We start from the raw sequence: 143,811 nt of genomic DNA, 5'->3' as shown, positions 1-143,811 counted from the left end.
TTACAGATGCACATTGTCCACATTAAAGAGGAGTACAAATCTTTATCTCAAGCTCTGAAAGACCCCAACGGTGTCGCGGTTCTTGGATTTTTCTTTCAGGTGACCCATTATCTTAGTTTTCATTGATCAACCGTAGTTTAAAACTGTGGCAATATGATAAAGGGGTAGTATGGAAAAAGCACCTCGTGCAAACACCTTTAGAGGCGGCAATGAGAAAACAAATCGTGGTATTTTTAAAGAATCATAGGTAACCTAAAGTCAGGGTTGTCAAGATGATCACATTTTTACAGACTGGATAATCTGTGATGTGAAAATTTATGTGATAAACCAAACTCTCCATGCAACAGGGCAGTCCAGCAGGCAGACTTTGTTTACAGGATTGGACACAACAGCAAATGGTCATTTTCTGTTGTCCTCAGTCGTGTGTCTTAAATACACTGGTTAAGTTAGGATGGGGGAAAAAAAAGTACTCACAAGAAAACGCTGATTCAACGATAGCTTTAATTATGCTTGCAAAGGGTTTGGAACGTGAATCAATGACAGGTCCTGAACTTTGAGATTAATAGATAGGGTTAAAGGGGCTGAAGTCTTTTGAAAAAAAAAATATTTTGCAAAACGCCTCACAAAGACATATATTAAATCTGTATATGACTTCATAGATTCCTTAAGTTCACTGAGAAACATAATTGTGCAGACCCATTTCCTTAATATTAAAAGCAGCAGTTGCGTGCATACTGCACAATTCAAGGTAACAAGTACCCATAAGACTTCTACGTCCTTGACTGTGAAACCTAACGCGTATTAACTGAGAAAATGTCATTTAAGATCACCAGAACACGTGAGCTGTTTGTGAGTAAAACTTTTACTTTCAATTTTAGGAATCCAGCAGCCCAAATAAGAAGTTTGGCCCCTTCATATCTGCTCTGAAAAATATCAAACATCCCAGTGAGTATATCAGTTTATTACAATAAAAATATTGAGTGTCATAATACTCTTGTTACCTTACATCCCTCAACAGTGATAAAGATTGACAAGTTTGTTGGTACACTGAAGTGTAATCAGCAGGTGATTTATATAGCACGTTGTAAAACAACACCTTCATTTGCATGCCTGTAATAAAGCAACCGGAACTATTAAGTTGATGCCTTGAACATGACGCCTCGTGTAATTATGCTGCTGTAAATATCTCCCAAACCCAGACACCAACACTACATTGAGCAGTGTGTCCTTGGATATGCTCATACCGCCTCAAAGCAACATGACAAAGTACTTTCGCTATCAGGGATCCCTCACTACACCCGGCTGTGCGGAGGCTGCCATTTGGACTCTGTTTGAAAACGCCATTCTACTCAGCAGGCAACAGGTGCTGTACAGAATATGTATCCCCATTTATAAGTGAATCTTATACCCTTTGACAGAAACCAACAGTATGGACATTTCTATCGCTAGAGTTGTTTTCTACTCACTGGATTATTCTTTGTTTTCACAGCTTGCAGCATTCTCCCAGCTTCAGTTTTCCAATGGCGTGCCGATGGTAAATACATATCGGCCAGTTCAGCCCCTAAACAGCAGGCAGGTCTATTACTCAGGAGGCCAAGTCACTTTTGTAAGCCCTACGTTGCTCATCTCCTCTGTGTTGGCATCTGCTGGATTGTCACTGCTCACCAAGGGTTGATCGTGCCGTAATGACGCAATCTGATGCTATTACATGAAAATAGCATGGGACAAGGCTACTCAACTCGAACAATTAAACAGATGCCAAGTCACAGATTAAGGCTATATAATGTGGAAACATTCTGCACTCATATAAATCCTGCTTTAAAACAGTATTTGATAATACAGCAAAAGTAACACTGAGGAAGGCCAAGGGCAGAAATGCGTACATTTTGACTGTTGCAATGGAAATTGATTTGGATCCCCTTTAAAGATGTTTAAAGTAGAATTTATGCCATTTGATGAGCCTTGTTTTTGGTGTCTTTTTAAATCAGATGTCTATCATTGCAGTATTCGACCACATATCTGTACATATACAAACTGTAATAACTACAATATACGTTGTTTGTTTTGTTTTGTTTTGTTTTATTGTTTTGCATTGCTATTTTTTGTAAAAGACCAGTTGTATAGAGATCACTGAAAATATATTTGACAGTGAGTAGGAATTTTTTAAAAACTTGGTTGTTTAGTATTGCTGTTAAACTTATTAACTAAGTTAATTAAGTGAATGAAAACACACACACACACACACACACACACACACACACACACACACACACACAGTCACTGCGTTATTATGACAGAAACATGGTGCAATTTTACTATTATCCATCAGGCGGCAGTACTGAGTAATTCTGATCAGTTGTTGGCCCTTCTGTAAATGTTGCTTGGTTAGCTCTCATGCTAACATGTGAGCATTTGAATATTATGCTAATAAAGTACATGAGCACTTGCAACCTCTTTTTCAGCCTCCGGAGGTGTGGACATACTGTAGCTCCATGTCTCCTCTGGTGACTAACCAGCCCACCCATATTCATTAGCTTAAGGGAAACTGTGACTCATAGCAGCACCTATTTGATTTACACTGTTAGGTGGATTCAGACTTAGTTTCAATTCTCTGTAAAAGGCCTTCTCTAGATACCACATGGCCTGGTTTGGAGTAAGATTTTGCTTTCCTTGGAAGTAAGACTGTACTGTAGAAAACTTCTGTACGCAGATGAAGACTTTCTGTACATCACCCATTTCTTAAAGGAAGTAATTTGCGAATAACAAATTGTAATATAGGATAATAACTTCGTAAATATTACAAAGTGTAATGATCAGAGGAAGCATGAGGGGATTATTCAATGTCTAACGATCATGGATCATTTAGATAATGCATTAATACAATCAACTCTGAGAGGATAATACCTCCCTTGGCTTCAAATGATGCTGTTTCATGTTTTGGGACACAGACGCTATCTATGTCACACTAAGTACAAGAGGGGATCAGTTTCGATGTAATCCCGTGTTACAGAAATAGATGTCTGATGCATGCTAATCCTTTAGCACTACACCGGAGAGCTAATCTGCACTGTGCACCGTCATGTATGCATACTGCAGTGGTGCGTTCCCTGCTTCTTTGGGAGAGAGGCAGCATATCTATGAGCATGCAAAACCGGGGGGGGGGGTCTTTGTGTGTGTGTGTGTGTGTGTGTGTGTGTGTGTGTGTGTGTGTGTGTGTGTGTGTGAGAGAGAGAGAGAGAGAGAGAGAGAGAGAGAGAGAGAGAGAGAGAGAGAGAGAGAGAGAGAGAGAGAGAGAGAGAGAGAGAGAGAGAGAGGGAGGGAGGGAGGGAGGAGAGAGGGACCTTGTGCATGTGTACAATTATTTTTTCTGATGCCTTTGCAGAAGGGATCACTTTTTTATGAAAGTCATACGTTGAACAGTTTTTTTATGTAATTTATTTGTTATGCTAGTGTCTGTGCTTCTTTTTTTTTAAGGCTATATCTTTTCTCGGTTGGTGCACATCACCCATCCCCCACTTCCTCTAATTTCACTCGATGTGACTCTGAGGTTTGGGTTGTCTTGACAACAGAGGACAGAGGCCTATCTCTACTCTGTTTGCAAAGTTTCTGTTGTTGCAAGCATATTGCACATTTATTGTCTGCTAGAATAGGGAAGAGCCTTTCACAATCCCCCCGCTGATGCTTCATTGGAAATATATATTGTAGAATGAGTATCTGCCAACATAAATTAGATGCTGGTTATTTGTTGCCCCCGCATCTTCATTATTTCACTTTGTTGTATATAACCAGGTGCCAACGTAGTCGTCGATGTGCCCTATGCCTGATATCCACTAAGACTGAATGCAAGATAAATCATTATTAGAGTTTTGAAATAGTGTTAGTGTAATGCATTAATACGTTTTTGCACCATACCCTCCTGAAGATCATCATTTTTGTTTAGTTTAAGGACACCTGAGGACACTGTAGCATTTGCGGTGGTGTTTGAGCAACGGAAATCCCAGAGCTCTCCTCCAGTTTAAACAGAGTCACCAGCGCTTTTTAATATACACCAGCCTTCTCTAAGTCCTCATGGTGAACCTGGGTTTTACCAATTGATGTTTCATTATCGGGCGGCACAGTGGCCCACTGGTTAGTTAGCACTGTTGCCTCACAGCAAGAAGGTCCTGGTTTTGAACCCCAGGTCGTCCCAGGTCCTTTCAGTGGGGAGTTTGCATGTTCTCCCCATGTCTGCGTGGGTTTCCTCCGGGTGCTCCGGTTTCCTCCCACCATCAAAAAGACATGTATGTTAGGGTTAATACTCCTGTCTGTGCCCCTGAGCAAGGCAATGGGAAGAAGAACTGGAGTTGGTCCCCGGGCGCTGCAGCTGCCCACTGCTCCTACACAATAGGATGGATTAAATGCAGAGAACAAATTCATTGTAAGAATACAATATCGATTAAAGTTTCTCTCATTATCCATTGGTAGAGGTCTTCTGCGAGCTCTTCCTGCCATATTTGCTCCCAAGCTTCAGCTCCATTTCAAAGTTGAACAGTTGGCTGTCATGATGAAGACAAAAAAACCCTATAAGCACCATGTAATTTCCCCCGAACAGTCATACCCAACAGAGGCCGTTAAAATGCAACTATACGCGTTTACGATTTGAATATTTGTGGATTAGCTTTTTCTATCATTTGTCTTTAATAATTCATACAAAGTATGAATGCAGACAACTGTTTGCATGTAAGTCTTAAGGGTTGTAGTGTTCTGTGGTGTAATATGGGGATAGCACCTTCTTTATACCAGAAATTAACAATCCTAATCTCAAAGAAGGTTTTTTTTTCTTTAGTGTCGCCAATATCTTTGAATTAATCTGATCTTGTGAGGCCCTCTTGCTCTAAAAGTTTATGGAAAAAAGGCATCTTCATCACATCAGAGCACCATGCCATATCAGGTTTTGATACATTTCCACGTTACTAATCTGCCTATCTGCATTACCCCCCACACCCTGGTACACACTCGCACACACACACACACACACACACACACACACACAAAGAAAAAATAAATTGTGTGTTGCGTTGTGACTGTGTGTCCTTAAAAGGTATAGAATCATCTTTTTAGCTATGATGCAGTTTGTCTCGACTGCTTGGGCGTGGGCCTTGTATGTATGTGCGTGCATGTGTGTGTGTGTGTGTGTGTGTGTGTGTGTGTATGTGCGCGCGGGCGCGCGTGTGTGTGTGCGTGTGTGTGTTAACGTCGACCTCTTCCTGTCTAAACCACGTGGCTGAAACTGTGATGATAAAAAGAACCCGGTCACTTCTGGATCCTCTTTCTTCTGGGGAGCCAAGAAGCTGGTAAGACCCTGACACTCAAACGCCTCGCTTTCAAAAAACCAAATATCGCTGGCTTCCTTTGGAAAATGCTGTGTATGAAAATGAAATGAACTCGACTTCCAGCCACAGACTTTGGTGTTAATGTGCCTCACTAATGTATTTAATCAACCTCATTATCGGGAGCATTCATGTCAAAAGCTGTGGGTGAAAACGAAGGTCAAGTGTTATCGTTATGGATTTGCTGTGAACTAATGTTAGAATTGACAGGTCAATTGTCACATCGAATTTTTTTTTTCTGCTAAAAATTGCCTTAACTCAACAAGGCCTTTGTACAATTCATGCACCTTGGAGCGAGAAGGAACTACTGATACACAGTGTTGTCACCCATAAAGTAGAAAGCACTACTAATCTTCACTATGCAGTGTAGTGTTTCCTACTTTATGGATGAGTGTACTGTTGGCTACAGAGGAGTGTAAAAGTTGGACCTTGGAACCCGCTAACATCCTTTAAAGGGTCTTCAAAGTGCCAGTGTCCAAAGATTGTTTTCAGCAGCTTTGTTGTCTTCTAGGTTGTTGCAAAGTAAAATGTGTATTTGGTCCATGAGACCATAGCCACGGAGTTTTTAGCTCTAAAATGGTACACATGGAAAATGCTTTGGTGTACAAGTCACACAAGAGGAGCAAAACCTTTCTTCACAAGCATCTAAGAGGAAATGATCATTGAGAAAGATCACAGTACTCCACAGTTAGAAACAAATCAGTTGATAATAGCAACATTTCAAAAGTTTATTTTTTAGTTTTATTTTTAGACTTGTTAATATTTGCAAAGATCGAACGAAATAGCTCTGACTGTTTGCATCAAAGGTGGGTTTCTGTTGCATATGTCCAATGAAAACTGCTGTAAAATACCCAGGACAAAATAACAAAGAGTTAATAATTAAATTAAAAACATTTTAGCTGTGTACTCGATACGAAAACACTATGACCACAGTATATAAAACACATGGTGAAAATATAAGGCATTATTAACACTCTATAGTAATACCATATATACTCTGATCTGCAAACATCTGAGATCTATAAGTGCACTTTTAAGGCTAAAGTAGTCTCACCACTGCTGTCAGGCATAGTTATTATAGATAATATATTAGATATGATCTTGTGAATGTATTCACAACATCATATATCAGATATGATCCGATATGATCTTGTGAAATATTGTGAATGTATGTTAACTTTTCTTCATATTCAGTTTGGGGGGGGGGTGCAAAGGGCTGAAACAAAGTCAAAGTTATATTAACCAGACAAGCAAACTGATAAAGATTACTCTCACTGAAAGGTTTTCATCATCTTTGTAACAATTAATAAATTGATACATATATATCCGATAAGTGTGTTGCTTGAGCTCTGCTTCATTTGTTAACGTGCTTGTCATACAATGTTGGATTGATCATTTGCTTGAGATCAATCGGCACACAAAATGGCAAGATGAGCTAGACCCTGACTGATCTCACGTCTAAAGCAATTATTCTGTGCCAAAATATGGCTAAATAAAATCAAAATGTGTTGGGCGCAAAAGGATAGAATGCCGAGTCAAGTGTTCTTTTGAAAAGACTTAATTTCTCCACTGTGTTTGGGTCTTGGTATCCTTCTGGGGATCTTCTTAGTAGTTCTAATTCCATGGTAGTGGCTGCAGGAAGTTTGATGGCACCAAGCCTCGTCGTCCATGAAGATCCCCCTAAATTGACGAGTGATATAAATAATGAGGCCATCTGCACAGTTGGAGTTTAAGAACTCAGGCCAAAAAAAAAAAAATCCACTCACATAGTAGAATCCATCTTGATCCATGTCCCCGAACACATATATGATGTCTCCTGCTCGAAAGCCAAGCTCAGCCTGCAAGAGAAGATAATGAGGGCTAAGATTGCTTTGTTCATCAAAAGGGTTGCCAAAAACAAAAAATGAAAACTTTTTTGAACGTGGAAACCGCGTCATGATTGGATTAAGTTCAGGAGGGTTGTATAAGAGGGTGCGTACTTCACTGTCCATGTTGGGGGAACTTTCCCATGGGTCATACTCAAATAAGGCCACCATTCGACGGACGACCACATCCTCTGGGATACTGGCCGTGTCGCTCAGATCGGGGGTCAAACACATGCCTGTAGGCGAAAAGAGAAGTACACCTTTGGAACAGTCATAACCACCCACAGTGAGAACATCTGCCATGGACTGGTATGCAGATACCAACCGATTTATACATTATTTCTGGGTGAAATTTGACATTAGCGTTTCTAATCTAACTTCTTCGAACCTTTATTTATCGAGGGGAGAACGATAAAGTGCAAGTATTTTCAGCAGCGCCCTGCTTCACATGCATACCTCTTCCGTTGACCACTGATTAAATATTGGGAAACAGGAGCCACCCTAAACAATGACGGTAACTGTTGAAATTCTCATTTACTTTCCCTCCCTTGCAACATCTAGGTTTCAAACTGATGAACCCGTGGCCATAAGCCTGGTTCTTTAAGCACTAGGGGCTTGTTCGATGGTGGCAAACACTGATACCTACATTGATTCCTCAAGCAAATTGAAGCAACTTTGCGATAATGGGCTATACAAATAAAATCGACTTGACTTGATACCTGTGTGGTCCACGGGGAGGAATCCCTGCTGCATTAGAAGATGCCTTAGATACTCGTCATCTACAGGAATTTCAGCCACCATGTTACTCGGTACATAGCCAGAGAGACCACCAGATTCACCGTAGTAGAACCCGTCAGAGTCTTTATCTCCAACCACCTACCAAATGTAGAGATGGTTGGTTACTTTAAGTTATATCCGGTTTTTAGAGTTGATCATCCGTTGGAGCAAACATGTGCATTATACATGCATGCATGCACAGGGTAGCAACAAACAGGATTAGTCAGAGGTTATCGCTTCACTATCGGTTGTGTGAAAATGATAGCAGGAAATGAGAAAACCACAAAGCGATCTAAATCTAGACTGCATCTAGATTTAGAACAGGCTAGAGACACCGCCAAGCTCTTTGGTGTAAAAAGAGTGGACTTTTACAGCTCGTATGCATTATGTAGGACTATACACAGGCTCCCATATTGACAATTGACAATATGATTAAGTATTACATCACATTCACGTTAACTTGCAGAAGAGGGAGATGTGACATGCTTTACCTTGATTATCTGGCCTGGCACAAAAGGAAGCTCCTCTGCAGCCGTTTCATAGTTTGGAGACATTGCAGCTGGGTTATACGGATAGAGTGCCACAAAGAGTCGTGGGAAAGGTAGAGACAACTGGCTTGCAGTTTCAAGTTCCCATTCTCTAATATCCTCTGGAGTAGCAATCCTCACTTCATCTGAGTATATTAACACATCCAACCCCGACGTTTCCTCCATTTACATACAAGAGTGTGAGCGCTCACCTCTCCACCTGGCAGACAGATGGCCACTGTGGACAGCAGCCCTCTCCTTGCCCTTATCCTTATTTGAGGTAACTAAGCCAAGCTGCAGGTACAGTAGCTAATCCTCTTTGAAGGAACTGGACACATTCAATGCCTCAGCACTGCTTGCTGAACCGTGAGTCTTTACAGTCCCAGGTCATGGAAGTTAACACGGCCCTTGACATGCTAATGGTGTTGTTTCATCTGAGTCAGGTTCAAAGGGAGGAGACACTTTGCATGTTGAAGCAAATTCTTACAAGGAACAAAATCTCAGTCTTGTATCAATAGACTTTATAATGACACTGTACAGTTAAAATTCAAAACTGCATCAATCCTCACATCTGTTTCACACGGGAAGAGTGCTATATCAGAAACAATAAACTAATGACATACCAATAACAACTAATAACTAATAATAATAAACTTACAGCATGCCCTACTCTAATGTGAGTAGGGCAACACTTCACATTAAGACCTCTCTTGACTCCTCTTCTGTCATGACTTGACCCACTTTCGGCCATAACTGAAAGTCAACACTTCCTCTTTGACCACTAGCCAGGTGAACAAGTAGTAATCTCCTTAAACTCCTGCTGAAGGGGGAACAGGTTGACGTAAAGGATTGGAAGTGTGCGTGTGCGTGTGCGCGCGCGTGTGTGTGTGTGTGTGTGTTTGTGCGTGTGCGCGTGTATGTACCAGGTTTTTCTATCCTAATGGGGACCAAATGTCCCCAATAAGGATATAAAGACCTGAAACCACCTACCTTGTGGGGACATTTTATGGGTCCCCATGAGGAAAAGTGTCTATTTTAGGGCTAGGGCTTGGGTTTAGGGTTAAGGTTAGAATTAGGATTAGGTTAAGGTTAGTGTTAGGGCTACACATGTAGTTATGATGGTTAAGGTTAGGGTTAAGGACGAGGGAATGAATGCAGTCAATGAGGGGTCCCCACAAGTATAGGGAGACATGTTATGTGTGTCTGTGTGTGTCGGGGTGGGGTGGGGTGTGTTATGTGGGCAAGAGGATGGAGGAATGGATAAGAAAAAAGAAAGCAAGAGGAAGTAAGGCTCAAGTTTGCCGGTGCAGACATCTGCAATGAAGGTTAGATGGACAGGAATAATCATCTGACGTTAAAACATTCAAATCCACTTTGGTAGATCTCTTCACATTGGGGCCAACTGAACCAAGGTCAGAGAGCATTTACTCATGCTTCCTGCTGTCTACAAACTCGTTGCCCTCTATCACAAAAGGCACTAATCAGACTCTTTTTCACACTTTAATCGTGAATAAACCTCCACCTTAAACTACTTTGAACGGCAACGACCAAGAGTATCAGGCATCGACCAGGAATACATATGAAATCTACCCGATTTTACTGATATATCTGAATTTGGACCTGTCTACAAAAACACCATAGTTCTGCTATGAATTGACTGAGTAAAACATGATGATTCATCCACGTCTTTATAATTGCCGCTTTGCGCCAGAAGGTGGCGTCTTGTAGTCGTTTCGTTTGCACACGAGAATAAAGCTTAGCTTGCTGAAAAGAGAAAGATAGCCGGGATGAGAGAATATCACGCTCGTCATGGATCCCTCGCTCGCTCTCCCTCTCAACGCGTGTCGTTCAGTATGCACATAACATGAAAAGCTGCCATCGCCCGTTCCGCGGATAAACAGAAACCTGTACGAGGTCTAGCAGCCATGACAACGCAGCTGCCGAAACCCGGTTTCACCTGCAGTTTGCTCTTTGCGACAGGAGATGCTGATGCCAGAGATCACTGTCCAAGGACGGTTCGTTGGTTCACCTGCAAAACTGTGTGAGACGTGCAAATTCAAATCGATATTTAAAGGCGCGCCATGGAGAGAGCCTCGGACGTTTAAGAGCGACCACCGTCCACGTCTGTACGTGCATAGCACAACAGCTACGTGAGCATCCGTGGGACATTGTAGTTGGTCGCCACCGCCATGCCGCGAAATAAGGGAGCGTCAAAAGAACGAGGACAAAGCGACATTTAGATTCAGAAACAGCTTGTGTTAAAAGAAGAATGAAACCGTTTCTCTTATTCAGTCGTTTCTCTCCGGCTAAACAGAGGGCGGACACTGGGGACGGGCCTTAGAGTACGATACGTTTATGTGAAGACAGAAAAAAAAGTTTTTTTAAATTTTATTTATTATTATCATCGTGAATTTTTCAAGGTGCGGCAAATGACCACGATAAAAAGCCAAGTCACACAACAGCCCCTTACCACCCTCACTGATATGAAAGGCATGGCTTTGCACTCTCTTAATGCCCTAATACCCAGCACATTTTGCTAAAATTTATGCATTTAACCATATTTTACATTACCTTGCTCTGTATTATCTATGATGCTACATTATAATCCTGTTATTTTGGGGTATTTTGTGCATTTGACACCTATTGTTGTATATGAGGGTTCCCTCTGATGCTCTTCCAGAGGTTTTTCCCCCAAAAAATAAATGAACATGTTCCCCATGATGAGGTTTTTCTTGTGGCGTTTTTCCTCATTCAATCCTGGGTTCCGAGGATAAACGGCGTCGTGTGCCGCCATACATTGTCCTACATTGTACTGCTTACAGAGCCCTTCGGACTTGACACGTTCGGGGCGGCTTCGGTGCCAAAGGTAGGACTCGTTTTCCCACAAGGCCGTTCGGCGGAATGGACCGTTACATCATCGGCAGAGATACCCGCCCTCTCCGAGTGACGACGCAGCCGAGAGAGGAGGAGGGGAGGGGGGGAGGAGATGAGAGGGCAGGGGCGGGGGGAGAGGGTGTCCCGTCGGCACGAGCACAGACAGCAGGGAACAGCTGCAGTTTCAGCCTCGCGTAGGATTTCACTGCATTGCGATTAAAAGATATATTAGTCATTTTCACCTCCGAAACCCAGAAAACGTTGACAGACGACCGCATTATAACAACAAAATGGTCGACCGCGAGCAGCTGGTGCAGAAAGCCAGGCTGGCTGAACAGGCTGAGAGATACGACGATATGGCAGCCGCAATGAAATCGGTAAGTCTGCTGCGAAAGAAACCTTGTAAATCCGTCCCGATTTCCGCCCCTTTGGTCGTTTTAACGCGGGGCTGCTGGACGGATCCCGCCGTGCGGACAGACAGACGGTCCACGGACCGCGTCTGTTTCAAACCGGGCTCACGCCGTTGTCTCTGAACTACATGCAACGACATCACCACACTGCGTTACAGCATTACGTATTCTCTATATCGTATTTGGTAATATATCTAATAAGAGATCTGGAGCAGATTCGTCGTTAAGGGTGTGCATGGTGCTTTTTGGAGGCGACTAGTTAAATAGTGTGGCTCGCCTGCCTTCTTGGGCGGTGCCTTTCTTTTGCCCATGCCGTACAATGAAGCGATATTACAGCGATGTGTACGGACGGTGCGGGCCTGACTGGTTTGTCAGCCCCAAGAAGATCCTGACACGCCATCCTCTTCCTTCTCCATCCTATTTAGTCCATTTCTTTTCTTTTCCTTCTATTATGCCAAATACTGGCTACAATGGGGAGCCATGTGAGGGTGGTCGCAGATCCCCATCAGTTGCTCCCCCCCAATTCTTAAACCACGTCAGTTAAATAAACCATGACACTAATAATTTCACTTGAGCAAGATATCTAGCCTGATAATATTTCCTCCTTGTTTTTTTATATCAGTATTTTGAGTGGCTCACCAAGAGCCCGGTAACAGGCACTTCGCTCTAAACAAACGTAGGAGGCAGTAGAATCTCTCTAGAATATTCTTTGTCATATTGCAGTGAGTCAAAATGATCAGATTTGGGTTTTGGGTTTTCTTCTATTGTAATTGCAGTGTTGAGCTTTAGATATCATCCTACACACACCCATGTTTCATTCTGTGCATTGCTCTTCTGGTTGCACTCAAAGTCCATAAAAAAAAAAATCCACAATTATGGCTTTTAGCAATTTGAAGAAAGTCCCAAGATAAATGTCCCGATAACTTTGAATATTTGCCAATCATTTGATGGCGTGATGATGACATGGGATGGCCTCTCTCACAGTACCTCTTACAACTGACCCGTCAGTGTTTGGAGTATAGAGCTATTGTCTTAAGTTGCCCCAAAAGCATATATATATATGAAAATATTTCATTTAGGCTTGCTGATGGGTTAAAAAATTTTAGGGGAGGGGGGGAATGCGTTGTCACACCACTTCAACAACTGGAACCATGGTAGGCTTTCTTGGGCCTTCCTGAACTCCTGTAGATCAATATAGACATCCCTTGAACTAAAGAAAAAAAAGTAATATTCTCCTCTGGACCATCGGTAAAGATCCTGTAGAACGTTTATCAAGAGGAGTTTCTGGTTCAGAGAAGTGGCACGATGCCTGCATGGTGGGAGACCTTTCCCTTTGAAACAATATGCCATGACAGTGCAGTCCAAGCTAGGCCTCTTTGCAGGGGTGTGTACTGTCATTCCTTAACTACAGGGAAATCCCTTTCCATTGCTGTCAAGCGTCAGCTGAAGACAGTGGCAGGCGATGATATTTTGCATAAAACGTCCCAGCATTGCAATTCTTACAACAAATGCTTATCTTGTTTCCTTGACATTATTTGTACAAAAATATGTAATGCCTGCTTAAGTTAAAAGTGAATAGCGTTAGTATTCCAGTTACTGTCATTATCCAACAACTCAAGATAATGGTGTTTTTGGAAGCCTGCCAAACAGCCCAGCCCATATGATTTATTTGATGGCCCAATGAAGAATTTTGGGCTATAGAATGTGTTTCACTGGACTTTTATTAATGCCTTAACGGTCAAGCATCACAGTAAATCATTATAAACAGTAATAGCCCTCACAAACCCCACTTAGATGACAGTTACCATCATAACAAACAGCCGTTAATACATTTAAATATGAAAAAAAAATGTTTCTGCTGGTTTTGGTTGTACGTTTCTTTTTTTGTAGATGGTGTGTCAGTGGTAGAAATTATGTCATTGCTGTGAACAGTTATGGCTCCCGTCTCATTAGGTTATGCCCTCTTTTCCATGCACTTAGCGTGACGTCAGCTGCCCTGCACCATCTTTGTGCTATTCTGCCTGGGGAAGGGATGTCAAAACAGCTCATGAGAGAAGAATATTAGCTCATCGTGGAGAGATAGGCCAATCACGAGCCATATTTTGTGTACCATAATTAATTTGTTTGCTTTTTCACAATCCCATTTTTCCTCAGTCATTGGACTTGATAAAAGCATTATTCTGGTGCATTTTTCTTCAATAGGTTAAAGAACATTGAGAAATGCAGTCTTTTTATTGACCCTCTCATATCATACATGTCTCTTTTTCCTTATCTAGCTATAAATGAAACTGTGCATAGCCACAAATGTGATAGTGTAACATAGAGTGATGTCATGAAATGGCATTTTAGGCAGGTGAAAAGGTCAATTTTAGTTACAGAGAAAGGTCACTGGGACACGTGAACTGCCTGTTCAGTGATGGTTTTCAATTACAGTGCAGCTGCCCTTGAGTGCTCGTGGGAACATCTTAGACATCATTTTGAGATCTTCCTTCGCCTACCCTTCCCCACCCCCTACCCAGAGTATCTAGGATATGGTTTCTCACTAGTTAGCATTAGCAGTCCACGTGGCAGCTGGATCTAGTGGTGCACTAAATGAACAGATTACCATGGAAACTGGGAATTGCACACAACGAAATGCATCTTGCTCAGTCATAACGCTTTGCATTGCACTGTTAGAATCCCAGCATGTAAAAACAAAAAAACGAAATAAAAATTTATGATTTGAGGTGTTCAGGTTGTAATATTCCTGTTTTATCCAAGGTGCATGTGGTATGGAACTCTCAGTGTTCAGCATACATTTGATAACTAGTGAACGGTTATCTCCTCTCTCCCTCCTCCAGGTAACAGAGCTGAATGAGGCCCTGTCCAATGAAGAGAGGAATCTTTTGTCTGTGGCCTACAAGAATGTGGTCGGGGCCCGACGCTCCTCCTGGAGGGTGATCTCCAGCATTGAGCAGAAGACCTCAGCCGATGGTAACGAGAAGAAGATTGAGATGGTCAGGGCCTACAGGGAGAAGATCGAGAAGGAACTGGAGGCCGTGTGCCAGGATGTCCTCAACCTACTGGACAACTTCCTGATCAAGAACTGCAGTGATACACAGCATGAGAGCAAAGTGTTCTACCTGAAGATGAAAGGCGACTACTACCGCTACCTGGCCGAGGTTGCCACGGGGGAGAAGAGAGCCACGGTGGTCGAATCGTCGGAGAAGGCCTATAATGAGGCTCACGAGATCAGCAAAGAGCACATGCAGCCCACCCACCCCATCCGCCTAGGCTTAGCTCTCAACTACTCTGTGTTTTACTACGAGATCCAGAACGCACCGGAGCAGGCCTGTCATCTTGCCAAGACCGCATTTGATGACGCCATTGCTGAGCTGGACACCCTCAACGAGGACTCCTACAAAGACTCCACTCTCATCATGCAGCTGCTCCGAGACAACTTGACACTGTGGACAAGTGACCAGCAGGATGACGAGGGCGGGGAGGGCAACAATTAAAGAGAAACCACACTTCGAAAAAAAAATATGAAGGGCCGGTGGACTTTGGCAGCCGCTTTTGCCGATGATACTACCGCAGCAGCAGTTCTTTATTTTTCCATGTGTTAAAAGAAAAGAATCAAAAGAGAGATGAGAGTGGAGGTTAAATCTTAGTTTAAATATATATAGAAATATATATACAGTTGAAAGGGCCTCCGTCTTCTTGATTTTCTCTGACATTTGCCAAAACCACTGATATGTCAGTCAATCAGCCTGAAGTGGTCGTTGTTGGATTGAAATGGCAGCCTCACACTGGCATAGGAACTGATCTTGTTCTATCAAGATAAGCTGCTTAGTTAGGTTTTTGCGTGATAGAGATGCATTTGAGACACTTGAGAGAGAAAATGCTTGAATGAGAATGCCTCACAAAAATAGTTTGCATTGGTTCCAGTACTAGCTCACAAGGGGCCCTGAAAGCCATTGATCATCCCCAACTAGAAACAAAGTTTGATTCGGACGAATTTCCCCAATGTATTAAAAGTTGGATTAAATTGTTGGATGTGTGTGTGGGGGGGGGGGGGGGGGATTAGATTTCTGAATTCCCTCATTCTGTCTAAAGTGTATTTCTCGCAGAACAGAACCTCCTCTTACCTGGTCTGACTATGTCACTGGAACCATCGATTCTTTTGGAGGCGAAGATTACTAAAGGCAGAGACTTAACAATATAAAACATAAAAAAACACAAAAAAATAAAAGCAGCTTCAGAGTTTGTGGTTTACTTATGTGTTCGTTTTATTAAATGCACTTGCCTACTATACTGTTTCTTCAGTGTAAGACGATGACAACAATAATATCGATTATTCAATATTGTGCATGCTGGTGATGTATTTATATACCGTAGCTTGACTTTATTAACTTATACTGTGGGTGTTAAGTATTCATATGATTGAGAAAACAGGCTTTGTCTGATTCATACTTCAAAAAAAATTTTTTTGTTTGTTTTGTTCTGGTTTTTGATTTGCTATACCAAAATGGTGATCGTAAAAATTGACCTGTAATGGGCGTTGCTATAGTGACATGCAATATGTGTATTTAATTTGTTAATGAAAGAAAAAAAAAAGGGAGATAAAAAAAATCACCAGTGATCACTTAATTTTGCCAGCTGGTGTTTGTCACATTGAAGTATGATTATGCTATATTTTGTTCTTTGAACAGTATTTAAGTACCTTTTCTGTCATGATATCCAGTTTGAATAATGGTGACGTTTTCAGAAATCAATGTTCCTCTTATGAAACACAACATGGACCATATTTTATTTGACAGATCACTTTTTTTTTTTTTTTTGGTTTGTTTGTTTGTTTTTATACCTTTTCGCTGTTCCCGAGTGACAAAATATCTTGAATGTGAGTCATTATGTAGCAGTTGCACAAGAACCTAAATAATAGCTATGATAATAAAAAAGATATGACTAAATTATAAATGCACCATTTCTGTGGTGGTCTAGTGTATTGTTGTATTGTCACCCATAAGTAAATTTTGCATTTAGTGAAAACCCTTTCAAGGAAGATATGTCAAACCTTTACTTTTGCGCCCTCAGTATGCTATGTGCTGTTAGTTTTTTGTGCCTGTATCATGATTTCAGTATTCATTTACAGAGTTACCTACAGTATTTAAGTTCCTGCAAGCATGTGTCAAAGATGTAAGATTTTCTCATTCATGAATCCTCACTTTTATATGAGTGGGGTGGGAATATATATATATATCTATATCTATATATATATATATATATATATATATATATATATATGGAAATTCAACACTGCACAAGAAGAAATATAGGCAAATCTGGGCAATTGAATAGAATTGGCTTTTTACTACCATGCGTGACAACTCTCATTGAAGAACAAACATTATATACACGAGGAAGCTGCTTAGGATGACAGGAAGCTGCTAAAGGATTTATCTGCACAGTGCTGCTAGCTCTATAGCGGGTTAACATACAGGCATACAGATGACAGATGTTGGGACCCTATATTCCTTTCAAATGTCAGAGCTCAAAAGAGAAACCAAACGCCTTAAGGTCAGCCACATAATGCTCATTCAGAACTGATGCCAGTCTCGCTGACACGAGTCGGCCTCAAACGCTGTCCGTCACAGCTGCTTGATTTATTTTAGATGTTGTAGGAAGATGGTGATGTTGAAGACAACTTGCAGCCGTTTCTGCCCAATGCGGAACTGCTCAAATCCCATGCTGCTTTATGTAGATTTATATTATGTTAGAATGAGGTTTTTTTTGTTGTTATTTTTAATTGTGTTTTCTAAATGGAAGGGAAATTGACATCTTTTTTTTTTCAATATATTTTTTGAATACTGTCAGGAGCATTTCATTCATTGACAAGAATTCATGCGTTGTGTTACTTGTTTAATTTTTGTTGTTTTTTTTTATTATTTGATTTTGATTTGATTTTGACCCTTGTTTCAATGGCATTAAGACATACAAGATTTGAAGGAAGATGACGACTATTAAAATGAAGAAAAAAAGGCACATAATTGATACATTATACCAAGTTTAGAGAAAAGATATTTGATCAAATGGCATTAGCATTAGAGGAGCTGGAAAAAAGCAAAACATTATAATGTAAGGAGGTTGGTGGCTAAACAATGGGATACATACTGTCTGCTCTGAGGAACTTTGATTGCCATCTGTTGCCCATTAAAGTTATTTGTTTATCAGTATTCTATATTTTTCATTTCTCTCTGTTCTGTGGCCATTAACAATCATAGCAACAATATCATTGCTCATCCCGTCATTTAACAAGTCCAGAGCTAAACACTGTATATTTTGGGGCAGTTTAATGGACTGTCTGGAAGCATACTAGCCATAACAACCAAAAACCCCTTCACACATTGATGGAGGAAGACTGTGTAACCTGACCCAACCTAATCTCACACACACACACACACCTGTATGCATGTGTGCGTGTGTGTGGGTATGTATGTATATATAGATAGATAGATACATAGATAGATGGATAGATAGAGATACACACACGGTGGTGCAGTGGTTACCGCGGTCGCCTCACAGCATAAGGTCCTGGGTTTGAGCCCCAGGGTAGTCCAACCTTGGGGGTCCTCTGTGTGGAGTTTGCATGTTCTTCCCGTGTCAGCGTGGGTTTCCTCCGGGTGCTCCGGTTTCCTCCCACAGTCCAAAGACATGCAGGTCAGGTGAATCCGCCATACTAAATTGTCCCTAGGTATGAATGTGTGTGTGTGTGTGTGTCGGCCCAGTGATGGCCTGGCAGCCTATCCAAGGTGTCTCCCCACCTCATGCCCAATGACTGCTGGGATAGGCTCCAGCATCCCCGCAACCCTGAGAGCAGGGTTTGGATGGATGGATGGATATACACACACACACACACACACACACACACACACATACATACAGATAATATACACACACATACACAGACCTGGATGTGTGTGTGGATGTGTGAGCATATATGCGTAAGTGCCCACACGAGCATGCGTAGGTATGCCTGTGTGCATCTCTGAGAGATGAAGTCTATAGCTGCATTGCAGAGCAGAGATACTGCCAGCTCACTGGGGGAAAAAAAATACATGAAAAAAAACGCCTTTGCTGAGATTTCTTTGCAAGTCATTCACACAAATCAATAAGAAATAAATCTTCACCTAAGATAACAGATTTTATGATTCCTGCTGATGCACCGCTGCAGTGAACAAAATCCCTGTGCCTCGTTTCAGATAACAGATAGAGTCTTGCAGATGTCTGCCAAGCATGTCAGAATGGTATTTTCACGCGTGGGGCTGAGCTCATCACTTTGTAATCATGTGCATCTATTCATTTCATGCTGGGGACAGGGCACTGGGTGATTGATAAGCTGAGGTGGTAAACTGCTGGATCTCCCACCTTGAGACTGCAGCCTGCTGCACTGAACCTTTTATGAGATGAATTTCTTACCAGCCAATAGCAGACAAGCTCCTTCTCTGCAGCCACCAATCACGTTCCTGTTGCTAGGGCTGTAATAAGCGTCTCACTATCAGCCCTGCTTCTTGCTGCACTGCTCAGACACCTATTGCATCCTGTAAAAAAAAATTAAAAAAATGAAAGCTCAAACCACACAGAGGGCATTAGAATTCAGCACCATCCTATCTTCCACCCTGTGTTTTAATGCACTGCTGCCCTTTCGGGGACACTGGTATTATTTCTCATTGGTATCTGGTAGAGCAGCACACTAGAAAGCAGACACACCTGAACTTGGTAGGCTCAAAATCAAAAAAAATGTTTAATTATTATTTTTGTTATTCCATATGCAACTTTTCAAATGACCGAGAAGAATTTCCGGGCATGAACATGTACACTCAACAGAAAAAACAAAGATTTAAGCATTCATTATAATGTGGGGACTTACATGTCTTTAGGTGTTTGTCTGAATACATGTTTGCATGTTTTGCCCTCAGTGAAAAGTGTCAACCTCGGACAAGGACTGGAGTCTTTCTAATGGCCGCACAATGCAACGCTGCTGCGCAACGGTGGGCACGTCTGAATCATCTCCACAGTGACACTTCTGTGCAATGGCTTCCGTCACATCTTGCGTGTCTTTCCCACGGGGAGCTGCTGTGTATTTCAGGATGACTCAGGCACCCCGGCGATCACACGAAGCCGCTTGAAGATGAAGACGAAGATGTTTTCTTCCTCCCGCGTCAGCGGGTCTTCTTCCAAGTCTCTAGATCGCATCCCTCTCGATTTCCTGGACGCTGACTATGACGCCATTTTCCACCAACACCACTGCCGTCGCTTCAGCATCCCCGAGATAAAGCCCAAAACCTCTTGACATTTTCTGCTTGGACATTTTTTGAATTGAACATTTCTCACGTGTCGTGGTTCATTCACACACTAACAGATCAGCGTTTCTTGCCAGTGTAACCGGTTATTTTCTTGCCCGGTGCGGGATTCGATACGGGTGTACTGCACCACAAGGCGACATCACTAACCGCTCGGCTAAAGGGTCGGACGCGTTAGCTAGAGACTAACGTGTCTTATTAGTAGTTTACACTAGTGACAACGCTAACCTGAGCTTTGTTCCAGCTTATCAATATTCACTGTTCACGCAATTGAGATTGGGTGTTTCTTGCCCTCAATTTACTCCCAGCCCCCCTCTAGCTCATGTTCCTCACTGAGTGGTTGTGAAGTAGGAAACACTCATTCATCAACCCTATTAGAGCTCGTCAGGCTCGTTGTCGCCCAGGGGCAAAAGGGCGGCTGCTCCGCTGGATGGCGGCAGTGGGTGGAGAGGGAGGACAATGGGGGAGCCTCTTGAAATCTCACCTATTAGTGGTAGAAACGTCAGTCTTCAAACGTCAGCGCACCATCCCCGGAAGAGCATGTTTTATAAGTCCAGAGTTGAAGAAAAAAAATAAACGTGCGTTGCTGGGGGGATTTTTTATTTTTATTTTTTTATTTTTTTATGAGAGCGTCTCTTTCGTAGCATGTCAGCTTTGTGACCCCGACTCTTTTGAGACGGAGCCCGATGGGATAAGATGGTGGACGCAAGGCACTCCTCTCTTAATGTCGACGCCAAAAATAATAAAATTACCACCCCCACCCCCATACACACACACACACGCACACACACACACACACACACACAAATGTGGCGCAATGTCGGCGCTACTGGAAGACAAGAGGCATTTTGGGTACTTGTGAAAACGTTGTGCGTTTTTAACAGTGACTCGCCGTGATCCGCACCCCGAAGATGTAAGAACGATAATAGCTGTACTGCACCAGAAATATCAACCTATTAGAGAGAGAAAAGGGCGATAGGGAACGAAAGAAGACCACTGTAGAAGCTGAGAACAGAGGCAGCTCTATAAATAGGCCTCCCCGCAGCCTGCGAGTAGACAGTGAGTAGACTAGAGACATCAACAAGACAGGCTCTCCACCATGGCCGCTATGCTTCTGTATAAAATGGCCAGAGATCACATCTTTGACCAAGAAGACTCTCTCAGCTGTTTACCCAAGCTGACTGAAACCACCAAACATGCATAAAAGAAGTGCACAGGTTAAAAAAAATGCTGCATGGTTAAATCTACTCCTTCTTAATGTTCCTCGCAACACTATCACGTAATAATCGTCACCACCGCTTATCATGTTTCATGCAGCACTAGATAACGATTAGACGAAGAAAGCTGCGCACTCTTAAGCATAAAGATGGCTGTTATGCATGACTGCTGCTGCAAAATGCATAATTTAAACCAACATTTAGACCTTGTATTATTTATCGAAAGCACCACGGTGTTCGGCCGGAGGTTTTAAGAAACTATTTTTAGAGACCACTTGTCCCCAAAACATTCCAGTATACGTTGCATCTGACAAACTGCAGAAAGTGTGCTCACCGGAACCGATTTTGACTCAGCCCCCCCCCCCCAAAAAAATCCTGTACTCTGCCAAATGCCTATTGGGATACTGCAGTCAGTATATTTAAATGCTTGTCAAAATGTCAGCTCTGATGTTATGATCAAACCGATTGCACCAAATGATAACAGAGGTGACTATTTAAAGCAAAGACATGTTCACTGAACAGTAGTTGCTGAAAAAAGTTTGTCTATAATTAAGTCCCCCTCCTCCTTTTCTCACGGTTACGTCATACCGCATGATCCTTCAAGGCCCCTCATGCCAAGAGCCACACCACGTGTGGATTAAAACGAGTGGATGATGAGCGAGTAAAGACACTGCACCGAGACATCTACTACTTCTGCAGAATATATATCTTTTTTATGTAATTATCCTTGGTAAAAGAAAATGAAACGATGATTTTTGAAGACATTGTTTTATTATATTGAATAAATCTTGCATAAACTCGCAACTTGTCCCAAACTTAAATAAGCCACAAAGATGTAATGAGCTGATAATATTGCAAATATTTGGGCCACTTTTACTTGTATACCTGTCTGTTTTGGGGACAACACCTCTTTATACGATACCTGCTTAGCCTTCATGGTATCCAAAAAGTGAACGTGTACATACAAATTTCTAGAGGTTCACCATCGCAGACCAGTACAGAACTCCCCCATTGACAATACAGTTCAGACTATAAAAAAAAAGATATGTTGAGCCTACTTGATGAGAATGGCTAATGTTTATCCACAAACAATAAGTAAGGTAATGTCAAGAAGTTCTAGCGCCCCCGGGGTAGTTTACTTGGTGGAGCCTGCTGTGGGGCATTTACCTCTCTGGGTGGCTGGTGGGCAGGAGGGTCCCTGTAATCAACCAACAGTCAGGAGAGGCCAGCTGTCAAAGGACAGAAACTGTAGTTAGGAGACCACACAGGTTTAGTGAAGGCCTGAGAAGGCCTCACGTAGCAGCTGCTACCTTATGTTGTCAAGCCATAGTTCTTATACCACTGTTATGATGTGGATGGAGATTCTTGTTTCACTAATATATGTCCTTTCCTGGTGAAGCTGTTCATACACAGTCTGACAAGCATAGACAAAAGACAAATAAAACTGCACAGCCTTTGTGAGCAAGCTGAAATCTACTTGACTAATGGAAATTGGCATTGGTGTGAAACTGCAGGATATATTTGAATGAGTCCTAACGGCCAGGCTAGGTGGGATGAAAATGTGATAATGAAGTGTTGAAACTCCAAAAGGTCAAGGGAACCCCATTTTATGAATTAGGCAATCTCCAAATGAATAAAGAAACCCCATCTAATCTTGCTGTTGGCGTTAACATGAGTCAAGCAGTTCATCATCAGTAGATACCGTGAATGAGCAGTTTTGTAATTCACACATTTGAAATAATCCAGACAGTCCAAATGTTACTGCTAATGGCTATGAGATCATTTCTAAATGGATTGGGTGCATGACAGTGACAAGCAATGTATATAGTATAGTAGTACAGTATATGTATAGTAATGTGTATGTAATGTGCTGCATGGTCTTTGACTTATGACTTTGCAGCCGTACTGGTCAATGATCTCAGCAACTCTACAATTCATTTTTACAACAGCTTTCTCAGATGGCAAGTGTTTAAAAGCCACATAGTGCCTTCCAGTGTTGGTGGTTCCTGCCTGATCTCAGACGTCGCCACTGTTTAGCTGGTGACTCATCGTGAAGGCGGAGGGGCTTTCCCATCAGGGAGGGGAAAAAGAAACATCAGTCAACTCAGGAGCTGGGGGTGAGGTGGGGCACTCAGGAAATATTCAGGCCAGTGGATGCCAGACCAATGAGATCATTAAACCTGAATGGGACGCACAGCGAGGGGTAGGACTGGTCAAACACAACGCTGGCATGGTCCTGCAAAGTGAAAGGGGTGAGAGAGATGGCAAAATGAGGGTGGGATTTAGCGCAGTCAGAGGTAGGGGCCATGGTTTGATGAATGAAAACAAGATTAAAAGATTGAAGATTGATTCAAAGGTTTATTCGTCACATACTTCATATACAAGTACAATAAGCAGTGGAATGATTTACAGGGTTAAAACAGGGTTAGAGAAGAGGATTGTGAGGTAGTCTCCCATCCTTTACTGCCATACACACACACACGCACGCACACACACAGTAAATCACAGACAACATTGTCACAGCATGTATTAAAAGTAAATATATCATTAGATATTTGATCACCTAAAATGTATAATATAATACAGTACAAAATAATATAATATAATGCTAGTGTGTCATCCAACATCTCAGTTTCAGGAAAACAGCAGTCATAGTTAAGATAATTCTCTGTGAGGATACTGCTGATCTTGTTGCATGGCAACTGTTTCCACAGAAATCTCCTCTTAGAAATGTGTCTCTGGTCGCCGACGTAAAGGCAACGATAGAAAAAGATTTTTGTTTTTAGCTTTACTTGTATGTTTATGTTTTGTTTTGCTTTTTTTACAGCATGGAGAATCTAAAAATATTACGACTGTACTGAAGCACTCACTGATCTATAGTAATGATTAGTGGTAGCAAACATCGCAGCCTAGCCTGATAAACATGCCAAGAAATACAGAAAACAAGTGCAAGCAACAAGAACAGACGATAAACAGAGGAAGAGGATAAAAATAGTATGTCAGGTTAAAAAAAAAATACTAGCGTAATATAAAAATATGACATAAAAGTAAATCATTGGCTAGGTTTCCATGAGTGAGTATTAATCAAACCAGTGACGCTAGCCTTAGCTAGCTAGAGAGGAGAAGGCAGTTAGCATCTATTGAATGATGTATCACACTTGTAAACAGTAGGGTATTTTTTCATTCAAGGGGATTTCAGTCCAAATGATTCCTTTTTCCTTTTTTTTTTTGTTACTTTAAAAATTTGTTTTACATTATTCAGTGTCCCATCAAGAATGGGAAATGGGCTGTCTCGTGGTCACTCAAAATCTCCATCTATAACACTTTTTTTTTAAAATTGAACATGAAATTAATTGGTACTACTGTTTTCACATGGATTTAAACACCCTTACTGTGCACTTTATCTTGTTACTGCGCTCGTTGTTGCTAGAACAACCACATTCCTATTGAATAGTGCATGTAGCCATGTGCACATGTATTTCATATTTTATTGACAATGAGAGATCCTTATTCATGAAAAAGACAGAATACATTACTCAGCCATATGCTAACGTTTTGAGCTTTAAACTGTGCTAACCCAGGTTTTCCCAGACAAAGGATGGTCACTCCTCTTACTTCACCAAATGGTTAGAAGTTGCACATAAACAGCGTTTTCAAAATGTACCCCAGCTCCTCGATGTGGAGGCTAAGTATCAATAAAGGCTAAACGAGAACACATGGTGATGCTGGGACGCCGTTTATTCACGTGAAAAGGGATACACTCCTTGTCATTTTTGCAGGCCATTATCAGTTAAATCTTTATGACTGTGGGCTTTCTAGGGAACTTAAAAAAGAGAATTTAAAAAAAAAGTGATGCTGAATGCTGGCTAACATTGAGTGTAACCAAGGACATCACAAGGTTCTGTGATACGAGGATTGACACAGAGCTGCCATCTAGTGTTATACATTCACTATGACAAGACAGTTATTTAACACTGAAGTCATGACTTTCTCTCACACACATGCACCCCTGGGGCTTACTCACAGTCATTCATCAAAAAGTGATTAAACATTTATTATTCGCAACACCTGTAACAAAAAAAAATGCAAAAAAATAACTTCTTTATATTAACAATACATATTTACAATTCAACAACAATTTAAACAAATGACATTCATGAAATATGGCCAAACACAAGATATTTGAGATTATCACATTGTAAACCTATGTAATGAATCATACCAACTGCAGGTGAAACTCAAATAGAACAGGAAACACAGTATGACCACTGAACAGAGAAAGCTGAACACTACCTCCTGACTTATCATTGATTAGAAAATGTGCACATTGCTCATCCCATCTTTAAACAGTTGGTCAACTCCTGAAATGCATCATACGTATCTATGACATAGAGTCCTCTGTACAGCACTGAACTTATCATTCCGTGTAGAAAAACAAGCATGTCAGAGAGAAAGCAGAAAACTAGGGATGAAAAAGAGATGTTACAAAAAGAGAGGTACAAAGGAAACAGTTTCCTCTGCAGTCTTTTTCTCTAATTCTGTGGGGGCAGATATTCTAGGTGGACTCAGTAAATGCATCATCTTCATATAAGTCCTCCAATTCTCCTTCTCTGCTGCCCTCATTACCGATTTTCCTGTGGGTGACAGACAGTTGTTGAAGGCATGTAGGAATGTAGATAAGGACTGGGGTGGAGGGGGGTAACTGTATTAAATGTTATGCATGTTACACACAACCCAGCTCATCAGTTTTTGTAGATGGACGGCGGGGGAGACATCACAAAGCACTCAATGACAATGCTTACGCCTCTTTATTTGAGGTTGAATTTGTTGTTTGAGCTCTGCATTGTCCTCTTTCCTCTCTCGACTGATGAGCCGTGTTGTGCATGTTGTGCATGTACAGGCCGGGGTTTGTACTTTAGTGGAATAAAGTGGCTCCTTGAGCACTTACCTCAATGAAGGATGCACATTAGATAAGGAGGATCCCAACAAGCCCCAGGAGCCACTGCAACAAACAGTTGATGGTAAGGAGAAGGACAAGGTCAGCAAGTAGTTCTTGCTGTAAGATGAATGATATTAAGGGAAACATGCATGTAAATTGCGTCATGATAAACACATCAGTAATAGAGGTCATGTTTTTTTCCTCTATGAGCATACAGCATAACGGTAAATAACTGCAACGATGAACAAAATGGTTCGGGCGACAAGTGTGTGAGTTAGACAGCTGTGTGTGGAGGGGGATAACCGCAGCTCTATATCACTTCACATGTAGCTGTAATTAGTTGTATCAAAGGTCTCCCACAGCTCCAGTGTAGACCCATGATGAACTTCCAACAAGCCTGGCTTGTGAAAGGAAAACAAAGTGGCATAGCCATTACCTCTGCCTTAGGGGTTTCGTTTTATCTTATCAAGAAAGGAAAACCACTTCTATTTGTCTAACACTGAAGCTGCCGCCAGTGTGGCTTAGATATGATAATGGCTAGACAGAAACTGCACTTTATATTATTATATTTCAACCTGCCAAAGCCAATGATGGTGCACTTTTACACTGCCATCACTGAGTCCATCCTCACCTCCTCCATTACTATCTGCTGCCACTGCCAAGGACAAGGGCAGACTGCTGCATATCATTTGCTCTGCTGAGAGGGTGATTGGCTGCAACCTGCCATCCCTCCAGGACCTGTATGCCTCCAAGGACACTGAGGCGAGGAGGAAACATCATGGCCGACCCTTCCCACCCAGGCCATGGTCTCTTCAAAACACTCCCCCTCTGGCAAGAGGCTAAGGTCTATAAAAACCAGAACCTCACGCCACAAGAACAACTTCTTCCCCACAGCAGTAGGCTTTTCTAACAAGCCCCCCAGACACCCACAGATCCCAACACCGCCGCCCACCCACCTACCACCCTCTTTTATCTTTCCTAATGTGCTCTCTGTATACGGGCATCCTGCATTAAGCCTGCACTACCCTGTAAATAACTCTTATTCTGTAAATAACTTCTTAAAATTCTCATTTAACTTTTTGTAAATACAGCTGCTGCTACTGGAGTTTGCTCTGGGGAATGAGAGGGTCACCTCTATACAACTGCGAGTCGCTGAAGGGAAGGCTCTGACTGTTGTGTGTGCTTATGCACCGAATAGCAGTTTGGAGTATCTGGCCTTCTTGGAGTCTCTGGGTGGTGTCCTGGATAGGGCTCTGCCTTGGGACTCTATAGTTCTGCTGGGGGACTTCAATGCTCACGTGGGCAACGATGGAGAAACCTGAAGGGGCGTGATTGGGAGGAAAGGCCTCCCCAACCTTAACCCGAGTGGTGCCTTGTTATTGGACTTCTGTGTGGGTCATGATTTGGCCATAACAAACACCATGTTCGAACATAAGGTAGTTCATAAGTGTACTTGGTACCAGAACACCTTAGGCCGAAGATCGATGATAGACTCTGTGGTTGTATCATCAGATCTGTGGCCGTATGTTTTAGACACTTGGGTGAAGAGAGGAGCAGAGCTGTCAACTGATCACCACCTGGTGGTGAGTTGGATCAGATGGCGGGGAAGGCTGCTGGACAGACTTGGCAAACCCAAATGTGTAATGAGGGTGAACTGGGAACATCTGGCGGAGGCCCCTATCCGCGAGGTCTTCAAGTCCCTTCTCCGGAAGAAGTTCTCGTGTATCCTGAGGGAGGCTGGGGACATGGAGTCTGAGTGGGCAGTGTTTAAAGCCTCTATTGCAGATGCGGCAGGCAGGAGCTGTGGTCATAAGGTCATCGGTGCCTGTCGAGGTGGCAACCTAAGAACCCACTGGTGGACACTGGTGGTGAGGGAAGCTGTCAGGCTGAATAAGGAGGCCTTTTGGACTTGGTTGGCCCAGGGGTCTCTGAAGCGGCAGACAAGTACTGGGAGGCCAGAAGGGCTGCCGCTTCAGCGGTCGTAGAAGCAAAAACTCGGGTTTTGGAGGAGTTCGGTGAGGCCATGGAGGAGGACTTTCGGTTGGCCTCAAGGAAGTTATGGCAAACCATCCGGCGACTTAGGAAGGGGAAGCAGGGCTTGACTCAGGCTGTGTTCAGTCAAGAAGGGGAACTGTTGACCTGGACTGGGGGTGTTGTCGAGCGGTGGAAAGAACACTTTGAGGAGCTCCTGAACCCGGCTAACACATCCTCAGTGGAGGAGGTAGAGTCTGAAGACTCAACGGAAGCCCCACCCATATCCTTGGCAGAGGTCTCTGAGGTAGTTAAAATGCTCCTCGATGGCAAGGCGCCGGGTGTAGATGAGATTCGCCCTGAGATGCTGAAGCCTCTGGAGATTGTTGGGCTGTCTTGGCTGACACGCCTCTTCAGTGTCACGTGAAGGTTGGGGACAGTTCCTGTGGAGTGGCTGATTGGGGTGGTGGTTCCCATATTTAAAAAGGTGGACCCGGAGGGTGTGCTCCAATTATTGGGGCATCACATTGCTCAGCCTCTAGGGTGCTGGAAAGGAGGCTCCAACTGATTGTCAAACTTTGGATCCAGGAGGAACAATGCAAATTCCATCCTGGCCGTGAAACAACGGACCAACTCTTTACCCTTGCAGAAGTGCTGAGTTTGGCATGGGAGTTTGACCAGCCAGTCTACATGTGTTTTGTGGACTTGGAGAAGGCTTACGACTGTGTACTCTGGGGCATTCGGTAGGGGGTACTGCGGGAGTATGGGGTACCGAGGCAGTTGTTACAAGCCATCCAGTCCTTGATTAACCAAAGTGAGAGCTGTGTCCGCTTCTTGGCATAAAGTCAAACACGTTTTTGGTGGGTGTCGGACTCCGACAAGGTTGTCCCTTGTCTCCGATTCTGTTTGTGATATTCATGGACAGGATCTCAAGGTGCAGCCAAGGTGAGGAGTGTGTCCATTTTGGGAACCTCAGAATTGCATCTCTGCTCTTCGCAGATGATGTGGTTTTGTTGGCTTCATCAGAACATGACCTCCAGCATGCACTGGGGCAGTTTGCAGCTGAGTGTGAAATGGCTGGGATGAGAGTCAGCACCTCCAAGACTGAGGCCATGGTTCTCTACCAGAAAATGGTGGATTGCTCCCTCTGGGTTGGGGATGAGTTGTTGCCTCAAGTGAAGGAGTTCAAGTACCTCAGGGTCTTGTTCACAAGTGAGGGTAGGATGGAGCGCAAGATTGACAGGAGGATTGGTGCAGCATCAGCAGTAATGTAGACGTTGTACCGGACTGTTGTGGTGAAGAGGGAGCTGAGCCGTAAGGCAAAGCTCTCAATTTACCCATCAATCTTCGTTCCAACTCTCACCTATGGTCATGAGTTTTGGGTAGTGACTGAAAGGGTGAGATCGCGGATACAAGCGGCTGAAATGAGTTTCCTCCGTAGGGTGTCTGGGCTCAGCCTCAGAGATAGGGTGAGGAGCTCGGACATCCGGAGAGGGCTCGGAGTAGGGCCGCTGCTCCTTCGCGTCGAAAGGAGCCAGTTGAGGTGGTTCAGGCATCTAATTAGGATGCCTCCTGGGCGCCTTTCTTTGGAGGTTTACCGGGCACAGCCAACTAGGAGGAGACCCCAGGGTAGACCCAGAACTCGCTGGAGGGACTACATGTCCAATCTGGCCTCAGAACACCTTGGGATCCCCCAGGAGGAGCTGGAGGGCATTGCTGGGGAGAGGGACGTCTGGTGTGGCCTACTTAGCTTGCTGCCACTGTGACCCTACCTCGGAGAAGTGGCTGAAGATGAATGAATGAGCTCCTGCCACTCAGTGCCGGGCATCAGGGGCTGCCACATGGGCTCATGTTCAACTCTGAACTGGTGTTGTTTGCACCTTATTGCATCTTACTTTTATTTCATTTATTATTCTTTTTAAGTTTTTTCTTTACTATTTACTGTTAATTTTTTTCCTCTTGCACCAACATACCAAAGCAAATTCCTTGTATGTTCTTGCGCTTAGCAATAAATATGATCCTGATTTTGATTATGATACAGTCCCAAATATCTAATTTGTGAATGCTTCATTATGTACAGTTGATTGTTAAAAAGTGCACTAGGTGTGTAAGGAATTGCTCTGTTTTTGTAACCTGCTGTTTGTTGGGTGTTTTATTTGGTCAGAAAACTAATCCCATGGTTGGCATTAAGGCAGTGCAGAACAGCCAGGATTTGCAGTGCACTTACGTAAGAAGACCTCCGGGAGCAGACATGGACCTCTCAGCTCGTCTGCTGGGACACTCAAAGGGATTACTGAAGGAGCGCTTCCTCAGCATTGATTTCACCAGGATCTGCAGGGGACATCTGAGAGTTTTACTTGACTTACAACAACAATTTGTGTATTGCCAGTGCTTCTGTATCTTGTAACTGGTCAAACACGAAGTCCAATTTGTTTTTCCTTGATGTAATTAGCAAACTTGTACAAGCAAAGACCTGCTTGTACATGTTGAACTATTAGGAAACAGTCCGGGGCTTACATCAATACCCCACCCTCTTCCCCCTTCCCCAGCCAAGATAAACAAAATACAGTGCAGGCTCACCACAGTAGAAAGGCTGGGTATGAGTTTTATGCTGTTCTGGACTTCCTCCTCAGTCACCTCCACCATGGTACAATGTTCTTCCTCTAGTGGAAGAGGGTCAGAGCCATTCTCTGTGACCCAACAATGGACCTGTGACAACAATAAAAAAAAAAAACCTTTTCATTCAAAACGAAACCCATAAAGTTAGTAATGGCAGTGAATCGAAAAAAATAACCCATTAATGATGACGAGTCCCTATTAGATGTAACTGTCGTTTCTATTTACCTTGATTTCAGGGATGGTGATTCTTGTTTCAGGGTTTTTATCCAGCATTCTCTCAATGAGCTCCTTCAAGTCTTCACTTACAGTTGGTCTATGAAACGTAACATTGAGATCAACAATGACTGTGGGGAACATGTCAACAATACCCTATCTCACAAGTGCAAAAGGGGACTTGCAGAGGTTCAGCTAATTTTACTTTTCTGTCTCCGTTAATACCCGTCACATTAAAAACTTACAGTCTTTTGACAGAGGAGACAGCCTAATATGTTTAGATCCTCATAGCCGTCACTCTAAAAAGGAGGTGGCTGCATTCGGTTTGACCTGCACATTGAAATATGCAGTTCGTATGGGAATTAAGTGTGTTCCCAGCCAGAATGCCGTTTTCTATTTCCTTCTCTTTCTCCTTGTGCACTTATTTCAGTTTGAGTTTTCCAATATTCCTGAGCTGATGCGAGACTGCAAATTATCAGTTTATGGGAAAAACTGGAATATGCTATCAATAATGCATTAATAGAGTATCTCAAATGAACTGTTAACTGACAACATGTGCTAACAGAATATTCTTCATATTATGAAGAATATTCTGTTATTCCACCTGCCTGTCATTTACATAATCTATTTTTTCCCCCATATTGTGCCAATACCACTATCTTCTAACAGCCAAAAAACCTAGAAAGCTAATGTTTTCCATGCACTTTGTAAACATCAGTTTTCTAAATCCTTGCTTCCCCTATCATTTGTTCACTTCAGTTAGTCACTCTGTCAAACTTAAACAAGTAAAACCGAGTATTGGGAACATTTATTTATCCATCTCATCTCCTATACAATTCTAAAACTTACATTAGAAGTTGTTTGCATGTCAAACAAAGCCCCTAAGGGGGAAGGACCAAATTATCAGTCACATATCTTCAAAATAGGGTCTTACAAGTTAATATAAAACTACAAAAAAATAAACAAACAAACAAATGGTGGTGGCTATAGCAACATCCATTTGCAATGATTTTAATAACAATAATAATAACGGATTACATTTATATAGCGCTTTTCTAGACACCGAAAGTGCTTCACATTGAAGGGGTAACTCACTTCAACCACCACCAACGTGTAGCACCCACCTGGGTGATGCATGGCAGCCATTTTTGCAACAGAATGCTCACCACACATCAGCTTGAGGTGGAGAGGGAGGAATCACTGAGCCAATTACACAGGGTGATTATTACGTGGCCAGATGGAGAGAGCCAGGTTGGAAATTTTGCCAGGACACCGGGAACTCCCTACTCTTTGCGGTAAGTCCCATGAGTCTTTAATGACCAAAATGAGTCAGGACCTCGGTTTAACGTCTCATCCGAAAAGAATCTCCTACAGCACAGTATCCCTGTCACTGCACTAGGACATTGGGATGTTGTTGTTTATTAGGGCCAGAGGGAAGACTCCCTACTGGCCCACCAACAACACATCCAGCAGCAACTCAGTTTTCCCGGGAGATCTCCCATCCAAGTACTAGCCAAGCCCACACCTGCTTAGCTTCTGTCATTCGGCAGAGCCAGTGTACATGTTGGTAATAGCGTTTGCTTATCACTAATCGTTGTCATAAGATGCACCTGTTGGTGTCTTATATAATGGAGGCAATCAATCAATCAAGTTGCATTTTAATCAAACCCTTCTTCCAGGTTTTACTTACGTTTCTGGGAACTCCACATCCTTGTTCTTGATCTTGTTGTGCAGGGTAACAATGAATTCATCATAAAAAGGGCACTGTAATTGGAGAATCATGATAAGAATAAATAAACTATGCATTTGTAAGTCACTTAGGATAAGAGCATCTGCTAAATAAGAAATGGGGAAAACTATGCATTTGGTCTATTAGCTTAGTTATTCAGTTTATTCACTTGATGAGCATTGCCTTACCTTCCCGAAGACAAAACAGTATAGCGTGATTCCCATCGCCCATATGTCCAAGGCCTGTTTACATACCAAAAAAATTGTGTTACTCTTAAAAAGCTGAGAATAGAAAGCACAATATCATGTCTTGACTAACAAATACTCATAATCTCATGTTTGTGATAGTAACTAACTGGGTAATTAGTCACGTACTATCGATAACTTTATTTATCATGAGCTGAATATCAAAACAAGGGTATTTGACCTTGCCGCTGAAGCTCTGCTCATGTTCAGTCATCATTTCCGGGGCCATAAAGGCAGGGGTTCCAGCTGTGCTGGACAGATGGGCATCGGTTCCCTCAAACATGTTGCTGACACCAAAATCAGCAATCTTCACATGGCCATCATCTCCAAGTAACAGGTTGGAGGGCTTGATATCTCTGTGGATGATCTTCTGGAAGTGCACTAAGCAGACCACAGATAAAAAAACAACAACTGCATGGCTATGCCATTTTGATTTGACAGCTGTTACCATCTATTCTTTAAAAGAACACAGGAGTGAGAAGAATGGTAACGGTTTACAGCAAGATACAAATGATTGGATTAAAAAGCTTACATCTAAGCAATAGCCTAAAATAGGCCCTGCTGCACAGTCACTTAAGGACAGCTATTAGGTGTTGTTTGGCATGATGTGCCATTATAAAATGCCTGTAGTACACTATTAGTATTAAAAAAAGAGCACATAAAAGCCCAATAAATCCTATTATTTATCAAAAACAATTTACTCATACTAATACTACCAGCACTACTACAAGTAATAATAATAATAATAATAATAACTCTTCATTAAGTAGCTCTTGAATGGTTGCTAAAAGTGTGGTTGCTAAGTGACACCCTATAACCAGTATACATTATGATTTCTGGTAAGCACATGCATAATGAACAGTTATAGTACGACAAGGGTGCATTCATGAGGTATTTCCCAATGGCTTTGAATATGACTCAGCCAGTCAAATATGAGGACTGGTATGCTCTATTCACCTCAAGGACAGGTATTAGAGAAGTAATAGCTTTGTTGATTTACAAATCACAACAACAATCACGTTAAAAATCGTCTATTGAATGTAATAAACTTACAGTATTCTATTCCCAATACAACATCTCTGAAGTAAAACCGAGCTTGGTCCTCTGTTAAAGGGCTATCAGTGGGCACCTCCTCCATCACTGGCCTGAAAAGCATGTAAAGCACAGGAAGTAGTCAAAGGTTAATGAATGTTCTGATGATATCACTCAGAATTTATCAACTATATGCCCACAGTATATCACCGTCCACATTATCTTGCTTAAAAACTCACACACAAAGGTGCAATAGATTATAATGTGACACGACACAGTGGTACCTTAAGACATACCCTTTTGTCATCAGCTCGAAAGCTAGAAGGAACAGAATTTAACATCTCAATATATATAAAATGCAACTTGATTGATTGTTGATCATTTTATTACATTATGAGCCAGATCAAATAATTAGGAAAGGGATGACTGAATCCCTACCCATGTGGAGACCATCTTCATCAGGATCATCAAGAACCTGTAAGACATATGAAGTCAGCTGCTAAAGTTTGACTTTGTTTTTTTTGTTTTTTTACCATTTAACATACGAGGATGCAGGCAGCATGCAAGTGATGGATAATCTTGCTAACCTCAACTAGTTTTACAATGTTATGATGGTCCAGTTTCTTCAGGATAGCAATCTCCTGGTACGCTCTTTCAAGTGGTCCCATGGGCTTAGGATGCTGACAACTTGGTGCTGGGCCTAAATTTAGACACACAAACACACATCAACCTAACCACAGCAGCAATGTATAGAAATTGTGGACCATGAAATATTTGAATATTCTTTCATTTATCAGTTAAGCAAGGAAATGTTTACTCACGTAAAAAAAACCCACACTGCCTCATTAACTTCTTCTTTGACACTACTTTCATTGCCTTAAAAGGATATGGTAAAATAAATTACAGTGGCAACAAATTTACAGCGGAAATAGTCAAACTTGAGATATCACTTACATAGTATTGCTCAATATCTTCATTGTATGCCAATTTTACCACTCCGTATGAACCCTAGGGTGCAAAAAGACCAAAGGTTTACAACTGCTGCTCACCTACTTTCCCTGATTTTGCCATACTTTATGTCAAATACATTCATCACCTTTCCGATCTCGTGTTTCAAAGTGTATTGATTGAGCTGGACACAGTTCTGAAGAAGGCAAATGTAAAACTCAGTCAGTAAAGCATTTTATAAAGTAACTACAGGCTTAAGCAGAACACTAAGTAACATCAACATTCCAGTTCTTTGGCAGACTAAACCCCACACCTCAACATCTGTGATGGACACACGCTTGGTCTCAATGGTACGCTGCCTTGCCACACGGCTCCCACGCTCCTGGAGTGACAACTTCCTGTCTGAGAGGACAGGACGGTGAGGTGTGCTTCTCAAAGTGCCAGACCTGAAGCCATTTGGTGGGGACAACCGCTTGGCAGTCATATCCATGGCTGCCACCATGTCAGCCAGTTCAGCGTGGTACTCTGAATCTAGCTCTGCCTTGCAAACAGAGTTAGCGCTCATGGCCACTGGTGTCCGCTCACTCACTGATGAATGTGGCTGATGTCACAGCTTTTTAGAAGGACCAGAGGAGACATCACCATACTACAATGACAGAGAACATGGGTAAGAGCTATGTACTGTTTCTATCACAGAAATGAGAAATTAATTCCTGTAAAATGATGAGTTTTCCACTGGGATATTATCCTACTGATGCATAACCTTCAACTTCTTACTGAATGACTGTGACAGACCACACTGTAGCCTACAACAGTGCAGAGGACTGAAAAGCCTCTTATGTAATAAGGTAGAAAGCTCTGTCATACATATAGCTTTGCTGAAAGATTGTGCATAAGGCAATGCAAGTCTCATGCACCGGTACCTACTAATGCCAACAAGATATTGAAAAATCATGGCTCTAATGAAAATAGAATAAAAAAAAATCTCCTTTTACAAATAGCTGTCAATACATAAAGGCTGCAATAGTCTTTATAAATCCCCTTTAAATCTGCAAAGACACTGTCACATGTAACTGTTAACTACAGCCAAAACATCAAATTTTATTTGGCATACTTACCGATAGCTGTTGGGTTTTGCATTGCCGGCATGCGTGGGTAATGTTCATGCTGGCCCGCTGGGAAAACTCGTTGTCTCTCTCAAGGCAGGACTTTCACTGATGAGCCAGAGACTTGAGAAGTGCAAGTCTTAAGGATTAACTCTAGTAGCTACATATAGCTGGCCCATGTTATTCCAGTGTGTACTTGGAGGACAGGCTGTGATGGAAGGTTCAACCCCAGATAAGTTACACAAGGTTACTTCACACTTGACTGATGGTCCCTTGATGAACAGGGATAAAAGATAATAGTAACAGAGATCCAAAGGAGTTGAATCAAGTGCAACTGGACTTGGTATATATCCGTCATTTCACGGATATATACCAAGTCCAGTTGCATTTGATTCAACTCCGTTGGATAACCATGACCTGGATGAATGAGAACATTCACAGACATAGGAACAGAGATGTTTTATTGATTGGTTTTATTGATTTACTCAAGGCTGCTGCAGTTTGGAATTCTTTACCTTTAATCTGTCTATGGAAAAAAAAGATTAAACAAAAGCACAACTAAAATAAAAAGGAACTACATTTTCAAAAGTGCAGATTTTTTCATTCTGGACAATGCAAGTGTAGCGATTAGAATTAAAAATGGTTGGGACATAGGCTACATTGAATCATATATTACAGCATTTACTGATCGCACAACATATAGTCTAGTGGGCATGGGGGTGGTTATACTACCTGAGCGCTGTCTGGGAAAAAAATATCTGGTTCATTTGGAACTGATATAATAATTTCTTCAATCAACATCGAAAAAAAAATTCTGTTTAGCTGAACTGTCATTGAGGTTGGCTGGAGTAGGTGTGAAGGGGAACTGAACAGCCATATTTTCACATTAAGATTCCTTTATTAATCCCCTTGGGTAAATTCAGTTCCTGCAAATTAACCCATCCTACTGTGATCTGTGTAGCTAGGAGTAGTGGGCTGCCGCCTTCATTCATGCTGCGCCCCGGGACCAACTCCAGTTCTTTTCCCATTGCCTTGGTCAGGGGCAGAGCCAGGAGTATAAACCCTAACATGCATGTTTCTTTTGATGGTGGGGGAAACCGGAGCACCCGGACAAAACCCACTGCAGACACGGGGAGAACATGCAGACTCCAAATAGAAGACGACCTGGAATGACCCCCCCCCTAAGGTTGGACAACCCCAGGGTTCAAATCCAGGACCTTCTTGCTGTGAGGCGACAGCGCTAACCACTGGGCCACCGTGCTGCCCTATATTCTGATTAGTGGTTCTCAGTCCAGTTCTCAGGTGCCAGTACTGCTGGGTTTTCTATTCTGCCAGATAGCTGATTCACCCGCATTTCCGGTTATTCCAGCTTCCAATCAGGGAGGCTTTAGGCATGGAACAACTGGTGAATTTAATTAACAACCTGACAGAATTGAGAACTGCCAGGATTGGTGATATTTTGGGACTTGAGTCAGAGCCAGTGACCCAGATAGATATGGCCCCCACATTCTTCGTCTCCCATTTTTATGTGCATCATCATCAAACTTTTTGTCATTTCAGACCTAACTACCCCAAGTCAATGTAATATCTGCTATATCTAAATAGCTTTCCACCATTTTATCAGTCCGAACCTGCAGATCCTCCCTCTACCCACTAAGTCCTGACTTACGGTAAAAAAAGAAAGAAAAAAAAGCACCTTGTTCAGAGGTAATGGGTTCAATAACATATTAGTTTAATAAATGGTATTGGAAGAATATGTAATGACAGCACTAAATGATACCATATAGGGTTTTCTTTTTCACTTCAATGTTCATACAATTCAATAAAATCAGAAGATTGTTCTTCACACAGTGGGAAGTATGATTACCCCCGGGTCAAAACCAGAGTTAGCAACCCTGGCTGCATCTGACATGCCTACGCGCATTTTCCTTGAGCAGGTCAGCTGCACAGTGCATGCTTATGAAACCAGCTCATTAGTGTGACCCCCCCCCCCCACCACCACCACACACACACACACACACACACACAAAGAGAGAAAGACAGAGAGATTCCGATAGACTCACTTGGGTGAAGGTGGATGGGAAGAAAACATGAGCCAAAGAGAGGGCTCTCATAGACGCCGCCGTGAGGGTGGGGGGGATTGAATCTTGATTAATAAAGAAAAAGAAATAGGAATCTCGATTGGAGAGCTTACACCGTTAAAGAAAACCAGAGTGTACTTCCGCCTTTGCACCTGTCGGAGCAAGACGCGGGTATAAAAGCTGGGACAGCGATTGATTGGCCAGTTTGGGCATTCTATGATGTCAATAAAATAACCTTTGACCAATCACAAGCGCTTATAGGCGGATCCTGCTAGACTTGTAAACACGCCCAGTGTGAGCCGAAGCTTGGTTAACTGGCGCCCGTCTGACGTTCTCCTGCCTCTGATGTACGCCGGAGAACGGTGGCTGCAGTGATGTGCCCCCACTGTAGAGGGGGGATAGCAGACTAGAGTAATGACATTCATTTATATACTTAAAAAGAGCGTTCAAAGTAGAAGAGCAATGTCACTGTTTGCAAATTTTGGCGTTTTGAGGACCATTGAATTACGGCGACTTCTAGAAGATGAGGAGAAACTAAACCAGATAGTCACGTATAGTCAGAAGGTGAGCCGTCCGACAAAATTCAGTCTTAGTATGTGATACGGATTAATCGGGCTCTAGAAATAATTTCTCACTTGTTTTACACATGCATATATTGTTTAGCTTGTTATTCTTCCAGGTAGTAGATTTGGCTATTACAAAGACATTGTGTAAAGGTCCCCCCCCCCCCCCCCCCCAATGTATTGACTGTGTCCAGTTTCAGGAACTGGAGAAAGCCGCAGGAAACATGTTAATTTCAAATTATAGACTGGCAAAAACCAATCTCTCTCAAAAGCCAGCATTTAAAGATGCTAAACTGCTACTTGCAACGAAGTACAAGGAACTAGAAAAACTTGTTGGCACCATCCAAACCAAACAAGACCAACTTGGTGAGTTAAAAGATCCTGTTTAGATAGACTTTAATGCAGCTCAAAACACAAATGTGTTTTGATGACGTAATCATATTAGAAGGGTGCTTTTTGAAGCATGTTCATGCAGTGAATCTAATTGTCTTTTTTTCTTTGCAGAAACATACAGAATTTCAATGGCTCAGTCGTCTCTTCTGAAAAAGATAGCCCATGATGAAGAGGAGTGTGAGGTGAGGACATTCATACTTTGAGATGCTGTGATATGAAGTCTGCCTTACATGTTTTAGCATAGTATGATGTGGTCATGTAATGTAATCTAAGACACATTTTCTTAGTGAGCTATAAAGATGCATTAACTACCCCTACAAATACCTAATGATCAAACCCTGCCAAAAAGTAACTACATGTAAAATCACAATACATTTATGTTCTTCCTAGTACTTTGGTACAGTTTGACTCTTGACTAGGTCAAGGCGACCAACATTTATTTTGTCTCCCTTCACTGTGTCTCACCAATGGGCCTGTCATACTAATTATGAGGTTAATCATTTCATTGGGTTCAGTCACCTGGAAAATACAACCTGGCCAATTAAAACTAATGAATAACTCATTACCAATATGAAGCATTAATGGTTTCACTTACTTTTCATCAATATCATAATAATCATCAATATAGGCATTGCATCTTTATTATTTACCAGTTCTAATGGGGAAAGTAACAAGAACGCAGTCAGCCCTCTTGCCTGTGTTAAGCCGCTTCAGGCTAACTGATATACAGCTCATCTTGATGTGGCCAGTTTACAAACCATGGCACTCAGTCCCTTTGAGGAAAAACTAATTGGTCGTGCACACAGCGGGTCACAAGCATGTGGTTTGATAGAAACCGCCGGGAGGCAAACGGTTGGACTGATCATAAGAATAGGGGAAAATCAATAAGCAAGTCACTGAGAATGGTAAACTTGCCCAAGTCAAGTCACCAGGGGCCTCACGCATCAGTCGTTACTATGGGCAAATTTGTGCGTATACACCCATGGGATTTTTTAGCCCTGATGTTTGTCTCAGAGACTAGTGTAGAACCTGAGTAACCCCTGAATTTAGGCACCGATTGGCTAAAACTGGTGTCTTTGCAGGCCTGGGTGACTGCTCATTGCAAGACGTAGACAATAGATGTTAGGAGGAAGGAATTACAAATAACCATCATGCTTTGCTGCTTACAGTCAGACACACAAATTTGCCCATAGTAACAATTGATACATGAGGTCCCAGGTGTGGTATACATAGCAAGAAATACTCGCACTCTTGGACTTTTTTCAGTGTTGGGGGGGGGGGGGTTACTGAGAATCACATAACAAATGAAACACACCCACTCAGCAGAACCGACCAGCTATACTGTGGCTCTTTGAGAGAGGTCAACAAAGAACAACAAGGATCATACGAGACAGCAGGGGGACAGGCAGGGAATTCCCTCGCACCTTCTACAATATACATCCACATCTCCCAAAATTTAGGAGGCTCTCAGAGCAAAGAGAGGCTCTGACCCATTGCCAAATGGGCACAAATAATTAACCTAAAAAACTGGCCATTGTGTGTATGTGATGAAAGCCTGGTTTTTTTGTTTTGGTTTTGAAATGAAATCCTCAGAGAACTGATTGTTGCTACTGCATGTAACGGCGTGGACGAAAGTAAAATATGTAATATTTTTGACAGGTGCTCTTTCAACAGTTTTTGGAGGGGAAAACGCAGCCAGCGGATTTCGTGGAGCGCTTTCAAAATTCTCGGAAACTCTGCCACATCAGGCATGTCCTTGTGAGAAAAATACAAGAGATTGCTGATCAACAGCAGAAAATGCAAAGAGTCATTGAAATTCACCCCAACACTGAGCGGTTCTCAAATCATAATGAGCTACCTTACCATTCACTCTGCAGTCAAACCTCCGCTATCATTTTACCTGCCATCTGCCATTCACTTCTTTCTGTCCCACTTCACCCTCCATTCCTGCTACCCGTTGCTCATCCTTTGCAGCCTTCAGCATCTTGTTTTGACAGTGAGGAGCCTGTGTGCCATAGACTGTATGAACAAGTTTTCAAATGGCCAGCAAGGCCCACATGCCTTCAAACACTAAAGGCAAAACCTGGGAAATCACGCCAGGCACCACACTGAAGTCCAGTCCATTGCCGGGTTAATGATTTTAGATTTCATGCATTTTCCTAATTTCCACATTGTAACAAATGTAGAATGGGACTGCATGCTCTTCGTCAATTGCACATCCATCAGTGGCTCCAATATTTTTTGTTGTAGTGAGTGAAAAGTACAAACTGGCAGCGTTAGAAGTTTACTTTGAGATGATCTATTGCTTCAGATTTCAGCTCCACCAACATCATCTTTGTTTGAGGTCATCTCCCATTCCCATCAATGTCGACACTTGCATTTTGATGAGATTTCAGATGTGAAGTGGCCCCTACCCCACAGTAATTCAGTCAACAACCCAATCATTATCTCATTGCATTGTTGCATTGCCAGTGCAGCATCTCTAACAACTAACCGTCTCTTCACAGTGGTTCCAGTTACAAAGGTTCGCTTAAACAGCTGTGCGTTTTCCCCACAAAGTATGATGGAAAGTCAGCATCTAACCCCTTTTAACATAACCTGTGACAGTAGGGAGGATCAAGGCATTTCAGGGGCTGTGACAGAGCAGATTGCGGTCATTGATTTAACCTTATTGCAGCAGTTCTACACACAAGAGCATTGTAGGGTCGAATCCACCATACAACAGCAGTCCTAATAAGAATGAGATTAGCAATGAATCTGAACAGATGATCATTGTGGTGTGGCGATTTCAGGTTTTCTGGCTGTCAAATTTAAAGCAATTTGTGCATCACAGGTCTGGAGACCAAAGGGTAACACAAACCTTTGTTTTTAGTAACATTTGAAATTTGGGCAAGTATGCATTTGTTCTACCATGGCACGATAGATACAGAACATATGATTCAGTAACAAGACTCATTAAAATTGCCATATTGTCTCCATGCTATACATATACATAAACTGTATTTAGCCTCCATGTCTGTCGGTCAGAAAATCATGAAGTGAGCAGAGCATTGGCTTGTTGGGTCACCAAGTGAACTTGAACTCCTCACCCACACTTGATATCGCTGATCGTCTGTGTGCAGACTCATGTCAAGGTCAGCTAAGGACCATGCGTGGCACATCCCAATCATTAACTTCTTTAAACTTCAGTTACTTTTGTCCATAGTAATATTTGTTATTACTGACCCTTCTAACAAGACGAAACTCCTGTTGTTAGAAACCTGTCTTGTACAAATGCTATCAGTTGTTGGCTGCTAAGCACTCATATGTGTGTGTGTTCTCTCCTGGTTGCACAAGCCAGGATTCACCTGACCCCCCATGGGGTTAACCGGTGTGCCATACGTATGGTCTAATCAAGCTCCTGATACTAATTGATCCCCGGAGAAAGCCCACTAGCTTTACAAGAGATGATTAGGGGGGTGGAGCATGTAAAAAGGCTTTTGTTACACAACAGACTTCTGTTACAGCGATGTCAACAGTCTCTATTGTCCTTATAGACTCAAATTGGGCAATTTTCTCATCTGTCAGCTCGCCATTAAAAGCCTTTCAGCTCTGTATCTCTCCATCTCTACATTTTCAGATGAGTCAGAAGAGATTGTGGTTGTTTTGAAGTATGATATATACACTGCAATTTTCCCCTCAAGGAAGTATAAAGTTCTTATCTCTACAAGATGAGATGTACAACACATACAATACTATCATTAACAAATTACCCACAAAATGATTGCAATTAATATTGAAAAGTCAAACTGAATGGTTTCTTTAGGGAAAAATTTGGTGAATTTGCCTTTGTGGTCTTTGCACTTTAAATAATTTCCTATGGTCTACTACATCATGTCTCCTTTTGACATACAACGGGACTAGGGTTGGGTATCGTTTGAATTTTATCGATTCCGATTCTGCTTAACGATTCCGGTCCTTATCGATTCCTAGTTTCGATTTCAATATGGTGTAAAAAAGAGGTCAAATGTTTAGATCACAAAAATATCAATTTGTTTTAAGCATTAACTGAACATTAACAACATATATAAACACCTCCTCTGAGGAAAACACTGGTGTACAAGCAACACAGTCATATTTGTAGATAATTAGTAGTGGAAAATGCTCTAATCTCTCATATATTCCACCTGACAACAACACAGTGGAAAGCAGTAACAGCTGAAACATTTTTGGATAGTAACATTTTGAGCTTCTTGTTGCTTGTAAGATGTATGTATGTATGTATATATGACTATGCAACAAATAACAATATTTTTTCTTCAGAAAGATCAGCATATCCGCCTTTTCAGGTAGTATGTGAGATCTTTCTGGACAAATAGTGTCTCCAGCAGTGGAGAAAACCCTCTCACTTGGGGTTGAGGAGGCCTGCATGCACAAATACAAAAATGCCACCTCTGATAGCAAAGGATATGTGGTTCTGTTGTTCCACCACCAGGCAGCAGGGTCATCAGATGTCACTGTTGGTGGCAACTCTTGGTACATCTGCAGCTCTCTGTCAGTCTGGTGGTGGATGGACATGGTACTGATTGATAATGATATTTTCATCTTCAGGTCATCTTCAACAGCAAAAAAATCTCCTCCAGCGGAGACATAATAGCCCTCTTGCAGGGAGTAGGGTGCTCCTCCTCTTCTTCACTCTCCTCAATTTCTCTGTTGTCTTTTCTCCTCTGACTGCACTGTTACATCTTCTTCTCCATGGGCATGCTCTGTTGACTGCTCAGATTCAGTCAGCTCTCCTGTCATCAACTTTTCCTTGACCCGGTCCCAGACAGTGCTGTCCTCCAATTTGTGCTTGAAACGTGGGTATAGTGCAGTGGCCTCTTCAAGGAAGTGTCTGATGTCATCACCCTGGTACCACTTAGAAAGGTTTTGCCAGACAGCCTGCTTCAAGTGAGACACAAACACTGTGTCTCTCTCTTTGACAGTGAAGTGCTTCTCCAGCTTCTGAAGAATTGTGAATAACACTCTCATCAGCTGGATGAACTCCTCTGCCTTTTGGAAATCTTCATCCGTGAGTCGAGCAAGTCGGTCCCTCTCCGTGGGCTTTCTCAGACGCTGGTCTAAGCTGGCTGCTTGGATTGCAGGATACTGCTCAAGGAATCGTTCCAGCATCATGTAGAGGGAATTCCAACGAGTTCGAACATCCAGGATTAGGGAGTGTTGAGGCAGCTCTATGAAACAAAAAAATCACACATGGACTTAAAATTGATAATGCATAGGAAATTAGATTATTAATTTATTTTAAGTTATTGTCCTATTCTGTGTGTGTGTATTTAAATGTGGTTTAAATAAAATAAAATAAATTTTGGTGCTTTGTGACAGACAATAGATATCAACATGAGATCCAGTTTTTTGTGTGTTTAAATATTTTAAATCAATTAAAATGAATTCAATGAATTGCTGTTGCTTTGTGACAGAAAATAAAGTTATCAATATGAGATCCAGTTTTTATTTGGTGTAGTTGCATAGTAAGACATGAGATGTATGTTATGTTACTTGCATTGTGTTAATGTATTTTTTCCTGTAAAATTTACATAATAGTTCAGTTTAAAAAGGTCAAATGAAGTGAACTGAGGGATGCTTACTTAGGACTTGTTGCTCCTTCCGGAGCACAGGCTTTGCCATGGATATCCGCTTCATCCAGACAACAACATCCCTGATCTTGGCGGTCCATTTTGCCACTGATGCCAGAGAGTAGACACTTTGTGTAGCAAGATTTAGTGTGGGCAAAACCGCCTAGCTTTATGAATTGTAGCCTTTTTATTGCCACATCCATGTTTGTGGCATTGTCAACAGTGACAGCCACTATTTTATCCATCCATCCATTATCTGAACTGTTTATCCTGCTGTCAGGGTCACGGAGATGCTGGAGCCTATCCTAGCAGTCATTGGGTGGCAAGCGGGGAGACACCCTGGACAAGCCGCCAGGCCATCACAGGGCTGGCCGGCCCGCACGCGTGCACACACACCTAGTGCACACACACACACACACCTAGGGACAATTTAGTATGGCCGATTCACCTAAATTACACGTCTTTTCGGACTTAAAACGTGTGAGGTGTTATACAATCTGGCTTCAATTCACCACCTCACCATCTGCGTTTACATACATACAGCTTTGCACGTTCTCCCGTCAAGTTTGCTTTTATAGATCACAATTTTTGCGTGTGAAGTGGCATGCGCCTCTTTCAGGCTCCGTTTTGTGCGGTAGGCAATGGTTATAAACGAGTCAATGGTTATAAATGAGTCAGCTCCCTGCAAATAAAAGTTCCAACATGACAGACACTGTTACTGCACAAGCAACCTACCATCATCAAACTTTCCGACTTTTTTGTTTGTTTAAACCTTTCCTACTTAAATGAAGGGGTTTCGACAACTTGAGAATGGGTGTAGCCCTTTCACAAGCGCCGTTACCGCTCTGTGGCACTCAGTTTTCACTTCGGTCATACTTCCTTTTATTGCCGAAGAGAACGGTGTCTCCCCTGGCGCTGTCTGAGTCTGACACACTTGCAGTGGGAGACCGCAGAACGTCAAACTGTACATTCTTTCAAATCGATGCCGTGCTGCCTTAAGTGTTTGGTCAGATTTGAGGTGCAACCTGCCTTGCAGCTAATAAACTTCCCATATTTAATGCACTTAGCCTTATTGTCGCTTTCTTTGGCAAAGTACAACCACACTTCGGACCATTTACCGCGGTCCATCTTTCAAACTGCTGCTGTGATGCTAGTCAACCAAGGTAGCCATTGTTTGCAACAGTAAAGATTTATTTCTGTTAGGAACCGATAAGCAGAACCGAAATTCAACTTTTTTTTAATGGGTACCCGGTACCCAGCATTTTTAGTCGGTTCTAATTTGAGTTTCGGGTTCCCATCCCTAAACGGGACCATATCCATATGGTAAATGTTGGTTTTGAAGGCCTGATTTTACCTCTAACTTGCAACTGGTGTTTAACAGAGTTCCACGCAAGCAGTGGTGTTTCAGCATCGTCCTCTGAACAGTCAAGCGTAAAGGGGATTAAAGAGTATCTCTGAGGTATGGAGTGACAACTAGAGCGATTCAGTTATGGAACAATTTTGAGTTTTATTTGACCTACTTCTTTAAAACACACTGTTGAACAAACTACATCAGAGCATAAAAACAAAAACTGAAAGTTATTATTTTGACAGTACAAATACATCTGCTTATTCAGAGTAAAAAGTATTGTTCGTGTCATGATCATAAAATAGAACTGACATATTAGCTGACACAAACCCAGCGAACAACACCACAAACATAATATTCATACTAAAAAGTTACAGTCCTGAAGATTTCCATGCAAACGATTTTCCTTCTTCTATTGGTGATGTATTTAAGAGATTGGCCAATAAACAAATATCCAAACTATGGATGTTTAGTTCATTGTTTGTTCTTACAAATTATAATGGTTACTGTAAGGTAGGACTTAAGTAGAAAAAATGATGTAGCTCATAGGGTTTGATGTCTTCAGCACTGCATCCAAATACAGAGGAAGAGGCGGGTGACTTTGAAGAAAAGGATCTTTCCTGCTAGCAAACAGCTATAGCTGAATGAGCTTGTAAAAGACCTTTGCTAATTGATAATTCAACATCAATAACTAAAATCCAGGTTGATCCATGTTATTTTTTGTTTGACGGTGGAGAAGGTACTAATTTAACAACACAGACAACTTTCTTTCGGAATGGAGCTCTTGGCTTTTGATGTGCTTAAACGCCACTTAACTTACCATGTGTAATCACTGGTGTCAGCAAGTTGAACAAAAATCTTCGGGACTGTGGCTTAAAATTCAGTAGTCTCATTATTAAACATAACACCACATGATCATAACATTAACCACAGAGAAAACCCAACTATTCTACATAATACAGTCTTTGCATTGTAAACTCATCTTCCATCAGAAGATATCTCGTGCAACATGTAGCAGCAGTCAACAAACAATTTATTGGTTACGCGAGCATCAGAATTGGACCGTGGGCCAGTTGAACAAGGTGGCCTGGTCTGATAAATCACATTTTCTTGAACATCATGTGGATGGCCGGGTGCATGTGCATCATTTACCTGGGGAAGAGATGGCACCAGAATGCACAATGGGAAGAAGGGAATCCAGCAGAGGCAGTGCGATGCCCTGGGCAATGTTCTGCTGGGAAACTTTGGGTCCTGGCATTCATGTGGTTGTTACTGTGACATGCACCACCTACCGAAACATTGTTGCAGACTGTTACGGACTAGTCGGGTCTAGGGCTTAAGGGTTAAACATGCAATACTAGTCCTAACCTGGAGTGTGTAGAAAAGATGGAAACTAGGGAAGAAACAAGGACTGATTTCCAAGATGAGAGAAATAGTGGAGGTGGGCTAGCTTACTGAGGTAGCAGGCTAGCAGTTAGCAGGTCCCTCCAACAAGGCCTCGGCCGTATGGGTCTCAGCTTCCGTAAGCGGCAGACACCGTCTTGGTATTTTAGTTCAGTTTAGGTTGATAGCGGATGGATCCTCAAAAATAAAAGAAATCGGTTTTCTTCAAAGTCCTTCAAAGCTGGAATAGTGTGAACCTGTACCGTGTTTTCTAAGTGGCGTATCCTGAGGCGTTTATGCAACCTCCCGCCATTAACTAACTCCAGGAGACGCAAGCGCACCTCACAGTCACGTCGTCTTATAAACCCTCCTTAACCACACCTTCAATCATTTCGCGATGAAAACCAGTCCAAGTAAGTAAGAAAAGAGGGAAAAAAGGCAGCTATAACCCCTATCACTTCTAACATTCCTCCCCCTTACAAAAAACAAAAAAACATATGGTTTCAACCTATTTGTTTTTTTCCTTTTATCCTTTTTATAATTATTTTCTTGTTTCGTAAAACAACAACAACAAGACTGTACAATAGAATCTAATCCGTTTTTGTTTTTTTTACTCCACTGATTCAAGTGCATTACTATCAACAATGCATTCCCAAACTTTTCAAAAATACCCAAACCATATATTCATCCCCTTGACAGGGTGTTTGCAATAACATTTTCTCTGCCTGGCAAATGCTCTACTGTCAGGTTATATGGTTGTAAAATTAAACTCCAACGCAACTCTCTCTGACTGGATGTTTTGAACTTTGACAGGAACGTCAGTGGGTTGTGATCAGTGAGGACTACCAGATCAGCTCCAGAGCTAGAGACGTACACCTAAAAGTATTGGACTGCTCGGACAAGAGCCAGGGCCTCATTCTCAATGGTGGAATATAGCCTCTGATGGCGATTCAGTTTCTTAGAGAAATATGCAACAGGCCTGTCTAATCCTGACCCATCAGTCTATAGCAGCACCGCCCCCACTCCAACATCACAAGCATCCACTGCAAGCTTGAATGGGACAGAGAAGTCTGGAGCAACCAGCACTGGTTCACTAGCTAGAATAGCTTTAACCATTTCCAGCGCTGTCTGACAATTCGCTGACCAGCTAAACTCAACTCCCTTCTTTAACAGGTTTGTGAGTGGTGTCACAGCTGCGAAGTTGGGAACAAACCACCTCTCAAAGCCACACATGCCCAAAAGATGCATTAGCTGGCGTTTTGTTTTCGGAACAGGCAGATCTAAAATGGCTTGCACTTTGGAAGTCCTTGGTCTCACTGAACCTTGACCCACCTGGTGCCCCAAATATGTGACTTGCCCCTTTCCAATCTTGCCCACAACCTGACAAGCACGACAGCTACGACAGTATGAAACCATGTCTTTATGCATTTTGGGCCAGCAGAAATGTCTACTGAGATTCTCTTGATGTTTTACGGACACCTAAATGACCTGCTAAAGATACTTCATGGGCTAAACACACGACTTCCTTCCTGAAACTCTCAGGCAACACAATCTGAGTCATATCGGTCCACGGTTCATCTGCAGGATGATCACGAGGCTGCCATTTCCTCAACAAGACTCCACCTTGAAGAAAGAAACCTTCAGCCACAGCCTTAATGTCCTCAGCATTATCAGCCGTCTGTTTTAATCGAGCTACTGAAGGCTATTTTCCTTGCTCTGATATAAGGGCTTCCCGGGAAAACTGGGAGCAGGGGGACACCTCAGCTAGTCTAGCAAAAAAAGTATCTGCCAAACCACCAGACAGTTCACCCTGCTCACTGGAATTTCCCTTTTCAGCAGCCAGAGCCTGAGCATGTCACCACACATGCCGTAGATAGGGATGGGTACCGATATTTGGTACTTTTTCGGTCGGTACTACCGAGTACCTATTCAAATAAAGTGCAACGGTACCTAATTTCGGTAATTGTGTAATAAAAGATTTTTAAAAAAAACAACGATCGGGTATTATTTTGAAAATTGACCGGATGCTTTCACACACAGATTAGCGATGGCGTCTCGCAAGCGGTCTCAAGTATGGCTACACTTTACTCAAATCGACCAAGACAAAGCTCGATGCAATATATGTCACCAAGCATGCAAGGCTGGCCATGGCAATACCTCGAACCTGAGGAAACACTCGGTGAAGCACAGAATTTATTTACATGCTGAAGAGTGTTCCTACATCTTTGATAAAGCTACAGAAGCTAACGTTAGCACTAACGTTGTTACGGCTCGCCCACCCCGCGCCGGCAGCCAATCAGCTCGTCAGGGCTGGGCTTAAGTTTGCTGGTCTCCCAGCGCCCGTTGCCAGTTCGTGCCGCAACCGTCTCGGTGAGGCGGCTACTCTTCCCTCCATGTGTATTCTCTCCGAGTTTATCTCAGCCCGTGGATTTACCGTTTTCTGTTTGTTGGGACTACCCGCGAAGCGGATTACTGGGCTCTTTTCGTTGCCGTGTGGGTTTTTCTCGGTGGACCTTAAAAGGGACATTTCGGTTCATTTTGGGTTTCCTGCTTCCTAGTTGCTCCTTGTCCTTCTGTGTTGACCTTTGTATGAACTATTAATAAAGTACGCCAGTTTTTGGCGAACTCTACCTCTGCCTGGTGTCGCGCGCTTGGGATCTCCCACAAACCCTAACAGTACGAACTGGCCATGACGACCCCAGCCGGCACAGAGAGCGTACTGACCAGTCCGGTTCGAGCAGCTCTCATCGAACAGGTCCAACTGACCAACTCCCACACCCGGCAAGTAGAAGCGGCCTCTGTCGCTGTGAGGGATCTCCAGACTCGGGTCCAGCCCCTCCAGGTCTCTGTGGATAACCTAACGGGCCAGCAGGCGGCGTTGGCGAGCCAACAAGCAGAGATCCTGCGGCAGTAAATGTGTTAAATTAAGACATTTTGACTTTTCTTTTTTTTTTACTAATGAAATTACAAAAAAGAAAAAGTACCGAAAAAAGGTACCGTTGCGTACCGGTACCGAATTCCAAGTACCGGTACCGTATCGGTTCAAATGTGAACGGTACCCATCCCTAGCCGTAGAAACCTCCGGATGTTCTTTCTCCAAAGCCATAGTCTCAGGGACCTCACAAGGTGTCTCACAACTGGTGTCACACAAACCTGAGTACCAGCCAAATCATTGCCAAACACAAAGGCAACTCCTTCAATCGGCAAGGAAGGAACGATACCCACCACTACTGGTCAATTTACAATGTTAGATGCAAGAAATACTTTGTGCAGAGGGGCACCAACAAAACCACCTCCTACCCCCTTCACTGGGGTAGAAGCTTTTAAATAGGTGGCGGGCGGTAAGTCTATGACACCCTGAACCATTAAGGACTGTGTGGCACCTGTGTCCCTCAAAATTGATATAGGGACCATTTCGCCATCAGGTGCACCAGAAACTGCCCCTTTTGACACAAAACCTTCAAACCCCTTCACTATTGGGCAAGAAGGCAGGTTCAAACTGTCCACTCCACAGGAACCGATGTGAGTCTGGGAGCTAATCAGTCCTACAATTTTCCCATTTCAATTTTTCCTTTTGAGACTGGGACAGCTGTACTTTAGGCCAGGTTTTCTGCAATAATGGCAGATGACATCTTTTTGGAAAAAATAAGGCTTCTCATATCTTTTCCCTGGCCCTGGAGACTGAACAGAGATGGAAGTAGATTCTGTCATGACAGCCTCTTCTCACCAGGTCTGTCAGTTGCAGTCTGCCTCCTATCCTGTCTGCCAAACTTTCCTTTCCATGGCATTTCTCTGTGAGTTAAGAATCTGCTGCCATAGCAGCTTTCCTTAACTCAGTAACACCCATCTCATTTAGATGCATCTCCATACGCCAGGGTAAACTACTTTTGAACTGCTCTACCAGCATAAGTTGCTGCAACTCTTGAAAGGTGTGAATGTTAGGCTTGCTAACCACCGGTCAAACACAACCTCTTGTTGCCTAGCCAACTCAAGGAAAGTTTCACTTGATTTTCGCTGCAGAGAAGACCTGAACTTCTATCAGTAGGCTTCTGGCACCACCTCATAGGCTGCCAAAACCACCTTTATCACAGTATCATAATCTCTGCTGTCAGAAGCATCCAATGCAGCATAAGTTTCCTGGGCTCTGCCCTCAAGCACACTCTGGACAAGCAATGTCCACCTATTCTCAGGCCATCCTAGTTCTTTGGCAATTTTCTCAAAAGCATCAAAGAAAGAGCCCACATCAACACGATTAAATTTTGGCATGAGTCTCAAACAGCTGGAAACATCAAAACAAGCTTCACACTTATGTTGTAAGTCAATGTTGTTAACTTTAATCATCTCTTGCTCTAATGTCAACTTTGCTAACTCAAGCTGAAACAGCCCCCCCCACTCTGCTCTTTCATGTACGTGGATCTTTTAGGTGTAACACTGAAATCAGGATCTCCACAATCTCTGACTGGAGTGACGTCTACCTCACAATATTGAGCTACTGCAAGCAAATCTTCCTTTTTAAGCTTACGCAACTCCTTGCACCTGAAATCACTCCCACAAAACTCCTCTACATTAAACGTTGTCATGGTCGTCGTTATCAAATTCTCTCAAAAAGTTAGGCTAACCAAAAGAGAAAAGACTCTCACAAAATTACCTCTAAGGTAACTATTACCAAATAGCATTGCCGACAAAACATATAACCTGCAACAAAAGGCAGCTCATAAATCGAATTATTACCTGAAATTGATATGAACAGACCACAGAGCGCCCACGTTACTCGAAGACCGAAAACTGATACACTGCAGTACACATCAGTAAAACACCTGCCACCAATAGCCAAGCAGATATCAGCTAACAAGCCAAACCAACCTGTTATCAACATGTAGACCTATATTCCCATTTTTAACCTCAACACACACACGATAAATGCATTCATTAACTTCCCTTCTAGCTAGCTTAGTTTTACATACATACGAAACCATCTGTTTTAAGTGAGAAGTTAGCATCATGCAGCTATTCTGCACGTAGCTGTATGTCTGTGGCCTTCTTCTAAACCTAGCAACATACGGCTTTTCCCGAGCTGAATCCAACCCAATTGTGCCTCTTCTCACAAACAGAATGCTTGGATGTAACTCGCTAACCGACAAGGCCTCGGCAGTGTAGGTCTCAGCGTCCGTAAGCGGCGGACACTGTCTTGGTATTTTAGTTCAGTTTAGGTTGACGGTGGATGGATCCTCAAAAATAAAAGAAAATAGGTTTTCTTCAAAGTCCGTCAAAGCTGGAATGGTGTGAACCTGTACCGCGTTTTCAAAGTGACATATCCTGAGGTGTTTATGCAACCTCCCGCCATTAACTAACTCCAGGAGAGACACGCGCACCTCACAGTGACGTCCTCTTATAAACCCTGCTTAACCACACCTCCAATCATTTCTCAATGAAAACCAGTCCAAGTAAGAAAAGAAGAGGGAAAAAGGCAGCTATAACCACCGTCACTTCTAACAAGACCAAGTACACAACGTCATGGCAATGGTTTTCACTAATATTCAAAGGAAGGTCAATTAGTCTAGAATTGTAATCCTTCTTTGGACACCTTACCTTCAGTAATTGAGATTTGAAGTTTTGTATTTGTATTATTTGTAAAGCGCTTTGAGTGGCTAGTGCAGCTAGAAAAGTGCTACATAAAATGCAACTTGATTGACTGATTGGTCCAACAACTAATTTAGCCCTTAAGGAAAGTGCCACAGTGACACACACAGGTCAGCAGAGGAATTACATCTCTGAGGGAAAGTCAAGATCCAGTTCAGTGGCATCCTTCATTGTCTCAAGATAGTCACCAAGTGCCTCTGCTAAGGATGAACAAATGCTCGTCATATTTGGGTAGTCATACCTTTGTCCATCCAAGTGCTAAACTGACATGGATCGGCTAGGCAGTCTATTAGCGAGACTCTTGGGACTGCCAAGCTTGCATTACACCTCTCTTGATCTGCTCATAGGTGACAAACATCACTATATTCCAGGAACCAAGCCGAAGGAAAGAGGGCAAGAATCTAAGGGGAAGAATCGGAGGGGGGGGGCAGTCAATCTCATCTTGTGAATCTTCATTATGCTACGTTCTGACCAAAGGCGGCGAGAGAGTTGGTGCCGCTTTGTTCGCCAGAGTTTGGCCGCCAGCTCCGCCAGGTGTGTTCGAACAGAACGCGAATTCGCTGTGTTGATGTCACAACAAGCAGTCTAGTTACACCAACGCTGCTAGCAAGTTTGCTAGACCGCACACAACAAATACCACACACGAGCAGTTTGAGTTTACTTGTGATCATCATGGATGAGCGACAGAGATCAGTTGCGGTGGCTCTGCTTTATATCAACTTGCGCCGCCGAAACCGGCGTCAGCGTTCGGTTTGGGTTCATAGCATAAACCGGAGACGTGCCCAGCTTGGCGAATTTCACCGGAATTCTGGGTAGGGGGCGTGTATTCTTTCCCAACATGAAGGCGGGTTCTAACCCTACTTGAAGGTGATTGGCTATCGCCTGGCGAAATCTTCGCCCGAGTTGGACATTTTTGAACTCCCGCGAAGGCGTGTTCGTCGCTCGATTCGCCCAATTCGCGCCGCCCGTAATTTCTCCGCGAATTATTCCGCCCATTCGCCTCCTCCCATTGACTTTGCATGCATTCGCGCCGCCCAAACAATTCGCGCCGCCTTTGGTCTGAACGTAGCATTAGACTTCCAGGAAGCCATTCTGTCCATTAATCCCTTCCATTAATGTTGGGTGGTACACATTTCAAAATGCTTTTTATAAAATACTACTATTTGTATTCATTGCTCTTGACTGTCATGGTACATACCCCTTATAGAAGGCGGTGGGTCCCTCTTTAATCAGCATGGTTATGGCACAGTTAATAGCACTGCTATACTGCCCGGGTACTGAGTTCATGAACCTGGTCTTCACCACATCCACTGGAGACGCCACTATAGTGGTACAGAAACCAGCCCCAAAGGCTGCAGTGAAGTGACAGGGCATATTGTCTGTTGAAACACAAAACATCTGAATTAAACATAGAGAACCAGACATGTTAAAATGAATTACCATGAGCTGAAACACAATATCTCTAATATTAAGCATTCAGTGGTGTCTAAGAAGTCGTCACCACTTGCCTGACATGAGGTTGTATTTGAGGATGAGCTCTTTCATTAAGTCGTAGGTCACCAGTTCTGAGCAGTTCACTATTGCGTTACGGGTAATGTTCGGCAGACAGCCTGAACAGTGAAAGAAAATCATTAACATTGTTAATTTCATACTATTCCTCATCCTGCTATATAAAATAGTCTTTTTAGTCTTTGTTTTAAATAAACTTGACTGACAAAATTGAATATTTGAGCCAATGTACACACTGATCTGTTTATCCTGAATCCTTGAGTCTATGGACGTGTCCGTAATGCACTTAAAACACACACACACACTACTGCTGTCACATTATATTCGAATATCGAATTTAGTTTCGAATTTGCATAAAAACACGAGATTCGAACGTAAATGGGGAAATTCGAATTGAATAAATAAATAAATAAATTGATTGTACTTTAAAATTATTAATTAATCAATGTCAAAAATGCCGAAAGTAGGCTACGGCAAGAATTCCAGCTCTAATTACCCGTAAGTCCATTACCCATAAGTCCATGGAGCGGAAACGTAGGCCTAGGCTGCAGCCAGAAACGAGAAAATGGAGGAATTTGGTGCTGCCGACAACGAGCCCGATGATCAGCATACCAGAAAGATCGTCACTCCAGAGAATCTTAGGAGTGCGATTTGGAAACACTTTGGTTTTTGGACTGTAAATGGAAAGACTGAAAACAAGGACAAGGTAATATGCAAACTATGTGAGCGTGAACTAGCATACCATAGTTCCACGACCAACCTACATGCAGTTCCATCATCCGGCCGAATACAAAGAACTGCAGGACCCTGCTGGTGCGTCTGCTCTGCTAAACAACCCAGGCTGACAACGTTTTTCTCACCTTCGGCTGCTCTGTCCTCTACACGAAAAGAGGCGATCACTTCACAACTCACCAAATTCATATGTAAAGACATGCGGCCAATAAGCATCGTGGAAGGTGGAGGCTTTAAAGATTTTCTCCGTGAAATTGAGCCACGTTACACTATCCCAGCAGAACCACAATAACTAAAAACATTGTGAAACTCTACGATACTACTTGTGAAAATGTACGCCAGATACTAAGCGATAAGGAAATTGCACTCACTACAGATGGGTGGACGTCTGTAGCCACAGACTCTTATGTTACAGTTACAACACACGTAATGTCGGAGGCATGGGAACTGAACGATTTTGTCCTACAAACGAAAGACTTGAGAAGTAGCCACACTGCAGAAAATGTGGCGGAGTGCATTTCTGGCACACTGAGGGATTTTCACATTCCCCGTGAATCGGTGATCGCAGTCACAACAGACAATGCACATAACTATGTGAATGCTGTGGAGAGGTACACTACCGTTCAAAAGTTTGGGATCACCCAAACAATTTTGTGTTTTCCATGAAAAGTCACACTTATTCACCACCATATGTTGTGAAATGAATAGAAAATAGAGTCAAGACATTGACAAGGTTAGAAATAAGATTTTTTTTACATCAAACTTTGCTTTCGTCAAAGAATCCTCCATTTGCAGCAATTACAGCATTGCAGACCTTTGGCATTCTAGCTGTTAATTTGTTGAGGTAATCTGGAGAAATTGCACCCCACGCTTCCAGAAGCAGCTCCCACAAGTTGGATTGGTTGGATGGGCACTTCTTGCGTACCATACGGTCAAGCTGCTCCCACAACAGCTCAATGGGGTTCAGATCTGGTGACTGCGCTGGCCACTCCATTACCGATAGAATACCAGCTGCCTGCTTCTGCTCTAAATAGTTCTTGCACAATTTGGAGGTGTGTTTAGGGTCATTGTCCTGTTGTAGGATGAAATTGGCTCCAATCAAGCGCTGTCCACTGGGTATGGCATGGCGTTGCAAAATGGAGTGATAGCCTTCCTTATTCAGAATCCCTTTTACCCTGTACAAATCTCCCACCTTACCAGCACCAAAGCAACCCCAGACCATCACATTACCTCCACCATGCTTAACAGATGGCGTCAGGCATTCTTCCAGCATCTTTTCATTTTTTCTGCGTCTCACAAACGTTCTTCTTTGTGATCCAAACACCTCAAACTTGGATTCATCCGTCCACAACACTTTTTTCCAGTCTTCCTCTGTCCAATGTCTGTGTTCTTTTGCCCATCTTAATCTTTTTCTTTTATTGGTCAGTCTCAGATATGGCTTTTTCTTTGCCACTCTGCCCTGAAGCCCAGAATCCCGCAGCCGCCTCTTCACTGTAGATGTTGACACTGGTGTTTTGCGGGTACTATTTAATGAAGATGCCAGTTGGGGACCTGTGAGGCGTCTGTTTCTCAAACTAGAGACTCTAATGTACTTATCTTCTTGCTCAGTTGTGCAACGCGGCCTCCCACTTCTTTTTCTACTCTGGTTAGAGCCTGTTTGTGCTGTTCTCTGAAGGGAGTAGTACACACCGGTGTAGGAAATCTTCAATTTCTTAGCAATTTCTCGCATGGAATAGCCTTCATTTCTAAGAACAAGAATAGACTGTCGAGTTTCAGATGAAAGTTCTCTTTTTCTGGCCATTTTGAGCGTTTAATTGACCCCACAAATGTGATGCTCCAGAAACTCAATCTGCTCAAAGGAAGGTCAGTTTTGTAGCTTCTGTAACGAGCTAAACTGTTTTCAGATGTGTGAACATGATTGCACAAGGGTTTTCTAATCATCAATTAGCCTTCTGAGCCAATGAGCAAACACATTGTACAATTAGAACACTGGAGTGATAGTTGCTTGAAATGGGCCTCTATACACCTATGTAGATATTGCACCAAAAACCAGACATTTGCAGCTAGAATAGTCATTTACCACATTAGCAATGTATAGAGTGTATTTCTTTAAAGTTAAGACTAGTTTAAAGTTATCTTCATTGAAAAGTACAGTGCTTTTCCTTCAAAAATATGGACATTTCAATGTGATCCCAAACTTTTGAACGGTAGTGTACCTCGATACCGTTAACATACCTTGCATGGCACATACAATCAATCTAGCTGTACGTAAAGGGCCAGACGTCAGAGCCATAGACACGACACTTAGCAGGCTAAAGAAAGCAGCCGCACATTTCGGCAGGTCACCTACCGACAGCTACCTATTGGAGGATAAACAGCCTTTGCTGGGCTTGAAAACTGATAAATTAATTAACGATTGCATCACGCGATGGAATAGTACATATGAAATGATCTGCAGGGCATCGGAACAACAGGCAGCTGTTGCAGCTGTAATATTTGAGAAAAAATGGTCAAATCTCGAACTAACCACAACTGAATGGTCCATGGTCGAACAGATGCGTGAAATACTTAGACCGTTCAAGATTGCGACTGAGGCTTTGTCAACTAACAAATATCCCACAGCTTCAGCTGTATTGCCTTTACAGCATGTACTACTGTGTCAACTTGGCTCACCCATTCCTAATGCAATGCCCAGTGTAAGAGCCATTCTGGTGGTTCTGTATGTGGTATCTTAGTTCACCACTAGGTGGTAGTATTGTGTGGGTGTGGCTTCCTGGGGTGATTGCACTCCTCACTACAAAAGCATAGGTGTGTTTGTTACCTGGTGGTTGGGTGACGGGGAGCTGACACGGTTTTTACCGCTAAGCTGGGACAAAGCACTTCTTCACACTTTTTGGTTACAGTCATGGCTTAGTTTTTTGTTCAACAATAACCTGGATTCCTGCATCGCTACAACAAACCCATCATCTTTCAACTTGGAACAATAATCTGGACAACAGCAGCGCGTCATAACCCAAGGTATCTCCCGCACCCACCCGAGCTCCTAATGTTTGTTTGAATTCGGAGCTACACCCAGCTTGAGGAAAATGACCGCAAAGATCGACACAGATTTGAGGAAGCGTTATGACAAAAATAACGAAGCAACATTCATGTTATTGAATAAAGCAGCATACCTGGATCCCCGCTTTCATAGTTTAATGCATTTATCAGAGGAACAGAAGGACCAAGTGCACGCAAACATTAAAGAAGAAATGGCCGTGAGATTTGAAAGTGGGACAGATGAGCATTCGTTAAGCTCAGACACTCACGCACGAAAAACGGCCCTGACGGCAATGGGCGATCTGTTTGGAGAAACATACAAGGGAAGGGGCGAGACGAGAGACGACCAAGAAAATGTACTGCACCAAGAGATGTGGTCCTGCCGAAGAGAGACAACGATGCCAGCAGACAGCAATCCTCTTCTATGGTGGAAGACGCTGGGTAGCGCAAAATATCCCCACCTGGCGCAGCTTGCAAGAAAGTAGCTGAGTGTTCCCGGGACATCAGTGCGTTCTGAGCGAGTCTTTTCCACAGCTGGGAATATTGTTAACAAAAAGCGCTTTGCTCTTGACACTGAACACGTTAACCAGTTGATATTCCTGGTGAATAATTTGTAGCCTCCCAGTCCAGTTAGGCCTATGTGTAGGCTATGTATAATCGCATTTACAAAGGCCACATAACCCACTATTTTTTATTTTATTATTACTATTATTATTTATTTTAGTTATTTAGTTTGGTGGGCTTGCCTAGGCTACTTATAGGCCACGTTCTGTCAGTAGCTTACGTTACATTGCCATGGCAGCGCTGAATGCAGCCCAATTGCCGTGAGGATTATTGACATTAATATTACTTGTTTGAGAAGCATACTCTGTGGTAATTGTTTTTGAAAATATGGCAACATTTGACTTCATAATTTGCATTAAACTTCACTAATTATTTCGACCGAAATATGTTGTGTCTGCTTGTCCCCTCTTGTGGATACAAATGGTAAAACGCATGATCAAAATAATTACTGGTCAATAAATTACAGGTTATTTTTAGTCTTGCCATTTTAAAGACCGTTTTTTACGTGGAAATTCGAGTCCAAATTCGAATATCGGTACAATTCTGCCACGAATATCGAATATGCTTTTTTCTTAAAGGGACACCCCTAACACACACACACACAAAAACATGCATTTTCTGCCTTATTTAAGCTTAAAATTAGGAGATACACACAACAAAATGATCAAAAATTAAGTGTTAAGTTCAGGATATTTGTTTTCCATACAACTTCACCTTTCCAGAGCCCTTGAATGCCTTCATCCCTGGCAATGGTTCTGTAAGCATCGAAAGTGCCCTTGTATCTCTTCACTGAGCCCCCATCAGGTTGTCGGACTTGAGCTTGAAATCTCACCTTCACCACATCTGTGGGCTGAGCGAAGGCCACCGCCATTGCCCCAGTGGTGCAGCCTGCCATCAACTGACTCCCAATTCCAGCGCCTGTAACAAAAATGACATTTACACAAACTATATGAGGAACATATTCTCTGGTGCCACAAGCTAATACAGAGCACTAAAAAGTTTGACAGGAATACATACAAAAGTACTAATTACAAATACAATAATCAGGTAGTAATAAGTACCGGGCCAGTGGAATGGATAATTTCATCTTTTCATTGTAAACTTCTTAAGGATATATTTCTTATAAAATGCCATCTTTGAAGTGAAAGCGCAGGCTTATACTGTGGACTTTGCTGATAAATCCAATGACTGGAGGGTAAATTAAAAGGCTTTTGTATTATTCTGAGAAGTAGAAAAACAATTTACAAGGTAAGATGACATCATGAGCTAGAATCAGACCAACAACCCCCTCCAACTTTGGGGCTCTCCAGCATATGTGACTGGCTCAAACCCATTTTTCCAACGATGTACATGTCCTAGACGCTTGCAGGTTTTAGCTGCCGAGTGTGTACGAAAGGTGGTGGTGGTGCTGGAGGCTCATGCTTCTGGCTTCAAGTGTCAATTTCAGTAGGGATCTACCCTCTGCCTTACATCCCAGAGGAGGCTTTGTGGAAAACATGCACCCAGTTATTTTGACTCTCTGCCAGTTTTAGACCATGCCAGCAAGACCCTCTGTTTGATTTGTTTTAATTCTTCTCTTTTATCTTTCCTTCAACTCACATGGTGTCTGTCAGTCCCTGATTTTCAGGTAAAGCTAAATACTGGAAACAGCAGGAACAAAATAACATAAATAACATAAATGCCTTGCATTTGCATGCATAGTATGATAAGCTCATTTATAATGGTTAACACATAGTGCTGTTGATCAGCATACAACCAGTCCCGCACAGAAATTATCAGAGCACTGTGATAAGAAAGACAGAATAGTTTGGTTTTATGCAGACATCTGGTTTGAATACGAAAACTTGTGTTACTTAATAAATACATTTACAATGTGATTTCAGTAACCCACTTCAATAGGAAGAACAAATCTCACTTTGTGACTCCTCGACCGACTATAGTGAGTACAAGTAAACATTTAGGGGGCTTACTTTCTGATCCTTTGGTGTAGAGCTGCTTCATTGAATCATAAAGGCCAATACGGACTGAAGCAAAACTCATCTGCCTGTGGAGCCCCGCCACCAAACCATTGTACAGGCTACTTGGTCCTTCTGTTTTTACCATGGTGTTGATGGTGCCAAACACACCCTTATACTTCACCTTCTGGCCCTCAATAGAGGACTTTGATTCCCCTTGGATCTAAAACAAACACAGGTGTGACATCTCATGTGAAACAAATGCACGATTGTGACACTATATTAAGTGTGACAATGTCATGCTTATGTAATGCTGTAGATATTAACCAGAAGAAAAGGAATAATAGTAGTAAAAAAAAAGGAAAAAGAAAAAAGGAAACAACTAGTGATGCATCCTCACCTGGAGTCTGACTTTGGCTGTGTCCAGAGGGAAAGTCACCAGGTCAGCAACACAGGCAGCAGTTCCTGCTCCGAAGAACTTGACAATGGCTGTGGGGGCCAAGTCGGAAGTCTTCACAACAACCATGATTGATTTTTGTATGATGGAAAGAAGAAAAAACACAAAAAACCAGCGACTGAAGAAATCCTGGCTATCTTAAATCTTCCGTCCCTCCAGGAGTTGAATTGCTGGATTTTAAGTCAAGCAAGCAGGCTCTGATGGTGACTTCTTCGATTCGAGAGGGATTCTAATGACAAGAGAAACCTGTTGGAATCCGTTTATAAACAACATCAGTCCATTTCCCTCAACACTTAGACGTCATGTTCCAGTTTTAGGTATTGAGTAATTTGCATTTTGAACGCAAATTCCTCTGGTTTTGCTGCGGGCCATAAAAATGCTCCACATCCACATAACACTGGGAAAAAACCAAACGTATACCTTGAAAATGAAGAGTAAAGTTAAGTTTGAGAAAATTCAAGGAGGCTATTTGATCCAGTGATTTAGATGAAGCGGTCCTGTAAAATCTGGCGACGACAGGACGACGCACGTCAGCTCCGTCATGAGTGCTGTCCGGCAGCTGTCAGCGGGAAGTTTTTATGTGGCGGATACATGGGCGTGACACATGTGAGTGGCGAGATGATCGAGACGACACTATTTTGAGGTAATATAGGCTCATGATAAGTAATGGTAATTCTAAGTAATTATTTCATATAACAACTGACTTTATTCACTTTTAATTTCTCTATGGGATGCCTAAGAAGCGATAGATATTTTTACCTCGGAGCCAACATGAATATTCATATTAAGTTCACAGCCAATCCGGAAGTAAACACGTGTGTCACCACATAACATTAGTCAGCCCTGCAAAATTGTTTCATACAGTCCACGCTGCAGAGGTTTTCCAAGTGTGAGGCCCGCCTCCACTGGGGGGCGCCAAAGAATTTCAGGGAAAGCGCGGGGGGAAAAGTAGGGAAATACAAGAAAATGTCTGAACTCCGCAGAAAGTATGACGATATATATATTCCATCCATTATCCAGACCGTTTATCCTGCTCTCAGGGTCGCGGGGATGCTGGAGCCTATCCCAGCAGTCTTTTGAGCGGCAGGCTGGGACACCCTGGATAGGCCGCCATGCCATCGTTAGGGCCGACACGCATATTCACACTCACGGCCGATTTACGATATATATTTAAAGTTGAAATTTTCTTGGATACAGACTCAGTGCTCCCATTAAGGTATAAACATCTATGTAGACTATCCGTAGTAGAAAAGACTGAATAATGTGTATTTTAACCAGAGCGCATTTTAAACTTTACTTAAGGCCGGGTAACGCCCTTACGCCGCTCACCAAATGGACGCGATGCGAACATCGGATTGTTTCAATCAATCAAATCTTACTTTATTCAGACACATAGGTCCATATTAAAAAACAATTTAAAAAAATAAAAATACAACACAACACAAGTTTTTAACCAGTGAAGATGACCTGACCTGCTCCGTGGACAACCACCAGGCGGGTGACGTACTTCTGAAAAAAATCGCTCAACTCTTGCGAAGTTTTACGCACTTGCTCCGCCCCCACCCATTTTCATTGGTCAAAATCGACGCTGACGTCCTTACGTTTCCGTTTCCCCTCAAGTCAGCCGTAACGCCGGCCATTAATTAAAGAAATTATGAATGAGGAAATGATTAAAATTTATAAAAAATTACGCGAGTTATGAATGAATAATTTAGACACTTGCTCATTTGCAGAGAGAGAAGTCAAAAGCGGCGCCAAAAAAATCTCATCCTCTCCTCGCGCTGCGACACCGCCCTCCGTCCGCTAGAGTTCGCTCGCTCGCGGTATAGACGAGGTATCACGTGTAGTGTCGAAAGCAGCATTGCGAGCCAATGGGTTGCGCACATGTTATCCGTTCTGTTTTGTTGCAAGGAGACGGATGTGTTCAAAAAAATTTATATTTTACTTCAGAAACATATGTATTGGAATAGAATACACTTTATTTCGTCATTTGTACATACACATACAACGAAGTTCACTCTGCGTTTAACGCATCCTAGCTGTGTAGCTACAAGCAGTGGGCAGCCGTCGTGCAGCATCTGGGGACCAACTGGTTATTTCTTCCTATTGCCTTGGTCAGGGGCACAGATAGGAGTATCAACCCTAACGTCAACCCTTTTTGATGGTGGGAGGAAACCGAAGTGCCCAGAGGAAACCCACGCAGACACGGGGAGAACATGCAAACTCCACACAGAAAGGACCTGGGACAGCCTGGGGTTCAAACCCAGGGCCTTCTTGCTGTGAGGCAACAGTGCTAACTACTGGGCCATCGTGCTGTCCACCTATACTACTAATATATACTAATTTTTAACCACTTTTATAGGTTTTTATTAAAATGTGGGAGATTGTATTAGGACTGAGTGTTCAAAATAAACATTTCACCTTTATTTAAAAAAACAAAACAAAAACATTATGCCTTTCATGAAAATGGGGGAGTCCCTGGTGATTTCATGTTCTCTGAAGGGAGGCGTACTGTCTTACACTTTGGAAACCCCTGGTCTATGGTATCACATCAGCATTGGTTTTCTAAAAAAAAAAAAAAATTGTGTTGCAGACCTCCGTTGGTGCATCAACACTTTGTCACCATCTGCATCCTCAACAGAACATGCACTGGATACGAGAGTAATAACAGTTATGTAGGACAAAACGATATCATCAAAAAGAGTGACTGACAAGCTGACGTTAACAAACTGTTGGTTACAAAACAAACAACCCATGCCTTAAAGACATTATGCACTCAAGTGTTTTAAAAAGTGACTGCACAACATGTTTGACTGTCTCCAGCACAATGAGCTTTATTTCACATTTCACAGATTCTCAATAAGATAATCATATTCTGTCCCCACTGACTGAAAATCTCAGTAGGCTGTCCCACCGTTCAACTCCCCTGAATTATTCTCTTATTGTACAAGCTGCCACACAGATGTCACTTAATCATGTAGTTGATCAAGTCACTCAGTGACAAACACTGTGCAACACCGGCATATCCCTGACAGAGATCAGGCATTCTTTCTGAAAAATATGCAAAAAAGGCATCTATTATTGTAAATACATAGGAAAAATGTATTTATAAAAAATACAGGTTACACTTAATTTACACGATCTTTTCATAACTTGTAGCTGCTGAGAGGTAAACCATGATGACTTTACTGCCTGTCGGTTTACAGCAAAACAACAAAGGAAAGAGTGTTTATTAAAGATCCTTGTTAAAATGAGCAGCAAATATTTTTGCTATTCTTGCAGTTTCTTCTTTTCTCATAGATCCTACTGGGATGTTGGGCCTCAGTCGGGGAGCTCGCTGATGAGGAGCGGAGCTAGGTCCCTAGAAAAAGACAAACAAAATGACAATCAAAATATTTACATTTCATCCAGATTATTCCAAAAAGGATCTCCATAGCATAGCAACACAGTGAAGAGGATTTCAAATTGCAAGGGAGGAAATACAGTTGTCCTACTTAACCTTTTCATAAGTGATTAAAGAAAACCTCCTTGAATGTTTAATTAAATATTCTTGAACAAACATGTGGCTGTATAAAGGGAATTTAACCAAGGTGGGATGAATGACGTTAGTCATTTTAATTTAGCTAAGTAAGTTTGTCTTTGAAGAATACTGATCACAACAACACTAGAAGCAACTGTAGGCCTTCAGTAAATACAATGTAAGTTTGTTTTACAAAAAACACGTTTAAACTGGTTCTTCAAAATATCATTCAAACTCTGTTCTAATTATGTTCAAACCTCCACCTTCTTTCAGCATGCCCTACACTTTTATCTCCACACATCTCCTGAAATTGGATCCTGCTGTACCAGAGTGACACAGATGTGCCTTTCCCCGTCTACAGCTGACTGGGCATACTCGGTCAATTCAGACAGTTGTCTGTTTTGATGCACATATTTTGGGCCACTTGGGAGAAAAATAGAAATAGTATTATTAACTGTTATTCATGGGCCACATCCTAATTATTATAACATATTAGCATTAAATATGTTATATATTATTATCATAATTAGTTTATTCTCTGTTGATCCCCTAAGTAATCGCCCCCTCCTCAATAGGAAGGTCAGGTCAGGTACACAACAGTGCCCCTTGAACCAGTAGGGGGTTCAATGCCTTGCTCAAGGACACTTAGACTGAACCCTTGTGACACTTGAACTAAGGTATTCCAGTTAAAGGATAATTTTCCTACCCACTCTGCCCACCTGCTGCCACCAAAACCCTCAACTATCAACTATATTTTTTCAGCTATATACACTCCTAAATAAAAATGGAGCGTGGTTTTTATGTGCTCCAGTGCGGAACCTGCAGAAATACCAACAACCTGAGCCCCCTGTGTTAAGTCTGAAGTTAATACTCCAGGCTCTAGGAATTATTTACTTCATGAGATGAAAATGCCACCTCAGGCCTTTTAAAATACATCACAGTGATCTCTGTAAATAGAACATGAGAAGTCTGGACCAGGGGGGTGATAAAGGATTAAGAATAAATGCTCCTAAAATCTAAGATAATTAAGTTGATTTATAAACAGAATTCTTTTCCCAAAGCTAGAAGCCACTGAAATCAAGCTTATGTTTTGTAACTGTCCACATTAGCTTCATTATGTTGCAATATGAACAGATATAAACAGATATAAACAATAGAATGTACACAGAATCTTCTAATAACACCCTGGATAGTACAACAGTGTCTTTGCCTAATTCACTGCCAACAAAGATGCCGCAAAAAGATCAGAATGAAATTACAGACTGAAGAACAAGGAACAGACTTTTTCTTGTTTATAAATGTATAGCCAACTGCCCAGGACCAGCGCACCAAGATGAGGATTCAATGGAAAAGTTTCCCTTTGACATTTATGACAACAGCACAGATCAGAACCCATTACGCAAGTCAGGTTCTATAATAGATACTGGGCTTCAACATGTTCACACTGTGTGAATAACTGAATTCAAGTTGGTACACAGTGTTACCATTCCTGACTTGAAGCTGTTCAGCATGAGTCAAGTGACGTGCAATGGCTCAAAGTGACCTAGTACTAATGCTCGCCTTTTGTGTGGCGTGACATAAGTATTGGCTCCTATTTCAACTGATGGCAAATTCCACTCAGACCATTTGCCATTGAAGTCATTAAAAGCTGTATGAGATTCCCACATAAGTAAGTGATCCATTTAAAGGCCTTCGACTGAAACTTTAAAAACCCGTTTATGCTCACTTTAAGGACACTTATTCTTAGAAACAAGATCCTGTTATGAAGTTAGGAATTGGATGAGCGAGAGAGAGAGAGAGAGAGAGAGAGAGAGAGAGTGTGAGAGAGAGAGAGGTTGATTTTACAAAGCCCTTTATTAAGCACTACAATAGGTATACAGACAAAAGGACATCAACTACGTAAGTGAAAGTGAAAACATAAGTCAACAATACAACCAGGACTTCCCCTCATTATATCAATTAGAAAGAGAAGACCAGATTTTCATCATCTCCCACTGAGCACAATACTACAGCCCATTTAAGGCTGAAAGCCTCCAGATTGTCTACTATTTTGTAGTAGGAATGCTCCACCCTGCCACGATCCTTCAGCAGCCCTTTAGCCCTTAAGAACCTGCACAGGGTCCACACAACCCACCGCTTGGGCCCGGTTCTTATGGCTCAGCTAGATGGTTAATTTGACAGTAGCTGATATGAAGTTTATAAGTGTGTGCGTACCTTTCTTCCTGGCTAGGTAGACAAACATCTGAAAAGAAAAAGCCTCCCCCAAGCCCAAAATCCAACCTCTTAACAACTCAATCACATCTACCAAACCTAGGACACTGGACAAATAAATGTGTTAGGAGTTTCACACTGTGAACGAAACAGACACGCCTCCTTGTGATCAGGATCCAGGTGAGCTCTGTGTCTGTTCGTGCTATCGCACCGTGCACAATCCTCTACTCAAGGTCAGCTGACTGTTTTTCAATCAGTAGCTTATACATGGACTGTCAGCAGCCTTTTGGGGAAGAGCCTGGGCCAAAAAACTCAGTCAACCTCAACGCTTTCATGGCCTGCAGAGACCAAAAGTGCCTCACCTTCACACACAGGATGTAAGTTGCCTTTTTCCCCAGGTCCTCAAACTTATCCAGCCATGGGGTCATGAAAGAAAGGAGGTGGTCCCCCCCCCCCCCCATATGAGGAGACAGTCAACTGTGGAAAGCTATATTCCACATCCTCCTCCCACTGGCCAGCTAGCTCATGGTTCTCCATCATAAATGTCCTCAGGTACTCTGGAAGCAATGCACACACCTCCTCAATAATATGATTCAACAACCTGGGTCTGATGTTGGTGCACTGTTGCAGGGTCCCAGCGGGTGTCAGCAGATGTCCAAGCTTCACACATCCTTCATAAAAGATCTTATGCTGGCTGAGGATAGGGTCAGGGCCTGAATAAAGCTGTTGTAAAACAATGGCTCCTCAAACAGCCATGGACCAGCAGTAGCAGCAGGCTCCCTGGTGGCCTACAGGACCTTACATGCATCCAGGACAGAGGCGTAAAAAGGTGACAGACCTGTCAGATCTGCCTCCTCCAGCCTTGGCAGAAACAGTTGCTTACAGTAGCTCAGATGACCAGCTGTCTTGGTTGTGTCTAGCCACTACACAGCACAGTGGTACAGCAGTCTCTGCGTAGTCTTCGGCCTAAAGGCCATCACCTGAGAGGTAATGTCCACAAGACCCTGTCCTCTTTCTTTCACTGGCAAGTACAAGGCAAGGGCTCGGATCCAGTGCTGCCCTGACCTGAAAAAGTCCATTATGGCCCGCTGAATGTCTTCAATCAGGCCTCTTGGTGGAGGTAGGATAATCAGTCTGTGCCACAGCGTTGAGGCAACCAAGTTATTGGCAACCAACACTCGACCCCTATATGAATGCTGGGGTAACAACCATTTCCATTTAGACAACTTGGCGCACATTTTCTCAATCACACCCTCCCAATTCAGCCTCTGATAACCCTGTGCCCAAAAATACCCCCCCAACTCCTTCATCCCTCTTCTCCAGCACTGAGGAACTGCAGGAAGACAGGGTGGTGCCCTCTCTTGCCACTGTCCTACCTGTAAGGCCTCACTCTTTGCCCAGTTTACTTTTGCTGACGACACCTTCTGATACAACCCCAGACTGTCCTCTAGTGCCTCCATGTCCCCCTGATCCCTGACAAACACACTTAAATCATCTGCGTAAACAGAAACTATCAAAGGTAGGTTGTGTTGTGTCCCTGACAGCGAAAGCCTGCTGAGATGGCTTGTCAGCCTGCACAGTAGTGGTTCAATAGTAAGACTGTAAAGCTGCCCTGAGATGGGACAACCCTGCTTTATTCCCCCTCTGCACAGGGATTGGCTAGCTCACCCCCCTCCCCCAACCTTCATCAAACACTCAGTACCACTGTACAATAACCCCACCTCTGATAGAAAATGGTCACTAAAACCAAAGCCTTAAGTACTGAAAACAAATAGACATGGACCACCCTGCCAAATACTTTTTCTTGATCTAAGGCAAGAATACCAATGTCAAGATAACAAAGTTTACATAGCTCAATCACATCTTGAAAAAGAAAAAAACTGTCCATTATTCTTCTGCCCTGTACACAGTATGTTTGGTTCATATGAAAATGTATATCCAGATAGTCTCTTAGTCTTTTTGACAGTTAGGGATGGTACCAAAACCTGGTATTAAATGGGCACTGGTGCTAAATTATTAAACACCATAGTATTGATAAACCCCAACATTAACGGTTCTGCTATAGGTATTGGACAAACTAAGAAAATAAATTTCCTATTTATTTAGGCTACATAAATGTCATCTTGCACCTTTTATCTCACTAACTCTGTTTCTAATTTGCAGTAAGATTAAGACACTTGTCTATAATGCATTTGTGCTATTCCCAATCCAGAAGAGAGATCTCTCTCTCAGAGCCTGTCGTATGTGCGAGCTGAGGGGTGGGCCAGCTCTCTGGTTCTCTCTCTCTCACAGACGCACGCACGCGCGCGCGCGCGCGCGCGCGCACACACACACACACACACACACACACACACACACACACACACACACACACACACACACACAGAGCCTGCTCTAAGTGACAATGGCGGAGAGAGAACTAAATGGTCAAAAGTCTGGTTATACTTCCCCGTCAATGTTGACAACGCTTGTTATCACAATGCAACAAGTCTTTTGCATGTAAGGGTGGAAACACAAGTAATATTTTGAAACATCTAGCTAAAGTGCATCAAACTGATGAGTACTGTTAAAGTGAAATGCCAATATGGCCTAACTTTTTGCCCAGGAGAAATGATCAAATCTACAGTAATGAGATGGTGATCAGTGAGGCCAACTGGAGTAATGGAGCTACAAACTAGACTGGATGTAACTGACTTTGAAATGTAGAACCTATCTAGCCTGGCTGCATTCACCCTATTATTGCTCACCCTGACCCATGTGTACTGTCTAGCAGTGGGGTGTTTCAACCTCCATGCATCTAGCAAATCTGAGTAACCTTTCTGACTAAGCTACCAGATGACAGAATGTGTAGTTCCTAACTTGTCCTGTCCATGGTGAACTCAGTAGGGCAGTTCTAATCCCCACCTATAATCAGCTGCTCCTGATCATGCTTCTGCAGCTCATCCCTCAAAACACTGAGAAAGGCTAATCTGCCAGCTCCCTGAATTGGGGCATAGACATTAACCAAACAGAAAAGGCACCCTTCAATTTCTACCCTAACAATCAGACACACCCCTTAACTAACTCCACAGATAATAAAATCCTTGGATTAGTTCTTTTAGTTAGCAACACTGCTACCCCCCCCCCCGGAGTTGGTGCCATGTCTGAGTGTATACGACCCCTCCCACCACCGCCCCCAATCTATCTCATTAGTTTGATCACTATGAGTTTCCTGCAGAAAAAACACATCTATCTTTTTGTGCTTCACAGCCTCAGCCAATAAAGCCCTCTTACATCTGTCCGTCCCACCATTAATGTTAAGAGATCCAACCCTGAGCCCCTGCATAAGATGAGTAGAACAGAGAAAAAGACAGAGACAGACAAAGATCAGCATGGAACAGAAAAAGAATAAAGAACGCTGTGATGCATGATCATAATTCATTTCACAAGTTTTTTCCTTCTAACAGTTTTCCCCTTTGCTGCCTTCTCAAGGCTGTGACGTGGTTAAGGCGAAAACGTTTTTTCTCATGAAGCAGCTCAAAACCAACCAGCTCCTGCAGATAACCAACAGACCTGATGAACTTCTCTGTATTGTTAAAATAATTTACTTGTACTGACTTCCAAAAAGTTTCATCCAAAAAAACATTTTTTTCCTCCAGAGAATACAAATCTGTGCAGCGGTATGTTTCACCAAGAGACACTATCAGACTCTGAATTGTAATCCACATCCTCAGCCTCACCTCTTACCTGGCTACTGGGAATCTCCTCTACACTCTCAGTATTCCCTTCCGTAGGCCTACCTTCACCCTTCACACTCTGTCCCTCACCACTGAACACATACTCAGTCCCGAACTGCTGGATGCAGCCACCTGTCCAGCTACAAGTGTTTCTGCAAGCTCTGCTCCCAGCTCCAAGGCCATAGGCTGAGAGCCTATTTCCTCATCTAAAACCGATGGAGCAGGCTGATCCTCTGACTGACTCTGTTCTCAGCACCTTGCCTCGGAGACAATATCAGGGGGCGGGATGTTAGCATCTCTGGTGTCTGCCTCCACGTGCTGTCTATGAGGACACACAAAGCGCTTACGATAGACATCGCCACACTCAAAACATTTCAACTGCCCCGAACTAGCATACACCATGTACAAGCCATTACAGTGTGTAATTATGAAGGAAACCCCCAAGCTCTGCGTCACAGAGTCCAAAAACATAAACATCTCTCTCCTGAGTGACTGAACATGTTTCAGCTTCAGAGCTTTACATCCAAGACTGACAGTTTTGAAAGCATTGACGAATATGCCAAACCTCTGCAGCTCATTTTCCAACAGCTCGTTTGAGTTAAATGGCAGAAAACCCGATACTGTGATTCTGGTAGAGGGAACAGACAATGGCGAAACAGCACTATGGACAGAGGTGCACATAACTGGTGCGCATGCGTGGTCAAAATAAATTATGCGCAGCAGATAACACAAAAAGAGGCGCTTTTGCGTACCAAAATTTTTGGGACACAATTACTTACTGAAACAACAGGATTTTCTCCATATATCAAATGTAAGAAAGTCATTATAACAAATGGGTCAATTTTAATAATCAGTTGTTAATCGTGCAACTTTTAGCCTTCGTTCTTAATTAAGTGAATTCGGTTTTTTTCCAAGTTAGCAAGGTCAACTTTTAAACCTTGAGCTCCAGCAAATATTTAGCTTATGTTACAACTAGCTTAACATTAAATTTTTTCTCTGGTTTTAGGATTTTCATCCATTCATCAAAATGTCCAAGATGCAAGCTACATTAAGTAATTACTTTGGTGTTGCACCACCTCCAAAGAAATGCCAGACTGAACCTGTACATAAAAAATGTGTATTTGCAGAAAAGTGGCTGCAGGAAGTAGCTTGGCTCCAAACAGATGATGACTGCAGAGATGTGGTGCAAAATATGCCGTGAAACTCCCAATCTTGCAGATAAAAGCAGCTCCTTTTATATAGGCACAAAACATTTCAGTCACCCAGCTTTTGCACAGCATGAGAAGAGTAAGCAGCACATGAACATAGTGCAAACTATTGATAACAGGTGCAGCCAGGATCAGAAATCCACTCATCTTCTTGTCACGTGGCAGGAGTAACTGAATGAAGAACAGCGTCAAGCACTGTGTAATATTTTTCTGTTGGCCTTTCACAAACCAAAACATGCACGCCCAACACGTTCATATGAGGATATTGCACTTTTCACGAGGCTTGGAGTTAATGTCAGGAGTGCATATCATTCACGAGAAGGGGGTACCCGCAACATGCAGAGTATTGCACAGACAATCAGTTTAAAATTGAGTGAAAAACTGAAGGCAGCTCAATTTTGGGGCATGCTCTTTGACGGATCAGAAGACCTAACTAACACAAGTGGAGCAGAAAATTGTGTACATTGTGTCTGTGTCTAGCTACGGAGAGTTTACCACAGATTTCCTTGGATTAATTAATTTGGGTGTGAACCGAGCGGCACAGGACATAGTGAACAGACTAGATCAGCTCTTCCATACTTGTGGTTTAGGGGATCAGTGGAAGACGAGGTTGGTCTCGGTGTGTACAGACGGCGTAGCAGTCAACATTGGAGTTTACAATGGGGTCATTCCAAAATTGAGTCAGATGGTGGTGATCGGGGATTCTCTTGTGCATATTCGGTGTACTGCCCACACCCTCGAGAACTGCACAGTCAGCTGATCGTATTGTACCATACTGTGAGACATTTAATCTCTCCGTTGTCAAGTTTTTATTTAGAACAAGGTGGAGCAAAAAGAACAGAATAGTTAAAGAAGATATGTGATGAGAATGGTATTGCCTTTGTGAAACTAGTTAAGTTTCACAACATCAGATGGTCTGCACAGTGGCAAGAGACTGTTGAAAATATGGAGGCTATTACCTGCCATTCAAATTCAAGTGGCTACAAATGATGACAGTGACCTAAAACATATCTGCACTGAGCGTTGTCAGTGTTTTCTAGCCAACATGCTTGACACTGAAAACATTTTACAATTCACCTTCCTCAGGTTCCAGCAAGATAAATTGACTATTGGTGAATGCAAAGATGAGCTCATGGTAGCTGCTGGACAGCTGACCCTATTGCTTGAAAGTGAAGGCAAGTACAGGAAAGGGACCATTTCAAATGCTGATGGTCGCATGGACAAGGATGATGTATTGAGAGGTCTAATTCATGAGTTTGAAAGCAGATATGAATCCCTTAAGTCATGATTAATTCTTAATATTTGATCCTTCAACTTGACCTCAAGAAATGCAAGACCTCCACTTTTGGCAACACAACACTTACTAACATCCTCCAGACATATGAGGCCAGCTTGTCTGTTGACAGAGACTCCACTATAAGATAATGGATGCGTTTAAAGCAAGCAGGAAAATGTTTGACAGCCTCCTCTGTGTATGACTTGGCAAACACAGTGAGGATAAGTAATCAAGATAGTTACTCCAACATTCATAAAGTCCTTCTGTTGTCCCTTACACTGCCCATTGAGCAGTGCTGCATGTGAGAGGGGATTTTCACATCTCAATATAATAAAAAGCAAGTACAGATCCTGCCTGTCAGATTCTCGCTTCTCATTCCTGATGCACATCCACTTGTCTAAGATGACAACAGACTTTTGACCCAATGCCAGCTGTTGACTTACGGATGCAAACAGCTAATCGCAGACTCAACCAGGTAGAAAGAAGTAGGCCTACATCTTCATCTGCCATGTTTGAAAGAGATGAAGACAGTGAGGAGAGTAGTCAGGAGGGTAGTGATGACGAGAGCTTGTAGGATAACCGTGCCGTGTAAAGACTGAGTACCAAGCAACATCTCCAGGTGCTCCCTTGAGAACCAGGCCAAAAAATTTATTTGCACCCCTTACTATAGATATTTCACTGGGAGTAACGAAGAAGGACAGGATTAGGAGCGATTATATTAGAGGGACCGCTCAGGTTGGACGGTTTGGAAACAAAGCAAGAGAGGCAAGATTGAGATGGCTTGGACATGTGTGGAGGAGAGATGCTGAGTATATTGGGAGAAGGATGCTGAATATGGAGCTGCCAGGGAAGAGGAGAAGAGGAAGGCCAAAGAGGAGGTTTATGGATGTGGTGAGGGAAGACATGCAGGTGGCTGGTGTGACAGAGGAAGACGCAGAAGACAAGAAGAAATGGAAATGGATGATCCGCTGTGGCGACCCCTAACGGGAGCAGCCGAAAGTAGTAGTAGTAGACTATAGATATCCGTGATAACTCCACCACTCTCAATCATCTGACTGACATAATTCCATTTGATCTGCAGGGGAGTCCCTCTCCTTTTTTTTTGGACCCCCCCTTTTTTCTCCCCAATTGTATCCAGCCAATTACCCCACTCTTCCGAGCCATTCTGATCGCTGCTCCACCCCCTCTGCCGATCCAGGGAGGGCTGCAGACTACCACATGCCTCCTCTGATACATGTGGAAGGAGTTTAGCCAGGGGGATGTAGCATGTGGGAGGATCATGCTATTCCCCCCAGTTCTCCCTCCCCCCTCAACAGGCACCCCGACCGACCAGAGGAGATGCTAGTGCAGTGACCAGGACACATACCCAGATTCAGTTTCCCACCCACAGACACAGCCAATTGTGTCTGTAGGTGTGCCCGACCAAGCCGGAGGTAACAAGGGGATTTGAACTGGCGAGCCCCGTGTTGGTAGGCAATGGAATAGACCACCACACCATCTGGACGCCCTCCATCTTTCAGAATAAGCTAAAGATTCACCTCTTTCACAAACACCTCCACACCAGATGGAAGTATATATATATATTAAAAAAAAACTTTTATGCACCCTATGTGTTGCCTTTGTGCACTGCCTGTTGACACCTATGTCCTATCAGACTTGAACCTAATTTTTTGGCACTTGCTTGTGTTGTCGCCTCCTCACTAGATCTTTGCTTGTGTTGTATTAACTCTCAGATGTACGTCACTTAAGATAAAAGCATCTGCTAAATGAAATTGTAACACTGCAACATAACGCTCCTCCTTCAAAAACACCACCACAGCCTTGTTCATCCTCGTTGCCATGTCCAACTTGCTCTCCTATGGCCAACAAAACCTCCTCCACCGTCACATTGGGCTCCAACAGGACTATCCGGATCCCACACTGGATAGACAAAGGTGGTGTCTCGGAGGACGCCATTCCTCCCGAAAACCACTGAACACTCGGCTAACATTAAGTAAAAGGTATTAAGACAGCTTACCGGATCATACACATAGGACAGATGAAAAAATACAGGAGAAAATCCAAAAAAAAGACAGAAAACAATTCAAACTCTGTGCCACTTACATCCACCACCATCACACATCTAACCTCCCACAGCATGCAGAGAGAGAGAGAGAGATGCTGATTAACACTCACTTGGTTGGAAGTGGACTGGGAGAAAACAGGAGCCAAACGGAGCGCTCTCATAGATGCCTCCAGGTGGTGAGAGGGGAGGAAGAAATTAGGAATCCCCATTGTAGGAGAGCTTAACATACACTGTTAAAGAAAATCAAAGATGAATGTGTCCTTGAAGAAATAATGCTGAACTTATTAGGACTCATCCCACTGTAACGAATGGGTGACAATACTAATGACAGATCAAGGATACATTTGGGGCTGTGCAGCTTCTTTATGTGTGGTACAGGAAGGGTTATTTGTGCTCTCGGGTGAGGTGAGTGACAATGTCTCGGGTTCATTTTCATCACAGGTGGGTTCATCACCTGAACCCTTGTTGGTGTTTGGTTCCCTTCCTTGTTCCCCCTTGAGAGCTTGCAGTGTCCTCTCATCTTCTCTTTCACTGTCAGTATTGTCTTCCACCTGTTCAATGGAATTGTCAGACTCACAGTTGTGATATTCCTTTAGTCTGGTATGCCTTTGTTCTTCACTGGGGTTCTGGCAGGGTGGAGGTCCTGTGTTTGGACTGAAACATCCCTCCCCCTCTTCTTCCCGGGTAAGGTGATGGTAGCTGATGTGCTGGTTTGGATCTGGCACAGCAAAGTTCTCTTGAGAACCAAGGTCTACATCTGACAAGATGCTGGTCCAAGGGCTGGTTTTGTCTGTTAAAGAGGTCACCTCATTTAGAGGCCTGGGCTCTATCACAATCTCCTCATAATCATCATCATAATCATCCTCATCTTCTTCTTCCTCCTCTTTTTCTCCCATCTCCTTTTCATCTTTCCCCTCATTCTCAGACACAGTAATTGTGTGCTGGATACTGTCCTCTTCCTCAGTCTGGATGGCCATGTGGCCCACAGACCTCATTGGTAGTGTTGGAGAGAGAGGAAACGCATCATCACCATCCCTGGGGGATGCAGCTCTATGCACACTGGGAATACTCTCGGGGCAAGCATCAAAGTTCAAAAGCTTGGGGTGGTCATCTCTGGTTGGGAAGGATATAATGCTGCTCTGGGAGTTAGAGGGTATTGTCTCCATGCAGTGTTGCTTTAGACCTAGATAAAGGGGGACAGTGAGGGATGTAGAGATTTGCTTTGGTGAAAAAAACATCAATTTTTTTGATAGTTTCATATTCATTTAGGACTCAAAAACAGTCAAGCACCAAAACTGCGACATCCACATTTTCTTTTACACTGTAGGTTTCAAGAAATCTTTGAGAAATCACTATCAAAACTGCAATCGCTATGATTTTGCATCATCTATCCATTTGAAATGTGACAACGATGTGGATGATGTGATGTGTGACAGTACAGTCAAACAGCATTTCAACATAGTTTGACGTAGGAGCCAGAGAAAAACAGACCTGTTGACACCGATTTTCTTGGAACTACAAACAAGATGTAGCAGCCATTGAATCTTATGGGCTGTCAGTTCACCAGTAAATAGTCTGCACCCTAGTAAAAATGCAATCCTTGGCCCAAAGTTAACACGGGCAGTCTAAACATTATCAAATATCTTCACATTGTTGTACATTTAACTTTGTTAAATGAAACACTCAATGGTAGGGAAAATGCTCAACAAATAAGGAGCAAAATAATCTAGATTTTATACACACACACACACACACACACACACACACACACATATATATATATATATATATATATATATATATATATAAAATCCAGTGAGTCAAGTAGATTCTTTATGAGACAGTACAAGCCTGTTTCATGCCATAAGCAATCATCAGCTGTCAAATATATATATATATACAGATCTAGCTATATATATTGTCCGTCTGACAGAAGCATCGCCATTTCTGCATCACATGTCAATCTTTCTTCCTGCTGGAGTTGTTTCCAACATGTACATGCTTGCCACTGTACCAGTGTTCGTCTTACCTGGTCAAAAAATAGAGACTGGAGAGTGTCTCCAATCATGGTAAAGATGACAGTTAGTATTATGCAACCTAACTCATAAGGTCCAGATGAGTACAATAACGATTTATTACTGGAGAAATGTTACGGATTGCAGCTTTAACATGAATAATTAAATGGGGGGGGGGGCACACAAAATACTGCCTGTGTCCCCCTTCTCTTTAATTTGGTATTGACTGACTCCATACTGAGGTTCATTTCATAAAAATGTGGATGCGGAACCAAATAAACAGGATTTTTTAAAGAATATACACTGCTGTGTATTCACGAAAAACAGATGAGGGCATGCTGCTGATCAGATAATGGGAGAGGAGCTTACCAGTGGTGAGGTTGTCGACCTCTCTGACCAGCTGGCTGGACTTGAGGAATAGCTTACATGTGTCTGATTCTGGGTCTTGGTGCGCTTGTTCTCTGGATGGACATACTTGTTCACAAGATGGAAGCGTGGGAGGTAGAAGCTTACGGTTAAAGTACCTCCGAATGTCGTCAAGCTCACTTAGATTTTTCCTAGAAAAAAAAATCAAATGATTAATTTGTTTCGTTGTAAATTCTTAATTGAAGTTTACACAGCCCAAGATGTTAGTACATGTTCTTTTTTTCACTGAAGACCAATACCTCAAGGCTGAGAACAGGACTGAGCTGGAAGGATGGACGTCACCAGCACAGCTATCACTGGCAGGATGAGCTGCTGACTGTTCCTGCAGGCTCTGGTGGTAAAGACGTACATTGTCCATGTGCTCACCATGACGGTCACTTTCACAGGACCTTGGAAAAATAAGGGGTAAATACGGTATAGATTGGAGCAAAATCATTTAAAGTTACAATCCTGAAGATGTACATGCAAACAAATTTCCTTTTTGATACATTCTTTTGCTGTCACATTTAATACAGTTCTAATCCTTTTATATCCAATCACTAATGCTTTTATAGTCGCTCCTTTAAGGGTTACAGTTGGGTAGGACTTTCCTGAGAAAAATTATATGGTGCCGAGTGATGCATTTTATGTCTTCAGTGTAACAGCCAGATCTGGAAGAAGCTGACAGTAGTAGGTGGTAGTGGTGAGAAGACCCAGGGGCAAGTCTGAAGAAGAAGCTTAGTCTACGTAGCTTTTACGATTTTAGCTTGTAAAAGATCCTTACCAACAAGTACATACATTTGTGATTTATTGACTTGGTATATCCCCCCCTCGACCATTAAGGTCTGCAGATGAAGCCCTGCTAGTTATTCCCAGGTCTCGGTTCGTTACAAAGGGTGATCGGGCTTTTGCTGTTAGAGCCCCCACGCTATGGAACTCTCTTCCTGATGCGCTAAGACAAACTAAGTCTCTAGCTTCTTTTAAATCTCGTCTTAAAACTTTTCTTTTTATGAAAGCTTTAACAAATGTTTGATATTTGTTTTTATTTATACTGTTTTTATTTTTACTCTTATTTGAGCTTACTCTTATTTTTGCCTTGTCTGGTTTTATCTTTTTTTTTTTTGTGAAGCACTTTGTAACATTGTTTTAGAAAAGTGCTATATAAATAAATTATTATTATTATTTATTATTAAGTACTACAACAAAGCTGAAATCCAGGTCCAACGATGTTTTCTTTTTGTTTTGCTGTGGGTACGGTACCAACATAACAACCGAGTGACCCTTTATCTTAAATGGATCTCTGGGATTTAGAGCACTCAAACAGTTTATCACATTATAGACACAGGTGACAGTATGTTAAACAAACAGCGACTATGTTCAGCATTTTCACTTGAGTAGTTGAAAATGTGTGAGTTATCAGTGTTTTCTCAACCTTTCAGAGAATAGCTTCTCCATCTGGTCAGGGAAGGAGATCTTGTGTTCAGGATGGTGGCTGATGTGAGAGAGGCTGCTGTACATAGCAGTGGTGTTGCAGTTGAAGGCTTGGAATAGAGCCTGTTTATAAAACACTTTCACTGTTATACAAGTCTTCAAACAAGGCAATCATTTGTTGAGATCAACTGGTGTGTGCTATGTCAGTTTATAACTAAGGGCAATGTGGGGTGTTGAAGCTGGAAAATATATAACTGATTGTGGTACTCTCACCGCTGAGTTTTTGGAGGTCTCTTCATTCACAGCTTGTCTCTGCCTCCGAAGCTCCTGGACCCCCTTCATGGGAGAGATTGATACTTTGATCTGGCCTCGACAATGACCACTGATGTCTGTGATGTTATACCAGCCACACACTGACTGAAACCCTAAAAGCAAGGGAGACAGGTCGACGGCGGCAAATCCAATCACCCTGTCCATGTCTACAGGAGTGAAAATTAATGAATGAATGAAAGAATGAAAGAGTGAACCTTTCAAAGCAACATGAAACTCATCATAAAGTCAAGCTTCATCACTGTACCTCCTTTGTGCCAGACTTTGAACACCAGCTTTTGTTGTGGATCCACAAGTAGCTCTTTCGATAGCCTGTAATTTTAGAACAATACATTACTCCAATAATGTTCATCAGACAATTCTGCTTGGTGCTACAAAATACATTGTCTCAACGGGAATTTATTAAGATTAATTTATGTGAGTAGATCTAACATTAGTAATAACAAGATAACTAAAAGTGAATTGTTTGGTAATGAAGTTTCATCCCTATTATTGTAGGGATAAAAATTACACATCCTTATAAGCCGTCAACCTACTGTACCACAGCGTACATTAGTGATTCTGAAAACCCTTCGCTCAGAGGTCTCAAACCATTCATTCTACTGAACTATTTGTACTGTGCTTCAGCTGTCGCATTACAGATTAGATAATGCCTTTTTAAAATGACCACAATGTCAGACTAGTAGTCTCTGACTCAGTGATAGGTTAACATTAACCTAATGCATACTGTACTGTTCATAGACATCTCCATGTATGATCAACTGACGCAGATATTTTATTTCCTGAAATGAACTTGCCCTTGGTTCATGCAATAGTCAAATATTTACTTCAATATTCACCTTCAACTGCACTGAAGTCATAAGATGATGAGGTGGTATGGTTAACTGGCTAACAAGTTCATATCATCTGATCACAAAAGCAGGCAACTGTATTACTGAGAAAGTTATTAGATCAATTACCAAGCCAAAAACAGTATGCAACTGTTTGTACACATAGAACTGTTCATGCATAAGAGCACATAAGAATTATTCATAATTTCCAGTATTTACAATTTTTCGCATATTTTGTTTAGGTCCAGTGGCAAGATAACAATTTAAGTGAGCTGCAGACCTGTTATACCTAAATACACACTACAGTCCTGTTGCTCAACCATATCGTTCTAACCATTAAAGTCCTAAAATTGTTTACTTAATGCATGGGAACCCTAGTTTTAATATCGAAGAACATAAGAAAATACTTGACTGCTTGACTGAATGTCAACACGAGACCGAAAATTGTTGCATAATCACATTTACATGAAATTTCTATGTCATATTTCAATTAATTTTATATGTATTTTTAAATAAGAATGTATAGAGCTTACATATACATTGATCAGCCAAAACATTAAAAAAAACACCTAACATTGTATAGGTCCCCCTTGTGCTGCCAAAACAACTCTGACCCGTTGAGGCACGGACTCAACAAGACCTCCGAAGATGTCCTGTGGTATCTGGCACCAAGACGTTAACAGCAGATCCTTTAAGTTCTGCTAAGTTGTGAGGTGGGGCCTCCATGGATTGGATGTGTTCTTCCAGCACATCCCACAAATGCTCGATCAGATTGAGATCTGGGGAATTTGGAGGCCAAGGCAACACCTTCAACTCTTTGCCATGTTCCTCAAACCATTCCTGAACATTTTTGCAGTGTGGCAGGGTGCATTATCCTGCTGAAAGAGGCCACTGCCATCAGGGAATACCGTTGCCATTGAAGGGGTGCACTCGGTCTGTAACAATGTTTAGGTAGGGGATATGTGCCAAAGTAACATCCACATGCGTGGCAAGACCAAAGGTTTCCCAGCAGAACATTGTCCAGAGCATCACACTGCCTCCGCCGACTTGCCTTCTTCCCATAGTGCATCCTGTTGCCATCACTTCCCAAGGTAAATGATGAACACACACAGGGGTCCACATGATGCAAAAGAAAACATGATTCATCAGACCAGGCCACCTTCATGTGCCAATTGTAGGTGCTTATGGCAGTGGACAGGGGTCACTCTGACTAGTCTGCGGATACACAGCTCCATATGCTGCAAGCTGTGATGCACTGTGTGTTCTGAAACCTGTTTATCATAACCAGAATTAACCTTTTCAGCAATTTAAGCTACAGTAGCTCTTCTTTGGGATCAGAGCTAGCGGGCTATCCTTGGCTTCCTATGCGCCTCAACGAGCATTGGGAGCGGGGCCGTGCCTATAGTCCCCGGGTCCTATATTCCCCGGGTCCTATGTTCCCCGATCGGGGAATATGGGACCCTTTCGAAAAAAAAAGGGTCCCATATTCCCCGTTTTCCCCTAAAAAGGTCCTATAATCCCCGTTGCAATAGACACCGGGGAACATAGAACCCTCTTTTGGAAAAAGGGTCCTATATTCCCCGCTGTTTCCAGGGGAACATAGGACCTTTTTCCAAATAAAGGGTCCTATATTCCCCGCTATTGCCAATCGAGGAACAAACCGGGGAACTTAGAACCCTTTTTGCAAATTATTTCCTTAACGGGTCCAAAATAATAAAAACTGGGGTCATGGCTGAGATGTAGGCTACGACAATCTATTCCTCCGCTGATTAAATTAGGCCGTATTACCATTGTTGGCTGTTGTACATCGCAGGCCACCTTGAGTGCGTATCCAAATTCGGCCTAGAGGAGGCTGTAATTTGCTTTATTGTTATTTCTTACCAATATTTACTGCAGTAGGCCCAGTTAGTTGGCTCTCCGGCTCAGCATGGACAGTCGGCAATCAACGCAAGTTTGTCTTGCAGTAGGCCCGCCTACCAGTCTAACCAGTAGCCATTTCCACCTTCGCTCAAAGTTCAATTTGCACAGCACTGGACACTTCAGCCACTTTCTTGTTACTTTGCAGTTCGTTTTCCATATTAAATCACTTGGCAGACTTTCTTTCAAAAGGACTTTAATGATGAACTTTTTAGCCAGAGAACTTAGACCAGGACTTGGAATTTAGGACCAGCACAAAGTATCCATCAACGGGGGCCACCTACCTTACACAATAGGCTAATTGCCTAATAATAATAATATGTGCTTCTCAAAAAACTAAAGGCTTGTGGAGGTGCTAAACCAAAAACATGAATCAAAGACGAACATCAAAGGATGTAAGGTAACACTCACCAAATGGTAAAAAAATAACAGAGGCAGTCCTCTATTTCACCATTTTATTGTTTGGCATCAGTCATTAAGGTTTCTGAAGAAGACCACCCGGCCAAGTTAATGACTGATGCCAAACAATGAAATGGTAAAATAGAGAATTGTGTCTTTTTTTTCATTTGATGAGTGCTACCTTACATCCTTTGATGTTCTTCTTTGATAATAATAATAATAATAATAGTAATAGTAATAATATCAATAATAATAATAAATAATAATAATAATAATAATAGCCTAATTATAAAAGAGGCCTAATAACAAATAACAATTACAGGCATAATACTATCAATAGTAACACTGATAATAGGCTATTAATAACAAAATGCTTCTAGTAAAAGCTTGGCTGAAAAAGGGTTGGTCTATGGCAGAAGCCCCCCAGAAAAGGCATGGTCTAAAACAAAAATCTCCAAGGCCTAACTAGGCTAACGTTAAGGCTTTTTTCTTCTTCAAAAAATCAAAATGAGTAGTCCTAGTCCATTAGGCTACTCAACAAAGAGGGGCTAAAACCCTGGATTTGACATTGCCGACGCTGCAGGACCCTTTGCGCATTATAGATCCTTCTGATTGGGACTGTTGGCTCCCTCGCAACTTCTGCAACCACCCCCTGTCGGAATTCTGCACGGTGCACCATTTCTCCGTCAGGGGGACGCACGTGTTCCCCAACATCGTGCACAATAATGTTAGCATCCACGTCCTCCACTTCAAATCTATTTGTGATCAGTGGCACTCTACAGTTCCACCTCCAGCACCTCCATCTAATGGTGTCTTGATTGGTGCGGTGCTTCTGATATCTGAAGTTCTCATGTACCAACACTTTGCCCCCTCGATCACCATCCATAACTATCGCCATTGTTTGTCTTCTTGTAGGCTAGTAAGCACATGACAGTGAGTCCACGAGTTATCGCCGATAACAACCGATTGTTGCAAATTGTTGCAAGTTGGCAGGCGGTTTAGACATCGGTGAATTTTGATCATGTGGTTTAGAACGCCAGGAAACTTGCGTGCAGATGACCACACATCCACGACAAGTTTTAAATATTTCCAAACTCGAAATCATGTGTGCCTTTGGCTATTTATAAATTATTTTTCGAGCAATATGTGTTTTGTGATTCAGCTTTAGCGTTGTTGATTAGCCTTTCATTCATATTTTGTCAAAAAGGCGTATTCATTAGCCTAGGCCTATGTCCCGTTATTTCTGTAGCATACAGCATCTTAGAATCTTAAGAGACCAGGCAGATATTGTTATTATTTTATTGTTATTACCATGCTATATTAGCCTACTTTATAATTATAAATATTTCAATTATCCAATTTTTAGCATTTCTAATATAAGGCTATATTGTTATTATTATTATTATCATCATCATCATCATCATCATCATCATTATTATTATGCTATTATTATTATCATTATTATTGTCATTATTATTATGTTATTATTATTATCATTACAATTACAATGCTTAAAGGGCCTTACTGAGCAGATGGTTTCTATCTAATATCTGTCAGATGCTTTTCCCAATAAGCTGGTGTGGTTATGATGGGCACGACGGCTTTCTAGCGAACATAGAAGAAGTGGGTCGGAATTGGCCTATTGTCGATATCAGCCAGCGTACGCAGGAGTCTATCCCTGGTACAATGCACTAGACCTCTGGGAGATGGACTGCTGAGGACGGAACACAACACCTATCCTCAGCTCCCAGCACTTCTCGCACAATGTGCTACTCATACGCTGAGTCGGCGGCACCCGGGATCGAACTCACAACCTTGCGATCCATAGGCGAGAGCTCTACCGACTGAGCTACGCCCGGGTACAATTGCTCAAGGAGCATAGGCTTACTATATTACATTCAGACACAGACGAGCCAGCTCACCTACTCGGCGAGGCGCATTTTCCTCGATAAGTGACACATTTCACGCATAAATATCAGAGAACTACCGGGGTGGGTTATGCGCCCAAATATAGGCTATAGCCTAATAAGTTGAAATTGGTTTAGTGTCGAAAGTTTCCACATACTTTAGCCAACCTGGACGTTGTGAATTCGTTTTTGTGATATAAAAATAGAAATCGTATGAATCATTGTCTTCTTAATAATCTGCCCTAAATAATGCATTATTGAAAATGCACTTTTTGCGCCAAACAGCGTCAAACCTGCTGACCGGGGAACATAGGACCTTTCTTTATAAATAGGGTCCTATGTTCCCCGGGTGCCCTAGGGGAACATAGGACCCTTTTTATAAAGAAAGGTCCTATGTTCCCCTGCACATACAAAACGGGGAACATAGGACCCTTTTGGGGAAAAGTGGGGAATATAGGGCCCTCTGTATACAAAAAGGTCCGATATTCCCCGGTCTCATACAAAGCGGGGAACATAGGACCCGGGGACTATAGGACCCGGGGACTATAGGGAGGACCCCTTGGGAGCCCATGACCCTGTCACCAGTTCACTGGTTGTCCTTCCTTGGACCACTTTTGGTACGTACTGAGTACTGCATACCAGGAACACCCCACAAGGTCTGCTGTTTTGAAGATGCTCTGATCCAGTTGTCAAGCAATCACAATTTGGCCCTTGTCAAAGTTGCTCAGATCCTTATGCTTGCCCATTATTCCTGCTTCCAACACATCAGCTTCAAGAACTGACTGTTTGGGGCATCTAGGTAGTGTAGCGGTCTCTCGTTGCCTACCAATACGGGGATCCTAGTTCGAATCCCCTTGTTACCTCCGGCTTGGTTGGGTGTCCCTACAGACACAACTGGCGGTGTCTGCAGGTGGGTATGTGTCCTGGTCGCTGCTCTAGCGCCTCCTCTGGTCAGTCAGGGCGCCTGTTTGGGGGAACGGGGGGAGGGATAGCGTGATCCTCCCATGCATCCCCCTGGCAAAACTCCTCACTGTCAGGTGAAAAGAAGCGGCTGGCGACTCCACATGTATCGGAGGAGGCATGCAGTAGTCTGCAGCCCTCCCCGGATCGGCAGAGGGGATGGAGTAGCGACCGGGAAGACCGGATACAATTGGGTAGAAAAAAGGGGAAAAATCCACACAAAAAAAAAAAAAGAACTGACTGTTCACTTGCTGCCTAATATATCCCACCCCTCGACAGGTGCCATTGTAAAGAGATAATCAAAGTTATTCCCTTACCTGCCAGTGGTTTTAAGAATTTGGCTGATCAGTGTATGTGCTATTGGCAGCTCAGATTAATTGAAACAAGTAAGATGTCACCCCACCTTCAAAAATAATACATTTCCTTTTTGTCAGTACTAAGAAAATCATTGTTTCCTATATCAGTGTTGGCAAGGCACCCCTTTCTAATGCAGACAAACACTGTTGTTCTTGCATAGCTGGTAAGATTGACTGAGGTCTAGAGAAAAAAAAAATCCCTCATCAAAAGGTTTTTATAACTTTTGAGCAGCTCTGATAGCAGCATTTTGATTTCTGAATGTGTATATCGCACCTTTCTAAACAACATTACGAGGTGCCTTACACAACAGGATAAAATAATGCACACAGTCAAGATAAAACAACAAAATACAATAAAAATATAGGACATAATGCTAGATCCACTCCACAGAACAAGGTAAAACACGGTCAGGATAAAATCACAAGCACAATTAAAACGTAGAGAATTAGAGCCGATAAAACAAGGATTATGATAAAACAATTGAAATAAGGTGATGAAAGAAAAATATAAAGAATTAAAAATGTGAAATTATAGAAGTATAAGATATCAACAATATAAAAATATAAAATAGATTAAAAAAATTGGGCAACAACAGATTTACTATAAAAGAGCCTTCTTGTAAAATAAGTTTTAAGAAGTGATTTAAAAGAAGGCAGTGAGTTTGTTAGCCTAATTTCTTCAGGTACGGAGTTCCACAGCTGTGGGGTCTTACAGAAAATGCCCAGTCGCCTTTTGTCATGAGGCTGGCTGAGGGAACATTTTAAAAGGACCTTCCTGAGGAGCGCAGGCAGTAGCCAGGCTCATGGGGTGTGAGTAAATCAGTGATATATGTGGGAGCGAGGCCATGTAGGGCTCTAAAAGTAATTAGTAAAAGTTTAAAATCAATCCTATACCAAAGAGGTAGCCAGTGAAGCGTTGCAAGAATGGGAGTGATGTGTTCATGTCTCTTGGAATTTGTTAACAGTCTGGAAACTGAGTTTTGAACGAGCTGGGGGTGGGAGATGGACTTTTAACTGAGCCCTGAATACAGGGAGTTACAATAATCCAGACATGATGAGATGAATGCATGGATGACTTTTTCAAAGACTGTTTGAGATAGAAATGTTTTAACTTTTGCAATGTTCCTAATTTGGAAGAAGCAAGACTGTACTACCTTGATGATTTGTGTGTCAAAATGGAGCTTGGAGTCAAAAAAAGACACCCAAATCACAGGCAGAGTGCTTAACATTGTGAGACAGGTTCCCTAGACTCTTTTCCAGGTCACCAGTTAGGTTAGGGGGGCCGAATAAAAAGACCTCAGATTTGGACTTATTGAGCCAGAGGAAGTTTTGTGACATCCAGCATTTAATATATAAATGTAGTGACGGTTCAGATTTCTTCAAATTTATCTTTAGTTTATTTTTTGCACACAACACTCAAAATCAGCTGTCCTTAGATGGTCTTTTTAAGGTGCCGACTATGCTGATTCTTGCTTGTCAGCATGCATGTGTAATGAACAAGCGGCAATCAGCATCCAAGGTACATGTACAGTAAAAAAAATTGAACGGTTAAGAGATTCATATATCCAATGTTAAATTCTCTTAGACTTTTCTCTCAAGAAATTCAAGAAAAAAAATAATAGAAATTTAAGAATGGTTTTGTTTGGGGGTCATTAGCTCATAATCACACTATCTTGAGACAGTTGTATTCTGAGATACACAATCAGCTGTTCTTGACCTTCAATTTCTGGCAAGGACTTGTTACATCACCTAAAAGCATTCAATATTAGTAACCTACAGCCATTTAATCTCTCTTCTCTGATATTACCTGCAATCCTGGTGGTGGTCCCAGATAGGACAGTCAGTATTGGATATTAGAGCAGTGGAGACAGGTTCTGCAGAGTCAGCAGTAACATAAGATACACTGCAGGATGGGATGGCTCCACTACCGTCAGCTTGAGGGCACCCTAGTGGAGAAAGATGACATACACATCAGGTTACTGTAAATCCTCATGGGCCAGTAGGACAGCATGAATTCCAAAACCACAAACCCACCTTTCAGACTGAGGTGCATGGCCCTGTCAACTGTGATGGTCACAGGGATCGATTCCTTCATACTGATCTCTTTGTGCTGTGAATCTGCTTCGTCTAAACTCCTGGGGGATTTGGTCTTGTGTGTGTTTTGTGTGCACGATTGTCTGGATGCCGCAGTGGGTGAGGATCCCTGTTCTAATATCTCTGCTTCCCTTGATGACAGCTCCTCCTCGCTGTTAAAGTCCTCCTGATGGTCAACTCTGAGGGAAAACTGCTCAGGCCGAGAATCTGTGGTCAGGCTGATGTGTACCCGAAGTGCGGCCCCTTGCAGATCTTGGGCAGAGCGTCTGAAAAGGGGGTACACTCCTTGGAAAGCAAAAACACAGCTGTTATTGATCTAAGTAGCCATGCCATAATATTAGAATAGCAGTAACCATCTAATCTACTTGACTGTAAATTATTTCTTACCACTGACAGTCCGCCTATGACTTGATCTCTTGGCAAGAGTAGAAAGATCAACAAACGCAGATCCAACCAGTCGATCTGTGTCGTGAGGTCTCTGTGTCTTGTCTTTCCTAAAGGCAACCCACACCTGAACTTCAAGCCTCTCCTCCCTGAGGTACCATAGCAGAGGCTGGCTAGTCCTTAACTCCACAGTCCTAGTGCCTTGGAATGCTACTGTGGCCAGACCCTGCTCCTTGCTCCCCTCTTCTAATGGATGTTTCATCTGGGAGCAGAAAGCCTCTTGATCATAAAACTTGTATCTGAAATAGCAGTAGGTGGAACGCTGGAGTTCACTGTGGCCAGGGAGGAGCAGGCAGTGAACAGGTATCCAGGCTCTAGGCATAGACATAGTCAGTGATGTAGTCCCTGTACTCTCTTCCCAGGCCTCCTCAACTTCAAGCTTGTCAAGCTCTCCCTGACCCATTTCCCAGCCCAGGCCTTGGCCAGTCTTAATGACCTTTTCTCTGTCTGCATGGTGGGCAAACCTGATGGCGATCTCAAGACCTCCAACCAAGATGTGATGGTCATGGGATGTACCTAGGTCTTCAGGGAGATACACTCCAAACCAGCCAGAAACTCCTGGGTATAAAGGGAAAAGGTGGATGAGGCCTAGCAGATTTTTTTTTTTACTTTTTAAAAATGCTTTCAAGATCTATAATTTGGCATTTTCATTCAGGTTATTCTATTCACAACTCCAAAATTCACAAAAATAATTCAATAGAAACATAGCTATTGTCTATGCATGTATGTTAATTATATATGTAGCTACACAATCATTGAAAGTGGAACATACCTGTTCTTTTAAGCATGAGATTAGCCAATGGGATCTTTAGCATGCCCATCTTTGTGTCTTTACACTTCTGAATGCCCATAACTTCAAAAAGACAAAACAAGTTGGCATATTAATTTTTTTTTTCATGCAAAAAATAATTTGAGAAGATGAGCATATGTGCAAGTCTCTTAAATTTTGTTTGCAATGTTTCAAATTGGTACAATAAAACAACAACTTGACCAAATCTACCCAAAGGCTAAAGACCAGAGTACCAGGACTATTTCTTAATCAAGACGAACAACCTGATATTGCCGTATTGATTAATGACTGTGAGACTGACTTCATGGCCTCAGAAAATGTTTACCAGAGCTTTGACATCCAAATGAGCTTTGTACTGTTTGTTACACAGCAAGCTACCAGTACCAAGACACAAAAATATCCATATTCCATGTAATCATCCCGGGTTCTGTGATGATAATTTCCAATCACTTATTCATTATGAACTTTGTAGTACAGATGTAAATGAATTTCAACTGGTCATCAATTGACTATTGGCTTTTTATTTAAAGTGTAAATGTTACAATTTGCTGAAACAGCATTCAAGCTTGCAAGTGTAACTTATGACAAGAGCTCAAAGCAAGAGTGGGCATCAACTGTGTTCTCAAGACTGTCCAAGAAGTGACTTCACCTTGAAAAAATATAAAAGCTCTTAACCCTAGTCAGTAAAACTGTTGTTTAGCATGCAAACATCATTAACTTTCTACACCGAAAACAGGATAAGAGGTTCGGATAATGGATGGATGGATGGAAATCTTGTACTTTAATAACTTTCGGTACTGTAACAACTAATATCCCATCATATCTAATCATGCTCAAGGTATAACAGCTGACCTTTACGACTGTCTCTGTTCCAAACAGTAAAGACAGCTGAGGCCTCTTCTAACAGCTCTGCCAGGCTACAGATCTCTCCACTGCTCCTATTCATCTGCAATTCACAGGGGACCTCTGCGTGGAAGTCAAACTCTGGGCAGAAGGTCCTGGCAGCCACGTGGGTACTCCTTATCTCACTCTCAGGCAGGAAGGAGAGCTGGACAGTAACATAAGCATTCACCCCGACACCAGCATAGTAGTGGAATTTTTCATTCTGTCTTGATAATGTTCTGTAGGAAAGGATCATGCACCAATTAATAAAGATGAGGGCAGTGTTTATGTATATCATACCACCTATGACAGCTGGTCTGAATTCCCAAAATAATAAATTGTAAAGGGTGTCAAAATTAAATTAGTAGAGCAATTTTAAGATCACGTGTAATTTTAATAACATTTTCAACACCTTCCTTATTTTTTGTCACTTTTTTAATTTTAGAAAACTAAACTGAGTTGAAAGCACTAAAAAATGTTTTTAGAGATGCATAGAATAATTTAAGGGCTGAATTATGTGTAGCGCTTAATCACAGCCTGCACCAAAACATATATTATTTCATAAGTAGTATAAATATTGGTACACTGACACACCAAAGCACAACTCCTGGGGCATATTCTAGCTCTCTTTAGAAGAAAGAAAAAAAGCCACTTTATTTTTGTCATTGCACAGTTGTGGTTACAATGAAATTCGTTTTCTGCATTTAACCAACCCTATTGTATAGGCACAGTGGGCAGTTGCAGCACCCGGAGACCAGCTCCAGATCTTTCCTTCCTATTGCCTTGGTCAGGGGCACAGACAGGAGTATTTTCTGTCACCCTTAAAGTTACTCGACTAACACGCCATTTTGCAGTTTTCCCAGGTATTGTAAATCTGCCATTTTTTTTCTTTTAAAACAGATAATTATTTAATGGCCGGGTAGTAATAGCGCTGTACCTTGCTGCTGCCTGCAGACCAGATGCTCTATGCACCTGAACCAGCAGTGTCACAAAACGGGAAGCTAACACCTCACCCCTCTGTCCTTTGGGTCTCAAGGGCCGGTGCTTATAATGAACACACACATCTAGCAAGCCTATGGAATAGAAAAATAACAGTCAAAACATTAGAGCTGCAATGTGTTATTGCACCATTGTCATCCCTCTCTGCATGTGTATACGTGTCTACCTGAGGGTTGAGGCTGATTGTCTCTGGGAATTTCAGTCCTGGGCATAAGTGGGAGGGAAAATGCTTGAACCTCATTAGGTTGCTGTCTCTGCATGGTAACCATAGCACACAGCTTGGACAACGGAAGCATTCCTTTGGCCACAAGCTGATCGCGGACATTTGGATAATAATATCTGCAGAGACACATGATTAATCCCTATGCAATAACCATAAATTCAGCCAAATGTTACTTTTTCAATCTCAACTCAAGGTCATATTTGAGTTTTAAAATTAAGAGTCAAATTCCAGGGTATAAACTTCAAAATCAATGATCTAGCTCTAAATAATGACTAGTTGGGCCCCAGTGCAACAATCACTGACCTGCACCACACTTCAAACTGGATACTTCCTCCATTGGCCAGGCCTTGACTGGAAAGGGAACTGAGAAACAACCTCTGGACAGGCACTCTAACAGGCGCTAGTAGCACGTGGGTTTCACTATGGCTAAACACTGGGTCCGGGACACACAGAGTGGTGGTAGTTCGAAACTGCTTCAGGTTCACACCTGAAGGGAATGAGATAAACGCTAGGACAACCCACAACAAACACAATAAAAAATTTTGCTTGATTGATTTTGATAAAGCTTTGTCTAACTGAAGAAAAAAATGCCTTACTGTTCTCTATAAGGTTTGAGTCCAAAATTCTTGCAGGGTCTCCTTCCTGGCAGGGGAACGTGTACTTGATGTAGCAGTCAGCTTCCCCCCAGACAGTGGACTGCAGTAGAGGCAACCCTCTGACTTTCTCCACTCTTACCACAAACACATGCTCTGTCATAGCCTCATCTTGTGTTAAACTCACCTTGGGGAATAAACCAGATTAAAATAGGTGAAACGGACCTGATTGCCTTTTTGGCAGTCAACGTGTTTCTTTGACTACTGCTACTTATACTCATGAGGCAATAAACACACATGTCAGCTTTATCAACTTTGGATTGTTACAAAGGTATGAGAGTGTGTCAGTCTTGGGGCCTAGTCTGTACATTATGATGATATATATCATGTGACAATAGACAATGTCTATCGTTTCATATTAAGCTCTATCATTTATTTCGTTGTGTCATAAATCACACTCTTTATGGCAATATTTTTCATCATTTGGACGACCATTTCCACTCTTTGCACAGCACGGACGCAGGCAGGAAATTAGCATGAAGGCAATACAAAAAAACATGGGAGGACAGTGAATGTAACACAGACCGGGGTAATTCTGAACAGAAGGAATCAGACCAGCCAGGACAAAATGAGGAGCCTGTATCTAAAAAGAGGGGCTACTTCCATTGTATGGACATCGTTTGCATATGAAAAGTCTGACACAGACCAGAAAACTGTACTTTGCAAAATATGCCGCACGCCGGTCCCGACAACAGACTCAAATATCACTAGCCTCTTACCACTTACGCAAGAATCATGTCAAACAGTACGGAGAGAGTCTAAACACGAGAGCCGCTAAAGCAGTTGAGTGCTTAAAACAAACCCCAGACTCAGACGTTGCAAGAGGCTTTTGCCCGTGGCACACCATATGTCAAGGAATCACGAAGATGGAAGGAGATAACGACTGCTGTTGCAACTTACCTTTTTATATTTTATACATTAATATTTTATATTTTGTTACATGCTTAATTGAAAATTTGCACAAAGGTTCTAAATAAAAGGAGAAAAATAATCAGATATAAGTAAGTACCTTTTATTTGTCGAGTATATAATACAAAATGTAATAAGAAATAGGCCCTTCCATGTGGTCATTTTATATAAACTATTTATTCATTGAATTTACAGAAAATGTGCTATATCATGATATGTATCGTTATTGTAATATGAATGATCTATATCGCGATATGAGATTTTGGTCATATCACACAGCCCTAATACAGACTGTGCAATTTTTTGCACACAGGAGTATAAACGAGACAATGGCTCAAGATCGATCAATATGCTTTTGTTAAAGACCATTTTCATTGGTCTATGTGAATCAATTGTCCAAGACCATCTTTATTTAAGGAAAAAAGCAAGTGCAAACGTATCACAGATTTTTAAACCTGGAGTAATAGAGAAAGATACTTTTTCATAATTTTTTTTCTGAAAACAATATTAAATATTCAATTTAAAGAGCTTGGTTACACACAAATAGACTGTCTACTATGTCTTATAGCAGGAGTGGTTTAAAATAATGCAGGATTCATTTCTAAAGTTTTATATAATTTATTTAGTCTTGCGAGCCACACCACATGCCCCCCCCGGTTTGGTCTCCAAAGCTGGTATTTGACCACTTTCTTTTTGGATGGGCCCATATTATCTAAAAAAAATACCACTCTCAATGACATTGTCAATGACAGTCCCCACCAGATGTTTTCCCCATCATAGGAACTGTGATTTGACTTGTGCGCTGTGTAATCCCTATAAATGTGTGGTTGTGTATTTATCACAGAACAAGGAAATCAAGTCACTGTAAACCTAAGGTAGTGCAATACTAACCTTTGTTTCTGAGTGTGGCTGGTGATCAAGCAGATGTGCAGGTCTTGGATGAGGAGACACAGAGACACACTCTTCACCCCTAACATGCTGGAGGGCAAGTATTTGTTCAGATTGGCCCATGGCCAAAAGGACCCTTAGGTGTCCCATGTGGTTGCCTGAGAACACATCAATAACTGGCATGTAGCAGTCCACCCCTAAAACGGGGTAGTGTGCTTGCAGAAGAAGGCAGGCAATCTTTGGCTCTCTAGAAAGAATAAAGAAACAGACATTAAGTCATTGGATATTCTGTTACATATAGATCTCCCTAATCATTCTCACAGTTATGATAAACCACTCTCACCTAAAGGACATGTAAAATTGGTGGAGGGGTAGTTTAACCAGGCCGAGGAGACGATCCTGGCCTGTGCTTCCAGTTCTCTGCCACACCTCAATCACCATAAAATTATTTTTCATCCTCTCCAGCAGCTTAGAAGTTAAAGCCACCGGGGTAACCTGAAAGAGAGAAAATTATATGAGCCATCTGTTTCAGCAGTATTCAGCTCAGAGAGAACCTTACAGACCTCACAGCCCATCATCATAAATGGATAAATTATTTTTCCTAACCTGAATAAAATTGAAAGAAGGGTTTGTCTGACCCCAGCTCATTACAGATCTTGCGGTGTCAGACCCAAACAGTTTACAATTCAAGTAGAAGTTAGGAGCCTTCATGGGCCCACAAATAAAGTTCTTTCCATCTGGAACCATGAGCAAGGCGTGCAGCAAGACCTCATGGTCCTCATCCACCTGTTTCCTTGATTGAAGAGATTGATAGAGTGTAAAAGGTCCATGGGAGTCCCTTTGGGCATTCCTTGAATCCAATTTTAAGTCTGCTGTAGGGCCAGATGGTACTTCCTCCTCACACAAGTCATCATGCCGAGGTCTAACGCTGGGCTCTTTCAGTGGACTGGCTATATTATGTGAAGGGGCTCTAGCATTTCCAGTTGGCCCTCTTTTGACGGAAGAAAAACCTTTACTGTGTACAGCAAGCTCTACTGACACCTGAGAAAAACAAACAAAACATCCATCCATCCATTATCTGAACAAAACACAACTTCATAAAAAATATTTTCTGCATGAGCCGTAACTGGACTAGAAAACAACTGCTGTGTCAAATATTACCTTGAGAGGGCCAGTCTCCTGGGCTCCACTGGTCCCTTCCAGACTCTGTACAGCCAGGGCAGCAAGCTGGCTCAGAGTCTCCTGCTGCAGCAGACCACGGAATGGGTAAACTGTTTTACCGATGAGAATGGGCTGCAAAAAGTAGGCAAGGTCATATAACCCTATGCAGATGAGTTTTAATGTGTGTTTTAGTATATTTAAAGCCTTCTATGGCAATCTGAAATTAGATATCCCTTGTATTGTTGCACTAGGAAGTACAGCAATATTACCAATGCCCTTTGTAAAATTTCACTCACCTTCTTTTGGCTGCCATTTCTGGAGTAAATCTTAAAAGTGAGGTCAGTTCCCCACCACTTTTGAAGTGCTGCTCCGTTGAAATGGACAGGGAACACAGAACGGTGTTGGAACTTTACCACTTAAACATGAACAGGAGAGCATTAGATTTTTTTACAGAATACACACAAAGATCAGATAATAGAAGATAAGATAACTTTGATGACAGCTACTGCCTTTATTAATTTCTCTCTTTGTTTTTATTCGCAAAACCTATTTGAATCATACCTCCTCCCGTAACTTTACTTGAGACAGCTCTTGTCACCTCCCCTGCCACAGCTTGACCAGGATCATGCCGACTACAATTGGGCATTACAGGGAACACGTACTCTACAAAGTATGAACTAAAAAAAGAGAAGATTATCCAAGCTTTCATCATCATCATAAACAACACCAACAACAACCATCATCCTCAAAAAAATTAAAAAAATCTGATCAAAGCAATAAAGTGAACGTCATGCCCACCATTTCTTGCTGATTAGTGGCCGAGGAGGTTTCTCCTTATCAGAGGTCTTTCTAGGAGTAGTAGCGGTGCTGCTGCCAGTAGGCACAGTCAGAGAATGGATGGTCACTCTAGCCAGCCGAATCCCACCCAGTATAGCCAGCTGATCCATGTTCAATCCAAAAAAGGTGTCCATATCCTCTGGGAGGTATTTTTTCAATGACTTTGGGCTAAAAAGGACAACAATATCTTGAATTTACAGTTGTAAAGTTTGTTTGGTTCACAGTCATACTACACCATATCTCGTCTGCTCTTTATGTGAGGTCCTGTTAAATTTTGCCATTTTGTTCTGCACCTACTTTTTCAATCCTTGATTGGGCAATTATCTTGTAATTACTCAACAAATTATTTCAAATATTGCATGGAAAGAAAACCAACAACAGAATTAAGAATAACTCACTCAGTATTCTTAAGTCCAGAATCCTTCAGCGATTTCTCAGCACCACCTGGTAAGCTCTTCTCTAATTGACTTTTACTATGAGACATAGTTTTCTCAAGTATCACATCAGTGTCATCTAGTATGACATCTGACATCTGAGAGACAACAAAATTAAAAAGTAATTAGACAACAAGCCCTATTCAGGAAGATCACTGTTGATGTGTTGCTTTGACATATTACGACTGATTTTGACATTAAATGCAACATCACTACTAGTATGGCTTTCAACTGTTAAGAGACAAAATTAACCCATCTACTCACAGGGGCCTTGTAAAAAAGATTCTCTAGTAAGCTCTGATCGTATTGTGGATCATTGAGCTCACTATCACCATATACACTGCTGTGCCCAGAGAGTGATTCAGGAGGTGAGTCAATCACATCCCATAGAGGTGGAGGTGGTGATGTGTTTAAGCTACTGAAAACAAAACAAAACAAAACAAAACAAAACAAAACAACAATTGGACACAAGAAGAAAAAGACACAGTACAGCTACTCTCACTTGTGCTACCTTTAGTTGCTGTGAAATTTGGAAATAATTGCAACACAAAATGCTGCCAATAACACAAAACAGCTACCTGCCAAGGAGCAGATCCACAGCCTTGTTCTCCATGTCAGCAGAATAGCTAGCACCAAGGTAGTCAGAGACCACGGGGGCATGAACAGGCTGGAGGCTTGAATCAGTGTGCAAAATGTTTTGGAGCATTGCTCCACAAAGAGGAGGAGACAATCTGGAAACACAGGAGTACGAGAGTTTGAGAAAGTACCTTCTGTGCAAGTGTATCCATTGAAAAAATGTAGTAATTATAGCACTGTGATTTTGTGCTTCATAACACTAACGTGGTGGGTCGTAAGATGTTGTCCTTTGAGGGTAACAAAAGGGTGTCTTTGAGAGCTGGGTAAAAATCAAGGTCGTTTTTTGAAGCCGATACCACCATAGCATTTCTAAGCTTGCTCCCACGCTCTAAAATAACTGCAAAGAGAAAATGTCATGAAGTTATTGCGATATGGTCAACTTTTTATCTCAGCAGTTTCACACATCTGATATACAGCGATGCAGCAGAACCAACCTGATAGGATATCATTAGAGGTTTGGCTGTCATGGATTTCTTGTCTTGGACTAATTGTTGTTGTTCGTCCCTGTTTAGCGCCATTCGCTATTGGTATTTGGTCCTCTGACAAGTCTTTCTCCTTATTAGTCTGGGCACTTTGGAAGAATAAATAGTCTTTTCCACTGAAAATATGGCAAATATGGAATCACTAGTTTCATATGTATAATTAATAGTGCGGGCTTAATGCTATGATAATAATTAACTAGCATTTTAATTCAAACATAACCACAACAACAGCTGCAAACCTTGGTGTGTTTCCGTTGCGGCTCCCGGTAGGCTGTTTGCCACCATTGACAAAGGGAGGTCTGGGTTGTGAGGGCATCGTCGGTGCAGTGACTCGAGGTACTTCGATACTGACATCTGTGGTAGGAACTGAACTACTGCTGTCATAAGCTTCAGCCAGGGGCTCCAAAGTAAGTGACACCTAGGTAGGCAAACACATGACGTGAAATTGTGCAACCTATAAACAGCGACTAGGAAGCAGAGTTATGTTTAGTCTCATAACTTCATAAAATCTATCTGAAGGCATAAAACAATAGATGTAGTTGTCCTCCAATAAAAAAGATAACAAAATCATGGAAAATATCAGGCTTTATAGTATATACTAGGGATCGACTAATTATCAGTTTAGATATTTGTCATTTTTCATATTATTGTTATTGGCCAGCCGATTTTTTTTAATCGCATATTGAAAATGTTTATCGTTTCCTTACATACAGAAAAAAAGGTTTTGAAACAATCACATGAGAAGGAGAGAAGGGAAAAGAGGAGAAAGGGGAAACTTGTAGAAAAACGGCAAGCAAGAATGTCTGTGAATGTTCTCATTCATCCAGGTCATGGTTATCCAAAAGAATTGAATCAAGAACAACTGGACTTGGTATATACCCGTGAAGACGTTTCGCCTCTCATCCAAGAGGCTTCATCAGTTCGTGCCTTTCTGACTAGACCAAGCTAGTCTGACTGGCTGGTGATGAAACTCAAGATATTTATCCTCTTTGGAGTCGTTATCAGAGCTATTGATGTCCATGGCACAGGTTAGGCGTGTTTAGCCACGCCTAACGATGGGCGTGGCTAAACATCGGAACACAAAAGAGCCACGCATATCAATAGCTCTGATAACGGCGGGCGTTGCTAAACATCGGAACACAAAAGAGCCACGCATATCAATAGCGCTGATAACGACTCCAAAGAGGATACATATCTGAGTTTCATCACCAGCCAGTCAGACTAGCTTGGTCTAGTCAGAAAGGCACGAACTGATGAAGCCTCTTGGATGAGAGGCGAAACGTCTTCACGGATATACACTCACCGGCCACTTTATTAGGCACACCTGTCCAACTGCTCGTTAACGCAAATTTCTAATCAGCCAATCACATGGCAGCAACTCAATGCATTTAGGCATGTAGACATGGTCAAGACAATCTGCTGCAGTTCAAACCGAGCATCGGAATGGGGAAGAAAGGTGATTTAAGTGACTTTGAACGTGGCATGGTTGTTGGTGCCAGACGGGCTGGTCTGAGTATTTCAGAAACTGCTGATCTACTGGGATTTTCACGCACAACCATCTCTAGGGTTTACAGAGAATGGTCCGAAAAAGAGAAAATATCCAGTGAGCGGCAGTTCTGTGGGCGAAAATGCCTTGTTGATGCCAGAGGTCAGAGGAGAATGGCCAGACTGGTTCGAGCTGATAGAAAGGCAACAGTAACTCAAATAACCACTCATTACAACCGAGGTATGCAGAAGAGCATCTCTGAACGCACAACACGTCGAACCTTGAGGCAGATGGGCTACAGCAGCAGAAGACCACACCGGGTGCCACTCCTGTCAGCTAAGAACAGGAAACTGAGGCTACAATTCGCACGGGCTCACCAAAATTGGACAATAGAAGATTGGAAAAACGTTGCCTAGTCTGATGAGTCTCGATTTCTGCTGCGACATTCGGATGGTAGGGTCAGAATTTGGCATCAACAACATGATAGCATGGATCCATCCTGCCTTGTATCAACGGTTCAGGCTGGTGGTGGTGGTGTAATGGTGTGGGGGATATTTTCTGGGCACACTTTGGGCCCCTTAGTACCAATTGAGCATCGTGTCAACGCCACAGCCTACCTGAGTATTGTTGCTGACCATGTCCATCCCTTTATAACCACAGTGTTCCCATCTTCTGATGGCTACTTCCAGCAGGATAACGCGCCATGTCATAAAGCTCGAATCATCTCAGACTGGTTTCTTGAACATGACAATGAGTTCACTGTACTCAAATGGCCTCCACAGTCACCAGATCTCAATCCAATAGAGCACCTTTGGGATGCGGTGGACCGGGAGATTCGCATCATGGATGTGCAGCCGACAAATCTGCAGCAACTGCGTGATGCTATCATGTCAATATGGACCAAACTCTCTGAGGAATGTTTCCAGTACCTTGTTGAATCTATGCCACGAAGGATTAAGGCAGTTCTGAAGGCAAAAGGGGGTCCAACCCGGTACTAGCAAGGTGTACCTAATAAAGTGGCCAGTGAGTGTATAAGCAACACTGCTAGTCTCTGTTAGGCTTGCTAGCATTATGGAGTCATTAATTCTTACCATTTTACTTTCATTTCACAGCACAGATAACCAAGTGTGTCAGAGCTGACTGGGCTTTGACTTATGACAGGGAAAACCAAACTATATGGTTTGTATGGTCATCTATAAGTGTTCCCTGCCAGAACATATTTCTTCTTTTCATAAGTGTCTACGAGCAAGTTCCTTTTTAATTTGACAGTCCATTATGGTATCTGAAATTTTCACGACACAAAGAAAAATAAACAGTACTATTAAGCGAAAGAGCGGGCTTGAACATAAAGGATAAAGAAAACAAAGACAGAGGCATGTACCTCAACCTAAGCAGCCAAGCACCATAAAAAGATAAGATGTCCTTAAGCAGAACTCCTCAACATCCCTCTATTACCAGAGTAATTCATGACCAGAACACCAACTTAGCAGCCAGTCTTGTGTGTGTGTGTGTGCATGTGTATGTGTGTGTGTGTGTGTGTGCGTGTGTGTGTGTGTGTATATAAAGTTAGTTTCCAAGAACCAGGAAGACAGACAAGCAGCCATATCATGGGCACAATGCAGACAGTCTGTGACTACTTCGCTAAGATGTGTAGATCGAAGAAAGTGCATGCAGTTGATGACTGTTCGTTGGTGTAATGCAAACGCAGCCACAGATGGCTGAATGGACAGTGGAATTGAAAATAGCACGCAAATGTGCAAAATTAAAACTGGACACTGGTGTGCAAGCCAACGTAATTCCTTACAGCCTGCTGCATGTATGTACATATACACATATACAGGAGACAAAATACCTGTGAAAGGAAAGTGTAACATGACAGTAAAATATAAGAACAAAATATGTGTAGCAGAATTCATTGTGGTAAAGACAGATGCTAAACCAATCCTGGGAATTCATGCAGGTGAGGAAATGAGACTAATCCAGAGATTGATGGCATTGAATAAAAGTGAACATTAGATTGTTGTCAGATAGTGCCTTGAATATCATGCACTTCATTTTTATCTTTTTCAAATATTTTCTATTAAACATGCGTTCATTTAAAGGCAGCCTTGTGTTGGGGTTTGTGTTGCTGTAAAATTTGGCAATTTTTTTACATTTACTGCAACTGAATACTGGCCTCAAATATCGGTTATCGGCCTCCGTAACATTAACTCCATTAATACATTCTCTCAACCGCAGAACATCCATCTGGTTCTGCTGATGTGCAGCATAATAACGTGCACTGCATAGGTGCACTTATGCGAAGGAATACAGACATTCTGTGGTTGAGAGAATGTACACTGCTCAAAAAATAAAGGGAACACATAAGCAATGCAATGTAGCTCCAAGTCAATCACACTTTTGAGATATCAACCTGTCCAGTTAGGAAGCAACACTGATTTGTGAATCAATTTCACCTGTTGGTAAATTGTCTAATTTCCACCAGGTGGAAACTAGACAATTTGCAAGACAACCCCTATAAAAGGAATGGATTTGCAGGTGGTGGCCACAGACCATTTGCCTGTCCTCATCTTTTCTGGCCGATCTTTGGTTAGTTTTTCATTTTGCTAGTGCCCTCACCACTAGAGGTGGCATGAGGTGGTATCTGCAACCTACAGAAGTTGCTCAGGTAGTGCAGCTCATCCAGGATGGCACATCAATGCGTGCTGTGGCAAGAAGATTTGATGTGTCTCCCAGCACAGTGTCCAGAGCATGGAGGAGGTACCAGGAGACAGGCCAGTACACCAGGAGATGTGGAGGGGGCCGCAGGAGGACAACAACCCCGCAGCAGGACCACTATCTGGTCCTTTGTGCAAGGAGGAACAGGAGGAGCACTGCCGGAGCCCTACAAAACAACCTTCAACAGGCCACTAATGTGCAGGTTTCTGCTCAAACAGTGAGAAACAGAATGCATGAGGATGGTATGAGGGCCCGACCTCCACAATTGGGGCCTGTGCTCACAGCCCAACACCGTGCAGCCCGATTGACCTTTGCCAGAGAACATCTTGGTTGGCAGATTCGCCATTGGCGCCCTGTGCTCTTCACAGATGAGAGCAGGTTCACACTGAACACATGTGACAGACGTGAGAGAGTGTGGAGACGCTGTGGAGAACGTTCTGCTGCCTGCAACATCCTCCAGCATGACCGGTTTGGCGGTGGGTCAGTGATGGTCTGGGGAGGCATATCCTTGGAGGGCCGCACAGACCTCTATGTGCTAGCCAGAGGTACCATGACTGCCATTAGGTACTGGGATGAGATCCTCAGACCCATTGTCAGACCATATGCTGGTGCAGTGGGCCCTGGGTTCCTGCTCATGCATGACAATGCTCGTCCTCATGTGGCCAGAGTGTGTCAGCAGTTCCTGTATGTCGAGGGCATTGATGCTATGGACTGGCCTGAACGTTCCCCAGACCTGAATCCAATCGAGCACCTCTGGGACATCATGTCTCGTACCATCAGCCAACGCGATGTCGCACCACAGACTGTCCAGGAGTTGACCGATGCCCTGATCCAGGTCTGGGAGGAGATCCCTCAGGAGACCATCCGTCGTCTCATCAGGAGCATGCCCAGACGTTGTAGGGAGTGCATACAGGCACGTGGAGGCCACACACACTACTGAGCCTCATTTTGAATCGTCTTGAAGAATTTCCACAGAAGTTGGATCAGCCTATGTTCTCATTTTCCACTTTGATTTTGAGTATGATTCTGAATCCAGACCTTAATGGGCTAATGATTTTGATTTCCACTGATCATTCTTAGGTTATTTTGCTCTAAACACATTCCTCTGTCTAATAAATAAAGATTTTCAGCTGAAATATTTCATTCATCGAGGTCTATATTGTGTTTTTAGGTGTTCCCTTTATTTTTTTGAGCAGTGTAGTTCCACGTGGGAAGGTTTTGTCCGTGTCCCATTCCTCAACTTCCGTGCTGGCTACTCCTGCTGAATCTCCAAACTGAGAGTGCACAGACTCCCATCTACTACAAGTAATACAACGATTGTTGATAAGTACCTCATACAACCCCACTTCAAAAAACCCGAAGTATCCCTTTAAAGATAAGAGAAAGGGAACATAATGACACTAATGTACATTGTTCCACTCAGTTCAGTCAAAGACTGCTGGGAGCACTTTAACCAATTTATGTGGAATTATTTTAATATTACAATTATTCAGTTTGATCCAAGTTTACTTCCTGCTGTCCATGCTGTTTAATTCATTCCATTTTCATATTTTGGAAGTTATTTATTTTTAATTAAAAACGAATTCCACTCAGATTGTTATCTAGTGCCTTGAACATCATGCACTTAATTTTTTCAAATATTTTCTGTTTTACACAAAATTCAATCAAACATATGTTCATTTAAAGCCATCCTTGTTTTGGGGTTTGTGTTGCCGTAAATTTTGGCACAACATTTTTTACATGTACTGCAACTGAATATCGGTCCCAAATATCGGTTTTCAGCCGGCATAACCTACCAATAATCAATATCGGCCACGAAAAAAAGCATATTGTCCGACCCTTAGTATATACCTCTATAAGAAAAACAAGATGATATATGGAGTATGTTTTCTTTCAATGCATATACTATCCACTGTAATTATAGCGCTTTTTATATTTTTCAACAGTATATTATGTTATATATGATATATACATATGTTATTATACTCATGTTGATAAATGCCACTTAAGTTTTCAACTCGAGGTCATGTTACAGCATAAACCTCATGGTTTGTCTGATGATCACATCAGTATTCTGTCTGTAGTTGGAATCTAACTAAATGTTTTGCTCATGACAATGTAATCATAGTTATGCCGCGTATATAGTGTTTAATGTCTGCGATAAATCACTGATAATTAAAAATAGCTGCACACCAGGTGGGAAATTAACATTAGTTCTTTACCATATGATAGCTTTAGCTGTTGCTGGTAAACTTAAGTTCCTTAACCAGCCATCATATGGAGAACTTGTGCTATTATAAAAATGCAGTTGTATTTGGTTGTTTACCTACCTGTAACTCCCCCAGTTTTTCAGATGTCGGAGAGACAAGCGTATAATACCCACTAATGGAATGTGACAGGGAGAGACAAGAGATCCCTGGAATCTGAGCACGAGCAATTGGCAAATGGTCCAGCTTTGTTAAAACTTCCAGCACCAAGGAGCCCATATCTGTCAATGAATAACACATTTGTTGAATACAGTTTTGCACGATCGTACTAATCTTGAGTATGCAACTAATCCATCGCCAACTCCATGTGCTGTGGAGGACGCACATGGCTGCCTATGCCGTTAACCAACCACTGTAGGGGTCATGTTACCTGTCAAGTATGAAGTGAACTGCTTTGGACCACAGCGAATGGGGTAGCGAGTTGTGGTGTTGACAGTCTTTTGTAATGCCTGCGATCCATCCCGTGGGCAAAAGTGTGTACCATTGGATGATTCGCCCCACCAACGCAACCGGACAAAGGTTGTAGGTGGAGACTTGTGAACTGTCCATAGCACTCCGCCTATTGTCACCCGTAAGAAACATCTCAGCTGGCCCTCGACAAGAGGAGGCAGGCTAGTTGAGGGGGACACATCACTGGGGACTGCGAAGACAGAATCATTATTGCGTATCACAGCAAGATAAAGACATAAATAATTCAAACAGCGTATGTCTCACAAAATGGTGAATGATTCTGCGGTATAGTACGCAACGTGGTGTTCTCTTCTTAATTATCATCCCTTTTGAAGTAACGCTTAAAATGCACAAACTTGGGTTTTTTTGTAGCTTGATATTAGTTTCTGGGTGCATTTTGTAAGATATACCCTTTGGAGATTCGGTTTTGTTAGGACATGAGGTTTCAACCTAGTGTTGTTATGGATATAAAATTGCACGTTTTGAATGTGGTAAAGCTTCACGTAGCATTTCAAACTGAATTCGTGGCAGGGGAGAATTCATGATGAAGACAGCACAAGAGAAGGGAGGGTCTTTAAGCAACCGATTATTCACAGGCGTGAAAGTTGTCCACATTAATAACAAAAAAATCAGCAGCGTTAGCAGGTGCCAACGCATCTATCGTTGGTGTCGTTTTGAAAGAGAGCAACTCAAGAGAAATCGGCTACAGCACGTATGTAACGCAAGTGGCTTACTTATCTTACATTTATCTTAAAAGCGTATAACAAAAACACGCAACAAGAAAGAAACGATAACATGGGCTTCATATCCAGTGTATCGCGATAAATTAGCACGGACTTGACAGCCGACCCTAACAAAACAACTATGCTAGCTAGTTAGCCAAGCTAGCTCGAAACATTCAGCAGCTCATCAACCGACAACACTTTTCGTCACCTTTCCTTCTGCTGCTCCCAGATTTAAAAGACCTCGGTTTTTTGCTCTTCATTCCTCAGCTAAACAATATAAGCAACAAATGCAAGTCTGAGCAAAGGCAGTAGCTGCCCAGTTTGCACACATCGTTTAGCGGCATTACAATCTAAAAGTAGATGCAGCCAGACAGTTGGAGCTTAACGCCAAACTTGTTTCCGAGCAACAAACGTCTATCAACTTCCGTCCCGCCGCCGCCGCCGCTGCTATCAACATGGCCTTGTGGGAAATTGAGTTTTGAGTTGTCTGAGCGTTTGCCGATTCAATTTTCACAGATTAGATTACGCGTGCAAACATCTATTCACATATGAATGTTTACAGTGAATATGTTTAGCTCTGCGTAGTATATCTGCATGCCTTACAGTCACATCTGACATTGCATTTGCTCTGAATTACATTTCAGAACAGGAATCGCCACGCAAAGGCCCGCTGACACAGAAAGCGCAGACGTTCAAAGGTAGCATGGTGCACAGCGAACCACTCACGTTTTTGGACGTGATGTACATTTCAATGTAAAGATAATGCCAATGACGTTAGCAGCCTTTAATTTAGTGCTTATGGTATGGTTTACAGTCTTTTAAGATTAAAAAGTAAAATAACTTCCATTTAGTCAGGTTTAAATCATTCACATGCAATAACGTTAATGTATGCTTCTCCCTGGGGACATCTGCTCAAACACTGCAAGGGAAACGCAATGATAGTGGCTCAATAATCCGGTCACTTCATTCATTTCTTATTCTTTTATCCCAATATTACTTCATAGAAATTCAGATGTTATGTTGGAGTCAGAGGTTATATCTGACCTCTTACAGTTGACTGAAAGAAGAAGATGCCTTTCAAAGTAAGGAGTCTCAGTCTTGTATCTAGATTTCTTTCTTTATTGATTAAGACCCCGAAAATGCCCCAATATTTGGACACGTTAAGGTAAAAACTGTCACACTAAACTTGCACTGCTACATGATATCCGTTCAGTAACCATACACCTGGAATAATAGGGGACCGCATTCAAATGAAAGAGGTGATATCTGTGTTAATAGTTATGGGGCTGACTTTACACAACATAAACTATAGTGTGTGTTGGCAGACTGAAATATATGACAAACCGCTTACACAAAGTAATTCAATTCCATCCACCACAGAAATAATGAACCACATTATTTTCACTACATTGCAAAATTGTAAGGCAAATTTTTTTGATGGATTGAAAATACGCAAACTCCAAGGTCATAGGTGCCGGTTTGTCTTCTTTTTCATCACCAGCAGATGGCAGCACTTGCCTTCACATTCATGTTGCCAAATCAGCGCACAAAAAAACTGTCAGCCTGTGCAGAACTCCTATAGTGTCGTAGGTGCCGGTTTGTCTTCTTTTTCATCACCAGCAGATGGCAGCACTTGCCTTCACATTCATGTTGCCAAATCAGCGCACAAAAAAACTGTCAGCCTGTGCAGAACTCCTATAATGTTATGATCCCAACGAGCACTCTGTTGTGACCATGCTATGCATATCACAGTCCACTAACTATCACATATGCCATGCATATCACAGACAATATTGCGTAGTAGCTTGTGAGGCATGGTTGGAAATCTTCTAGGACTGCTACACTCAAACAGAAGGGAGGGGAAAGCCTTCTACTTTCTTTTCACTGTTCATGTTCACATGTCTTTTAGTCTCTCTGTGCCTTATTCTGCCAGTCAGCAAGTTATGACTGACCCATCTAACTGCCTATAGTGTCTGTACAATAAGAAGGGTGCAAAATCCCAAATAAATTTAACCTAAATTGGTATATCCAAAAAGCATAATGCCATAATATTTAAATAATGTCAAAACCTGCAGAATTGCGTTTCATCAAAACCCCTGTTAATATATATAGATATACGCGTCCGCGGTGGCGTAGCGGTCTAAGCATCGGCTTGGTGTCGATGCAGTTGCCCACTGGGGACTGGGGTTCGCGCCCCGGTCTCGTCAGATCCGACTATGGCCGGACTCGATGAAGCAGCAATCATTGGCAACGCTGTCTTCGGGAGGGGGGCGGAGTCGGCTTGTGTTCGTCATGTGAATGCGTCTCTGTGTGTGTCGGAAAAACAGTGGTTCGGCTTGGATTCGCCTTGTCACGAAGTGGGGAGGCGCTTTCCTTCGAGACTGCCGGCCGGAGAGATGCAGTTGGCGAACGCATGCAATACGAGGTGTTTGAATTAAAATAGGGATCAATTGGCCACTAAATTGGGAGAAAAAAGGGAAAAATCATAAATAACTTTAAAAAATATATATATATATATATATATATATATATATATATATAGATATACAATCGTGGTTTGAATGATCCAACGGGAAAGTGTTGTATTTTGAACTGTGCCTTTTCAGAAATTGTGGAAGAAAAATCTTTCATGCGTAGCAACAAGCAACAGTCGTGTTTTTCAGTGATAATCATATGATCCTTGTAATGCAAAGTGTCAAGGCTTACAGGATTTCCTCCATTGTCGTCAAGTCCAAGGAATTTTGGGGCAACTTCTGCTTCTTCATTTGAAATTGGTCCTGGGAAAAAGATGACTTTAAAGAACCAACAAATACAGAACCTGATGGGTTTAAATTCTGTGCATTTTATTTGCACACAATTATATATGACATACATGCAATGCATACTTAATTCAGATGAAGATGGCTCCAACAGAAGAGCATGCAGCACTCCTCCAGTGTAGGGCCAATTAGTTTATTTTTGCATGACAAAAAAGTGAGATGATAAGATGGAGCTATAGATACAGCAACAGATGGAAATATACAGAGGTGTGTGTGTGTGTGTGTGTGTGTGTGTGTGTGTGTGTGTGTGTGTGTGTGTGTGTGCATGCGCGTGTGTGTGTGTGTGCAATATCTGTTCATACATGAATGTGTTTGTGTGTCTAGCATTCTTGTTTGCTCTTGCTCTGAGCTTGTGTGTGGTTAGTGCTCTTGTTTGCTCTGAGCTTGTGTGTGTGTGTGTGTGTGTGTGTATGTGTGTAAACTGTGGTGTGCTGCAGGGAAAGCTTATATCCCTGTGGGTAAACAGAGATATTATCCCTTTTAACACCCCTCCCTCTCCCTCTCCCTCTCTCTCTCTCTCTCTCTCTCTCTCTCTCTCTCTCTCTCTCTCTCTCTCTCTCTCTCTCTCTCTCTCTCTCTCTCTCTCTCTCTTTCCCTCAACACTTCTTGTCACTCAAGTAGCAGGTTACTCTTAGAATCACACAGAGGCCCCTTGGAGCCTCCAGCCCCAACAGAGCATTTCAGTTTCAGTTTATCTTTCGACTTTCTCCCTCCTCAGTGACAAAGTGAGAAAGAGAGCACCCTGTTTTCAGATGGATTCTGACCTACTTACTAGAGATAGATATCTGACTGGTATGCAGACAGGCACTCAGAATTTGTTGTGTGAATTCCGACATGAGAACAGGAGCAGATGGATTCCCAATCCCATGGATTGTAGAGTGATTAACAATGCCCAGCCACTAAAGCTAAATAAGAAGTATTGGCTCAACTTCACCATTATGCACAAAGCAGTGAGTAATGTTTAACCAAACCTTTGGGCAGACTCTTGTGGGTTTCGATGACCACATAATTTCCTATGGTCAACTGGAAGTAAAAAGCAATACTTACTCACAATGACTATTTCCTTTGAATCACTGTGCTAGTCTCAAAAATCTTTTTGGACAGTCAGCTGTGTGTCAACCAAATGAGAATGAAGACAAGATTTGCTTGCAGATTTTGCGCAGTAACATTTCGATGGGCTACATGTAAAATTTCTTTTTTCAAAGCAAACTGAAGGCATGGGCAAACAGCCTCGGACAGTCAACTGAAACCAGCCCAGTATGTGAGTGCAGAGGCCTCTCTCCATCTGCGGGCAACTGGGCAGCCGGAGCTAGAGAGTGCCTGGCCTCTGGGGCTGATTGCCAACTGCCTCCCTACTCTTCCACTCCAACTTACAGAAATGAAGTTAGCCTCATGCTATTCCTGCCCCCTCAAGCAGTGTCCGCTCTGTGCTCCATGGTCCCTGGGGCCTGGAGCTCCAATCACAGATGCACGCTGCCCCTCAGCAGCTCTCACCTCCCCCACCTCTTCACTTTTTGGCTCCCTCCTTCTCCCTGCCTGCATATGCCTCTCCATTGTGGAGGCTGGCTCTTGTACTCCAAGCGGGCCAAACCATCGCTCTGCCCAGCTCACTCCTCAGGATTAAGGCTGCAGCGTCGTTGGAACTCTTGGCCATACTCGTGGATCCATTTGTTGGCCACTGGAACATAAATTAAGTAGAGTCGATAAGTCATTAAGTCAAGAAACATTTCCCTTGCTTTAACAAACTGAAGATAAAAACTGCATGAACTAAACTGCTCTTGTTGTTGCTATCTGTAAATTTCTGAGTTATGCAATCCAAAACCTATAATTATTAATCCTAAGCATCCTTTGTGTCCCTTTTATGCAATCAGTGAATATGGTTGCATTTAAAAGGCACAAGCGGTGCATGAATTAGTGTGTTTCATATCCACTGCCAAACTATGATGGCTCCTATGCTTTTATTTCCATATGCTTCCTTGTTGGTTCACCTGGGTCCCTGAGAGAGGAAACAACGGGGTTAAATGATGTGGAATGGAAGCCAACCAGCAACATATGTTTATTATCCACAAGTTGGGCTCAGTGACTGACCTGCACTCTGTGACATTTCTAAATGTATCTCTGTAATGCAGAACAGATGTGTCCTAGCTCTCATACACCAACGTCTGAATGACAAGAATGATGATCACCAAACACCAAGCTGCTGTTGTCACAAACATCATGGCTGAGCAAAAGGTCCGGTTTGTGAGATTAATTCAGATTGGCGTTCAATTGTTCTACAAAACCGTGCTGATGTCATGTAGTTGCATATCGAAAATAAAGGATCAGCCACTGGTTATAACGTTACCATATCTCTAGATAATGTTTCCTATAATGTACTGAGACAAACTCTTACCCCATTTGTCCCCAGCAAGCACAGGACATCCAGCATGCAGGGTGTCTCCATCCCCTTCACCATTCTTATGAAGATTCCACCAGAAGAGGGCAGCATTCTGAAATATGATAAACATGTCCCCTATCTGTTACAGGTATTGTATGGTCTGCAGTCGTCCAAATACACCACATAGACATAAATGGGAAAATGTTGGCTGATGAGAGTTATTCAAATCACAGTTTTTTATTTTATTATATCAGCCCTATTGTCTGACGATCCAGACAGGGAGAGAAACCTCAACAGAATATCTGACAAAAAAGTTAAACCTCAGACAGGGTCTTGTTAACTCTGTCCTGCAGCTCCTGTAACAATCCAGGAACATACTTCGTCCGCACTTTGCACATCTGCTCTAATTCATAATAAATCTCATTGCTGACACTCTCATCATCTGACCTTCCGGTGTTTTCAGAGCTGCACTGAGCTGGTAAGTGAACACAGTCTATTCTAAGGCAAAATTGATGTGCAAACAAAAGAGAGTAGTATGAGCACCTGAGATTAAGGATGCAATTACCTTCACAACAGGAACACTGAAGTTGGCGTAGATGAAGGCTGTTGAGCCGCCCGCCTCAACAGAGCTGAGCTGTAGGAAAATGACATACTTTGGTGTCTAGCAGAGCTGTTCTGTCTACGCAAAGCCATTCTGTCAGCAGTAGTGTTTTCAAAGGCCAAAAAACTTGACACTGTTTTTTCCAAGTTTCACTTTGACTCAAAGCATCACGTTGAAAATCTCAGTAAAGGAAACCCTGCATGGGATATTGTATTGTGTTAGTTGCAGTAATAACTGACTTACATATATCATAAAGGTTGCGACTCGATTCCCAGTTTTAAGCTTGAACAAGGGGCTTGATGTTGACTGTTTGCATAGAAATTAAAACGTCATTAGGAGGCATACTTGCACAACTTTTTAGCCATCAAGATTTAGATTCTTTGATAAGGTATTGAGATCAACTCACCGTAGCATGATCAAAATGAGGCTCATAATGACCACCTATCCCATAGTTTACAACTTGGAGGTGCTCGCCATATGGCGGATGTACATTCAGACCCGTGACCATGGAGATTCGCTGGTCCAGCTGCCCTATAATGCGGTGTGCAGAGGCTTTCAGCCATGCACTGGAAGATTTTGTTCATATTCATTCAGGTGTTAATTAGCCCAAAGTTTCCTCTGCACATTTAAAGAAACTAAATATAGCACTCACAGTTTCATTCGATAAATCTTACTTTGTTAAATATTCACAATTTATTTCTGCTAAAAGTTAGAATAATTTGCGCCCTACAGAATTAGCTCATGTTTCACAATGCACAAAATGACACGTAGCTACCCATTATTCAATGGTTCCACAACTGTCACTACCACATGTGTTTAGAGTTTAGTGTTTAGACTGCAGCAACAGAAGACCAGCCAAAAAGTATGAAATCTAAACAGCATATTCACAGAAAGGATGTTCACATTGTACCTCTTGCTGATTCGATAGTCTGCTGTTTCCTGTTTCTCTCCAGATGCCACGACAGATCTTCTTAACTTGTAAGTAAAAAAACAAAAACAAAAAACAAAAAACACATTTAATGTTAGAGGCGTCAAACCTGTACCTTCAGCTGAGAGCTTTGACAAAAATAAATAAATAAATTAGTAATGGCAAGTACGTGTCCAAAACCAAAAATGCGATGTTACCCCAAGACCACCTGATGGGCTGAAGAGGCTTTTATCAGCTTATAGATTTCACCAGAGGACCATACTAAAGTCTTCCCACAACTCCAAACAGGGGGGGATTAAAGCAAATCCATATGTTTTAGACTTGGTACAGCCCTCTTCCAATCAGTCATGGCTCCATGGCAGGAATGTTTAAAACACAGAATCAAATGTTGTTGGATTTATGTTCATTTTAATTTCATGCCAAAGTGTTCACAAATCTGCAGACACACTGAGGCATAGCAAATTTGTATATGTGCTTGCAAAACAAACAGCACATTGGTGATGCTGCAAAACTCAGCTTCTTTATGCAGATCAAACTACCCGAAAACATTACCACATCTTTTGGCTTTGTTGGGTGTTATTTAAACCCGTAGCTAGACGATGGAAAGACAATATTGTCAACTTTAGTTATTGTAATGACCTCAAATACAGATTATGAAGTCAGGAGACCGCCCTGGACATGGACCGAGATGAAATGAACACCATGCTCATGGTGCAGAAATCTGGCAACCATTCCAAAGGACTAATACTCTGGGCCTGTTTTCAATCAGCCCACAAGCTGACATAATGATGAGGTAAGTGAAGGCTTTTCCTATCCTACCAAGGGGTGGAAAATCAATGATCTGTGCCAAAACCTCACATAAGCTATACGGGACATAATTTGAGTTACCACCTATAAAAAAAAGAAAAAAAGAAGTAGAATTATTTTCTTTGAGGAAAATGTGCTGCGCTCTTTCAATTCTGTCATCCATTTGGGGGGGGGGGGTAGGCAATACTTTCGAGTGCTTATTGAAGTGACATTTTAGCAGAATGACATTTTATTAATGGCAGGCACTTGGACAAATTTCCTTCGTAATGCATCCCATTATGGAAGATACATATATTTTCAGAGATGTCTCATCCAAGTAATGTTTTTTTTATTTCCCTTATCTCTGATTGTCATCACAAATGAAAGGTATTTCAGACATTGTGATGATACATCTTGCTGGTCTGCTCAAATATTTCTTCATCTTGACAACCGGGCTAATGAACAGAGATTGGGCTATTAGGACAGAGGAGGCCTTAAATTTGACTTCCACTGTGGTAGAAAATAATTTCAACACCTAAGTGTCTTTATGCATGCTCAATAATCCAGGTAAGGAAATCACAGGAAGTTGAATCAGTTCATCTGGACACACGTTTATTGGGAGAAACGTTTCATGGGCACCTGGGTAGCGTAGTGGTCTATTCTGTTGCCTACCAACTTGGGGATCGCCGGTTCAAATCCCCATGTTACCTATGGCTTGGTTGGGCGTCCCTACAGACACAATTGGCTGTGTCTGGATGTGGGTATGTGCCCTGGTCGCTGCACTAGTGCTTCCTCTGGTCAGTCGAGGCACCTGTTCGGGGGAACCGGGGGGAAGAGTGTGATCCTCCCGCGCATCCCCCTGGTGAAACTCTTCACTGTCAGGTGAAAAGAAGCGGCTGGCGACTCCACATGTATCGGAGGAGGCATGTGGTAGTCTGCAGTCCTCCCCGGATTGGCAGAGGGGGTGGAGCAGTGACCCGGACAGCTTGGAAGAGCAAGGTAATTGGCCGGATACAATTGGGGAGAAAAGGGGGGGGGATCCCAATAAATAAATAAATAAACTGTAATTACAGTTGGGCCAACACTAACAGAGTGATGAAATTAGCCACTCCGCCTTGCAGACCGAATGGGGAGCCATAAAACTCAGAAGAATAACTTGATGGCACACACACCAAGCCATCCTAATGGCAGAGACAAATGTGATCAAATACACATCATCTATTAGTTTATGTCAGTTTGACAATAGTGCCGCTTGAAGTATGTGGGATTAAGGATCAGAAGGCACACTGCAGACACTTACACCTGGCTGGGAGAATACTTTGACCGTCTCTGCCTCGTTGTCTGTGACGAAGTGGTGATAAAGGACCACGTATGGCTGCAGGCTCAGCACTTCACGTCTTATTGGCTGAAGGAGCAGCCCTGGACCGCCGTTGGTGAAATAGTCACAGAACAATCTGGGGTTTTCGTAATTCTTTGGCTGTTAGGAGACACACAAATCTAAAGTCCATCATCATAGCAAGAAAACAGCCCCCCCCCCAAATAAGACTAAAAGGAAATTAAAATCCTTTAAATGTCGACACCGTTATTGTTATGGTCAATGAGGATTCAGTGATTTTTTTTTCAACCTAAATAACTGGAGAACCAAGACTCTGCTCTGTGACGTCTGTAAAGTACATTGTGTAGAAACTACAGACATTAAAAAAAAAACGATTTTGGTGGAGTGCGAGTTGGTGTGTAATGGAGAGGCCAAAAGTTTACCCTTAACATTTTTACAGCCGTCTTCCAAATAATTCTCCCACATCAGAAGGGGTGGGATCCAGTTCTTCTCATATCTAGCCAGGTTGTGGCTTGTGAGTTATGAGCACTCATTATTATAAACTCAACCGTACAACACGTAAAGCTGGGGATTTAGTGGTATTCCCATCGAATGTTGCCGTAAAGTCTTAATTGTGCTTTTGAATAAGTACAAGTCTTTCGCACATTTGTTTAGTGTTGAACAGTCTGGTGAAATCTGCTCGCCATCTCTACTTGGCCCAGTTACGCCTTGGTATTCTTACAGAATGTTATATTGGTTCAAGATGATTGATGGTGAGGAATACCTGGGTGCCTTGGGTCTGACAGAGTCTCTCGTAAGCATTCCTGGTTCTCAGATAAGTGGAGTTGGGCCTTTTCAAACCACCATCATGGATAAGTAAGGGTGGACTGTTGACGAGCAACTTCTCATATTTCTCAATGTTCTGCAGAACTCTCCCATTCATTGGATCTTGGGGAGAAATGAAAAATGTAAATATAGTACTCAGTATGAAAACAGCAAATTGCTTTATTCACATGGGACAGACAAGTTTGTGTTCATGGACCAAGATGCAATGAAATGAGCAATACAAATGCTCTCAAAGGCGGAAATATGATATTCGCACTATCGACAAATTCATTTGGTGTCATACATTTGACTCGATCTGTGGGACAACTGTAACTTGCTCGCTGGGGAGACTTACCACGGTGGAGCAACTCCTGAGACAAACTCAATGCGTATGAAACATTTCCTGTCTGCAACAAGAATGAAAGGAATTCAAAGCATTGCAATGCATCAGCCATCTTATATTATCACACACTCGTTTCACAAATGGCACTTCACATGCACAGTGAATGGCACAAGCAGTCGACCCATTTGACCTTAAAGTGAGAGAAAGCCAGGTGATCCAGAGCGTCCTCCAGAGTCCCTTCATGCTCTGGGCTCCACCCGCTGCCTGTTCCTCTGAAGAGGCGCACAGACTCTGCAAACCACTGCACTGAATGGTAGTAATCTCCCTGCTCATAGGCTACCTGTGGAGAGAAACGCCTGGTTTAGTACTCTCAAAATGACTCATCCCACTTCCGAAAAGAGGAGGGAATTTGTTTATGTGGAACAAACAACAACCCATACAGACAGCATGGAAGTGGGTATTACTTGACTTGGTTACTGTCACTGTTTGTAAGGCCTTTATATGAACAATCATGGTTGACTGTATGGCGAGTGGCTATATCAAAACCTATCTTAAATATGACAAGAACGTGGTCAGTCAGTGCTCAGGGATTGCCTAAAGGTTCTGTCCCGACTGACCTTAGAACAAGTCCTGCAAGAAGTCCTCTACTCAGTCTATCTGAGCTCTCCGCCCTCATACCATCTGAATTGATTGATAATAAACATAATACTGTTAGTGGACTGCCCGCTCTCCCATGAAGAAAAAGGTCAGTGACTGGGTTTGTTAAGTGTGCACCACCGATTACAGCTGTTGATTTTTTTTTTGTGAGCCCATAATAACACCATAAGTTTCAACAGTAAATTCTAGTGTCCCATAACCAATCATCAACACCTTCTCCAAACACAAATCAGTCCTCAGCCAATGCGAACCAAACTATACTTACATCTCAGCATGCACCTCATTAAACCCAACAATTTCTTGCCTTGCCTATGGTCTCATCCAGAGGAACCATTGGTTCTAAAAACTTAAAATAAACAAACAAACAAAAATTTGCAAGGTAAATCTGTCTGCTGCGGTCCACAAAAAATTATGTTTGATGGGGCACAGGTTTCTTTGACCAAGCTGTGCAGGTTCTGAAGAGTTGTTTAACAGCCATATAAATACAGTTGCAGCTAGCTGTTACTGCATGCGACACCTGGCAACACCCTAAAACTACATGTGTTTACAGATGGTCTGAGATAGTGTCAGCTCCCTGTGCAAGTGAAGACAAACACCACTATGTACTCCAAATTCCTCTCTACTGTTGCTGAGTGAGCTAATGTCTTTTCCTTAGCGGAGGATGCCTTTCCCACACAGCGCCCGCCTTTTGCACACCACCGCTGTACATAAACAATGGAATTTACGGTGGGGATATTCACTGCTGAGGCTGTCTCCTTTTCCATATTTTCCTTATGGAACAGTATAGTCGTTCCAGCCTGAAATGCATTCCCAGGCACACAGTGGGGAGATTTCTCTTGCCGTCTGGCTCGACTCCGACCACAACATGACTGACAGGCTTGGAACAAAAATGATCTCACAGTCCTCTGGTACAGAATGCGAGATGGAATTAACACTGCTGAAAAATAGGTTACAAAAGGTGGGAGGAAGGAAGGAGTCAGGATAGTTTGTTATGAGTAGTGAGTACCTTCCCAACCAGAAAGCAGTCATCCCCAGAGAGCGGGATAGATACTGTGGGCATGTAGATGTCAATAGGGTTTCCATTAGTGACTCTCTGGAAGCGACCCATCACGAGGCTCTTGACTTGAAGAGCGTACACGTCTTGGAGTCTCATCAGCCCCTTAGCAGCCCCCTTAAGGTCCTCCAGTTTGGGGAGACTGGACTCCACCTCCTCGTAACTGGACCTGAGGGCTGAACAGCAGAAGACCACAGGGTGACTGGGGGGGTTGGGTGGTGACCCGAGGGGGCATGAAGGAAGGGGGATGACAGATCTGTGTAAAAACATCTGACTCAGGGGATGTCGGTTATCAACACCACATGCACCTTTAAAGTTACAATCCTGAAGATTTCTATGCAAACAAATATCTTTTTTGAAACTTTCTTTTGCTGGCGGGCTTAAGACTATTGCAAATCTATGAAAACTCAAAAGTTGGTTCATTTTGATGGATACTATAGGGTAGGACTTTCCCAGAAAAAAAAAGGGTGCACAAAGCCACTACCTGCAGAAGAAGGCTGGTAGTGATGGCGAGTATGAAGATAAAGCAAAGGTGATGTGGCCAACAAGCAGATATGACAGAGCTAGCCTGTAAAACAGTGGTCGGGAACCTATGGCTCGCGAGCCATATATGGCTCTTCCGGTGACGGCATATGGCTCCCAGACAATTTTGAGTTGAAAAAAAAAATTTTTTTTTTAAATCAGTTTGGAACTGATTTTAAAATACTTGTGATATTTCCTAATAATACTGTGTCATTTTAAAGTAAACACAAATTAGTTTTGAAGATGAATTTCACGGGTCACCCGTGGGTCGGGTCGGGAACCAATGGCTCGCGAGCATGTCCGGGTCATTGTAAAGGTGAAGAAATCAATTTTATCAGATAGCCAACTAGTTTATCCGCTTCAACCCTTGTAACGGAAAAGATGGCGAAAAGAAAAAAAGACGATGATTACCGTGCATTCCAGGCTGCGTGCACAGAGGAATTTGCATTTGTGGCGAGAGCAGGATCTGCGGTATGTCTAATATGCAATGATAAAATTGCATCGATGAAACGGTCAAATATAAAGCGGCACTTCGATACGCACCATGCTTCATTTGCATCGAAATCTCCAGCGGGGGACAGCAGGAAAAGGGCATGCGAGGAGCTACAGCGGAGAGTGCAGACGAGTCAGCAGCAACTACGTGTGTGGACCAAGCAAGGGGACGGGAATTCCGCTAGCTTTGCGGGGGCTTTGGCAATAGTAAGGAATGGAAAGTCATTCACAGATGGCGAGTATGCCAAAACATTCATGCTTGATGTGGCCAATGAACTGCTTGATGACTTCCCAAATAAAGACAAGATAATCAAACGAATAAAAGACATGCCCCTGTCAGCAAGAACTGTGCACGATCGTAGCATCATGATGGCAAATCAAGTCGAGGAAACACAAATTAAGGACATAAACGCCGGGACATACTTTTCTCTCGCGTTAGATGAGTCAACAGACGTTAGCCATCTATCTCAGTGCAGTATAATTGCCAGGTATGCTGCAGGTGACACACTGCATGAGGAAAGCTTGGCTGTTTTGCCAATGAAAGGGACAACAAGAGGAGAGGATTTATTCACGTCTTTCATGAAGTTTGCTAAAGAAAAAAAACTACCGATGGATAAACTTATTTCTGTCTGTACTGATGGCGCACCCTGTATGTTGGGGAAGAACAAAGGATTTGTAGCGCTTCTCCGTGAACATGAAAAGAGAGCCATCCTAAGTTTTCATTGCATCCTGCACCAGGAGGCGCTTTGCGCTCAGACGTGTGGCCAGGAGCTTGGCGAGGTGATGTCTCTGGTCATTCGAGTGGTCAACTTTATTGTTGCCCGAGCTTTAAATGATCGCCAGTTTAAAGCACTGTTAGAAGAAGTTGGGAATCATTATCCCGGTCTGCTTTTACACAGCAACGTGCGTTGGTTGTCAAGGGAGAAGGTGCTCAGCCGTTTTGCGGCTTGCCTGAGTGAAATCCGGACTTTTCTTGAAATGAAAGGCATCAAGCATCCTGAGCTAGACAACACTGACTGGCTCCTGCAGTTTCACTATCTCGTGGACATAACTGGCCATCTGAACCAGCTCAATGTGAAAATGCAAGGTATTGGAAATACAATCTCATCCCTTCAACAAGCAGTGTTTGCATTTGAAAGCAAGCTGGAAGTCTTTCTCAGGGACATTGAAACAGGTCGTCTTCTGCACTTTGAAAGACTGCAACAATTTAGAGATGCATGCTTAGCAAGTGACTCCACTCAACATCTGGATCTCCAGCAGCTAGCTGGCTTTACGTCCAATCTCCTGCAGTCATTCAAAGCACGTTTTGGAGAATTTCGTGCGCGCACTGGTCTTTTCAAGTTCATCACTCATCCACATGAGTGTGCAGTAGACAAAATCGACCTGACATGCATCCTCGGGGTCTCTATCGGAGACTTTGAGCTGGAAGTTGCTGACCTGAAGGCATCAGACATGTGGATGAGTAAGTTCAAGTCACTTAATGGAGTTGGAAAGTCTTGCGCAACAGCGAGCAGAGCTGGCGAGGGAACACAAGTGGACAGAAATGAAAAATCTTCAACCTGAAGACCAGCTGATTCTTAAAACTTGGAACGAGCTTCCTGTGACATACCACACAATGCAGCGTGTGAGTATTGCCGTATTGACCATGTTTGGCTCTACATATGCATGTGAGCAGTCATTCTCGCATATGAGGAACATTGAGACCAACCTACGCTCACGTTTAACTGATGGAAGCCTCAACGCCTGCATGAAGCTCAACCTCACCACGTATGAACCAGACTACAAGGCCATCAGCAAAACCATGCAGCACCAGAAGTCGCATTACAAGTAACACATATTTAATTTATTATACGTTAAAAATACTATATGGCTCTCAATGACATATATTTAGAAATATTTGGCTTTTATGGCTCTCCCAGTCAAAAAGGTTCCTGACCCCTGCTGTAAAAGGTCCTTTACCAACAGATACTACAATATCAAAAGCTAACATCAAGATTCATTCATGATGTTTGTTTTTTTTGTTTGTCACTGTGTATGTGTGGGGTAATATAAGAGCTCTGGCCGCCCTACAGTAGCTCATTTTGAAAGGATCCCTGGGATTCAGATGGCTCAAACACCACTGCAACTATTATGCATCACCATGGGTCTCAGCAAAACAAAGATGACCTCCTGGATTGTTAGGTTTACGAAAGAAATGAACCCACCTTGTATGCTCTCCATGGCTTCATCGCTGTACACCACATTCAGCCACTCAGACTGCAAGCGCTTGATCAGGGTGAAAGCCACCAATGGGTTGGCTAATGCAGTTGCCGGTCCATTGTAAACTTCATTGTGCAAGTCAGATACCTTGGCATAGAACCTATATGGAAAAGGATTTGTCTGTATCTAAATTTTGAATGAATTATGGCCAAGTGTCATCACAACTTTCATCATTGTCATCATCATTATCATCATCATCATCATCTTGGAGCAGAGACATGTAAATGATGATGATGATCATATATATATATATATATATATATATATATATATATGAGTTAATGATATGTTCTTTCCCGTGTAACTTTATTGACAGCTGATGATTGCTTACGGCGTGAAACAGGCTTGTACTGTCTCATAAAGAATTTACTTGAATCACTGGATTATTCTGCTCCTTATTTGTTGAGCACTTTTCCTATCGTTGAGTGTTTCTTTTAACAAAGTTTTATATATACTATATACATATACTCATTCTAAAACCACTCATAAATTCCTGGTCGATCCCCAGCATTTAACATTAAATTATGATTACTGTAGTAGTATTGCGCTGGAATTAAAAGTATTTCTACAAGTATGAAATATGAAATTGGAATTTGCATGGACAAATTACACTAATAAATGACATATGTGAAAAGCGAATTTAAATGAGTGTTGACCACATGCCCCCCCCCCCCCGCCAGTTTGCTGGAACATCTGCCGACCCTCCCCCAATGGAGAACACACACACACACACACACACACACACTTTTCTGTATCTTTCCATCAGTCGCTGCATTCATATAGTATCTATATCCATATCGTCTCTCTCTTTTTGTCATGCAAAAACAATGAGTGGTTAACATTTGGTGTGTCTGCATGCACGCCGCTCACCGTTTGATGTCTTCCAGTCTCTCCAATTCCTGGTCAATGTAGGTCCTTAGAAAACCCATTAGCCTTCGTTCAACATCGATTACCTGCTTGACGTTCAAAAGCGACGTATACATCTCGCCATCACACATCGGAGCCGCAGCCGAACACAGGAGACCCCAACAAAAGTGAACATATTTGACATAATTCATTTTGCGGCCACCGGTCTCCCCAGTTGCTCGCTCACATGGGCGAGCCTCTCACACTGCACCGTCCCGTTTTGTAGAGCTCGTTAGTTTTGCGCTCGTTCCCGCCAGCTTGTGGGAATAAATGGTGCCCACGTCCCGCTCCGACCTGAAGGAGCGCCGGCCTGTCACGCCACATTTTTAATCCGCCAAGTAATGTGTACCCCATATGATCGTCGGCGTCGCGGGAACGCGCACGCATCCAGTAAAACGCGAATCTTGGTTCATTTTCACCTGAAGAAATCAATAATAGCAACATGTAAATTGTTTACTTGACTTTTTTTGAAATTACTTTTGATCATCAGCACGGTTTTACGCACAAAGTAGCAAGTAGCATACCTAAAGCACAAGCGTTTTTCCCGTTGCAATTCGCGTACTTTCAGTATGTATCCTACTTTTTTTGTATAACTGTGTTAATCTATAAATGGCAAAACTACACCGAGGACTCATTTCAAATTAAATGTTTCCATTTTTTTGCGTTGACAGTATTGTGCTGTAGGCTACAACAGTTTTATTTAGATTCCGTTTTTCGCTCAAAGTCTGTTGCTAAGCAAAGTTACACTGCCCATGCCTGTTGAACGCTACTTAATTGATGTAAGTGTCTAGAGTCCGAGCATATTTGTGAAATTAGTCATTGCATTGACTGTGCAGGTTCATGTGGTTCTTCAAAAGTAAAAAGTTATAAAAAAAACCCTCGGGCGACACAAAGCGCCCATCATTTACGAGCGGCAACGAGCGTTTTGTTGGAACTACAGTGACACCTTGCGGTCATTCTGGCAGCGCAGCGGTGAGCTCCGAGGTGAACGCTGTTCGTCCCCTTAATTTTCTTTCTTCGTAGTTTTTTTTATACTTTATTCAGTTAATGGTAAATGGACTGCATTTTATATAGCTCTACCGACCACTCAAAACGCTTTTTAAGATGTATATTTTCTTTTTCTTTCACCTTGTCCTCCCCCCATAATATACAACATCTATTATTTCCTTGTACGAGTTATGCATTTGCAGTGTTGTCACTGTCACAATACCACATCATGTTCATTCGACTTGTAACAGACTATGATTGATATCAAATATAATAACTCCATTTCTCAATTTCAGCCTGTTTGGGTACCTAGTTACAAAACATGAGCACGTGTGCAGGTTGTGAATCTTTATCTATCACCTATATTTTCATTAACAATATAAGTTTGCAAAGGGCACTTCACTATCACTGGAATGGTTTACTGAATGTAAATGACTGGGGAAAAAGCCTGTCCTAAGTTACAGGCACGCATCTTTCTGCAACCCAGTCACACAGCAAATCCAGAACGCAGCACAAATATTTCTTGCTCTGGGGCACTGAAGCAGAAAGCAATCATCAGGCATTTTGTAGGTTATCCAGAATTCAGTCAGTTGGGTAAATAGTTGTCAATGATTTTGTTTCCATAATGGGTTTTAGGTCACTGTCTGTTAATAATAACAGTTTAACAGCAGTAGTTCAATGCACTTGGTCCCACCAGTTTGTGAGCGGATCTAAAAAAAAAGAAAGAAAAAAGAAAAGGCAATAACATATCTAAGCCAGATGGAGAAGAGGGTCTTACGAGCCCAGAATGGGCAGCATAATGTGGCCCAAAAGACATAAAGAAACGTAATAAATCAGAAACAGTATTCCATTCAATGCACATGACTTTGACATGGAGTCTCTCACTACACTCGCAAATATGCCAACTACAATCTACTTGTCAGAGTGCTGCAAACCCTTTCAGATCTTACATTCAGTATTGTCCTTTCTCTTTGCATTCTATTTTTGCATGGCATTCTTATTTTTAAAATATAATTTGTCAACTGTACATCACACCTATCCAGTTTTCAGTAAATCAAAATTGTCCACTTCAACTGATGACTTATTCTGGGGTTTGCCAACAGAACTGCAGCGCTCTCCCTATGTGGTCCCTCAGGCTCTTATCCCGAAAACCATAGATGAGCGGGCTGAGGAAACGCGGTATGAGGATGAAACAGAAGTAATTAAAGAAGGCAATGTCCTCTGGCTGCCAGTTGGCATGAAACACTATGAGGCTTTCAGTGATGGGGTGGGTGAAGGCCATCATGCACAGCAAAAGCTGAAAGCCATGTAGCAGAACCGTGTGCATGGCTCTGCTCACAGACACCCTGTCCTGTCTTAGCTTCTTTGTCTTCAGCAGGATCCTCATGTAGGTGAACGGGATGATAACACCTACAACGGCGAAAAAAAGCCCATTTAGGGAGGCTTTGAACAACGTCTGGGTGAGAGATGAGTTGAGGTCACGGCTTTTGCATGCCACAGGGGTAGAGAGGATATCCACACCAGGAATGAGGTTCCCTATGGAGAATTCAACCGCAGGGAGGATGCAGCTGGTGAACCACAGACAGAGCATGATTATCCAGATACGGTCAGAGCACCAGGCGGCCGGGCGCTGCAAGGGGTAGAAGATGGCCACATAGCGCTCCAGTGACATGGTAGCCAGGATCAGCGGGGTGTTCTGAAAAGTGGCAGTGGATAAGAAGAGCAGGGGGGCACAGATGATGATGGCAAAGTGCACCTGTCCTATGATGAAAATGAACAGCAGCATGGAGGACAGGACCAGTAGGGTGTCATTGACCAGCATATAGGAAAACAGGATGTAGCGTGAGCTGTCCAAGAACTGCCTGTGAGATGCAAAGATGTGCAACATGACCGTTATGCAGCCGAGGAACATGCAGAAGAAGGGTATGACCACGCACACTTTGATGATCACAGACAAGCTTTTCTGAGTGGTCGTGTTGCCTGAAAGTTCGGTCAGATCCTGCATGGTCAAGTGTGCCCTGGAGGAGTAAAACCTGAAAATGGAAATTCTGAAGAAAAAAAAGCAGTCTAAAATCTGTATTTGTACTGGATAGCAGATGACCTGTTATCAAATAACCCCAAATTGTAATACTATCATAGTTTTAGAACATTATTAAGTCCCAACTGATAGATATAATCAACTGTGCATAAAAAATAATAATCAAGAGAAAAAATTGTGTACTCTTTTATCTTCATGTCCAATATTCAGAATGACAGAGAACTTACCTCACAATGTCCTACCCAAAGGTAGTTGAACGAGCTTCATATTCTTGCTCTTTTTACTGCAGAATATTTCCTTGCTGTATTTTACCTCTGGGACCTCTTTTCACTTTCCCTGGTTTGTTTTCCCTTACAACAATGTGCTTGACACAAGCTTGATTTCTCCAGAGATGAATTAATTTCATGCCACTGTCATGAAGCATCATGTTTCTAATTAGTAATAAATGTCCGATGGGAAGAGAGCCCAAACATCATTTTACATTGGAGACTATTTGATAAAACGGCTCAACTCACCAAAAAAAAAACATCTCGTGCAAATGCAAATTCAACCAACAATTAGCGGTCCAGCAGCATGGCCGGTGAAAGGAAGATGACACCATGACAATGAACTGGACTTGTCGTGCTTATGATTTTAATTTACTGAGATCCTGGTTCGCTGCTTTACTGGAAGACAGACAATTTTCTTACAACGTGAGAATCCATGTATGAAAAGCCTTATTTTACTGTAGTGCTGGCAGACCACCATATAGTCCTGTAAAATGAAACAGGATCCAATTACAAAATCACTCTATCATTCCCATAGATAGATAGAGAGAGAGAGAGAGAGAGAGAGAGAGAGAGAGAGAGAGAGAGAGAGAGAGAGAGAGAGAGAGAAAAAAATGAAACAGGATCCAGTTACAAAATCACTCTGTCATTCCCAGAGATAGATCGCTAGCTAGCTAGCTAGATAAATCGATAGAGGGCAAGTAAGATGGCCGGTTCTGATCCCTTACATGGCCGTACTATATATGTTGATGTATGAAGTATATGAAAGTATATGAAGTATATAAAAGCAAGTTACCACAACAAGCATTTCATGTCATTATGAGAACAAGTGTAAACTTGCTTTCATATATGACAAATTAAAGTGAAACTTGTATTACTGAGCAGGGTATTTAACCCTTACCTGCTTCATGGTTCTCATGAATTTTAATTGACCCAGGATCCCAACTAGAGGAAGAGGAAAGGGAATTCATTCTTTTAATAAAGAACATCAAAATCGTGACATAATATATTGTATATTTTAAATATCATCCTCAACAGCGTTCTCTTTGTTATCATCGGCGGTCACTTGGGGTCGAGTATGACCGTCTTCCCTCTGGGTCTTCAGGTGGGCGATCAGAGGCCGATCCTGGAGCCACATTATGGGAGGACGCCTATGTGTGACAACTTTTTACGTGGAGTAGCTGATGCACCTGCAGCCACCACACAGTCCTTGGCAGGGGGTGGCCAGAGTCCAATGGCATGGAGAACCAAGACAATTGGGGACTGTGATGTTTTGTGCTTCTCATAACATCAATAAATGGACAGACAACGACTGGAGTGAACGATGATTTTAGTGAAGTCTCACAGGATATATTTACACATGGCAGGTGGCTTCCTTACTGAACATATGTGCCTGACTACCTAGCTGGCTACCATATCCTCCTATCAGCAGGGGGCATATGTAGACTAGAGCACAGTCACAAAGACTATAACTTGTAATGATTTGCTTGTGGACATTGCATTACACTTTTCTTTTCTCTTTTTCCTTTCTTTTTTTAACAATAACTCAATTTCAATTTCCGAAGTGCTACTGAAGTACTTTCCTTGCAAGCATTCTCAGATACCCAATAATAAAAATAAAAACCCATAATGGCCTTAGCTTTGACTGTTATTCCTTACTTGCAATAAATGCATTTGCTGTAGCTGTCCATGAAACAACTGAAAAGTAAATTTCTATAGTGCAACCAAAACAGTCCTTTACTTTGTGCTTTAAGCTTGCTTGTATAGAACAGTCCATGGTACGAAACTTTGTAAACAGTCTGAAATGACAACAACATTGTCAGTCCATGAGAGAATAATCTCTCAGTCTACAACAGTCCACATTGGTTCGTGAGACTACTCGTACTCACGGAGGTAGGGAGGACGTCTGTTGCGCTGAACAGGATATCTTGGCGGTGGTGTGTCGACAACAGTCTTGTCGCCATCATCATCTGGCTCTGGTGGAATGCTCTGGAGCTCAGTAGGGATTTTCTTGAAAAAGGATGAGCTCCCTGTGATGGAGCGTCCATCCTCTGTTGCTGTGACCACTGAGCTTTTGATCTTTGACACAGTGTATGGTTCACTGTTGTAGGGTGTGGTGAGCTTGTTGTGCCCAGGCTGGCGGTGGAGCACGGTGTCTCCTGGGGTGAGAGTACTTGGTGTTGTGTGACGACGTGTGTCGGCATAAGCTTTCATCTTTAGCTTCTCGATCTTCTGCTCGGATTCCGTGATCTGAGCTGTTGGAAGTGGCATGGTTGACTGTGGGAATCCTTGTGTAGCTCTTCCATTGGAACAGAAACTCTGTTGGTAAAGCATCTGTGGTGCTGTGTAGTATGGAACAATACTCTCGAAGGAAGATGTTGAGATGCTGCTTCCATGGTATGCCTTATGTTCCTGCAACACGGATGGTTTTGCGTAGTGTGCGCATACTGGGGCCACTGGGGTGTGATTTTGCGGTGGTGAAACCCAAGGTAGGTTGCGAACCGGGCAAACTGGTCACCATTAACAGAGGGCCGTTGTCTGTTTTGAGCAGCTTGGGGATTCCAAACATGGAGAATACTTTGTCTATAACTGGTATGACTGTGTTAGCTGAAGTTGACTTAACAGCCTCAACTACTGGGTACTGTGTGTATTCATCCACAATGAAAAGTAGATACTCTCCAGTGGGGAAAGGTCCATAGAAGTCTGTACTTGTGCTATGCCAGGGGTCTTCTGGTAACTCAGACATCTGCAGTAGCTCTGAGTGTGTGACTGGTGTGTTCACTTGACATGCTATACAGTTTTTGACTGTAGCTTCTGCTTGCTGGTCCATTTTTGGAAACCAAACTTTTGACCTGAGGAGTGTTTTTGTCTTAACAATGCCCTGATGTCCCTCGTGGGCGAGCTGTACGACTCTGTTCTGTAGGACTGTGGGGATGATGATTCTCGTATTTCTTAATATAATATCATCCGTGGGTGACACTGTCAGTTCACTGCTAATTTGTTTGAACTGCTTCAGAATGGCAGTTTGTTGTGTGTCATGTGTGATCTTGTACCACGTATTGTTTCCAATATGTTCACTGACCTTTTGTAGGATCGGGTCTTTCAGGGTCTCCTCTTTAATCTCTGTGAGAGTCATTGATTTGGGTGTAGCGTGATGTGTCATGAAGTTGACATATTCCTCTGCTACTTTTGCTGCCCGTGTGCCGTCACCTGTCTGTGTGGGTATGGGATGACGGGACATGTCTCCACTTTGTAGTTGTATGGTTGAAGCCTCAGTCCCAAACTCTTGATTCTGGCAGGTGGTTTTGATCTGGGATTGTTCCAAATAATCTTAAGGGTCTTGTGATCAGTCACGCGTGTGAATGGATGTTCAAAGATGTAGAACAGGAAATGCTCGCCGCCCCAGACAACAGCCAGTGTTTCTCACTCTGTCTGTGAGTAGCACTTTTCCACATCACTGAGAGCATGGCTTGCATATGCTGTGGTGCGTTTCTCACCTTTCTCCTTTTGATAAAGGATGGCATGAGCCCTACAGGGCTGGCGTCGATGATCAGCTCTGTTTCTTTGTTTGGATCAAAGTATGACATGGTGGTATCATTGGTGAGACTGTCTTTGATGGCATTTAGTGCTGCTTCTTGTTTTGGACCCCACTCCCATGGCATATCTTACCTTGTGAGCTTGTGCTTGCACAGTGGTGCAGAGATAGAGGCAAAGCCTTTGATGAATCGAGAATAGTAATTTGCCTGCCCGGGTAGACTTCTGATTTCACCTGGATCCTTTGGGTTGCTGGCCTGCTGCAACCTTTTTGGGGTCCGCTGAGATGCCATCGGCATAAAAGATGAATCCAAAGAATTCGAGCCTGGACTTCTATAAATTCACGTTTCTTTTGGTTGAGTGTGAGGCTGCTCTCTTTGAGTCTCTGGAACACTGCTCTGAGGTTGCTGTCATGCTCAGTGTGGGAAGTACTGTAGACGATGATGTCGTCACTCAGATTTGTCACTCCTTTGAGGTCTTGGAGAGTCTGGGAGATTGTGTTCTGAAACACATAGCGTGATCCTCCCATGCACTACGCCCCCCTGGCGAAACTCCTCACTGTCAGGGGAAAAGAAGCGGCTGGCGACTCCACATGTACCGGACAAGACATGTGGTAGCCTGCAGCCCTCCCCAGATCGGCAGAGGGGGTGGAGCAGAGATCAGGACAGCTTGGAAGAGTGGAGTAGTTGGCAGATACAATTGGAGAAAAAAGGGGAGGAAAAATTGAAAACAAACAAACAAACAAAAACCAAGTGATGAGGAATTAAAGTAATTATCTAGAAAGAATAGCACGGGATCAGTTTACAAATCACTTGAGAAGGTTTAACATTTATCGATGAAGATGCCATTTCAGATGTTTTGCATATTCTCTCCTTAATTCATTGTTTCCCCTTAATTTAGCACTTCTTTGACACGTGCTGTTCTGACAGTAGTCTCTCAAAGAAGGAGTTTCAGGCCAACACATCGGGCTGCTGTAGGGCAACTGTAATAAGCTGCGGAGGCCTCGCTCTGGACTCAAGCAAATCGAATTAACCTAAACACAGGAAATAGCTAATGAATACATCATGTGGTTAGATAAAGAAAAAACTTACCAAATTCTTTTCATAAACTCAGCTGGGACAGGGGGTAAATTAGGAATGTGTTGAGGGGAAACTCTTGGTTGGAAAGAGTTGTGGAGGCATTTAGCATTACAGTCAGGATGTGGTGTCATCCCTCTAAAACCTCAGCTAGGAGCTGGGCCGGAGCCCAGATCGCCTCTGACTGCAGACGCGGCAGTGTTTAAATGTATGCCATCAGAGAGTCAATGCACTTAACAGGACAACTGGGTTAATTGTGCAAAGTTTAGTATCACTACTAACTGAAAATAAATGAAAAGAGACCAAATCTTTACCCCCTTAGGACAGTACATAAGAGTCGAGAAGGAATTACTATCTAGACACATGCTATAGCTGAAAGTGGAGGACTGGACCATGGGAAAATGTGGCCATAAACATGGGTAGACATAAACTCATGCACAAGTCCCATTATAGTAGTTAGCACCAGTCTATAGGCTAACCCACCAGTGTTGTGATCCAAGGGCCGTATGTTTATTTTTGAAGCTGAATGTGCCAGGAAGATGTGAGCAAGCCTTATGAGAGGAAGAAGCTAAAATATGCTGAGCTGGAATGCCACGGATTGACAGTCACATCCTTTGACATTTCATGCACGATGTTAAAGACAGCGTCTGTTTTGGCTCCGGCTAAATATAGAGGACACTAGTTGGTCGGCACACATAACATGGAGGACTGTGTTCTGGTTAAGATAGGAGCCTTAACCCATCTCACAACAGGACAGTTTAGATATGCAATTTGGTACAAATGTGGTGTCTATATTATTATAATTAATATATAATATAACATATAACACAAATGATATTTGTTTGAGCTCATTTCATTATTTGCTGATAAAGAAGTGTTACCTAAACTACACAGCGGGCCATTTTAAGGGGAAAATGTTGTTCGCATGTTTTGTTGTTGTTTGCATGGGAATGCGCAAATGTATTTACATAGGTTGACTTAAACCTGTGGGTGTAGACTCTGTCTCACATGTGTACAAATGGAAATGTATTTTAGCTCAGGGATTATATATGCATATGTATGGTGTGGTTGCATGTTTCACAGGCATTGTTTCCATATGATAGCATGATGTGAGCAGGCCGTCCTTTGCTTAGACTCCCATTGCATGAGTTTATCAGTAATACTTATATATGTGCTGACCCACACTACAAGGCACCTGGGTTTGACGTTGCATAAGAAATGCAATGCGTTCATATTCATATATAATCTGGATGCTGTGATGGTGTTCATAAGTGACAGCAATGCAAATGTGTGTTTAATACGAAGGATGCGTATTGCGGCATACGTACAGATGTGTATACATGCAGCCAGGTTCAATGTTTATGGATGAGTATATGTACACTCTGTCCTCTTTCCCCTTTCCCTTTTCCTCATGTGTTTTGTTCCACCTGGTTCATTTGTGCAGGTTTCAAAATCTTATGAATCTTTTTAAGTGTTGAATGATAGTAAAAAGAGAAAAGGGGTTTTCAAGTGATTCACTGGTCACATGCCCCAATACTCTCCAACTGTCATTTTATTTTAGTGTCTGGGTTGCTGGGAGGAGGCTGTTTCAGCAGAATCTGCTATTTAACAATATGGCTTTAAAGTTTGATTGTGATGAAGGATTTTACTAGGTGAGCTTTTGCAGTCCAAGTGTAAGCCTAGGTGTAATGTCAGTGTAGGTTGTAGACGTTCACTATAGGTTTATCATGTGCTTGTGCGGAGAGCATACAGAGACGAACTTTGTAAACATTGTTGGTTGATGAAATTATGGTGATCCTGGATTTTTAACTCATTTTAAACTTGTTGTCATTGGAATTAGTTGGATCCCTGCATAACTTGGTTGCATGAAAAATAAAATATAAATGTGATATTTATTTCTTGGCAGCATGGTGACGCAGTGGCTAGTGCAGTTGCCTCACAGCAAGAAGGTCCTGGGAATGAGCCCCAGGGTTGTCCAACCTTGAGGGTCATCCCAGGTCATCCTCTGTGTGGAGTTTGCTTGTTCTCCCCGTGTCTGCGTGGGTTTCCTCCAGGTGCTCCGGTTCCTCCCTAAGACATGTAGGTCAGGTGAATTGGCCATACTAAATTGTCCTTAGGTGTGTGTGTGTTTTGGCCCTGTGATGGACTGGCAGCCTATCCAGGGCGTCTCCCCCGCCTGCCGCCCAATGACTGCTGGGATAGGCTCCAGCATCACGTGACCCCAATTGGGATAAGCGGCAGGGGTGATGGATGGATGTTTACTTCTTTATTGGCAAACATCCACAATGCAATAATATCATAATGATGGATATATTCTTGTAAAATTGCTTTAATATCATTGAACTTAAATAAGGCAAAATATAAATCAATGCCAGAAATGACAATTAATAATAATAATATTAATATTAATAATAATGGATTACATTTACATAGCACTTTTCTATACACCCAAAGTGCTTGTCTGAAACAAACTACTCAGTATTTATTTTTTTAACCTAGTTGAATTATACTGGTGTCGCATTTTAAGCCAAATGCAGTGATTTCACGGCTCTCTCACAATAACACACACACACGCATGCACACAGCGATGAAGTTATTTTTCGTAGAAGTGATGACACTTGAATGAAAAGTTGCTATTGGTTGTTTCTGCATAGCTTACATGCAGTGCACCATAGGAAGGTGTTGTTGTGAGCTATCCCCAGAGAACAATTAGCAAGCAGGCTCCTCGTCCCCTGCTTATAACTAACAAACTGGCTGATTATTAACTTAATACTCCTGTGTCTGTGCTGGTTGTGTAACCCAAACTCTCCATTTGTTTGGTTAACAGGTTGACTCTGCTGGGAGTAGCTCACTGGGGCCCGTCTGCTCTTTACGCAAGTCCTGCGTCAGTAACCAGGACTGGCGGGGCCAAACCAAGCACTGCATCCAAAACAAACTTTCCACTCTTAATCTCCATTGGCTGCAACCTCAGCAAAGAACTAGTTTATCTGCGGGCTATCATAAAAAGCACATTCTATTGCCAAACTTTTGGCAACAATATTCAGTAAAATATCAAATGACGCACAAAATGTGACAAAGGTAACCCGAGCAGGGGTTTGGGTGGTGTGAGAGATCTCACTGCAGTCTCCTGCTATGGGCTTGGAAGTTAATTGCGTTGTAAATGAAATACAGAAAAAAGGAAAGCCTTTGTTTTAAACAATTTTAATTTTTTGAAGTATGTCACATTTACAAGTTCCTAATGAGCGGAATTTGATGAAAAACCAACAACAACTTTTCAGTGGTAGCACTATATACCAGGCCACGTGAAGGAATACACCCGCTCTGTAACCACAATTTTGTTCGCGAGCTCTCACAAATACAAAGGAATATCTCCTTGCTGTCTCCTGTCAAGTCTATGTGTGTCCAGCTTGTCTGTAGATGTTTGACGAAAATTCAAAAAAGGATATGTGCATATAGTATATATATATACATATATATATGGCGTTTTTTCCCCGGAAACCATCAATAGTGTCGATAAAAGTGCTCAACAAATGAGGAGCGGAATACATATACATAAATACATATATATTATATATCCTGCTCTCAGGGATGCTGGAGCCTATCCCACCAGTCATTGGGCAGCAGGTAGGGAGACACCCTGGACAGGCCGCCGGGCCATCAACGCTGTTGCCTTTTACATTTTTGATCACTTCAATAACATCTACATACAAGTGAGCAAATAAAATAAAGGCAAATAATAAGGGAAACTTACGCAAATTACTTTTTTGAATGGGCTAGACAAACATCGCTGTTGGATCAGAAACTTGAGGAGAAAGTAAGTCAGCAATCGATCAGTACAGGGTCAATTCTGTGCATGTCCACTATCCCGATTGCAGCATGTGGCATGAACTGTTAACGACAGCAGTCTCTCCACTGGGCGCATCCCATCCTCACAGATTATATTTGAACTACACTGGTTCGTTGTGCAATCCCAGCTCATTTCTCTTAAACATGCACTCTAACATAAGCCCATTGTTCCACCAGTCCACACCTGCTCACATAATGAAAAAAATATTTCCAGTAAGAAAATTGATCACTCTTCTCAAGCTTGATGTGGATACAAAAAATATCGATATACGGATAGATTTACTTTAGTTTGGGGATTTAATAATTGTGAGCATTTTCTTATGTACTGTCTCATTATAGTGATAGCATTACATGTATAATCGTCACATTCATAATCATTACATTCGTAGCATGGCTCAAACTTTTGACAGTGATGAAAATAAATTGTCTCTTCAAAAATTTCTGATAGGTTTTTATCTCAAAACAGGATTCAGAATTTGTAAAACGAATATCCTACCCTAATGCACAGTTCGAGGTCACTGCATTTTGTTTCTGGAATCAGAAATAATCTACGAGCATCTTGCAATGAACAGTTTATTTTTTTAGCAGAATTAAGTTGCCGTTTTTCAGAAGAACAAAACACAAATTCATCACCGTACAAAACCTGGAGAATTATTCCTATACAAACCAAAGAGGGCATAGTATTTTAATGCAAGAAAAAACTTTTCATCCCTTAGGCCATAAATGAGAGGGCTCAGACATCTTGGAGATAGAATGAAAGCTATGTAATTGAAATACCTCACGTTGACGAATAACACAAAATCAATCTGGAGGACTGCACTTTCTATGAATGGGCACCACAACTGTGCGAGAGAGAGCAAGAGCTGGAAAGCATGGAGAACCACAGTTTGAACCCCCTTCCTCAAGGACTTCTTATTCTCTCCTGATGCATTTGTGGCAACTTTCATTATTTTGATATAGCAGAAAGCAATGGTGCTGGACATGAAGAGGAAGTAAGACTGATGAACAGCCGACCTAAAGTGACCCTGCCATTTATGAATGATAAACATCTCCACAGAGCACACCTTGGCCTGGGTGTAGACGTGAGAGCTGACTGTAGCGATAAAATTGGAGACGATGACAGAGCCCGGCACATAGCTGATCGCATGTAGAATGAGGATGCTGCATAGAGCAAAGTGTGGGGTGCACAGTTCTCCATGGCGTAGGGGCATACAAATAGCCACGTAGCGCTCAAGGGTCATAGCTGTTAGTGTAAGTGGTGTTACAAAAGTATTTACACTCAACACTATGTAGAGTAAGAGACACAGCCACATTTGCATGGGAATACCAAAGTAGGACAAGATGAGCAGGACATCGCTTAAGATTAAGAACAAGCTATCAGACAGTAATGTGTTGGCAAAGAATATGTACCGCATATTTGTGTGTAAGAAGTCCTTCTTGGAAAAAGTTAAAATGAGCAGAAAGTTGATATACAGGTAGATTGCAATCAGAACCTGTACTATAATGACCCGAGGACCGATCAGTCGCATTGAGGACTTGCCATCAACTGCTTGATAAGAGTTGTTGACAGCCATTCATTTGTCAGTGGTAACCAAGTACAAAGGAGTTTTAGATGACACATCTCACTGACGAGTCCACAAAGTTCACGAGAGTCAAGATTGAATTAAACAAATCAGGTGACTTTATCGAAACCGGATCTATGGTGAAAAAATTCTTGACGCACAAAAAAATTCTTCACACACACACACACCAAAAAAAGAGTCTTTGTTCTTTGTGCTGTTAAGATGGCGCTTCAGGTATGATGGCTCGCCCATTCCTCCAGGAAGTGACATGGCCTTGAGGAAACAGAGCTCCACAGCTGAACCTGGTGAGGTGAGCCCTTTTTATGTGCTGTGCTCTTCTTAAAGACAGGTCAGTGCATGCATAATTTATAGAGGCAAATATCACACAAGGCACAGACTTGTGGATTCAAATGAAAACAGTGTCGTCATCCCCACTTGCTGCTGACACACCTCCTAGGCTATCTGTAGTTGGAAATATATACTTGTTGCGACTGTTGGGAAAGGAGTGAAAGGAGATCAGTTGGGAATACTGAAGTAAGGCACTCACCAAAAATGGTCTGACCTTGATCTTGCAACTTTTGTCATTAAAGTTGAGAGCAAAGCTCAAACAAAAATCAACTTAGGCTTCAGGACCAGTGTTTCTTTAACTACTATCTACAGAGGACAATGTGATGAGTCCTATCATTTGTGGTCATTTATGCTAAATATTATGTTATTATGTTAAACGCTCCAAACACCGAACCAAAGTCTTGGGAGCTTGAATTCGGTGTGGATGTGTTTTTTCACTTGTGCCTCCACCCGCTGATGGCTGCCTATCTGTTATGCATGTTTTTTTGTGATGTCTAGAAAAACGGCATTGGTGACACTAGCCCCTCATAAACTGTACAGCAAAGGGATGCTGTTAGCTGATCACCGGCTTAGTTAAAGTAGCCTACTTATTTCCGTGCAGTATTCAAAATATGCTCATAAGTCATGAGCACTTAACAGTTCTGTCCTTTGGACAGAATTTGCATGTAAACGCTAACACTTGAAGGTGCCACAGTGGTGCAGTGGTTAGCGCGGTTGCCTCACAGCAAGAAGAACCTGGGTTCGAGCCCTGGGGTAGTCCAACCTTGGGGGTCATCCCAGGTCATCCTCTGTGTGGAGTTTGCATGTTCTCTCTGTGTCTGCATGGGTTTCCTCCGGGTGCTCCAGTTTCCTCCCAAAGTCCATAGACATGTACGTCAGGTAAATTGTCCCTAGGTGTGAATGTGCGTGTGTGTGTGTGTGTGTGTGTGTGGGCCCTGTAATGGACTGGCAGCCTGTCCAGGGTGTCTCCCCGCCTGCCGCCCAGTGACTGTTGGGATAGGCTCCAGCATCCCTGCAACCCTGACAACAGGATAAGCGGTTTGGATAATGGATGGATGGATGAATGTTAAATACTACATTACATTGACCAGGAAATGTCTTGCCAGTCTTTCCAGTAATCAGCCACTGCTACGCCAGACCTCAAAGGAGAACTGATAGAAGAGTTGATGTTTGATATATGTGAGTTTTTGGTGGATGACATAACATGCAGTGTTTTTGCTCTATCATAGAGTACAGAAAATTACTGTTTCTATAAGAAGTTAAGCTCCTCTAACACAGTGCTCCCAACGAAATCTATTGAAGAATCATTTATGAACTACCATTCCACTAAAACAAGGTCATATATGGAAATATGGCCGTTTGAGACTAAAGGTTATTACATGTTATGGTTATGAGGCCTGGATATTGACTCAGCCGTTTTGTCTCAAAAAGTGTACGCACAATGGTGTTTACAGTGACCATAACAGGGAATTGACCTGAAACAATAATCTGACTTATATAACGTTGAGTATTAAATAGCAGATCTTCATCTGTGGTGTGTTCTTGATGCCCATTTAAGGCATGTAGAACAAGTCTAAATGTCATTTGATACCCAAACATGTTTTAGCACAATGTTTTCCTTCTTACATAAGTCAGAAGATGATCTGCACTGTGTGAATGGACTCAATTGAAACATTTCCCCAAATGAATGTTTAAAGGGTGTATATCAGATAACACGGGCCAATCTGAAGTACACAGAAATGCAGACTTTCAGCAAAATTATTTTTCTGCCATAAGATAAGAAAGTTATGCCACTGTATATCACTTGAACTTATGTTCATTACCTGACCACACCTCTGAACAAGACCAGATTACTTTGCTCCAGTTTGCGCCAGTTAGTTTTGTACACAAATGTTGGACCATGTTCACCATCTGGACTCCGCTCTTGCCAGCTATTGATAGAAAACTCTCTTATCATGACAGAAAATGTCAACAAAATTGTCATTCTGCAAAATCTGCCTTTTTCCCCCCCTCTCTGTTTAGATTCCCATGATCTCATAATGACGATGATAAGTAATTACTTTCCAAAACAATGGCTCGCTAATTAGCTCCTTTGAAAATACTCATCAAAAGTGGTTGATATTTATCTCATTAATTATTCAAAGGCCTTGGTGTTGACTCCTTTTCTCAATGTAGTTTGGGACATAACAACAGCTGATTGCATTTTTCATACACAAGAGATTTTTTTTTCTTCCTTCAGTTAGTCAAAAAGCAAAAGTGCTGCGAAACTTTACAAACTGACACCATTGCAAACAAAAATATGTATTTTCATCGACCCTATCATGTTCAAGAAAAGAATTTATCATCAATATTGTACTGGGAATTTTCTGCCTATATCTTCACATATGGTAGAAAATTACAGATGATGTTACAACTTTCTACCCTTAACCAAAAGCATTAGAAAAAAAACACTTCATCTACAAGACGGTTTTTTAAACCATTTGACAGCTGCTGTAAACAACATTGACTGCAAGATTGTTGAGAAATTCTTTTGAGATACTTGGAAAAAGACTTTAATTCTGCTTCTTGCATTCCAAGCATCTTACATTAACTTTACGGGATGGATTATTGTAATAGTCTATTGATCCCTACAAAAACAACTTTCATTTGAGGAGGCCAGAGCACAATGTGATGATAAAAGTGAGATGGCTTAAATGGGCCTTGTGTGTCACTCTGGCAGCTAACCAACAATTTGTGTAATGACGAATTCACATAAAACCCCAACTTTTTAGGTTTAACTTGCCATTTTCCGCATGTGATTAATAGTTAACGGTGTTCGCCTTAACTGTAAACGAGCTCGGATTTGAATCAATGGTAAAGAGAACACACTCAGCATACTGGCCAAATGTTCACTCATGCCAATGACACGCTCTTCTCGCGTGGAGCTACACAGTCAAGTCAGATTATCTTCCACGTAACTTTCTGTAATTTCACAGGTTTGCTATCTGTAAGAATTGGCCAACTGTCAAATTCATACTCCAAACAATAGGGGGCAGCTTATTACCAGAAAGTTGGTGTGAAATGCACAGTCCCTCCCAAAGGGGACTTCACCCATAGAGCTGTGCCCTGTTCCCAGTTAGTGTCAAGCTAAAAGACATGTTTGCATGGCAAATGCTGACAAGGCCTTGAACTTGGCTTTCTGGCTGAAGGATGGTCTCTGGCCACATTACCACCCTAAATCTAATATGGAGGAAATGGATGATGCATAACTTTGTCAATTACTAAGCCATGGGTGTTGTATTACCAAACACTTCCAGATCATTTTATGCTCTTTTTTATTGTTAGCTATGTAAGTTTGCACACACAAGGAATTTGACTTGGTGGGACATGTTTGTTTATATATATATATATATATATACACTACCGTTCAAGTTTGGGATCACCCAAACAATTTTGTGTTTTCCATGAAAAGTCACACTTATTCACCACCATATGTTGTGAAATGAATAGAAAATAGAGTGAAGACATTGACAAGGTTAGAAATAATGATTTGTATTTGAAATAAGATTTTTTTTACATCAAACTTTGCTTTCGTCAAAGAATCCTCCATTTGCAGCAATTACAGCATTGCAGACCTTTGGCATTCTAGCTGTTAATTTGTTGAGGTAATCTGGAGAAATTGCACCCCACGCTTCCAGAAGCAGCTCCCACAAGTTGGATTGGTTGGATGGGCACTTCTTGCGTACCATACGGTCAAGCTGCTCCCACAACAGCTCAATGGGGTTCAGATCTGGTGACTGCGCTGGCCACTCCATTACCGATAGAATACCAGCTGCCTGCTTCTGCTCTAAATAGTTCTTGCACAATTTGGAGGTGTGTTTAGGGTCATTGTCCTGTTGTAGGATGAAATTGGCTCCAATCAAGCGCTGTCCACTGGGTATGGCATGGCGTTGCAAAATGGAGTGATAGCCTTCCTTATTCAGAATCCCTTTTACCCTGTACAAATCTCCCACCTTACCAGCACCAAAGCAACCCCAGACCATCACATTACCTCCACCATGCTTAACAGATGGCGTCAGGCATTCTTCCAGCATCATTTGTTCTGCGTCTCACAAACGTTCTTCTTTGTGATCCAAACACCTCAAACTTGGATTCATCCGTCCACAACACTTTTTTCCAGTCTTCCTCTGTCCAATGTCTGTGTTCTTTTGCCCATCTTAATCTTTTTCTTTTATTGGTCAGTCTCAGATATGGCTTTTTCTTTGCCACTCTGCCCTGAAGCCCAGAATCCTGCAGCCGCCTCTTCACTGTAGATGTTGACACTGGTGTTTTGCGGGTACTATTTAATGAAGATGCCAGTTGGGGACCTGTGAGGCATCTGTTTCTCAAACTAGAGACTCTAATGTACTTATCTTCTTGCTCAGTTGTGCAACGCGGCCTCCCACTTCTTTTTCTACTCTGGTTAGAGCCTGTTTGTGACGTCCTCTGAAGGGAGCAGTACACACCGGTGTAGGAAATCTTCAATTTCTTAGCAATTTCTCGCATGGAATAGCCTTCATTTCTAAGAACAAGAATAGACTGTCGAGTTTCAGATGAAAGTTCTCTTTTTCTGGCCATTTTGAGCGTTCAATTGACCCCACAAATGTGATGCTCCAGAAACTCAATCTGCTCAAAGGAAGGTCAGTTTTGTAGCTTCTGTAACGAGCTAAACTGTTTTCAGATGTGTGAACATGATTGCACAAGGGTTTTCTAATCATCAATTAGCCTTCTGAGCCAATGAGCAAACACATTGTACCATTAGAACACTGGAGTGATAGTTGCTTGAAGTGGGCCTCTATACACCTATGTAGATATTGCACCAAAAACCAGACATTTGCAGCTAGAATAGTCATTTACCACATTAGCAATGTATAGAGTGTATTTCTTTAAAGTTAAGACTAGTTTAAAGTTATCTTCATTGAAAAGTACAGTGCTTTTCCTTCAAAAATATGGACATTTCAATGTGATCCCAAACTTTTGAACGGTAGTGTATATATTAAACAAGATCCATGTACTTCACCAATCTGAACTGACGATATGGCATGCGTTGTTCATATGGCAATTTTGTTTTTGAGGATATTTGTGAGTCTGAATACGATTAAAATGTACTTTCATTTCTAAGGACTGCTATTGCCAAAATGAACGCATATATATTTATCCTAGCATGTTGCCTAAATTTACAATTCCATTGGCAATCTGTCAGATATTACATGGTTGAGTTAAAACCTAACTTCACTGAATTATTAATTTTCCCAAGGCACCAGTTTGTTAAACTCAGGTTAAAGCATGGCAAGCAACAAATGCAATGCAGAAGATGAGCTACAGTTTCAAAAGAAAATAATAAATACTTACCATTTTTACTTAAAAAAGGTTAAATGCAAAGAATGAATTTCATTGTGTGTATGTACAGTGGCAATAAAAGTATCTTCTTCTTTTTCTTCTAAAATTTGCTACAACTGAAAAGGAAAGAAGCAGATGAAGCAGTCCTGTTATGTGCTTTTAATAATTGAACAGGAGCAATATCCATCCATTATCCGATCCGCTTATCCTGCTCTCAGGGTCGCAGGGATGCTGGAGCCTATCCCAGCAGTCATTGGGCGGCAGGTGGGGAAACACCGTGGACAGGCCGCCAGGCCATCACAGAGTCAACACACACACACACACACACACACACACACACACACACACACACACACATTCGTACCTAGGGACAATTTAGTACAGCTGATTCACCTGACCTACATGTCTTTGGACTGTGGGAAGAAACCAGAGCACCTGGAGAAAACCCACGCAGGCACGGGGAGAATATACAAACTCCACACAGAGGACGACCCGGGACGACCCCCAAGGTTGGACTACCCTGGGGCTTGAACCCAGGACCTTATTGCTGTGAGGCAACCGCACTAAGCACTGTGCCACCATGCCACCTATATATATATATTATTTATTTATTTAATGATGCCATAAAATCCTTGAAGACAGCAGGAAGCTAGATGTTATTGAAGCAATCAAACATTACAAATGCAACAACACTGTTGCATTTTAAATGATTGATCGCTTCAATAACATCTACATTTAAGTGAGCAAATAAAATAAAGGCAAATATAAGGGAAACTTATGCACATTACTTTTTTGAATGGGCTAGACAAACATCACTGTTGGATCAGAAACTTGAGGAGAAAGTAAGTCGGCAATCGATCGGTACAGGGTCAATTCTGTGCATGTCCACTATCCCGATTGCAGCATGTGGCATGAACTGTTAACGACAGCAGTCTCTCCACTGGGCGCATCCCATCCTCACAGATTATATTTGAACTACACTGGTTCGTTGTGCAATCCCAGCTCATTTCTCTTAAACATGCACTCTAACATAAGCCCATTGTTCCACCAGTCCACACCTGCTCACATAATGAAAAAAAATATTTCCGATAAGAAAATTGATCACTCTTCTCAAGCTTGATGTGGATACAAAAAATATTGATATACGGATAGATTTACTTTAGTTTGGGGATGTAATAATTGTGAGCATTTTCTTATGTACTGTCTCATTATAGTGATAGCATTACATGTATAATCGTCACATTCATAATCATTACATTCGTAGCATGGCTCAAACTTTTGACAGTGATGAAAATAAATTGTCTCTTCAAAAATTTCTGATAGGTTTTTATCTCAAAACAGGATTCAGAATTTGTAAAACGAATATCCTACCCTAATGCACAGTTCGAGGTCACTGCATTTTGTTTCTGGAATCAGAAATAATCTACGAGCATCTTGCAATGAACAGTTTATTTTTTTAGCAGAATTAAGTTGCCGTTTTTCAGAAGAACAAAACACAAATTCATCACCGTACAAAACCTGGAGAATTATTCCTATACAAACCAAAGAGGGCATAGTATTTTAATGCAAGAAAAAACTTTTCATCCCTTAGGCCATAAATGAGAGGGCTCAGACATCTTGGAGATAGAATGAAAGCTATGTAATTGAAATACCTCACGTTGACGAATAACACAAAATCAATCTGGAGGACTGCACTTTCTATGAATGGGCACCACAACTGTGCGAGAGAGAGCAAGAGCTGGAAAGCATGGAGAACCACAGTTTGAACCCCCTTCCTCAAGGACTTCTTATTCTCTCCTGATGCATTTGTGGCAACTTTCATTATTTTGATATAGCAGAAAGCAATGGTGCTGGACATGAAGAGGAAGTAAGACTGATGAACAGCCGACCTAACATGACCCTGCCATTTATGAAGGATAAACATCTCCACAGAGCACACCTTGGCCTGGGTGTAGACGTGAGAGCTGGCTGTAGCGATAAAATTGGAGATGATGACAGAGCCCGGCACATAGCTGATCGCATGGAGAATGAGGATGCTGCATAGAGCAAAGTGTGGGGTGCACAGTTCTCCATGGCGTAGGGGCATACAAATAGCCACGTAGCGCTCAAGGGTCATAGCTGTTAGTGTAAGTGGCGTTACAAAAGTATTTACACTCAACGCTATGTAGAGTAAGAGACACAGCCACATTTGCATGGGAATACCAAAGTAGGACAAGATGAGCACGACATCGGTCAAGATTAAGAACAAGCTATCAGACAGTAATGTGTTGGCAAAGAATATGTACCGCATATTTGTGTGTAAGAAGTCCTTCTTGGAAAAAGTTAGAATGAGCAGAAAGTTGATATACAGGAAGATTGCAATCAGAACCTGTACTATAATAACCCGAGGACCGATCAGTCGCATTGAGGACTCGCCATCAACTGCTTGATAAGAGTTGTTGACAGCCATTCATTTGTCAGTGGTAACCAAGTACAGAGGAGTTTTAGATGACACATCTCACTGACAAGTCCACAAAGTTCACGAGAGTCAAGATTGAATTAAACAATCTACGGGGAAAAAATTCTTGACGCACAAAAAAAATAATTGTTGACACACAAAAAAAGTCTTTGTTGAATTACAGGTTACTTTGTGCTGTTAAGATGGCCCTTCAGGTATGATGGCTCGCCCATTCCTCCAGGAAGTGACATGGCCTTGAGGAAACAGAGCTCCACAGCTGAACCTGGTGAGGTGAGCCCTTTTTATGTGCTGTGCTCTTCTTAAAGACAGGTCAGTGCATGCATAATTTATAGAGGCAAATATCACACAAGGCACAGACTTGTGGATTCAAATGAAAACAAGGTCGTCATCCCCACTTGCTGCTGACACACCTCCTAGGCTATCTGTAGTTGGAAATATATACTTGTTGCAACTGTTGGGAAAGGAGTGAAAGGAGATCAGTTGGGAATACTGAAGTAAGGCACTCGCCAAAAATGGTCTGACCTCTATCTTGCAACTTTTGTCATTAAAGTTGAGAGCAAAGCTCAAACAAAAATCAACTTAGGCTTCAGGACCAGTGTTTCTTGAACTACTATCCACAAAGGACAATGTGATGAGTCCTATCATTTGTGGTCATTTATGCTAAATATTATGTTAAATGCTCAAAACACCGAACCAAAGTCTAGGGAGCCTGAATTCGGTGTGGATGTGTTTTTTCACTTGTGCCTCCACCCGCTGATGGCTGCCTATCTGTTATGCATGTTTTTTTGTGGTGTCTTGAAAAACGGCATTGGTGACACGAGCCCCTCATAAACTGTACAGCAAAGGGATGCTGTTAGCTGATCACCGGCTTAGTTAAAGTAGCCTGCTTATTTCCCTGCAGTATTCAAAATATGCTCATAAGTCATGAGCACTTAACAGTTCTGTCCTTTGGACAGAATTTGCATGTAAACGCTAACACTTGAGGGTGCCACGGTGGTGCAGTGGTTAGCGCAGTTGCCTCACAGCAAGAAGAACCTAGGTTCGAGCCCCAGGGTAGTCCAACTTTGGGGGTCATCCCAGGTCATCCTCTGTGTGGAGTTTGCATATTCTCTCTGTGTCTGCATGGGTTTCCTCCGGGTGCTCCGGTTTCCTCCCAAAGTCCATAGACATGTACGTCAGGTAAATTGTCCCTAGGTGTGAATGTGTGTGTGTTTGTGTGTGTGTGTGTGTGTGTGTGTGTGTGTGTGTGTGTGTGTGTGTGTGTGTGTGTGTGTGTGTGTGTGTGTGTGTGTGTGTGTGTGTGTGTGTGTGTGTGGGCCCTGTGATGGACTGGCGGCCTGTCCAGGGTGTCTCCCCGCCTGCCGCCCAGTGACT

At 42.3% G+C, this 143,811-nt stretch overlaps 10 protein-coding genes across 11 annotated transcripts in view; 2 read left to right on the top strand and 8 right to left on the bottom strand.

The window, feature by feature from the left end:
- Positions 1-1,675, top strand: part of ca4b (carbonic anhydrase IV b) — a 4,069-nt gene extending 2,394 nt beyond the window's left edge. The window contains exons 5-8 of the mRNA XM_056282797.1: positions 7-99; positions 879-945; positions 1,200-1,363; positions 1,490-1,675. Of these exons, the coding sequence (XP_056138772.1) occupies positions 7-99; positions 879-945; positions 1,200-1,363; positions 1,490-1,675 (510 nt within the window). The remainder of the gene's footprint in view (positions 1-6; positions 100-878; positions 946-1,199; positions 1,364-1,489) is intronic.
- A 5,217-nt stretch (positions 1,676-6,892) lies between these two features.
- Positions 6,893-8,724, bottom strand: si:ch211-105f12.2 (RIMS-binding protein 2-like). Its single transcript, XM_056282796.1, has 5 exons — positions 8,503-8,724; positions 7,954-8,110; positions 7,349-7,470; positions 7,136-7,207; positions 6,893-7,049 (listed from the first exon to the last, which is right to left on the bottom strand). Exons 1-5 carry the CDS (start codon positions 8,722-8,724, stop codon positions 6,984-6,986), a joined length of 639 nt encoding a protein of 212 aa, XP_056138771.1. The 3' UTR covers positions 6,893-6,983.
- Positions 8,725-11,569: 2,845 nt separating this feature from the next.
- ywhag2 (3-monooxygenase/tryptophan 5-monooxygenase activation protein, gamma polypeptide 2) lies at positions 11,570-17,069 on the top strand. The gene is made up of 2 exons (XM_056283217.1): positions 11,570-11,789; positions 14,663-17,069. Exons 1-2 carry the CDS (start codon positions 11,703-11,705, stop codon positions 15,317-15,319), a joined length of 744 nt encoding a protein of 247 aa, XP_056139192.1. The 5' UTR covers positions 11,570-11,702; the 3' UTR covers positions 15,320-17,069.
- Positions 17,070-25,708: 8,639 nt separating this feature from the next.
- On the bottom strand, positions 25,709-35,639 carry camkk1b (calcium/calmodulin-dependent protein kinase kinase 1, alpha b). The gene is made up of 16 exons (XM_056283682.1): positions 35,388-35,639; positions 35,223-35,270; positions 35,081-35,134; positions 34,948-35,002; positions 34,714-34,826; positions 34,565-34,601; positions 34,423-34,444; positions 34,148-34,239; positions 33,276-33,475; positions 33,038-33,091; positions 32,811-32,884; positions 31,133-31,220; positions 30,869-30,997; positions 30,516-30,619; positions 26,327-26,380; positions 25,709-26,012 (listed from the first exon to the last, which is right to left on the bottom strand). The coding sequence occupies exons 1-16, from the start codon at positions 35,637-35,639 to the stop codon at positions 25,934-25,936; spliced, it is 1,455 nt and encodes a 484-aa protein (XP_056139657.1). The 3' UTR covers positions 25,709-25,933.
- Positions 35,640-47,317: 11,678 nt separating this feature from the next.
- LOC130115638 (mitochondrial uncoupling protein 2-like) lies at positions 47,318-61,530 on the bottom strand. Of its 2 annotated transcripts, XM_056283379.1 has the most exons (6): positions 61,400-61,530; positions 61,015-61,222; positions 59,759-59,962; positions 54,709-54,810; positions 54,399-54,579; positions 47,318-47,465 (listed from the first exon to the last, which is right to left on the bottom strand). In XM_056283379.1, the coding sequence occupies exons 1-6, from the start codon at positions 61,523-61,525 to the stop codon at positions 47,447-47,449; spliced, it is 840 nt and encodes a 279-aa protein (XP_056139354.1). In that variant the 5' UTR covers positions 61,526-61,530; the 3' UTR covers positions 47,318-47,446. The 2 variants fall into 2 exon arrangements, with proteins under 2 accessions (XP_056139354.1, XP_056139355.1); XM_056283380.1 differs by lacking the exon at positions 54,709-54,810.
- A 2,452-nt stretch (positions 61,531-63,982) lies between these two features.
- c2cd3 (C2 domain containing 3 centriole elongation regulator) lies at positions 63,983-105,340 on the bottom strand. Its single transcript, XM_056282795.1, has 33 exons — positions 105,289-105,340; positions 104,276-104,545; positions 103,969-104,126; positions 97,674-97,852; positions 97,387-97,550; positions 97,157-97,289; positions 96,895-97,047; positions 96,581-96,734; positions 96,281-96,414; positions 95,844-96,050; positions 95,607-95,722; positions 95,342-95,460; positions 95,046-95,177; positions 94,491-94,925; positions 94,228-94,379; positions 93,888-94,131; positions 92,031-92,214; positions 91,738-91,921; positions 91,378-91,550; positions 91,150-91,285; positions 90,183-90,451; positions 89,313-89,393; positions 88,484-89,098; positions 88,037-88,381; positions 87,810-87,948; positions 79,881-79,945; positions 79,577-79,782; positions 79,305-79,426; positions 78,133-78,282; positions 77,837-78,024; positions 75,795-76,635; positions 75,563-75,671; positions 63,983-64,817 (listed from the first exon to the last, which is right to left on the bottom strand). Exons 1-33 carry the CDS (start codon positions 105,338-105,340, stop codon positions 64,689-64,691), a joined length of 6,738 nt encoding a protein of 2,245 aa, XP_056138770.1. The 3' UTR covers positions 63,983-64,688.
- Positions 105,341-109,506: 4,166 nt separating this feature from the next.
- On the bottom strand, positions 109,507-121,056 carry p4ha3 (prolyl 4-hydroxylase, alpha polypeptide III). The gene is made up of 13 exons (XM_056282794.1): positions 120,929-121,056; positions 120,004-120,158; positions 116,738-116,961; positions 115,265-115,414; positions 115,087-115,138; positions 114,691-114,854; positions 113,892-114,068; positions 111,788-111,852; positions 111,284-111,443; positions 111,121-111,183; positions 110,842-110,910; positions 110,292-110,388; positions 109,507-109,577 (listed from the first exon to the last, which is right to left on the bottom strand). Exons 1-13 carry the CDS (start codon positions 121,054-121,056, stop codon positions 109,507-109,509), a joined length of 1,575 nt encoding a protein of 524 aa, XP_056138769.1.
- A 1,976-nt stretch (positions 121,057-123,032) lies between these two features.
- On the bottom strand, positions 123,033-123,956 carry or95a1 (odorant receptor, family 95, subfamily A, member 1). Its single transcript, XM_056282793.1, has one exon. The coding sequence runs from the start codon at positions 123,954-123,956 to the stop codon at positions 123,033-123,035; it is 924 nt and encodes a 307-aa protein (XP_056138768.1).
- Positions 123,957-133,340: 9,384 nt separating this feature from the next.
- On the bottom strand, positions 133,341-134,285 carry LOC130115173 (odorant receptor 131-2-like). Its single transcript, XM_056282792.1, has one exon. The coding sequence runs from the start codon at positions 134,283-134,285 to the stop codon at positions 133,341-133,343; it is 945 nt and encodes a 314-aa protein (XP_056138767.1).
- Positions 134,286-141,483: 7,198 nt separating this feature from the next.
- Positions 141,484-142,428, bottom strand: LOC130115172 (odorant receptor 131-2-like). The gene has a single exon (XM_056282791.1). The coding sequence runs from the start codon at positions 142,426-142,428 to the stop codon at positions 141,484-141,486; it is 945 nt and encodes a 314-aa protein (XP_056138766.1).
- Positions 142,429-143,811: the final 1,383 nt, after the last annotated feature.

This window comes from Lampris incognitus, chromosome 7, assembly GCF_029633865.1.
Source record: "Lampris incognitus isolate fLamInc1 chromosome 7, fLamInc1.hap2, whole genome shotgun sequence".
In the NCBI taxonomy this organism is placed as follows: Eukaryota; Metazoa; Chordata; class Actinopteri; order Lampriformes; family Lampridae; genus Lampris; species Lampris incognitus.
This window is presented reverse-complemented; position numbering and strand designations above follow the sequence as displayed.

Bases quoted from the DNA above. Each gene is read 5' to 3' on its own strand.
- or95a1 (XM_056282793.1), bottom strand. From the start codon at position 123,956: ATGCAGGATCTGACCGAACTTTCAGGCAACACGACCACTCAGAAAAGC.
- LOC130115638 (XM_056283379.1), bottom strand. From the start codon at position 61,525: ATGGTTGTTGTGAAGACTTCCGACTTGGCCCCCACAGCCATTGTCAAG. The intron at 61,223-61,399 runs GTGAGGATGCAT...TGTTTGTTTTAG, and splicing joins CAGCCAAAGTCAGACTCCAG to ATCCAAGGGGAATCAAAGTC. The intron at 59,963-61,014 runs GTAAGCCCCCTA...TTTTTGTTACAG, and splicing joins CTACACCAAAGGATCAGAAA to GCGCTGGAATTGGGAGTCAG.
- camkk1b (XM_056283682.1), bottom strand. From the start codon at position 35,639: ATGAGCGCTAACTCTGTTTGCAAGGCAGAGCTAGATTCAGAGTACCAC. The intron at 35,135-35,222 runs GTGATGAATGTA...TTTGCACCCTAG, and splicing joins TGAAACACGAGATCGGAAAG to GGTTCATACGGAGTGGTAAA. The intron at 35,003-35,080 runs GTAAGTGATATC...TATCCTTTTAAG, and splicing joins AAGATATTGAGCAATACTAT to GCAATGAAAGTAGTGTCAAA.
- LOC130115172 (XM_056282791.1), bottom strand. From the start codon at position 142,428: ATGGCTGTCAACAACTCTTATCAAGCAGTTGATGGCGAGTCCTCAATG.
- c2cd3 (XM_056282795.1), bottom strand. From the start codon at position 105,340: ATGAAGAGCAAAAAACCGAGGTCTTTTAAATCTGGGAGCAGCAGAAGG. The intron at 96,735-96,894 runs GTAGCTGTTTTG...TTTTGTTTTCAG, and splicing joins GTGGATCTGCTCCTTGGCAG to TAGCTTAAACACATCACCAC. The intron at 89,394-90,182 runs GTCAGCTGTTAT...GTCTTTTTGAAG, and splicing joins GAACAGAGACAGTCGTAAAG to TTATGGGCATTCAGAAGTGT.
- p4ha3 (XM_056282794.1), bottom strand. From the start codon at position 121,056: ATGTGTGATGGCGAGATGTATACGTCGCTTTTGAACGTCAAGCAGGTA. The intron at 120,159-120,928 runs GTGAGCGGCGTG...TTTTCCATATAG, and splicing joins AGACTGGAAGACATCAAACG to GTTCTATGCCAAGGTATCTG. The intron at 111,853-113,891 runs GTAAGTGTCTGC...TTTACTTACAAG, and splicing joins AAGTATTCTCCCAGCCAGGT to TTAAGAAGATCTGTCGTGGC.
- ywhag2 (XM_056283217.1), top strand. From the start codon at position 11,703: ATGGTCGACCGCGAGCAGCTGGTGCAGAAAGCCAGGCTGGCTGAACAG. The intron at 11,790-14,662 runs GTAAGTCTGCTG...TCCCTCCTCCAG, and splicing joins TGGCAGCCGCAATGAAATCG to GTAACAGAGCTGAATGAGGC.
- si:ch211-105f12.2 (XM_056282796.1), bottom strand. From the start codon at position 8,724: ATGGAGGAAACGTCGGGGTTGGATGTGTTAATATACTCAGATGAAGTG. The intron at 7,471-7,953 runs GTATCAAGTCAA...TTTCGCCTACAG, and splicing joins CCTCCCCGTGGACCACACAG to GCATGTGTTTGACCCCCGAT. The intron at 7,050-7,135 runs GTGAGTGGATTT...TCGTCAATTTAG, and splicing joins ATCAAGATGGATTCTACTAT to GGGGATCTTCATGGACGACG.
- LOC130115173 (XM_056282792.1), bottom strand. From the start codon at position 134,285: ATGGCTGTCAACAACTCTTATCAAGCAGTTGATGGCAAGTCCTCAATG.